This window comes from Anoplopoma fimbria, chromosome 7, assembly GCF_027596085.1.
Source record: "Anoplopoma fimbria isolate UVic2021 breed Golden Eagle Sablefish chromosome 7, Afim_UVic_2022, whole genome shotgun sequence".
In the NCBI taxonomy this organism is placed as follows: Eukaryota; Metazoa; Chordata; class Actinopteri; order Perciformes; family Anoplopomatidae; genus Anoplopoma; species Anoplopoma fimbria.
Window position 1 is genome coordinate 11,620,525 of NC_072455.1, and position 142,842 is coordinate 11,763,366.

The following is a 142,842-nucleotide window of genomic DNA, read 5'->3' on the forward strand; positions in this document are numbered from 1 at the left end:
ATAAATGTGGGCTCAACTTCTGCAGATGATTAGTTGAAGTTGTTGTTGGCATCCTCTGTGAAAATACTGATGACTACAACAACAGTTTGGAAAATTATATTAGTGGGCAAATTAATCACATTCATAATGTCTTCAAAAATTTGAGTAATATTGCCAATTATATGTATACTATCTAAATGTTTTGTATATTTGTATATCTACCTCTGTCAACCAATGTAACTCAGTAGCACCCTTCAAACACAGTGTGTTAGTGCATTTTCTCATTACTTTGTAACTCTGTTCTGGCAACTGAGCCAGGATCATTACCACAATGTTCCTTTCATCATTGACATCTAACACTTAACGCATTAAGAGAAAATGAGTTTCAGGTAGCCTTGTTTCATTCTCTGTCCTCATGCTCAATTTGTGAGCAGTCCTTTAGCCTGTTTACAAGTTTTACCCTTTAATGAATGGAAGCAGACACCTGAATACCTCAAGAAGAATTAAGCAAGGTCTGAATATAATAAGAATAAGAATAAGAATACATTTTATTTGTGTAGCGCTTTAAAAGGTACTCAAAGACACTTTACATGGTAAAGGCAGAAACAATAAAAGCAGTAAAATTATAAACAAGGGAGAGATATGACATTATAGCAGTAATAAACAACAAAAACATATATAACTAGCATCGCAGGTTAAAAGCAGATTGAGTTTAATGTGCAGTTTTGAAAGTGGCGAGTGACGGAGGATGGATGAGGTGCTAGGGGAGAGAGTTCCAGAGGGAGGGGGGCAGCAATGGTGAGGACCCTGTCCCCCCAGGACTGATGCTTTGACAGAGAAGGGGGGGTGAGGAGGTTAGCGTCGGCGGATCTGAGGGAGTGTGTTGGTGCAAAAGGCCAGAGAGCTATGTAGGGGCCAGGTTGTGAGGTGCTTTGTATGTAATGAGGAAAATCTTGAACTGTATTCTAGTTTTATGGGGAGCCAGTGGAAGTTTTGAAGGATTGGGGTGATGTGGTCTCTGGTGCGGGAGTGGGATAGCAGACGGGCAGTGGAGTTTTGGATGTATTGTAGTTTGATGATGATTTTGGTCGATGTGCCGTAAAGGAGTCCAGTCTGGAGGTGATGAGTGTTTCAGAGGCTGAGGAGGAGAGGGAGGGTTGCAGACAGGAAATGTTTTTTAGATGAAAGAAGGCAGTTTTTGTGATGTGATTGACGTGGCATTCAAAGTAGAGGGTTTAATCTAAAATGATATCAAGGTTACAGGTATTTGTGGAAGCAGGAACAGTGGTACCATGGATGCAGATGCAGCAATATGTCTGGGCTTTTATGTAACTGTACAAATAATTGATCAAAGGGAAAAACTGACTGGAGTCTAGTCTAGTGCTCATGGGACTCATGGGACTATGATGGAGAGATCCAAAAATGCTACTTCACTCACTTAGCTGAAGGCTTTTAGACTGACTTGACAGATGCCTGGGCCACATGCCAAAGAAAATGTCTTGTTCGTCTTCTTCCTTTCTGCTGTGGCATAAATCACCATTTGTTATCTAAATATTGAGCATAAAAAGCTCATTGTTGAGATTGACAAAGAAGTCCTAAAGCAAGTAACTTTACTCGCTTTTATCTGCCATTCTTCATCTTTGTTTGGAGTCAGTTCCTCTTCTTCATCATTAGGGCTGTGCAAAAATAACGATATAGCTGACCATCACAATATTATTTCATCAATAGTGTATATATATTTCTACAACTAGTATCAATACTACTACTACTTTGTTTGTCCTGTTTTAAACAGATTTAAAATGTCCTTTAAATTGCCTCATGTGCAGACATGGTCTATGCAACATAGCTGTACAGGTTTATTTCATAAGATGTTTATGTCATCTACATGTAAGTTAAGAGAAGTCAGTGACAGAATAAGAAAACAGCACAGTATGTATATTATTTTCAAATAAAGTTGTGGTCAGTGCATTTTAGTAAAAAAGTGTTCAGTGACACGATGAGACTACAATATGCACTTTATTTTCATATCATTTGTTATGGAAAGTACATTTCAGTTCAGAATGTTCACTGCTCAGTGACTAAATTCAATGCAAATGCCTTTTGAAATAGTTTGATGTAATTTGTCCGCTGAGATATCAATATAATGATGTGTTGATGATGTGCTTATTAGACTATCCAGGCGGTACACAGCAAGTTGTATAATCAGCTCTATTTTTACATTTTAAAATATTTTGCAATATGTATTGTATCGTATCATATCGTATTGTCTCATATCCTATTGTGTCGTATTGTATCGTATCGCATCATATAGGAATATTTGTAAAAGAGAGATGTGTTTTCATACAAGCTGAAATGTTGTTGCATTATCCAGAGCAACACAAGTCTGTTTCATATCATCTCAATAATCCCTGTGCTTCTCTAGGAATGTATCTGTGCATGCATGTGTACTGCATCCTCCATAAAGGATATGTGAGGACAGTGAACACAAAGGAAAAGCTGTGTCAAGGTCTTGGTTAACCATCCGACTCCGTCTCCTCTGCAAATGATGTGGACTCCCTCCTCAGCAATACACTTCTCACTCCTTCCACATTGGCGCAGCTACGTCTGCAGCTGCTTTGGTCCCAGCATGCACTCTGAAAGCTATGGGTCGCTGGTCCTCAGCAGCCTATGAACGTTATGTTCTCCCGGGAGTTAAGGAGATAATCACAGCTCAAAAAGCTATTTACGCTACCTTGGAGACTACCATTAGTACCGCCAAGCATGATGATAAACAAAAATGCTGCATTTGAAAGTGGTTGGAGTGGTTTCGCCACTTGATTTAGGTAGTATGACCTCTTTTGGGATGCATGCTTGCATTCCTCCCAAGGAGAGACACCCGATAGCTGAGGTCTGCAGCAGGCTTTCTGCTACACATAGATATTACACATAATGGTGGGATGATCTCTTTTTGGAAGGCATGCTTGCACCCTTATTCTAAGACAATGTTTTCTGAGGTCTGCAGCAGGCTCGCTGTTACACATAGACTTTTTATAGTCCAGTTGATGCTAAGCATGGCCGTTATACCAGACTTGGCGTTGGGTTCCTTTGTTTTGGGGGTTTATGCATGATGCTCCCTGTTTAGGCTTAGTAGCTGCTTTGTCTAATTCAGGGAGTATTTAAGGAGCGGAGCCACAAGCACCAAGTATAACTGTATTTCCATTTGTTGCAATAAATGGATAAAAATATATGACTAGAGTGTTCCTGACTGAACTCCCGTTAATATAACAAGGTCCCTTTTTTGCGCACATCTACATTTTTTACTTTTTTTTAATTAGTAATTTGACTTATGCTTAACTCATTTCCGTCTATTACAATACTGTTGCTACCTTTGAAGTTTTGAAATCAAAGTGGAACAGATGGTAAGAGACTAATCAATAGCTGCAGCTGAGAAGAAGCTGAGTGGACTGGTTATAGTGGAACAGAAGGGCTGAGAGGACTGGTTATACTGGGAAAGAGAGGCCGAACGGATGGGTTATAGTGGGTCAAAGAGGCTGAGTGGACTGGTTATAGTGGGTCAGAGAGACTAAGTGGACTGGTTATAGTGGGTCAGACGGACTGAGTGGACTGGTTATAGTGGGAAAGAGAGGCTAAGCGGACAGGTTATACTGGGACAAAGAGGCTGAGTGGACTGGTTATAGTGGGACATAAAGACTTAGTGGACTGGTTATAGTGGGACATAAAGACTGAGTGGACTGGTTATAGTGTGATGTTTGTAACTAACCAGAGGAGAAGGTCAGTGTTGCTAGTTGTGTGAAATGTGTGCAGACTGTCCTTTCCTGTAATATGTGTGTTTGTAGCAGCATCTCTGTGTTGTTTGTTTTGGTAAAATGTGCGCTAAGTAATGTGTGTAGCTTTAGTTCTTTATAGTTTGATGCACACTCTACATTGTCTATAGACTTTTAATTTTTATTGGTGATTAATTGCTTAGTTTTGTCTCCATTTATAATGGATATCAGTTGTATGCACAGGTTGCAAAGTGTCATAATTTGAATTTACTTTTAGTTTTAATGGCTCATGTTTCTGATATTGTTCCAGTAGTTTGTCTGTTGACATTTACGTAAACAATTATTTTGTTGCCTGAAGACTAATTTAACAGTAGCATCATCATTTATCAGCATAACACCCCCGACTTCTATTTTAACAATTCAGCACATGTATATTTACTCAGAGTACATTTCAACTGACATGGTTTTTACTGTAATCCATGCATATTTAAAATTGTTACTACTCTGGAGTAACCATAGACTGTATATAAGAAGTGGACGTAGTCATCCTGACGTTACCCATTGGTTTGTCGACTATTGTTTTGAAGCCTTGAGTTCAGCGATTTTGTCGTCGTCATCTTGGATTTCGGCCGTCGCAAAATTGTTTTTATTGCAACCAACAAACAGAAGTTAACTTATTTAGAATGCGGAGGAGTGACCTAGAGATGTCGTATACGTCTCTGGTAGAGGCATCGACCTGTCAATCACAGTAGCCCCGCCCTAAAGCAGACCCTGCTTTATGGTCTATTTGACTCTAAATTAACCATCATTTACTAAATGAACATCATGCTGTATTGAAGAAGACTTGAAACTAGAGATTGAGACCATAAAGTAATGTTTACAATGTTTACTAAAGGGAATAAATCAAGAGAGAAGTCGGGTCATTTTCTTCAGGGGGGGGGGAGGAGTCGCCCCCTGATGGTCAGTAGAGAGAATGCATTTTTTAAGACGCTTCCACATTGGCTTCACTCGTCCCAACTGGATGTTGCCGCCTGGGAACAACAAGTAATTACTACAGAGTTCAGACATGAAGTTCAGACATGCACGAATTTTTTTTACAATGTAGCAAATATCCTCAAAGCAATACATGCATTCTCACTAAAAACAGAAAAGGACCTTTTTAAGTATAATTTAAGGGAGGATTTTCATGTTATTTTACTTGACCTTAATCTGTGCAGATAACCCACTCAAAATGCTTGAAATATTGCACTGCTATGTTTTTATTAACCAACACAAATAATTGAACGTGTCTCATCCATGTTCATGCCCGACAGCAATCGTTTGGCAGAATGAGTAAAACAGATTCACTGTCTCTGAAAGACAATCAAATGTTCGTCTCCGTTGCAGCCTGGCTGGCTTTTCTTTTCACATAACAAGCACATCATCTGTGATAAACACAAAAGGCAGATTTTCCTGACACAGACACAGGAGGGTTCCTCTTATCCTTCACTAACTGCCAACTGAGCTGAAACATTACTGCGGCTTCCTGAGACTCATTTTCTGCATATTCGCTTATTGTCGAGGTTAATCAACCACAGTGAGTTTCACAGTAAATTGACTGTTTCAGAAAGAAATACATTGTGTTTATTATGAGACAGAAGAGTAAGAGGTAAACAGTAGAGACCTACAGTAGAGATTCATCATTATTCAGCGGAAGGTTTATTGCAATTAGAGAACGTTTTCCTGTCTGTGTGTCAATGTAGTTACGCTTGAAAAATATAAAGGCTCAAGTTGTAGAAAGTCTTTAGGAGCCGGTGATTGAGCCCACAAACCTTGTGATTGAAGAACGAACAGGAAGCAGAGTGAGCATTAGATGTTTTAAACACACGGAGTCGATAAACTCTCCAATTGGCAGAAGTATTTTGTCACAGGTTTTAATTAAATGACGACACTTCCATTATCATTTTTCCTCATTGATCCACAACGTTTATCTACAAGAATTTAGGCAGTAATTTATGTTTTAATGAGCAAATTACGTACATTCACAATTTAACACATTTGTGCATTTTTTTTATGTGTTTTAAAATGAACAGACACTATATTATTTGTATTGTATTGTTATGCTTTTATTAATTTCCTCTCTGAATATATATCTCAATTGTTTCCTATATCCTTATTTAAGTGGCTTTTGACTTATTTCATAAAAGACTAAAAGCATCAAAAGTTTTTTTAACACGGTTAAAGTGAAGTTATCCTTCAGGCAAGAGGGGAAAACCGTTTGTTCCTTTTTTATGGTTGCACTTCGGGGGTGAACACTTTCCAACCTTCTACTATTTGCCATTGCTAGAGGCTTCAGTTCTGTTAGATTTTTTTCAACATAGAAGGAATGCATTGTTTATCCTGTGTATTCATGGTTAAACACCCCATTAAAACTGCGACTCTAGTGATAAAATCACTGTGGGAAAGGATCTGTCATGTTTTACAAGGAGCTTTCTGCTGACTGCTCAGTTTGAGTGCTAAACTGTGTATCTCAGGAGACTCTGGTGGTTAGCATGGTTATCCACTGTGGTAGACCCGACCTCATCATCCAACTTACAGCATACTGACACTTCAACAATATCACTCTGTCTTCTCTGACATTAGTGTTTACTGGGGTTCGGATAATGGCTGCATTATTTCTCTGGGTGCTGGAGGCGGGGGGACTATGGTTTATTCATCGGATTGCATATTCCCAGCACATCATCACATTGATCTTTACAGATCTTAAAGAGATCGAAAGACAGATTTTATGGTTTGATATTGTTTTAATATAAGTCATCTCTACTAGGATTGAGCAGATGCCATGCCATTGTTTTGACAGAACATTATTCTGAAACTCCAATCATCACGCAAAATGACGTCACCAGTCCTTTCCAGACACATTCTCTTTTTTACTTATATATTTTTAAAAAATGAATAAAAATTTGTGGAAGGGTTTTTAAAAATGTGAAATTTTGACCAATCACAACAGAGCGGGCTAGCTGACCAATCAGGGCAGCCTTTGCTTTCTGGAGGGATGAGCAAGTGCTACAACGGAGCATTTCAGAGAGAGGGTGTGAAGAGGTGCTGCAGGACAGCCAGGATGAGAAAAACAAGGAGGATTATGAGCATTAACGCATGTAAACATGTTGTAACTGTAACTTCAGATAAAAATATGCACCTGAAAAATAGCATAATAGGGCCTGTTTAACAAATTTATGTTCGTTATCACATCGATAAACAAAAATCATATTCAAATAAAACACTGCTATGATGTATTCATTACATTACATAACATTACAGTCATTTAGCAGACGCTTTTATCCAAAGCGACTTACAATCAGTAGTATATTACATATCATTCACCCATTCACACACTGAGCATGCAAGGTGCCACCATCAGACTCTAACTAACATTCATGCAGCATCCAGTCCACACCGATGGCAAGCCTTCGGGAGCAACTTGGGGTTAAATGTCTTGCCCAAGGACACATCGACTGCCGAAGCCGGGTATCGAACCACCGGTCCTCTGAATGGAGAACTACCTTGCTCTCCACTACGCCACAGCCGCCCGTGTATTCGTGTTTATTGGTTGCAATATTACAAATGTGGGCGGGGCTTCACCCTCCACCTCAGCCTTCCAGCAGGCCGTAGCCAGTACATCAATAACAGACATTTTTTCAGAAAATTGGGGTTTGGAAATGATGGGCTGTCGGATGGGCAGATGCCGGTAACATCAAACAGGTGATCCAAAGTGTTTACTGTCTGGGGAGATAGTCACATAGTCAGAGCAAACTATTCTAAGATGTACAAAGGTATATAAATAACTTAAATAATACATTGTTTAGAGTTAAATGAGTAGTTCAATAATTTAGTAAATACACTAACAAGCTTTTGTTCTGTGAGTCAGCAGTTGATATTACTCTCACATTTCAGGTAAGTCTCACCGCCATTTGTAGCAATACCTACGAAAAATAATGTGCTGCAATTAGTACATATCCCATGGAATTATTTCCTATGTTATCCACGTAATCATGAACTAGGAAGTATAAAGACAGCTAAAGCAAACAGGTGAACGGGTAAAACAAACAGTGATCTTTCCCACAGAAGACCGCTGATGGTCGACTTCTTGTCCCCCATGTGAAACAAGAAGTAAACATTCAATGTGCGACGATGTTTTTGTCGCTGCACTTGCGTACTTCAGTACTTCTGGCCATACTAGCATGAGAAAAATGTTTGGTACATTTAGTAATTTCATCCAGATGAGGGCTTGGTCCTATATCACATATTTATTTAAAGATATTAAATAGCTAAAAGTACATAAATGAATTTAAGATTCCAAACATTTCTGCTACTATAAAATATCTTGTTGGCTTTCGTTACACACACGTTTTTACACACTGCAACCAAAAAGCATTCAACATAAAAAACTTGGCAACATTTCATGACAAAAGGCATCAATATAACAACCATCTGCCACCTTTAATGAAAACAATAGTCTTGAATTCAAAAGTAGGTTCTAGAGCTGTGAGTTAGCAAATCCATCCAGTTAGCTGGATAACATCTTAATAGCTTTATGACTAAGAGCCCTGATATATATATATTTGTGACTAGAGAACCAAGAAGGCCATAAGCAACAGGCGAACAAAATACAAACATTTAGTTAAATTATGAGCTTAGATTCTAAAAAACATAAATTTTCTGACCATGTTGTGATGACAGGGAGACCTGGCGATACTATTTCCATTATCTTTTTTTTTTATTGGTGATTTATTTTTTATCATTATTGTTGTTATGGGATGTATAGGCTACATGTCATTTATCCAAATGATTCTATTTTAAGATATTCAACTATCTTGCAACATTAGTATGTATCCACTATCGTGTTTAGTTGTGGGATCATGTGACACACGCACATACAGTGTGACCAACTTAGCAACATTGGAGCTGGACTTGGCAACTTTTCAGACCGGAGCATCTTTCTGCTCTGAGTAAACTCCGTCACCATCTCCTCCAGCAGCAGCACCGCGTCTCTCCCTCCCTCTCTATTCGCAGGCAGGAGTGAGTAACTATCTTCTCTGACAAGCTCACAGTTTAACATTTTTTTTCCTGAAGAAGCCCGCCACGTTAAATCTGATTATTTTTACTTGCGTTTTGGTTTATAACAGTATCCCATGGAACCGTGATGTTTAATTCAAAATTAAGACTTTCAGGATTTGTGCTGTAGAAGATAATCCACATATAATCCACATCGTTCAGGGTGACAGAAGTCACTATTTTTTTTAAAGAAGTACTAATTTATGGTGACTTCAAGCAAATGACCACACACAGCACTTGGGTAATAGCCAATCCGATTGCAACAAGTGATAAGCCCTACTTGGCACCAAATTCCCATCTCATTCCCAAAGGTTTTGGGCATATTGTAGTTTTTCCACACTCGGGCACTTGACTTTGCGAGCATGGAGCTATCCCTACATTGCGGCCTCATTAGCAAAGTGCATTAAGAACACCATTTTAAAACTATTATATCCAGAGACTGACTTTAAACTGTTTTAATGATGATTAATAACAGACACAGGCATTTTTATGTCATGCATTAATCCAAATTCATGTTAATTTCTAAATTACTCTGTACCAGAGCTTGTGAGAGGAGAGAGCGGGGAGTGCAAGAGAAAGGATTTTAAATGGAGCGCAGAACAACTTTTAAAAGGAATTATAGAGTTGCCTTATCTCCAGCTCAATCCTGCTCCAAGTCTGAAGGAAGCCTAATGGAACCTGACCCGAAGTTATCTGAGTATTGCGGCTGCGTAGGATTGATTCCGACTTGTGTGATCCAAACAATTTCAATAACTCCAGACTGGTGTGAAGGCCAAAAGTCAACATTTATTTAAATAAGATCGATGTTATCATTTCCGAAATTAACATGTTTTTATCAAACAAAATAGTATGCTTCAATCCATATTTGATGGCGTGTAGCCTTTCAGAAACAACTTTTTAACTGCAGTCATAAAACTAGCTCTCCCACTTGTTGCACACAACAGGAGGCCCGCACTGACGTTATATTTATTTATTTATTTATTAATTTAAGATTAAATCATATTATGAGATGTATAACTTCATTTGAATTGAAGATTTTGTTAGGAGACTTTCTTTCAGGGTAATGACGTCATAAAACATGACGACAGACATTCAAAACCTCAATAGAAAATGACCTTTGGTACAACGCTGAATAAAATACAACTTAGCGTGTTCCATTTTTTTTCAGCAAGTGGTCCGGTTTTGAGTGAAGTGGTCTTCTCGGTACCACTAAAACCATACTTTTTTTCTGTTGGTACCAGATCGCCTTCAGTTTTCTTATTAGTGTATGGAGACTTCATTATCCATGTTAGGATATGCAATCTGGAAAATGCCAAATGGGCCGGCCGCCATAGTGGTCCGTAAGGCCACCACAAGTAATGTGGGTAAAAATGGACCTGCTGGCTACAGCACATTGATGTTGGAACAGCCCATCTAAATAGAAGTTGACATAATCACACAATTGTCAATAGGGCACCGACCAGTGCTGTTCCCAGTCTTGTCTTGATCTCACTAGAATTTCAATATGCCTTTTTAATAACCTGCTTATGGGACAAGTGCACATTTATTACAGCCATGTAAAGGTTGGTGCAGATTATGTTTGCACCCGGTTATATATGCCATCAACCAGCACCGGATTATTCTAGGTCATTCACTTTCCATGGGTCTGCTGTGGCTGTGGATTTGAATCATGGGAGTTTTGCCGCGCTGCTGTTAACAAAGGCAATGTTTTCTCCATAGATACTATATCATTTATATGCCAGAGGAACTCACTGTTCTGTTCTTGTTCCCTTGTCATTAAGCTTGACAGGATATTATCCCTGTGGTGACATGAGCCATGTTCCTGTATGCTGTGCTGCAGATTTAAAAAGTATGTGGCATATCTACAGAACTCCACTATACTTTCAGAGTAATGTGGAACCACTGTATTCTGCAGAAAATGTAATCTACATCAAAAAGATAAACGTGTTCGTCATGACATCTGTTGGAGGTAGAGAGACAATCATATTTAAAAGAGACAGCAGCAAGATGATAGGCTAACGATGTAATTGTGTCGCTGTGCTATTGGATTGAAGTCGACCAGCTGATTTAAACAGCTGATATCATGATTGAAAGCCCCGAAGCAATGACAGCAAGGAAATCATGAGTGAGCATGCGTGAGGTGAGAATGGCAGATGTATGAGAAATAGACTACGAGACTAAGCATACGAGAGTATAGACTTCCTATAAACTTACACTAGAACTTCATGACGTCACATCCGTGATAGCCTCTGGTGTACTAGCCTCATGTCTAAGGCTTATGGGACATTGTGTTATATTAGATCGTTTTTAAATAAAACAACTGTCCTTATCTAGGCGTAGGAAGAAATCCAGGGGGATTTAAATTAGGTTTACTTACTTCTAGAACAAAACCCAGAGGTTCCGGATTTCTTTATATTCGCCGTCGGGCCCGGACGACGAGGCCTCACTGTCTGACTCAGGAGCCTCTTGAGTGTCTCTGGCAGGGGTCTTTCTCCTGGAGGGCTGGTCCGGGTGCTGTCGATGGAAAGCAACAATGAGTCGAGGATCACAGATGTGACGAGCTGGAACCCACGACCTCTCCTCAGGACCGTATCCCTCCCAGTCCACCAGGTATTGGATACCCCGACCCCAGCGACGAGAGCGAAGCAGGCGATGGATGGTGTATACAGGTCCTCCTTCGATGAGGCGGTGGAGGAGGAGCCACCGGCATCAAGGGGCTCTCCCTGACTGGTTTCACCCTGGAGACGTGGAACGTGGGATGGATGCGCATGGACCTGGGGAGCTTGAGCCTTACTGCCGCTGGGTTGATCACTTTCTCGACCTCGAAGCAGGGCTGTTCGGGCTTTCGTCCAGGTCTGACGGCAGCGGCGGATGAAGGTCTGGACTGAGGGGCAGGAAACCTCCTTCTCCAGTGCGGGGAACAGAGGAGGTTGGAAGCCATAGGCGCACTGAAAAGGAGACAGGCCGGTGGCGGAGCTGGTCAGGGTGTTTGTGCGCGTACTCCACCCACATCAGCTGGCGGGACCAGGAGGCAGGATTCCGGGAGACCAGACATCGGAGGGCGGTCTCCATCTCCTGGTTCTTCTTCTCTGTTTGGCCGTTGGACTGTGGATGGAACCCAGAGGACAGCCTTACGGTGGCCCCCAACAGTGTGCAGAATTCCCTCCAGAAGATGGAGGTGAACTGGGGACCCCGGTCAGAGACGACGCCGACCGGAATCCCATGTAGGCGGAAGACGTGGATGGAGATGAGTTCGGCTGTCTCTTTGGCAGATGGGAGTTTAGGCAGAGGGATGAAGTGGGCCATTTTGCTGAACCGGTCAACCACCGTCAGGATGGCGGTGTTGCCTTCGGATGTGGGCAACCCGGTGACGAAGTCCAGGGAGATGTGTGACCAAGGACAATGGGTACTGGAAGAGGACGCAGGAGACCAGCCGGAGCTTGGTGAGAGGGTTTGTGCTGGTTGCAGATCGGGCAGGCGTTGACGAACTCTCTGGTGTCCTCGGGGAGAATTGTTGAAATAAAACATGAATTGCGTTGATAAACATAAAGCGAACAACAAGGGTAATTTCTATTGATAATCTTTTACAGCTGAGTCAAATGGCAAACGTTTGTAATTTAGATGCTAAATGGTAATGTATAATCACTATCTAAATGGCTTAGTTTTAGTCAATGAGTTTAATTTATCTTGTCGACAACTTTTTGTCAATTACATAACGAAAGACATTTGGCTCTTTTGTTATACAAAAAGGTGTTGCTATTCTTGAGTTTCAAGTCACCAGAAATGCTTTCTCTGTTTCCTCCAGTCATTCTCCTTTATGAAGCAGACTCATAAAGCCTTGGAAAAGCACATATTTTTCACTGAGGTTGAAACATTCTTGAACTTCTGTTTATACTTCATGTGTAAACTTCAATGTCATTTTATGAAAGTGAAAGTGGTAGAAAAAGTCATTTGGAAATAACAAAATGCCAGAAGAAACGTGCTACAAAAGAAACGTGTCACAAAGTAAACAGAACAAAAGAATCGCCTAAATAAACTTTGTACAAAAGAAATGCTTAACAAAAGTAACATGGTACAAAAGTAACACAGTACAAAATTTACTTTGTACTAACAAAACGCCAAAAGAAACATGGTTTAAAGGAAATGTGTGACAGAAGAAATAGAATGCCAAAAGAAACATGTTATAAAAGAAACATCTACAGAAACGTGTAACAAAAGAGATGCATAACAAAATAAATGCGTTACAAAATAAATAGCTTAGGACACGTGGTGTAAAAGTTCCTCAGTGATGGTCTTAGAGCCCATAATAATCAGACATGCCTACCTACCTTAGCACATCCAGCATGCAAGACTTACCACAACTTTGAAAATATGTGAAAATATGTCAAACTATATGTTTTGATCACAGTAGGTTAGTTCACTAAAGAGATAACTTTTTAGAATTACAAATTGTGTATATTGTTTCATGTGTCATAGTCATGATCATTTGTACAACAATTTTTTTTTCTGCTTACAGAGTTTTGTTTATAATGCAACGATCTCATCAATTTGTGTGGATACCAGGGAGCTGTGCTGCTGATGCCTTCTTACTTGTGTCTTTGGGGCTATTTAAATCTCAGTGTTAAAGTTAGACATGTAGTATCAATGATGTAAGAATTTACTGAAACTGCATTCATCTTTTCACTTAACCTGATCAAAAATGTAATATAAACTAATAATATAATAGACTTGACTGACAATGTAATTAAAAGTCCGGACTGTAATTGTAAATATATATTTTTACCGATAATGTAATTTTTCTCTAATGTAATCATTTTGATAAATGTATATGTAAAGTGAGCAAGTATACAATATAGTAAATAAATGCATGTAAGTGTCATGTTTGCCTATTGAAAACTTTAACATTTGACACTTATTTCATGTTTAAAAATCTAAACTCTAGGCTTCATGTAGAATTATATTTACAACTGATGGCAAGAGGTAAGTTGTCAGGCAGTGTTTCAGTAAACAAAAAACCCTATAAATACAATAATGTACCCATCCATACCCATGCTGATTGATCGAAGGTTCTGTAACACCTCGTCAACTTAGTTATGTTTTATTTGTTTTCACATTTCTGTAGTTTTGATGTCTCTCCGCTTCTGTAATTTTGATGTCTCACCGCTCCCTTTCATTTCAGATAACTTCCCTTCCTGCCCTTGTCTGTTTCCGGCCAATGTGATTACCTTCACCGGCCCTGATCAGCTTCACCTGTTCCCAATTACCCCGCCCCCTCTCTGGAGTATTTAGTGTGTGGACTCCCTTTGTCTGTGCCAGTTGGTCTAGTCCCTCTGTGTTTAATGGTTTAGCAATTTCTCACTGTGATCTTGGTTACCTGGTTTTTAACTCTGCTTTTCTGCGATTGCTGTTTTGCAACTTTCCTGGTCTTGGGCCGTGCTTTTGAGTCCTTGCCTCAGTGGTGGCTTTGGCCATAATAAATGAATCCATTAGACCACAGTGAACTGTAGATTAGACACTGTCACAAGATCACAAAAGCTGCAGAAGATGGCTAACGTTGCAAAAGCAGTCTTTGAAGGCAAAACCGTGATTTAATCTCCATGACATGTTGTCATTTATCACTATTGGATTAAGTATCTCCTTTGCCTCCCTGAGTTTATGCCTACATTCAAAAGGGGTTTTAAATCAAATTTGAAATGGAAAAAAAACATTGACCTTAAAACTTAAGAACATTTAAAGTTTTAAAAAAGCCCCACCTGAAAATGTAGTTCCCAATAATGTAATATGGTATTACAATATGAGACAGGACATTTGTTTACATTATTTTTCAAGTTATGATATTGGGTTTTATTACATTTGTGATTAGGTTATGTGCAAATTGTATTCAATTTTTAAGAAGTTATTACATTATATGTACTACAAGCTACAAGTTTTGTTGACCAATTCATTCATCCCAACCTCGTCGCCATGTGGCCTTTGAGGGTCAATAACATCTCCTGACTTCCTCCAAGTATACAAATAAGTAAATAAATGTATATTAGTGTCATGTTTGCCTGCTGAATGTTCAGAAACATTGAAAATGAAATGAGTAGAAGTGTTACAGGATTTTTCTTTTTTTTACGAAGTAAGAGTTTTTGATCCCACATATTTTTTAGCACTTATGTTTGAAGGCATAATCATTTATATATATATATATATATATATATATATATATATATATATATATATATATATATCAAACCTTTTTTAGACTCTGCAAAACAAAAAATGAAAAAGATCACATAAGAAAGTTAATTTTGTGAGCCTTTGTAATTTAAAAACATGAACTCAACATATACATTTTTTTTCAGCGGAACAACTCTGACAAACCTCAAATTCAAACGGATCCACCAACGAACAATTAACAAATATAGAAACAGCAAATACAGAATTGACAAAGAACATTCAAACATCATTTAAAAGCCTGGAGAAACTAACCTACTAATAATTTAACCTTTCTCTTGTCTCTGTGATATCAAGGGCCAACCCAGTACACCACCCACACCCATGTGTGGTTTTTTTTGTTTTTTTTAACCATTAAATCATTCATATTACTGGATAGTAAAACTAGCACACTAGCATTCTATGAAATTAAGCTTGGTTGTCTTTCCCCTTAAACATCAATTTGTCAACATTTTAAATTGAACCTTGTGTTGAACAAATCTGCTACAACTACTTATAAGATAGACAAGATCAATTACATTTAAAGTTTGATAAAGAGCTTTGAACAACATGTGGTGACATTTGAACAAAATCTGTTCCATTAAGTTGCCATTCTATAAAAATTGCAATGATAAAGGTAAATTAATAAGCTATTTAGTTTAAGATCCTGATTATATATAAAGCCAATTGGCACCCAAATTTCCTCACATCTTATGTTTTGCCCATGTTATTTAGACGAACTGATTATTTGTGGTTTTCTGATATGAGCTCTAAACAAAATCACTGTTTATTAAATGAAAGGCTCTTGAATTCTTATATTAATCTTAAAAAGAAATCTTAATCTGAAAGTATCCAAACATTGTTAAATTGGAATAACACTAAAATGACTTGAGAATGTATATGTTTGAAAATAATGTAATGATAACTTATAAATAATTTGATAAATGAAAATGTATAATATGTTGGCTTTAATGGTACAGGCTTTTACATTTAAAACATCTTCAGTTTTAAGTTGCATTGACTGTAATAAGACTGAGTTGGGGAAAAAATACTGTAAAAGTAGAAGTAATTTGAAATATTTTCTGAATAAAAACAGCTAAGACTTTCTTTATGTGGGAATTTTGTTTTGCTTGCCTGAATGTTTTTGTAACCAAAAATAATAATAAATTAAATTTTTTGAAACATATCTGAACTGTAGATTTGGGGATTGTGTGTTCCATTTGGTGGTTTTGTTAGACTGTATCGGAAAATAAACAATTACCACAAGTGACCATGGGATTTCACATTTGCAATTAGTTAATGGGGTATCCAAGCAGCCTCTTAATGAGTAGGGCTGTCAATAAATCACGTAACAGAATCAAAATGGTTATAAGCATTACCACTCTGTGCTTACATTCCCTTGTGCTTTACAGCACAAGTGAATAGTCCTTCCAGCCTATCAGCCTACAAGACCTGATGGCCTTAATTAAGAAAACAAAGCCATCATCTTGACATTTATCATCTTTACCATCCTCTCTACTTCTGAAAGTTCTGCCAATTATTGGCCCTGCTGTAACATCTATTGTTAATTCGCATTGTCTACCAGAAGCGTCCCCTGCTATTTTAAGCATGCAACTATCCAGCCTATTTTAAAGCAAACCAACCTAGATCTGGCTTTTCCCATGAACTACAGGCCAATATCAAAACTTATTTTTTCTTTCAAAAATCTTGTGGCCAACCAACTTACTGCTGCACTGGAGAGGCACAACATGTATGACAAGTTCCAGTCAGGGTTTCGGAAACGGCACTCTACTGAAACCGCTCTCCTGAGGGTTTCTAATGACTTATTAATGTCTTCTGACACAGGTGATTGTTCTGTCATAGTACTTCTCGACCTTAGCTCTGCAATCAACACTGTAGCCCATGAAATACGCAATTGGGTAGGCACATCTGGCATAGTGTTGGACTGGTTTTCCTCTTACCTCACTGACAGAAGCTTTACCGTCTCTGCTGGAGAGTTTGTGTCTGATACCACTACACTGTCATGTGGTGTACCGCAGGGCTCAATCCTGGGCCCTTTGTTATTTTCTTTATATTTGTTACCTTTGGGACAGATTATAAATGCATATAATGTGGCATATAATTTTTATGCGGATGATCTACAACTCCGTCTTTCATTCAAACCCAGTGAGGCTGTCAGGCTTTCTAGGCTTCTAGACTGTCTAAAAGCTATAAGGGACTGGACGGCTGAAAATTGTCTACAACTAAATGCTGATAAGACGAAGGTTCTGGTTATTGCACCAGATGAAGTTTTCCCTATGATCGAGCAGAGTATTGGTCCACTCTGCTCTGCTGGCAACTCCAACCTGCACAATCTAGGGGTCATTTTTGACAAATCCTTGTCCTTTGACCGCCATGTTAAACAGCTGTCTAAAACTTGTTTTTTCCACCTAAGAAATATTGGTAAACTGAGATGCTCATACATGCATTAATTTCCTCCCGCATTGACTACTGTAACGTCCTATTCTCCTCACTCAGTACATCTGCTCCTAACCGTTTACCGGCAATCCAGAATTCTGCCGCTAGACTACTGACTAGGACAAATAGACGGTCTCACATCACCCCCATTCTCAAATCTCTCCACTGGCTCCCTGTTGAATATAGGATACACTTTAAATTCTCACCCTCACTTACAGATCATTACACGGTCAGACTCCTGCATATGTAGCGGAGCTACTTCACCACCATTTATCAGCCTGCACTCTCCGGTCATACGAGTTAAATTAGCTTTTTGTCCCACGCACTCGCCTTAGGACCCGTGGTGACCGTGCCTTTGAGGCAGTAGCTCCAAATCTATGGAATGCTCGCACACCTACGGTTAGCTCAATCTGTGATTTCATTTAAAGACCAGCTTAAGACGTACCTTTTTAGAAAAGCCTTTGGATAAAATTCATGCTCCAGGTCTGCTTTTAACTTATGTTATTGTGTATTTACTGTCTTATGAACCTTTCTTAATACGCTTTCATGTTTAATGTTTTGTTTTTATTGATTTGTTTTTCTTTCTTGTCCACAATTCCGCTGCTGTGAAGCACTTTGTGACTTCTGTCTATAAAAAGCGCTATATAAATACATTTTACTGACTTACTTACTTACTTACTTACTTACTTACTTACTTACTTACTTACTTACTTACATCCTTGCCCACTTGAAAACATAAAATTAGTGGGAACCTGACAATTATATACATCTTTACGTTTTAGTTTTCTCTCAACTTATCAGCCAGCATTTTCTGCTCATCAATTAGTTGTTCATCAAGGTTTCTAAACTTTGTGGCCCGTGTCCCAAAATTCTTATGACATTAAGGAGTTAATGTTTGTCAAGTCAATTTTAATATGGCACACTTGTGTACTCCAGGGGTAATTACATAGAAATGGTGATATATGTGAAACACGCATAGTTAAGTTTTTACAACACATACATATGAATCCAAATTAAATATAAATCTCCCCTGTATAACTCCAAGTTGGGAAAACTCCCCATAAGGTTGTGGCTACTTGCTTAAGGCCCGGTTCTGGTTAAACTGTGGTTGTACGGGAAGTATATGTCCCATTGCGAAACACCATATCAGAAGCCATACAGTCCTTTGGAAAATCCAGAGGGTTACACGTTGCTTGTCTCTTCAAAGCTACAGCACAGTAATCCACCTGTTCTGCATCCAGCCCAGACTCAAGCCACCGGAAACACACAATGCGCTGGAATGAACGCCGGAAATTGTCTGACACAAAGCCGTACAGGATAGGATTGGCTCCGCTGTTGGCGTAGCTGAGAATGACAAAAAGCTGAGTGACCATTGGGTCTGGGGGCCGGTGGAAAACGCTGACAAGTTGGACGATGTAGAAGGGCATCCAGCAGAGAACGAACACGGCCACGACTAGCAGCACCATGCGGGTGATCTTCTTCTCTGAGCGCCGCCGTTGAAGCCATCCTGCTTTAAGCCCCACTGCTCGCATCCTGGCCACCATTAAACAGTAGCATAAGCAGATGGCTCCGACCGGCAGCAGAAACCCAAGCAGGAAAGTATAGACCACGAATGCTTCTGACCACGCCGATTCAGGCCACAAGAAGTTACAGTCCACACCACCATCCTGCGCCGGGACAGTGTCTGCGAAGATAATGATGGGCAGGATGACTATAAGTGACAGCCCCCATACGCACACATTGACTACTTTGGCGACAGTTGGTCTGCGGTAGCGGGCAGCCTTGATAGGATGGACAACTGCTATGTATCGGTCCACACTCAGCACAGTCAGGCAGAAGATTGATGTAAACATATTAATACCATCTACACTCAGCACCAACCTACACATCAGCGAACCGAAGGGCCAATGACGGACGGCAGCTGATGTGGCCAGAAAGGGAACACTTAACATGAACAACTCATCAGCAATCGCTAAGTTGAGGATGTAAATGTTCGTGGCTGTTTTCATTTTGGCGTATTTCAGAATTACGTAGATGACCATGGCGTTGCCAGTAAGACCTACACAGCAGACAAGAGCATAGATGGATGGGATGATGATTTTACTGGCGTCAGGCTCCTGGTAGTAGTCCTCATAGTCCATGCTTGTGTTATAGGGCAGCCCTGTTGGATAGGACCCAAAGTCCTGGCTCCCATTGAAATCCATAGTCACTTTTGCCGGGTATGCTAACTTTTAGTTGGAATGATGCTCTCCGATGGAGCTATAAAGAGCTGAAGTGAAGTCAAACTTTGAGCTTCTTGGAATTTGTAATTCCACAGATCACCAAATAGCCAGCCCTGCACATGCACTTAATCAACAGTTGTTGGTGTGCCCCCCGACCCCATACATTTGTCTAGACAATGATGGAAATACATCCTTATTTTTTCAACAATTCTGTTTTAGCAACCTTTGTCAACACTTTTCACCCCAAGTCCAAGTCTATCAAATGGCTGCAGTTATGAGAGTGGACAGGGATTCCTGATTGGCGTAGTAATCTAAAAGAACGTCTGAACGTGCTGATACTCTGGAAAGAGTCAATGGAGATGAAGTTTTTTTAAATACTAAATAATTAATCACTACAAAAAAGTGCTAATTCTGTAGGAGTCCTTGTTTTTCTTAGAATATCTTGAGATATTGAGAGAGTCCTTTTATAATGTCTGACATTAACTTGGCTGATTAAGAACTCACAGGTTGTAAGGTTTAGGCAACAAAACAACTTGATGTTAAAAAAAAACATGGTTAATGTTAACTGGACTACGCATGTGTCTAGCAACACAAACAACACACTTGACTATCGAGTGACATTACAAAATGTCAACACCAGAAATGAACAGTGGTCTCCTGGACAAAAATCTTTTTTGTTTTGACCCATCCACCTTCGCTCCAACCCACCCTGTGTGGACTATCTAGCTCTTCAAACTACGTCAGTGACTCTGCCCGTGTCTTGTGTCAGACGCAGAGGAGCACTGACCAGCTAAGTTACTTGAAGCGTATTTTCCTCTTAGCTACAAAAAAACAGGGTATGCAGCAATTGTTCTTAAGGGTAACTACTATACGCACTGACTTGCAGGATTCTTAGTGGGCAATCGTGTAGCATTCCGTTTTCATTCATGAGTTGACATCTTATGCTCTTCTGTTCCAGATTGTAGTAGGTGCAGAGTTCTGATCAAAAGCAAGGTAAGACCACTTGGACACACAGTACATACAAAACACTCCATCTGTTGATTTGAACAGCACGTTCCGGCAGGTCAAATCGCATCAAGTGTTCACTTAAAGGTTATGTTGCTCGTCTTAGGCACTCATATTGCCTCGTTGAGTCTCACAGCCATTGCAGGGTGCCGTAAAATCATAAGGTTCCTGCCGAAGTTTCCCTTCGGGATACTTTGAGCTCCCGTTTTCCGTGACCTGAAATATGAAAACCTGTGAGAAAACAAAGAACTGTCACTTAGTTTGCCACCATCAAACACCAAGCACAAACATCATAGTACAAGGGAGACATACCTGACAAAACCTGCACACTGCATTGGCTTTCTTGAAACACCAATGTTTAAAGCATGAAGACATTTCTGTCTGTGTCTGTGTGTATTATTTCCCTGGCTCAAAATCTTTCATATTCCCCTACAGGCTGTCTGTATCAATACTGATTTCCTAAAGGCAATGGGAAATCAGTATTGGTAAACAGTTTTAGAGTGTGGCACACACGAAATAACCCCAAAACAGATGAATTCTCCTGTTTAGTGGTTAGGCCTCTAGGACCGTGTGGATATGCACATTTGGCGTACAGCTTTATTTTTTTTATACTGGACATGGAATCGATCACCTGCGATCGCTGAACAATGAAACAAACATATCTTGTGAGATGATAATGATAAAGTTTATCTTCAAAACTTTTCTCAACGAACACAATTGGTAAAAATACGATGCCAGATACATTTTTTGTGCAGATATAGACACACATACATATACATATAAACTACAGGTAGCCACAGATGGATCTAGCAAGATGTAAATATTTCTGTGAAGGCTGCTAATTGCAGCCACAGCGGGGCGCCCGCACAAATCATTGATTTATGTAGAACAGGAACGTCCAGTAACTAGAGACTGCTGCTAGAATTGGGCAATTCAACATCTATTGATGCTGATAGGGTCATAATGTCCTGACATAGCCTACAAAAGATAATTACTGATGGTGGACATAAACTGGTTTGGGACTTGATCGGGATGGCAACACAGGTAGATGATGACCATGATGATACAGAATTTTGATGACTATACTATGCTTGTTGGAGAATGAGGGAATTTTGTAAATATGGGGCAAAATTAGGATATAACAGCGCCAACCAGAACAATCAAAGAAGCTTAGAGGTCGTATGCAGAAAGGTTGACGGTGACAAATTTAAAACAACATTAAATTCGGGAAGGAACGTGAGCAAGTGAGTCTTAGCGCTGCATAGGGAGCTTAAAAGAATTAGAAGTAGGAATGGCCAAGATTTTTTGGGATGGGAACTTGTTGATAAAATGCAGAAATGAGCAGAACAGTAAAGCTTTGCATATTGAAAGTATCCTAAAAAATGAAAGAGTTCTGGGAGAGATAAGCTCCTTGAGGAGTGATTACTGGCATTCCCATTGATAAAGATCTGTAAAAACTCATGAAGTATTTATAGAGGCAAGGTGAGGAGACTGTGGAAGAAAAGTTTCTTTAAGGTCCAATTCAGTGGCTGGTTCAGATGAGCTTTATTCACTGCACAGTGGAGACAGAACTCCACAGTATGCTTGTAGAATTCTCTCTGACTACAGTAGGTTCTGGTCAAGATTATATACAGTGTTACAGGAAACAACAGTTAATCAGATGGTGTGGGTTGGGCTAAGCTTCTCAGGAAGGAAGGACCTTTGATCAATCAGCACCCAAGATGTATTCATTGTCAGTTCAAAGAGTAAGTTAAGTCTGAGAAGCAAACTGACAAGTCTGTTGTAGTGGATTAACATAGGCATAATACACGCTGAGTAATCTTCACATTGCATCAAAAGGTTTTACTAACAGAGGGTTGTTAATTAATGTAAAATAGTCTCTGTCTGGACAGATGTTACTGTTACTGAGACAGAGGGTTGTTAATTAATGTAAAATAGTTTCTGTCTGGACAGAGGTTACTGTTACTGAGACAGAACGGGCAGGAATACAAATCAATCCAAAAGAATACAGTTAATACAAGTTAAAGATATAAAATGTTCTTCTACAGAGACTAAAGAGATTGTTATGAACAATTAATGGTGGGAGAGTAGAACTTCTGTCAGTGCTTCTAGAGTTTTAGGATCTGGTACTTCCAAATATTATAAAGATACGCTGCTTGAGTTTGTAAGTCAGACCTTAAGTTCAAGATCAGTAGGGCAAAGCTAAAATGACTACAAAACTGGCCATGGATAAGCTAATTTTGTGGTCGAGGCTGTTTAATCACTGCGAAACAAGACATGGAAGATAAATTATTGAAGAAAATCAAGGAGTGATAGTAATTGACGAAATATACAATAGAGGGTATTATCAAAAAAGTTAACTCTTACAATCCTTGCAAGAAGCTTTCATTGGAGTTGCTGGAGGAAGTGGTTGTACATTTGGTTTGGAAAGTGATCTGTTGTGAAGATTTTCATGCTCTCACTACATTACAGTGTTGTGTTAATGATGGGAATGGAGAATTGATTGGTGAGCTAATGGAAGTCAAAAACCTAATGTGCCTCAACAAAAGAAATATTACAAAAATGACGACTCAGAAAGGGGAAGCAGGGCTTGTGTCAGGCTGTGCTCAGCAGGGGGGGAGAACTGCATACCCGGACTGGGGATATTGTCGAGCGGTGGAAAGAACACTTTGAGGGACTCCTGAACCCGACCAACATGTCCTCTGTGGAAGAGGCAGAGTCTGAAGACTCAGGGGAAGACTCGTCCATATGCCTGGCAGAGGTCGTTGAGGTAGTTAAAAAGCTCTTCAGCGGCAAGGTGCCAGGAGTGGATGAGATTCGACCGGAGATGCTAAAGACTCTGGACATTGTTGGGCTGTCTTAGCTGACACGTCTCTTCAGTGTCACATGGAAGTCGGGTACAGTGCCTGTGGAGTAGCAGACCGGGGTGGTGGTTCCCATTTTCAAAAAGGGGGACCGGAGAGTGTGCTCCAATTATAGGGGTATCACACTGCTCAGCCTCCCCGGGAAAGTTTACTCCAGGGTGCTGGAAAGGAGGCTCCGGCCGATTGTCAAACCTCCGATTCAGGAGGAGCAATGTGGATTCCGTCCTGGCCGCGGAACAGTGGACCAGCTCTTTTTTTGTGGACTTGGAGAAGGCCTTCGATCGTGTCCCTCGGGGAGTGCTGTGGGGGGTACTGCGGGAATATGGGGTACCTGGTTCGTTACTACGAGCCATTCGGTCCTTGTATGACCAAAGTGAGAGCTGTTTCCGAATACTCGGCACAAAGTCGAGCTTGTTCCCAGTGCGTGTTGGCCTCCGCCAGGGCTGCCCCTTGTCACCAATCCTGTTTGTGATTTTCATGGACAGGATTTCAAGGCGCAGCTGGGGGGAGGAGAGTTTCCGGTTTGGGGACCTCAGAATCGCATCCCTGCTTTTTGCAGATGATGTGGTTCTGTTGGCTCCTTCAGAATGTGACCCTCAGCACGCATTGGTAGATAGGCGAACTGTAGTGGGTCCAGGAAAGCTGTAAGCTGGGTCCTCAGGTGCCGTAGAACCAGTCTCTCCAGGGTCTTCATGACATGTGATGTCAGGGCCACAGGTCTGTAGTCATTAAGACCGCTGGGACGACTCTTCTTTGGCACCGGGACAATGCAGGACGTCTTCCAGATTGTGGGCACCTTCTTCAACCTCAGGGAGAGATTGAAGAGGTGCCTGAGAGGAGCTGCCAGCTGCCCAGCACACACTTTCAGCAACCTAGGGCTGATGTCATCAGGTCCACTGGCTTTGCTTATCTGAAGCCTGGAGAGCTGATGTTGTACCTGGATGGTGGTGAAGGTGGGGCTGGGTGGTGAGGGGGTTTGAAGGGAGCTGTGAGCTCCTGGCCGTGGGTGAACAGTTGTAGGGGGGATGGGGGGAGTGATGGGCTGTCCTGGTCCACTGGTGTGGAGATGTTGGTCTGAAGAGGGCTAGTGGGTGAGGGGGGCATCCTCTGGTCCTAACAGTCTGCTGAGAGAGGGGGAGGTGGCAGAGGTGTAGGTGGAAGGGGAGCAGAGACTCCAGCAGAGGTGTGAATGGGGGAAGAGGTGTTAGGTGGAGACCTAGCCTCACTATCGGAGCACACCGGGGTGGGGGTAGTGTCGAACCTATTGAAGAATAGGTTGAGCTCCGATGCGAGTGCTAGGTCACCCTGTACTCCAGATGAAGGCAGACTGCAGCCTGTCATCATTTTCATCCCATTCCACACCTCTTTAGTGTTGTTCTGTCCCATCTTAGCCTCGATCTTCTCCCTGTAGCTGTTCTTAGCCTCTCTCAGCTTTCTCTTCAGCTCCTTCTGAACAGCCCGAAGTTCCCCTCTGTCCTTAGCCATGAAGGCCCTCTTCTTCCTGTTGAGAAGGCCCTTCAACTCTTTGCTGATCCACGGCTTGTTGTTGTGGTAGCAGCGGACCTTCTTTGTTGGCACAATGGTGTCCTCACAGAAGTGTATGTAGTCTGTGATGCAACGAGAGAGGCCCTCGATGTCCTCCCCGTAGTCCTCCTGGAACAGTTCCCAGTTTGTGTCCTGAAAACACTCCTGGAGGGTCTCCTCGGCGTCCTCCGACCAAACCTTCACAGTCCTTGTGCTGGCCGCCTGTTGCATAGCCAGTGGCTTGTAGGTGGCCACAAGTTCTATTAGGTTATGGTCAGATTCACCGAGGGGGGGGAGGGCAGAGGAGCTGTAGGCCCACTTTACATTTATGTAAAAGAGTTGCAACACTGACATACTGTTTAAAGTTGGTCAGGACAGGAGAGAGGGAGACATGGTTAAAGTCCCCGCTGATCATTATGAGTGAATTGGGATGTTTAGTCTGAAGCCCCAGCTGTAACAGAGTGGATGACGTCACTCGCGCTCCTCGCTGCAGCTGATGGTGGGATGTAAACAATAACAACAATGGCGTGTGAGTACTCCCGCGGTAGATAGTAGGGTCTCAAACCCACCGCCAGGAGCTCAATGTCGGGAGTGCAGATACACTCCTTCACAGTGACATGGCCGGGATTACACCATTTAGAGTTGACAAAGACAGCAAGACCTCCTCCTCTCTTCTTACCGCTCTGTTTCCCTCTGTCCGCCCGAACCAGCGTGAAGCCGGCTAGTTCAAGCAGACTGTCCGGTATCTTCCCATGCAGCCATGTCTCCGTGAAGCAGAGCAGACTACACTCCCTGTAGGCCCGCTGGTTGCTCACCAATGCTGACAGTTCATCCACTTTATTAGCGAGGGACCTCACATTCCCCATAATGACCGTGGGGAGAAAAGGTTTAACTCTCCTGTCCCCCTCCATCCTCTCCCGGACCCTCACTCCGGCTCTTTTTCCGCGACGGGGTTGTTTCCATATCGCGTCGGGTATGCAGGCGGAGGGAACGCCGGCTCCGCTCCGGTAGCGCAGAAGCTCGTCGCGGGTGTAGGTCAGCATGATTAAAAGTTTCAGTTGTGTGCAGAGAAAGGGGAAAAAACGCTACAACTAAAACGCTGAAGATGACAATGATGATGAGGATTAGGGCTGGGTATCGTTTAAAAAATAACTATGCCAGTACCAATACCAGTAACCTTAAAGTGATACCGATATCAACTAAGTACTTCATTTTATTAGAAGAGGTTTAATGCACCTGTAAAAAAAGCTGTTATCATATGGAATGTGTATGAGGAACGTGCCCACACAGATCTTATAGCCTCCTTTTAGTAGTTATAGTCATGTCATAACGATCATGTCAAAAGATCAAGAAGGAAGAAATAACTTAATGTAGCTAACGCTTAATGTAGCTAATGTAGAAAGCATTACACAAAGTTTATAAAGTTTATCCTAGCTAAACAGCACACAAAAAGGCTTGACTGTTAAGGGAGTCTGGGTTTTCCTCCTGGACGATAAAGGTTCAAATTGTTGTTAAGATCAGTTTGAAATTGATAGATCTGTTATGATATAGCTGGTGTAAACAAAAAAAATCCTAAAGGCTACTTTTCACTCTCCCTCAGTCCAATGTGTCCAAACAGAACAGAGACAGAGCCCTTCGGTGGCCAGTATGTGTGAGCACTCCAGATGTACAGCTCTAATCTGCAGTATAAACAGTACCCCTCCAGAAACATCAATGATGGATGAGGAAGAACAAAAAGTCCACGTCTTAATTAGCCTTCCGCTCCTCGACGGGCTGCTAGCTCCACTCCAACCTTCCCTTCCTTTCTGCCAGCTTTAATGACAGGCAATCATCCTATTGAAGTTGCATTAGCGCTGCTTGGTAGAATGAATATATTAGTCTATTTGTGTGTGTGTGTGTGTGTGTATGTTTATATAGGAAGAGTATGTGATGAAATCATGTTTATCATATGCTAAATTGATATACAACCAAGGCTGCAGTTGTCATTAATGCTATTTTCATACATAAATTTAGCTCTGAATTTCAAACACACACAGGAAGCTGCTGAATAGATAAAAGCCTTGAAGCCTTTGAATCTTTGTTCCATTAGTGGAGGGGCACACAGGATGAAAACGTTGGTCTGTCTGTGAGTCCATCGCTCTGTGAAACACTCTGGTCCAGGCTTTGGATGCACAAGCTATTAATACATTTATCAATACATTTTTTGAAGTTCTTAATAAATTTGTTCTAGCCAGTAACAAACTAGTTATGTCCTGATATACCTTCTTCCTCTGTGAGAGCTCATTGTATTACACTATTAAAAGCACATCAATGAGCCACAGTATTGCACATACAAGAACACACCAACGCATCCTTACGCAACAGTTCGTATAACAGCTTATGATGCCTTCTTTTACGACTTTCCAGAAACACAAGCGATTGGTGCGTCTGTACAAGCACCTGCTGGGCAGAACCTGTCAGGCAACAGAACTACCTAAGATGAGAAAAGGTTGTGGTTTGGTTTAAAATAAGTTTGTTTGTCAAGCAACCTAAGAAGGTAATTTACGTGACAAATAAGTTGAATGTTGACTTGCTGCTTTCACGTGGAAAGTCCATGGTTTCCTGGGTGAAAGTCTTGTGTTTGTTTGAATTATAGTGCATTGCTATTCAGAGGCATTAGTACGCACAGTGATTGAGAAAATCCTGAACACACACACTGTAGTTTATTTCCCTCATACACCGTCCTGCTGACCCAAATGCTCACTAGAGCACCAAATCTGGATTGATCTGCTGCTGAAAATAGTCCCCATGCACTATTTCCTCCTGTTTGAGTATTGTTTGCCAAGAAATTACAGTGTCCAGCTGTGTTAGGAAATTACTGAACCTTTTTTAAAATTTAAAATATATATAACTTGGAGCTCTTTTATAAAGATCCATCAGTAGGAACCAATGGACTTGAGAGTCAGAAAACATTGAGAGACAGACTAAAGTATTGTTGGCTTTAGTGTTCTCAAGGCTATCATTTACAGTAAGGACAATTTAGAATAGACTCTAGTCTTATCCTATAAGTACTGTCTAAGCTAGTAAAGACCTTAGTAAAATAAGGAGCCATTGCTAGTAGACATCTGCAGGGGTGTGCAATCAACAAAACGTATACCGTCAGTATCCAATATCTTCATACACACACACACACACATATATATGTATATATATGTATATATATATATATATATATATATATATATATATATATATATATATATATATTTACGTCTACAGTGCTCCAATCAAAGGCAATCATCTACATAAACATGACAGCAGCAACGGCTCCAAACGATAGAACAAGGTCTTTATTAGCTAAGACATTAGTTATCAAGGATAAGGCTGTAACCTTTTTGTCAATGACCCCAATGAAACACAAAAAAAACTCTGACTTTCCTACCCTGTCTAAGACTCTCAGCTCCATGATCTTTTTGTCCTTGAAGTTGCCTCAAAGTAATGTTCTCTCTTTTGAAATGGTGCATGCTAGGTTTGCTTTGAAACCATTTCTATTCAGGGATTTCAAACTGGACCGGTAAAATAAGAACATTTAGAAATAACAACATGACTTAGGGCCGTCAGGATATCAGATTTTCACTACAACATTATTTGTCTGTTTGGCCATGAACTGCTTTGCAGGGAGCCCACCAGAGGTGCATTCGGCTGGGTTTTATGTCGTGTTGACATACTGCCATTGCTCAACTTTTGTTGGTTATTGGATGACAGCAACCCTGTTAGCAACAAAGGTGGTACCTGGCTTTGACACACGCCATCATTGCAACACACTCCTGTCTAAACCGTGGTAGCACTCCGATAAGGGAGCTTATCGGATACGTTCTCCATTCCTTCATTTAAGCTGCTCGGCCTTGTGGGTCTCCAAAGAGAGGGTCTGCGACAAACGTTGCATCTCTATCCACACAGTCAATTAGGTCTATGAATCTGACCCTCCTTTGGATCTTTTCCTGCTTCTCAAATGCCTGTCCCCTCCACCTTTCCCTAAATTTGTAGGGTAACATTGAGATGATAACTCTCATATTTGTTGGGTTATCCAGCTCATCCATGTAGTACGCATCAACCAAGGCGTGATGGCAACTCAAAAGTTAAAGGGAAAAGTTGTTGATTGCCATTGGGTCTCTGATTTCCCCATGTCTACAGTCAATGAACTGATGAAAGCCATCAACAGACCACCTGTTCCTCCTTCTCTTGTACCACCATAGTCATGTCCATGTCCTTCTCCTCTTTCTCATCTCCTTCCTCCAGGACTGTTACCTAAATCCCACTCTCCTCCTCCGCCCACTCTTCACCATCCTCATCCCCCACAGGTCCTCCAGGGTTGTCTCCAAGGTGACCAGCGAGCTCCTCCCTTTACATCTTCCCATACTGCTGACTGTGCCAATTAAAACGTTGGCAATGACAGTATTGCTGTTTGTTATAACACGCTAAACACAATTAACAAGGTCAAAAACGTAAAAAGAAAATTGCAACATACATACATATATTAATAGTTAAACAAGAGCTGTGATACACACTTAAATTATATCATATCATGATAACTATGTAATATGCCATGCCTACATAATATAAATACATGATTAATTGGCTCTTATTAAATACATTTTCTGTATATGAATCTAAGTCCCACACAGCATTTCAAATACATGTTATGTATTGTTATGTTATCAGTCATGTCTGCACACAGCTAGTTTTTTTTTATTTATCAAGCAAGCACTGTCATGTCTTCACTTACTTCCTGAAAATCAGGGGGAAATTGCAATCAGCAGATCACTGCGTCGCTTCAATCAGAGCTTCTGGAACAACACACTCCAACAATCAGTGGCTGAGTGATCGGCCGAGGAGCTCCCATTCTGAATGCTGCCTCAGCCAACATGCCGAGGTGTCCTTGAGCGAGACACCTAGCCCCCAGTTGCTCCCCGGGCGCTTCCTAGCAGCCCACTGCTCCTCCGGGATGGGTCAAATGCAGAGAATTGTAATTTCCCCATTATGGGACTAATAAAGGCTTAATTATTATTATTATTATTATTTTCCCGCACTTAAGTGCCCCCACCTCCACCCTCCTACTGCGACTGATGACAAACTTTTCTCACCATCAAAATGGTCATGCTGGTTGGACTCTACCACCTTGGACTGAGTCACATTACAAGCAAAGGTGGCAAAAAATCTGATTTGTTTTATTTTTTTTCTTTGATCTGGTTTTTTTTTCAGTGGATAAACAATTTTTTTTTCCCAATCAGATGGGGGCCACTTTCACATGTGCTCATTAATCAGATACATATGCCATCGGTAGCCATGCCACCACTATGAGAATTGGTCATGTTGGAATACATGTGCGTTTTTTTCACACCACACATCACACAATACGATCAGTGTGTCATTCGTTGTCATCCACTGACCAGTTTGATACTTTACAAAAAAAACCTTTTCTATATATATTAGTAGGGATGTTAATAATAAACTAGCAGACGAATTTTGAATTTTGACCGATAAATGATTATCAGTTAAACTATTAATAGAAAATTTAAACATAAAACAACTGGCTTACGTCATTTCCTTCTCTACTATGCTTAATATTGACGGACAAACTGTACTCGCACTGCACTGCTACATTCACAGCTGTGACATTAATGCTGACTTCATACTCGTCATCACACTCTCTCTTTCTCTCTCTCTCTCTCTCTCTCTCTCTCTCTCTCTCTCTCTCTCTCGACAGGACAATAAGTAATGTTACGCTGAAGGAAACCCCCACACAGTGTTCCTGGCAGACACATGGCTGACAACCTTACTCGGAAAATGGGTTCATGTGCTCACAACAATGCACCCGACATTGTTGCTTCTAACTCTCCCAGACGGGTGGACAGTTGCCTGTTTTACTCATACACTGCAGCTGTTGATAAATGATGGATTTGACCTGGTTGTGCCGCTGTGATCATGGCAGCTTGTTGGCACGTCAAGTCAACCACGGAACCCTGCATGCAAATTAATGTTGTTAATGATTGCTTGTCAACGAAGGTCGGCTATGGTCAGAAAAGAACGTCTTAATTAGCATCCCTCGTACTGAGTTTCGTCAAGTTTCCCTCATTAGAGCTCCGATTTAATAAATCAGCAGTTATTAAAATATGAACTGCATTTTCAAGGCAGACGAATATTATCTTTACCTCTGAAGCTGAAATTAAAACCGAATTATGTTTAATCATGTTCATCAAATCAGTTAGTGTCCGTTTATGAGTTGTATTAAGTCATTGATTAATGAAGCTCCAAACAACAGACAGACACATTTGGAGACCAGCTGGTGAACTGACTGGAGCATTTAGCAAATAAAGAGACGCATATTTCCCTCAGGAGTTTCTGGAGACCAAACCGGAGTTAAAAGGAGAGATGACGTAGAAAAATGGCAGAAAATAGTTATTATTACATGTTTAAAAGTGACCGACTTTAAAGTGTCGGCAGCATATTGAAACTACGTGTACTTTTCCTATCATGGAGAATTTTAAGTTTATTGTAAAAGAGGAGAGATACTTTTTCTTCCAGAATCAATATTAGTTCCATCAGCTCATCACTTGATTAGATTTCTTCTCTCTTTCCATAACATGGATTCCTCCCTGGAGGATGCCTCAGCTGCCCTAATGATCGCCTGACAAATCTAAAGGAGCATTCCGTCAGACTCAAACACTGATCCCTAGAGCACGGATGAAATTGGCCCCATTCAAAAGTGTTCACCCTATTTTCATAATCGTGGAGCCGGTGGCACGGTGCAGGAAGAAAATGAGCAGTGAGTGAGAGAATGCTTTGAAAAGCTCTCTCTTTCATTTGCATTCCATTCACGCTCTGCTCGGTGGCGACTGTTGACGTGCTGGGCCCATTTTCATCTCATTTCATATGACATATCTGCAGCTCACAGTCTGGAGTGCAGCCTGTGATTAAATATGGAAAAGGCTTCAGCTCTGCCTCCAAGCTACTGGAGGTGTTCGACGAACATCTGGTAGTGAACTCTAGCATGTCGGTTTTTCGACAGAAATACTTCCTATTACTTTTATAATTTATTTAAAGTTTTAGCTATGGCTGAACGATTATGGCCAAAATGATAATAGTCTTTATTTTTGAAGTCAGAACATCTCTATCAACCCCTGGTGGCTGGCTCTCAGTTAAGAAAGCGTCCAATTTAATATGGAGCGTAGTTTTCTAAACGTCAATATCATAATCACCTGGTTAATTTAATTGTGGAAAGCCAAAATTGTGATCAAGATCAACATATTTGAGCAGCCCTGGTTTTAGCCATTTCTCCATAAAAAGAAAATACAAAAAATGCACTACAGGAATGCACTACTGTTTTGATGCAGTTTGATTAGTTAAGATGCTTTTACTTTCTTTAATATTTTAAAATGTCCTGTATAACATAAACTAATCAAAACTGTGGGATTTAAGATGAGGCTCCTGGTGAGGAGACAGAATACACTGACGAGGGCCCATGGGTGCCTCTGGTGCAACACAGCAATCCTCATAACAGTAATGGTGTGGTCTACACTGGTATCAGTGTTTGAACGTGCATAAGGTGAAGGACCTCACCACAGCGCCAAGCCTCCCAACAATGGCACTCTAACGTCACCTAAAGAAAAAGGGAACTATAACTAAAAATAATATAAAAACATGACAAGGAGCAACATAAAAATAACAAAAACAAAATAGAGGCAAAACAGCAGCAGTTTATATGGGGTATTAATATATGGATCACTCATCATAAAAGGAAAACAATAGAGCTCTACCAGCCACCACAAAGACAGAGGACAGGGGCCGAGGAAAGAAATGAGGCTATGCCAACAGGTGACGTTTAATATCTGGTTATAATCTGATTAGGGATTGGTTGGGGGCGGGGGAACCATCTTTAGGGGCTGCGTTCATAAACGCTACACCCTATGCTGCATTCACTACAGGGGAACATTCCCCACCACACAAGCGATCAGATCAGATTTCTGTGTCCAGACATCAACCAACATATCCGCATAAGTCTCAGTCATAATGACAGAGTTTGTACCAGGGTGGTACGGCTTTCCAACACATACATTTTTTTTTTTTTTTTTGCACAAATTACACAGAGGAGCCTGAAAGGAACCACATCGGTCTGCAATTATGACTTCAAACAGGATACAACATATTTAATACTGTTGATGCAATTTCTAGTAAGAACACAAACAATGTAATAATTCATCACATGCAGTATGAAGTAATAGTCATGCATTCATATAATGATTTCATGCATATGCATTCAATAGGAGTCATTAGGAAGCCAGTTAATTTATCTTATTTTGAAAATGGGTTTAAGCAGGAATTCATCCTAAACGTGAGCTTTTCAGCACAGAAGTGTCTCAGAATTGATTTTCCAAACGTCTGGTTTCTCTTGAGAAAGAATCAAGAAAGAGGAAGTCTCCCTTAAATGTGCTGATTTAATTAGCTGGCCATGGCTGTAGTGGAACAAATTAAATATTGCAGAAGGCTGAGCCTCACCGAAGTCTACCAAGTCAATTTAAGAGGGAAAAATATGGATGGGTAATTTATTTTATGTTTACTCGGTAGACACCTCCACACACCTCCCCCGACAGCTCCTTTAAATCAGGCCTGGGAGTGCTGGACATAAAATATGCAGGTTAACAGTGCACTCCATTAGTTAGCTCAAGTTAAAACACATGTCAGTCCTCCCGAGGCCCTCAAACTCACTTCACATACAGCTTCTTTAGAGTTGGTTGGGGAGGAGGAAGAGACTGACTTATCACGGTTATACCCTCAGGGCGTCTTAAACCTTTCCTGATGTCAAAGCTGTCATACACAGGTACCATTCATCCATCAGTCAACACAACTCTGAATCCAAACATGTTCCTCCTCCACGGCTCCCCCTATTTCCTGAAAGCGTTAGCCGTCTGTGGTGGATGGAAGCCCCTCTGAAGAACAGTCACACATGTGTGACTTAAACTTTGATCCAAACGTCTGCAGAGTAGATGTGAGTGTGAGGCCAGAATGAGGCACACGTCTATGGAGTTAGATTGATGACTAAACTACAGTGTGAGCACAAGGCATATTCTAGAAATAATCAAGCTGCAATCCAAGATTTGAGTCTGTTAAACCAAAAAAATGTTTTTAAGGAAAAGCTAAATATGCCTACGCAGCTTCCTGATGTTTTGGAAGACTGTGAATATCCTCCAAAAAACTGATATCATTAGCTAACATTACTCGCAGAGAAATAGAGAATGCGGCTGATTAGTCCAAAAATGTAAGCAGCTAAATCAGGTTCTGTAGAAGATATAAAAATTAAATGTTGAACCAAAAAATGTACTTCCATGACTTCCAGTGGCAAAAAGAATCTGATTGTATTGAAGTCTAGCACGAGTTTTTGATCTCAATCGCTGGTTTCAAGTCTTCATACTTCCCCTACCCCAACAACCACCGATGTGAGGTGATAAAGGTTAATTTAATTCAAACATCCTCAGTGAACCTGAATTAACTGTATTTGAACAGCTTTTCCTGATAACTATTTCCCAGAAACAGAAAACAATAAAACGGTAAGCAACAATGTGTGAACAGTATATGGATGAGAAGTAGGTTAATGCTGCCGGGTAAAAGCAAAATACACCAAACATAATTCCCTTGAAGTACCCGTCGAGTAGAGCGCACACAGCAGACCACACATGGCGGCTTCTTTATGTTTCCCTCAGAAACCAAACAATACAGCTGTTTGATATAATAATCCATTATACATCCATTGGGATAATTTGATTGTGCACTTTGTCAGACCGGTGTCATTCATTATTTTCAGCATTCATCACTGAATGCTTCAGTGGTGCATCTTAACAAACACATTTCAATTGAATCAAATTGCCCCAAACCAAATGAAACATGGGTAGACCTGATCCTGTCGGAGTCCCCAGGGTCCAGGTCCCCAAAAGCAGTTGCCCCCCCTTACACTGCAGGAGTCGAGCCTTGAACATGAGTATGTGATTAAAATAGACAAATCTTTTGTTTTTCGCTTTTTATTGATGTCCTCATGCTCACTTCAGGGATTTTAATAGTCTGATGCTGTGCTGGTTTAGTGTGTTTCCACAGGACAAAAGAATTTGGGAGTGAAACAAACAGGAGTGTCATATTTCCCCACGTTTGTCCATCATTAAAGCTTTAACCGGAGCTCTTTTGATTTGTCATCTCGCTGCATGACTTCTTCTGCAATGTTTCTTGTGGTAACAGATAATTAGCACCTTCCTAACCAACTCCTAGTATTCAACAGCAGTGGATAGAAACACATACATTTGGGGTTTTTTTTTGCAGGTATGCTGAAACTCTGTTTATAACTTGACTATTGACACTCCTATTTATACAAATGTCTAAACATATTTGGACTTTTTTCTTATTAAATTGTTAAATGTGTGTGCACTGGACGCCTGATAGGCACAGATCAGGAAACATTTGCGTTTTGAGACTGTTTTTACAAAGATCCACAAATGCATGCTGCGTTTAAGAAGTTTTGGAAAACTAGGACATCTGGGGCTTTTGGTGATATCCTGTGGGCAATGTGTTTTTCTCTAAATAGACCTCGATGAAACACAGTGATTAACCAACTACTATGCAGCTCAAAGGTTTTAAGTCACCATTGATATTAATGTTTTTCTTCTATCTTTCAGTAATGAATATTTACAGAGAGAAAAACTGTATAATTCAGACACCAAATGGATTATTAAAACTCTAAAGTGTTACTTGCAAAGGGGGAGTACTGTTATCCCCATTTCTCCCCAAACACCCTTCAATTTTGAGCTTTTATCAGCAACGCGACTGTTAACATTCCAGCTTGGCTGCATTATTGAAGTCATTTCTTCTGTTTTTATTCAACTGTTGCTCAGAGGATCTTTGTCTCTTTCAGTCGTCAGTGTGGTTGAACAACTTTTTGTTCTTAGAGTACAAAACATGACTTTAGCAAACCCTTCATACAAAATAAATTATATTTGTCAAGAGAACGTTCTACAACCTAAAAGCATTAAAGACAATTACAGAATATAGTGTAGTCCTGTCAGCCATCCGGTTAAATGTAAAATAAAATGGTATGGTACCTGAAAATATATTTTCAGATGTTGTGTGCACTTGTAGAATTGTTTTACATGTGTTCAAATAAATGTGTATTTGTGTAGATTGGAACGCGCATTCGCTCGTACCCAAAATTATTCACAAATCGTTGCACACATTTGTAAATCTTATTATCTGTTTGTCGATGATGTAATAAACATTTGTGACCATTTCAAAGTCATTTCACTCCTTTAAAAATTTGCACCGGCCACGATGTGAAAATGAAACAAATTCTTAGCCTTAGCCAACAAAACTACTTGGTTAGGTTTAGAGAAATCTGCAATGTGCGACTTCGTTGCTCAATAATTCCATGACCATATGACCTGCAATAAATAGACAAATAATGAAGTGTGTATTTTAACTCAACATTTCATTTTGTGAATCGATGATAACGGCTTTCTGAACCCACCAGTGGGTGTATCCCCTATGAGGTAGTGTGGCCGAGTGGTCTAAGGCCCTGGATTAAGGCTCCAGTCTCTCAGGAGGCGTGGGTTCAAATCCCACCACTGACATTAAACAATGAAAGCTGTCCGGTTAAGCGACAGATTTGATGGGCTGTCATGATTCTGATTTGGGCAGCTGTGGCGTAGTGGAGAGCAAGGTAGTTCTCCAATCAGAGGGTCGGTGGTTCGATACCCGGCTTCGGCAGTCGATGTGTCCTTGGGCAAGACGCTTAACCCCAAGTTGCTCCTGAAGGCTTGCCATCGGTGTGGACTGGATGTTGTATGAATGTTAGTTAGAGTCTGATGGTGGCACCTTGATGGTAGCCTGTCATCAGTGTGTGAATGGGTGAATGATATGTAATATACTACTGACTGTAAGTCGCTTTGGATAAAAGCGTCTGCTAAATGACTGTAATGTAATGTAATGTAATGAGGCTGATAACCAGTGATAACACCCATTTAATCCATTGATAACACTGACAGCAGGTGATCTACAGCTCTTTTAGTACTTAGTTAAGGAAACTTAGAGACACTCAATAATGGACATGTGTTTTTAGTGATGTTCCTTGTAACTGCCTGTGAGACATTGACGTGACTCACCACTTAGTACTAGTGAAATGCTCACTGCAGCCATAGATCCCAGAGATATGCATATAGAAGGAAGGTCTGATCTGAAAAAGGCTGTATATTTACAGTGCTGTATATATTGTACCACTCTAGTCCGTCGATATAAGTGATCAGCTGATCAATAAGCTAATTGCCATTGATGGCGTTGAGTCGTGCTGTTAGCGCTGACACTGACTGAGAATCAGATTCTCCACTGTCTCTCTAACAACCACGCACCGACAGATCTCAGCAGATGATGGTGACATCTGACCCGCCTGCGTTCTCAGCCTGCAGTGCAGAGATGGTGAGTGACTCAGTGGTGCTGCTCATGAGGGAACAGCTGCTCTGCTTTCTACGTGATGCTGTTGTGCTGATTTTCTACCAAACCTCCTAAAGCAGCTGCCTGGTGTTGCCATGCCTGGGTGGGTAGAAGATGATCGTGTTATTCATATAATGATTGTGCAGCTATGCAGACTGGAGATCTGGCCAGAGATATAACTGATGAGTATTTGGAGGTTTTATTTAGGGCTGCAAATCATGATTATTTTCATTCACATGCTTATTCATTTCCTGGTTAACTGATCAATCATTTGGCCAAATAAATGTGGACAAGTGACTATTAGAAAGTCATACATTTGTGAGTATTCCGCTCACACATGTATGACTTTCTGTTTTATTTTATGAACATAATGCTGACATTGGATTGCATGTACTATTCTAATTGAAGACCCGTTGTGAAGTTAAATCATATGGCTATAAACTGCTCTTGTAGTTGGAAAAAGACAAACCCATAGTAACCCCAAACATGATGTTTACTAGCCTCATAATGTTATCTCCACCGCTCGTAGTCGGCATCTTTCAGCTCGGCTCCCTGGTCCACCATTACAGACTGACCTCTGGTGGCGTGCAGTGCACTTCAATTCATCACATCAATACAGCATCACACAAACCAAGCATCAGTATTTTAATGATGGTATTGAAAATCATACTATTCCTAAATACCCTGGAATACTGTAATATACCTTAATACCATAATATCGCTATACTGTTATACCCTGATACCCTCATACCGTAATACTGTTATTCTGTAATACAGCCAGAGCCTATTTACAATGTCCTCTCTGACAGACGGCCTTCCAGCGAAGTGACGCTCCTGAAAGTCAAACATACCTGTTTTCTTTCATCTTCCACATGTATATAAATATACAGTGGGTATAAATAACTATTGAACATGTCACCATTGTTCTCAGTAAATATATTTCTAAAGGTGCTATTGACATGAAATGTTCACCAGATGTCGGTAACAACCCAAGTAATCCATACATACAAAGAAAACCAAACAAATAAGTTCAGAAATTAAGTTATGTATAATAAAATGGAATGACACAGGGAAAAAGTATTGAACAGATGAAGAAAGGGAGGTGCAAAAAGGCATGGAAAGCCAAGACACCAGCTGAAATCTATCAGTAATTAGAAAGCAATCCTGCCCCTTGTCAGTGCAAATTAATATCAGCTGGTTCAGTCCCAGCTGATGGCCTATAAAAAGGTGTCTCATTACCAAGGTGTCACACAAGAAACATCTCATGATCGGTAAAAGCAAAGAGCTCTCTCAAGACCTTTGCAACCTTATTGTTGCAAAACATACTGATGGCATTGGTTACAGAAGGATTTCTAAACTTCTGAATGTTCCAGTGAGCACTGTTGGGGCCATAATCCGGAAGTGGGAAGAACATCATTTCACCATAAACTGGCCACGACCAGGTGCTCCTCACAGAATTTCTGACAGAGGAGTGAAAATAATTATCAGAAGAGTTGTCCAAGAGCCAAGGACCACTTGTGGAGAGCTTCAGAAAGACCTGGAATTAGCAGGTACAATTGTTTCAAAGAAAACAATAAGTAATGCACTCAACCGCCGTGGCCTGTATGCACGCTCACCACGCAAGACTCCATTGCTGAAGAAAAAGCACGTTGAAGCTCGTTTAAAGTTTGCTGCACAACATTTAGACAAGCCTGTGAAATACTGGGAGAATATAGTCTGGTCAGATGAGACCAAAATTGAACTCTTTGGATGCCATAATACACACCATGTTTGGAGGTCAAATGGCACTGCACATCACCCCAAAAACACCATACCAACAGTGAAGTTTGGAGGTGGGAACATCATGGTGTGGGGCTGTTTTTCAGCATACGGCACTGGCAAACTTCATATAATTGAAGGAAGGATGAATGAAAAAATGTACTGAGACATTCTTGATAAAATGTCTCAGTACCAGGATGATGAAGATGAAACGAGGGTGGACATTTCAGCAAGACAATGATCCCAAACACAGAGCCAAGGAAACTCTCAATTGGTTTCAGAGAAAGAAAATAAAGCTGCTAGAATGGCCCAGCCAATCACCTGACTTGAATCCAATAGAAAATCTATGGAAAGAACTAAAGATCAGAGTTCATACAAGAGGCCCACGATTCTTCAAGATTTGAAGACTGTTTGTGTGGAAGAATGGGCCAAAATCACACCTGAGCAACGCATGTGACTAGTTTCTCCATACAGGAGGCGTCTTGAAGCTGTCATTACCAGCAAAGGCTAAAAGTATTAAATCAATTTCAGTAAGCGTGTTCAATACTTTTTCCCTGTGTCATTCCATTTTATTACACATAACTTCATTTCTGAATGTATTTGTTTGGTTTTTTGTATGTATGGATTACTTGAGTTGTTACCGACATCTGGTGAAAATTTCATGTCAATAGCACCTTTAGAAATATATTTACAGAGAAAAATGGTGACGTGTTCAATACTTATTTTACCCGCTGTATATATATATAGAGAGAGATTCATTATGTATCCATTATTTTGTCCGCCCACTTTAAATAAACAAGGGTAGGATAAATAGCTAAATAACAGCGGAACAAGCAGTTCAACACAAACTGCTGTGGTATTAGACTGCAGACTACGGAGTGAAACACATCTTTGACATTTTGGTCTATTTTGTTTCCATATCATTCAGACTAGTGGAAAGAAAACATCCAAAACACACATTTAGGTGTTTATTGTACTAGTTTGTCTCTTTACGTCTGCAGATTTCTACTAAATATACCAAAAATGACCATTAGGTAATGACTCATTTGCATATTTAAACATAACATTTCACGAAACATGTATCACAACAAATAATTTACTTGATTTAAGCAATCACTTGGGGTTTGCATTGCATCTCTATTTATTGTATTTGTGCACCATTATGTGCAACATTATTATTGAAAGCACAATATTCCATTTGTAAGATGAGTGTATCTATATACATATAAAGATAAACTGTTGGTATGATATATATACAGTAAATACACACACACACACACACCCACACACAAACACACATTTTTAAGTTTGTGTTACCCTGAAAACTACATCTTCGTATAAATATGATCAATAACTAAATCACTCAGGAGAGTAATTGTTATTTTCTGTCCTTCTAAGAACACTACAGTCTTACACGGAGCAGTTCTGAACAATCAGTGCAACTGAGCAATTATAGCAGCATTTTAACAGCATTTACAAAGAGGCAGCAGACATGTAATTATGAGATGTCACTGATGGAATAATGGAAAAAATATCGCGGCAAAAATGACAAAACAAATAGATTTTTCTCTTCATTTTGAATATGAGTTTGGGCTGGTGTTTACAGAGAATATTTCTCAGAAAAATCCATTTACACTGAGAATCCTATTCAAATATGATAAAAATGACACATTGGACTGACCTTCATTGAATCTGATGCTAAACTGTGATTCCTGCAGGTGTGCGCTGGTAACTTACCGCCTACGAGCAGCTGCAGAGACGCCGCCGTCCTCCCATCCCAATCACCGTGACGATGAGCGTGGACCCTGTTTCTTCTCCCCTATGCCTCTCCTCTGGAGTGTGACAATCTCCTCTCCCTCTTCCCATCAGCTGTGCGTCCGTCAGCATTCACTGATCTCCGATCTGCTAAATGCCGCCCCACTCTCCTCCGCCTCTCCACATACTCTCAGCCTGCTCTCCCTCCCTCCCTCTGTGCTGTCAGACTCTTGTTTTGTTACACGCTGACATGTTCCCTCTCTCTCTCTCTCTCTCTCTCTCTCTCTCTCTCTCTCTCTCTCTCTCACACACACACACACACTGTCTCTTTTACCTCCTATCCCTCCACTGTTTCAAGTCTTATCTCCACCTCTGCCTGGTTGCGTTTCACGGAGGGGACACAGCCCACTCAGTCCCCCTTTGAAAAATACATTTTATGGTGAGATAAGAGGAGAACGATGAAAGTTTGATGCTGGAAATGGGTTGCTGCATTGAGTTGGAGGAAAAAAAGAGAAATGGTGGATAAATAAGAATGCCAGGTGAGGATATCAAACAAACTAGGGTACTAGAATTGCTTATTAATAAGGTAGAGAAGATCCAAAAAGGTTCAAAGAACGTACACAAAGACACATGAATGATGTAGAGCTAAACTACTAAAAGATCAAAAAGTATATAAGAGGTGAGAATATAACTTCAATACTGTTACTCAAGGTGTTCTATACAATATTTAGTGCATGTTAGTGCCCCACTGATTTGCTAACGACCGCCGCTCTGCACTGTGGTCATAGGTGGGTTTAAGCTGATAACGTCGTCCCTACTAACAGCGTTGTCGCAGAAGTGTAGCACCCAACCTCCAGTTCCACCTCAGATAACCTCTGTTAGCTCCGACAGCACTTTCGGTGTAATTTGTGCTGAAAGTGCTGTTAGCGCCATTAGCTGCTAGCAGCCGGCTTAGCCAATGCCACGTTTGGAATGATGGAGTCGTTAGCGAACATTTCGCCGAGTCTTTCTGTGTCAGCCTTTTTGCGATTTGTGAAATACATAACAGAACATTTAATGTTATTCACCTGCATGTGGATGTAATTTCTAGGGTTTGGATGAAGATCATGAGATGGGCTTGAAAGGTAAAGAAAAAGCGGACCTATAATCAAGAAACATAAATCCATGTTTTTTTGTTAAAATTTTAATCCCAGTAGGGATCCAGGCACGGTATATTGTATAATGTTGTATTTATTTATATACTAGTGTTGCATATTGAGCTTAAAGGCTGATCTGACATCAGCCATCTGTCACCTGATGAAATGATTCCTCTTTAAACAGCAGCTTGCGCTTGTTTACAACCGCCAGGGTGAATGACCTTTTGTTCTCTCATAAATATATAATAATATCATGCAGGCACCAAAGCAAGTAATTCATATTAAATGCTAAATGAAACCTCCAAGGTCAGTTGGCATCTGTGCAGTGGGAGGTGTCAATGGTTATTCATGTGATAACAATGAGCACATGGATCACCTCTGAGCAAACAGCTTTACAGTAACAGTGTGGCTGTGGGTGGAATAGTCATACTTGTTTCATATGGTAACAGGTGCCGTGTGTAGGTGACAGACTCTATATAAGGGTTTGGGAAAGATGTCACGGATTTCAATGGCCCTTAATTGTAACCATGGCAATCATTGCCAACAGGAGAGGGACGTACCTAGCACTTTTGAGTTAATGGCACATCTGTACAGGTGTCTGTTCAGCTCAGCCCTCAGACCTCACTTGTATTTTTTGACCTTGGCTTAATACCTGCATCTGGGCTTCGTGCTCAATTAAGTCTCCACCCAAAATCTATGAAGAGCTGCAGCGCTTGATGATGATGTCACAATGATGAAGTTTGCAGCAAAAAGAAGAGTTGGATCCATTGAGGTGGACCGACAGAAGTGGTTGATTGATGTTCATTGTCAGTGACGAGATCAATTCTTTATGTAAAACTACAGTTTTGAAGCCTCGGGTTCCTGTTGCACGGGACAGCAACGTAGATCAGTAGATCAGTAGTTTCAAGTAGAACAGGAACGCCCAGTCACGCCCGGCCCTACATTATTTGTGACTTTGATGAGACATGTGCATGGGGGAAACTGAGCCAGCTAATTGCTTAGTGCTACATTAACATAAGCAATATGTGCCAACTCAATCTTACCGAAGCTAGCTAGCTTGAAAGCTTAACAAAGCTAGCTAGCGCCTACCAAGTAATTCAACATGCATTATGCTAATAATTAAATAATGCCCACACATAGCATGCGCAAGATAACCAACCTATTGACCAGCGTCTGAACTATAGATTATATATAAGAAGTGGTAGCAGCTTCAGCCTGTCAATCACAGTAAGCCCGCCCTAAAGCATACCCTGCTTTATGGTCTATTTGACTCTAAATGGACCATCATTTACTAAATGAACATCATGACTTGAAACTAGAGATTGAGACCATAAACTCATGTTTACAATGTTTACTGAGGGAATAAATCAAAAAGAATTTTCTCATAGACTTCTATACAACCAGAGGAGTCGCCCACTGCTGGTCAGTAGAGAGAATGCAATTTTTGAGACGCTTCTGCATCAGCTTCAGTCGGCAGAACTGGAGGTTGCCGCCTGGTCTTAACATATTAATGAAATCTGAAGTGTGGGTTCTTGTGCTCCACGAACCAAGCAAAGCAGTGGGCGTCGTGGCTGCAATCAGACTCTACTGCCCAGACCGTGGTTTTGTAATCTGGAGGTAGGAAATCAAAAGTAAGCATATGGAAAATAGGTTTGGAATATGTAAAATGTATTATTGCGTCAGTTTGTGGCAGCAGGACTAACAAAAATAATATACAGACAATAACAGTCTGTAACGTTAGTTAAAGCAATTTTCTCACTCATTCATGGTTGATAAAGTAAACAGAAATTAAAACATTAGATGACGCATGGTGCAACGTTGTTACCACTTGCCACTTCCCTAAACGTTGGCTCACCCAGACCAACCCTCCTACAAAATGACCTACTCAGACAACTAATCTGCATTCTCAATTACATTTGTAATCTGGGAAAATATCCCTCCAGTGTCTTTTCATCCGAAGTTTTCTTATCCAGTTGCTGCCACTTGTTCTTATAAAGATATCTGCGTCACTTTCGCCATGGGAGACATAGTGGTAGATAAACAGCTTCACCAGCAGTTAGTTCCCTCACCTCCAGTTCCCTCTTTAAACTCCACAGTCCCACATGCCTTTCCATCCAGGATCTCACCCAAACACCGAGCTACCCGACTGCTTTTCTTTGGCCTTTTTAAGACAAATGTCACTGCATGTAAACAGTAAAGGTTCCAGTTGTCATCCATGGTTGTTTTGCCACGAGATGGCGTGATGATTATGATGCAATTTCAGGCAAAAAAAAGTATGGCAAGTTTAGAATTTTTGAAGTTTGTATTTGCAGCATGGTTTCCTAAAAATGACGTTCCTTTTTTTAACAAAAGTGCAGAGTTTGTTTGAAAAGGATGGGCTGGAAAAACAAGACTTTCACCCATGAGACTGCTGTTCTTGTCCTGTTTGAAACCAAAAGTTAATGTTGACTAATTTAAATTTTCACCCGCAAGAGACGTTCATATACATGCATGACTCATATTAGCCCATACATGCAGGCATCAGCAGGAAACCTGATTAGTATTCTGTTCGAGGTGGTTTTCAATTAGAAGCTCTCATGAGTCACCGTACTTCCTCCGGATCCTCCTGTGGCTTCGATACAGCTTCTGTATCTTTTTTTTATATTGTTTTATTATTCCAGATATATTGATTATATTTGTCTTATATATTTCACGTATATTGTTTTTTACTGTGCTCAGGAATATCTGGAAACTTTATTTGTACATACGTTTATATCCACTGATACCTGCTGTAAAGCTTTATTTCTGTCTGGAGAGCAGTTACTTTTTATGTTACATTCATTTCAGACAGTTTTTTAACTTACTGATCTCATGATACTGTAGCAAGTCACCATGATGGAGCACCGTGACTCAGTTTCCGGCTTTGTTTTAGTTCATTAAGCCCCATGAAGTCTCAATAAGCTAATTTGCTCCTGTTCAGTTCCATCAGGATTTATTTTCTTTATGATTCAAAATGATGTTCATGTGATCTTTCCATCATACGCCTGCTCTCTGAATAAAACATTTAATCATTTAATTTTAGCCATTCAGCTACGCTTTAATTAGATGTTCAATCAAGATTACTGGCACCCATCATCATCATCATCATCTACTTTACATTCCCCTTATCTCGTCACAGAAAAAATAAATCTAAATGTCTAATTCGGTTTCCTTTTGGTCCTTGTGAAATCTCATAGTTCCTTTCACGTGGGCCTTTTTTTCTGTGGCTTGTTAAGCTGTTTTCACGTGAAGCCTTTAAGAATCAAGGTACGTTTTTCATATCCTGGCCACCAATAGAGTCTCTTTAAATCTCTACACCACAGTGATGGACTGTATCTAATGTAGTCATATCCATACATAGAACTGATCTCAGACTGGTGCACAGAGGACCGGCGCCTCCTACAGGCTGAATGTGTCTCTGCAGGATGTCCACACCATACAAAATAAAACTATAAAACCAGTTAATATCCAATTAACTTGTTTTTCCATCATTCAGACAGGAATCAGGACTTTTCCTACTATCCCCCTCAGCCTCTGAGTAGTGCAAGGTATTTCCAAATTACAAGCAATAAATCAAGTGTACAAAAAAGGTGCATCTTTGCTATAAATGTTAGAGATTACAAACATAGAAACATACAATATAAAAAAGAAATGCATGAAAAAGAAAACTGAATTGTGTAAGAATTGTACAGAACAGATGCATCTGTGTTGCTTTGTTACAAATGTTGGATGAAGGAACGTGAAATCATGGACCCATTAATTAAAGCATCAACATCAGGGCTGGATTAACCCTGCAGGAGGAAAAATCACCTGCTGACCCCTAATGAAGTTCAGTGGACCAGGGGTTAAGTTAAGTTTTCTTCAGTATCACAGTGTTGCTAACTCTCACACATTAGGCTTAAAACATTCGCTCGCCGACACTCTCTCATGTGGACCAAACAAATGTAGAATGTGTGTTCTTTATCTTTGACTTTAATAAATAGCTGTGGCCATCGTGCAGCAGCGGGATAGAAATGCATTTCTCTAAATTGAGATAGTGGCTGTGTACAATTAATGCATGTGGCACAGCTAGTGTAACTTCATTAATCAAGATGTTACACACAGAAGTTTAAACAGTGAAATGACAAAGCGGCCGGGCTCCAGATGGGTTTAACACCATCCAAGCTCTCTATACTTTTAAATTTTCAGCAAAAGTCAAAATTCAAGGAGAGCCACATGGAGTTTTGTTGCTTAAGGGTTTTCTATATGGAATTCAGAGCATATCTATTTCCTCTACCCAGTTCTCAACATGGAGAGGAATTAGCCAGCAGCTAGCAACAGCAACAATGCAGATAGAAGTTACATTGTTATGTTTGATTTATGCTAGTCGAAGTGAAGCCTAGCGGAGGGGTGCGCACCTCTGAATTTTTGTAACCATGCACCCGCTGTTCGCAGGCTCAGGGTTTTTCAGACATGACTGTCAGAAACACTTCACTGATAACAACACTACAAACAAGTCTGAGGATTTAACTAAGACGGCCGATTCGTTTCTAAATGCTGTAGAGACAGGAAGTCCTGATAATCTACTTTGCCAGTCAAATGGTTTACAGGAAATTCAACTTTTCAATTGTATCGTCATTATACGTTTAAAACTTTACTTTTTAATTCACAGTGATTCTATAAAGGCGATAAAGAATAGTAATAGTAAGTAAGTAGTATTGCAATTACTGTTTAGTAGGTTTATGGTGTTTTGACAAACACTCCTTCACATTGAATTTTGTTTGTATGCCTTCTGGCGTATTGTAGAATACTACAGGGAACTGCATGCTACTTGTGCATGCTACTTGTGCATGCAGGGTTTTTGCATGCTACTTGAAACACTTGCTGATAACAACACTACTACCTGTGCATGCTAGCTGAACATACTACCTGTGCATGCTACCTGTGCATGCTACCTGTGCATGCCAAAGTCTTGGAAGTTTAGCAGTTTCCTCGGCCTGCCACTAAAGAGGAGCTCATGAGATAGGATGGTGGGGTATTACCGTTGTTTCTAAGAATTGTTCTTCTGTCGCAGTGTTACTGACTTAAGTGTTACTCACTTAACCCCAAGTTGCTCCCGAAGGCTTGCCATCGGTGTGGACTGGATGTTGCATGAATGTTAGTTAGAGTCTGATGGTGGCACCTTGCATGGTAGCCTGTCATCAGTGTGTGAATGGGTGAATGATATGTAATATACTACTGATTGTAAGTCGCTTTGGATAAAAGCGTCTGCTAAATGACTGTAATGTAATGTAATGTAATGAATGCTAGCCATTACTCCTTCTCTTGATCTTGGCCCTGCAGTGACTACAACCCACTGACCTTTCTGCACACCCTACAATGCCCTGACCAGAGGCAGATTACTTGGTCACTAGTACTGCAATCTCTTGATCTGGACAACTGAAACATTAATTGACAATGTGGTTTCAGATGCCTCTTGTCTTTGTGCTTTCTCGCCTCGCAGGTTTCCATAAATTGTGGCTGTACCTGTACTGTGGTCGTGCCTCCTGCTGTGACCCGGCTGACACCCACTGCTACTTCAATTATTATTATTATTAGTCACATTACTTTTACTATTCCCTATACCATTATTTTAATTCTACTATAGTCATTGCTGCTTTTATTAGAAGTAGTCTTGTTTTTTTCTGGGACAGAGGATGTCGAGTATTTGAAATGTATCTACTTTTATCCCGTAATTACCTTTCCACATAAGACGGAAGTCTTGTAGAACCCGTCCTATGGGGTCTGTTACTTGGCTTGTGTGGCGGTTTTCCTTCCCTGATATTTCAGATGGGCTTGGCTGAGGTTTCATCAGTAAAGTGGCAACACGTTGGCTCATCAGCAACTCTGGCAACACCTCGGCCCTGTGTGTCAGGGCTCTCTCTTAAAAACCCTCTTGGCCCTCAGTGGCTGGCTCCCTGTCCTCCCTGAGACAACCATTTGGTTTTTGATTGACATTATGGTTTCTGTTTGCACCATACAACATTGCATACACACATTTCTACTCAAGCACCCAACTACACTGCTGAACATGTGAGCACCTTGTGAGCACCTTCTAAATTCAGTGATGTTTCTGTGGTGACATTACTGCAAGCATGGAACTTATTTAATCCATCCATCAGTCCAATAGCTTTGCGAACTGATGTTGGATCTCTCTTTCCAGGAAAGGTGTCACTGACTACGTTAACATGGACGTAATATTCCCATTCTTGCCAATAATCTGCCTGTGAATCCCTCGTCGGCTGTGCTGAACGGGTCGATGCCCTAACATGTCCTTTATCTTGTCAAAATATGGAAAAGTGAAACAGCAGGAGCCCCTTCTGCCATTTAACTTCTTCTCCTTAAAATGTGTTCCTCTGTAGGCGGATTTGTTGGACTGTTTAATCACAGCATCCCTCTTTCATTCCTTCAACCATTTTTTGAAAAGGTCTGTGTTGAGATATTTGCTCATATCCAAAAACCTGTTGATATCCAAGTCCTTCATAATGTTTAGAAGTAGGTTGGTTTCTCCTTAAGGTGTTTCTTTTGGTCATGGATCTCTAATTCAGCTTTGCAAACTATTGGCTAGTTGCTTTTTGTTCAGAGCACAGAGCTTGTCGTAAACAGGAAAGAGTCCGTATGTTGTAAAGTGCTGTAAAATCCCTACTGAGACGCATATTCTGAATGAGCTGTAAATATGTCCAAAGAATGCTCCTAAAACCTGAATAATATCGACAGGTTCCACGTGTCTTAATCTGATAATTCTCCATTCAGATAAGGCCAAAATCAGAATATCCAAATGGAAAATATTGTCATATTTGGAATAATAGTGGAAAATTAATGTCCGTATAAATATAGTCAGTGTTCTTTCAGACAATCCACATCCACAGAACAAACTGTCAAAACAATGTCATGAGAACTACTTTCTGCTGAGGAAATAGTCCCCCTCCTCACAAAACCTCACCCCTAATCTAATACAAAGAATTATTCTTCATTACTAGAAACTCTAAAATTTTACCCGAGTATCCTGAACTGTGGTGTACATTTATACTCGTGAAAAAACCTTGACAGACAGATAAACACATTTTCTCTAAGAACTTGAGATACATAATAAAAAAACTTCCAGCAGTGTGAGGAGTAATTAATCATAAAGAACAGCTACAGAAGGATAACCACATGAATTATGAGTCCCTTTTCTTAGACACTATCTGCCACCCACACACCGCGTTGGATCCAAACAGAAAAGGAACTGGGGAGAGAATAAATTATTTACGCTGCTCGGCCTCTGGCCATCCATCTTGACTCAAAGCATATAATTAAATGTGTGCGTGGAAAATGTCACAGTGTGCCTCAGGAATCCAGCTGATGGTTGTTCCTCCAGGTTTGACAGAGGAGATGTTCAAGGACCAGGATGTAAATGTAAACAAAGACAAAGACGCCTATGGCTGCCGAAACACTTAATGTGAGTGCACATAATGTAACCTATAAAAAGTTAACATTTAATTACTGCCTGAATGAGATTGAAATGAAAACAGCATTGAAAAAATATTTTTTAGTGCAGTCAGCACACTATTCCATTATGATAATTAGTTCATATGGAGGTGAAATGTAAAAAACATATATCCACAGCACACAAGCAACACATTCATGCACTTTTCCACATTACTGACTTTTCTAATCTGCACACTCTTATTGTTTGATTTGTGATAACTGAAGTTTAATAATTGTATTGGTTTTAAGTATAACTTTACACTTCACACAATGTTCGTTCACCAAACTTTTTATCTTTTTATTATCGTTAACAAACTGAGCCTAAACTCTATATTGTAGTAAATGTGGAAGTATGACAACAGTATGAGGATTCTGTACTTAAACCTGGGAAAATATCTTGATGAGGAAATACATATATATATATGTATATATTCTGACTTTGAATTTGACTTATATCAGTTTCAAATTAAAGCAAAGCACAAGCTTTTTTTCTTATTGACACAACCTTTGTAATATGATTTATCGCCATACTTTGCAGCCACCTTAGCCAGCCCCGTTGGTCTGTATAGGTGAACTGTCTACACTGAAACACATTCATGTCTGTAAAGAACTGCAAATCAATTGGCAAACGTTGTGTGATACATTGGAGCAATCTAGTCTGCATTTTGCTTTTTGTCCAAACAACATTACTTTAATGCAACAATGCATTCTACACTGTAATACCTGATTATATAATAAAAAGTAATGCGGACTTGATATTCTCTCTAATGATTCATACAACATAAGCAAGTCTCACAGTCTGCTGATAGAGTTCCACACTGTCTGTGATTTGCAGTAAAAGGGTTAAATCATGTATTCATTTGTTGATTATGCCTAAAACTGCAAGGCATACTTTTTCCCTGTGCCATTCCATTTTATTACACATAACTTAATTTCTGAACTTATTTGTTTGGTTTTCTTTGTATGTATGGATTACTTGGGTTGTTACCGACATCTGGTGAAAATGTCATGTCAATAGCACCTTTAGAAATATATTTACTGAGAAAAATGGTGACGTGTTCAATACTTATTTTACCCGCTGTGTGTATATATATATATACTGTATATAATAAAATATGATTATTATTTCTGATGCATTAGCATTTAATGTTGTAGCTAGTCAGGTGGAAGATCATTTAAACGTCTTTATATACTGTTGGGTTCACTAGTACAACATTTCTCTGTGACACTTAGTGAAGTAAACATTAAGAATTGAAAATGGCATAAATGGGAATTCTCACAAAACGTTTTGTGCTTTAAATATTGTACTTCCTATAAGTGCAGTACTTAAGTATATGTTCTTGGTTAAATTCCACCATTGTTATTTGTGAAAAAGAATAACACACACTCATTCATGACATTAAGACAACTGTTTATTAGAGAGCAGATTATCAATGGTTAGCGTTTCAGTTTCACAGGTTTGGATTAGTTGTCTTCTTCCTTTTTGCTGATATGGGCTTCCACTGAATCAGATTAATTGAGTTAACACACCTGACGCTTGATATGTGATTTTCCTTCAAGGTTGTTTTCTTCCGTAATCACACAATTCTTAATTGTCATACAGGCAAATGTATAAAACAACCAATATATAGTCTGTAACGTACATTACACTTCTTAAAAATGACATGATGAATGTGCCTGCTCTACACATAGCACCAAGCAGTGCCATGATAAAAGACAGTGTGACCAAGAGGATCTACTTTGTCGTAGTAACACAGTCAGTCCTCATGGGGGCGGTGGTGACGGCAGCGTGTCATGGAGGCTCGGCGGGTTAAGGCGCAAATGGATGAATGGATGGATTTAAAACCCATGTTCAACACTTTCATTGGTTCACAATTCCAGTCTCCCACTAAGATTAATGTCACTCCTACTTCCGTATGGGAGACCCTGTTGTGCTTGAACCATGTGCATCAATGTGAAATGTCTTTTAAAATATCAAAGTATACCCATCTTCCATTCGTTCCAGAGTACAGTCCATTTCTAACTTTTATTTGAGATAATAAAGGAGTTCTGTCAGCTTTGAGTTCAGTGTTACTTTGAGTTAAGTGACTAAACCCTCATGAATTCATAAATAAACCTGTATGAAAGGTTGTTTTAAGCGACCAAGTGACCCCCTAACACAGTGATAAGAAGTGACAGATTTGATGTGGGTGTAGCATCAAACATCCACACCCCTTTGATGGCTGCTATAATATGGCTTTTGTTCTTTCACAGAGAGCTGCAGGTCTGGTCGGCTTGTTTCATGTCAGTTACAGTACGTACTAACGGCTAACGTGATTAGCATTTACCCATATTTTGGAGTAAACATGAGTCTGAAACACAATAGATAAATAGACATTGGAGAGGGGAATTATGTAATTTGTTTAGTGCTGGGAATCCATAACATGTTTTTGACACTGATGTCATTATCGGTCATTATCAATCTGATTCTCGAACAATTCCTGATCCATTTTTTCTATGTTTAAAATAAAGGAAGCAGAGGGGCCCTGTCCCTCACCACAGGTAGAGTCCGCCGTCGCCCAGTTGATCCCCCTGGGCAGATTGCGCGGACACAATCATCTAATATATAAATATAGTTGGAAAAAAATACTTCCCTATGAATGTATGAATGGGAAACACTTTATCTTTTGGTTGCATGTTTCCATCATTCTAAGCGCAGAGATTGACATCATGACGCATGAATTTTTGAAATGCACAACTGTCAGATCTGAATGCCGGCATCGATAAAAGGAATTGAAACCTTTGAGGCACGAAATGCTGATGGATCAGAGAATTTGGAACTGGTTCTCGGTTCCCATCCGTGACTGGTTCAGACCAAAAATCAGCCCTGTGTTGAAACAATGTGCTGGTTGGCTGAACTGCAGGTCTTCGTTAAAGAGGACTACTAAATCTTTACAGCTGCTAGTCAAACCTAAATTAGATTCTCAGAGTGAGCTGGTCTCAGCTTCATGTCTACAATGATGCAGTAATTTAATCCAGTGATGTTTGCTTTGACTGATTACATATCTTCTAAAGCCAGCTTCAAGTCTATTCTGATTTTCATACTGAAATAAGCTGCATCAGAAAATAGCTAAAAGGAAATGGCACTAATAATCCCTCACTGCAAAGAACAACTGTGTAGACAACAACAGTAGGAGCAGCAGGTCAGCATGTGTCTGTAAACTACAACCCCAAGTTGTAATAAACATGAATGATCCTTTGGACCAATGGTAAGGCCCTTTCACGAGCCTCTGAACACTGATGCCATCCCGTCAAATGTCACCTCTTACGTACTCTGTGTGGTGCCTGATGGCCTCTGATTAAACTTTTTAACAAACCCTCAAGGCTCCACCAGTGGATGGATATTGTTCTGTTGTCATGAATCTGTAGGTGGGTCTGTTCTTTCCAAAGTTTCCTAGGTCAAGAAAACAAGTTTCTTTCTACTAACATGGACAAGAAGTCCTCTGGTAAAATTTAAAATTTGACGTCAACAGCCATGGCGACTGAACAAACGCCATCTGCCGATGAGCAGTAAAGATGCCCTAATACCATTTTTTCTTTTACGATACCAATACTTGAACTTGCGTATTGAGGACCAGTGCGAACACCAGTGTGTTTAAAAACAAAAACTTTTTTTTTAAATACCTAATGTATTGCCCATTCTCTGTTATTTTCCTTGCCCTGGCTAACGTCTCTCTGCTGGTGCCTGCCGATCCGTACTGAGCATGTGCAACTCTCAACAGAGATGAGAAAGAAGACTTACAATCTTCTATTTTCGGTGCAGCTACTTTTTTTCCTGGAGCTGATGATGGAAGTAGCTACCGAATGAGCCATGTCGCTAATTCTTCATCACTGTTGAGAGTTGCACTTGCACAGAACCGATTGGGCAGGATGTACAGATCGATAGTGAGCGACACGTGTTGTTGTTCCTGTGTAGCGTTAATATTGGATTGTTGCATATACTCGCCGATACCCGATAAAGCCTGAAACGCTGGATCGGGTATCGGCAAGTACATGCACCAATCCGAGGCATTTCTGATACTGGTATCGGAACAACTCTGATGAGGAGCCAATGTGGCATAGACCTGGAGTTGACGTTGTTTTGTCAAACCCCGAGGTCAAGAATGAACTCGAGCTCGATGAAGCAGATTTTGTTGATGCAGGTGTGAAAAGCCATGAATGTGAGATAACACGAAAGCATCTCAGGATACCGGCCCTGTTCTCCACATGACCAGCACCTCCCCCCAGACACACGCCTTTGTAGTCCTCGTGTCCGCCGTGTCCTGTCTTTGACATACATCTCTTGGTATCAGACAGCATAAGAAGCTAAGTAGCCGGGCTGTTTACTGCGGCGGTGTGCAGCGGTGGCTTTTGTACGTTCCCAGGTGGCGGAAGCTGCGTCCACACTGCTGGCAGCAGTAGGGCGTGGCCCCGCTGTGGATCCTCTGGTGGGTGTACAGGTTCCCCAGCTCTTTGAAGCGTCTGCCACACTGTGGGCAGGCGTACGGGCTTTCACCGGTGTGCACCCGCTGGTGTCTCTTGAGTCCCGATAGCACCGAGAAGCCTTTCCCGCACTGGGGGCAGGGGAAGGGGCTCTGGGCCCCGCTGTGCACCAGCCTGTGGCTTTTTAAGCGGGCTGCGTGGCGGAACCTCTCCCCGCACTCCGGACACATGAAGGGCTTCTCCCCGGTGTGGATACGCTGGTGCTGCCGCAGGTTGCCAAGGTAGTTGAAGTGGCGACCGCAGTCTCCACACTCGTACCCGCCCTCGATTTTGATCTCCTTCTTCACAGCGGCCCCTCCCCGCCCGAGGCCCACGCCAACCTCGACTCCCGCGTCATCGTCCTGTTCCCCTCCGCCCCTCCTGGAGTCACTGACACCGTCTTCCATGGCGGGTTGGGCTGAGCAGGTGGACTGCAGGGCCTGGAGGGCCTGGGCGCCGGCGGAGTCGGAGTGTATCAGTTTGACATGTTCCTCTAGGAACAGGGAGTCGGGGCAGAAGGTTCCGCACAGAGAGCAGATATACGTGAGGCCGGGGAACTGCTGGCCTGAAACCACAAACAAACATTATTTCATCAGCTTATAAAATCAAAACTACAACTCACACAACTCTACTCCAATCCACCATGCTTTATTCTGGTGTTCATCAGAATGGTGTCTGAGGTTGATTCTGATTTCTTATATACAGTCAATCAATCAATCACATGATTTATAGATTATCATAGATTGAAATTACACAAAATTCAATCAATTCAAACAACATATAACAGGAACTCTAAGTGATTACAGCTCTAAATAAAGCATGGTGTATTTAATTAGAGTTATATAGAGATATTTGTCTTCAGAACTGAAAAGATAAAGATTGATTTTAAAACGGCAGACACTTTGTTTTATTGTTATTCTAATTTATGATGTTATTCTTTCACATTTGTTTAAATTACTACAAGGAACTACAAGGAAGTTGATTTTTCTTAAAATAAAAAAAGGAAAAAATATAAATGTCGAAGAAAGGAAGGTGCAAGTTGGTGCAGCCCATACATTAATGAGCAGGGTAGCACTTACTGTATCACAGATTATTAACAATAAAAGAAGGTTTTGTCTGAGATGAACAGTGCCAGCATCTGGCCACCTTTAGAATGCTCACGTGATTATTATTCCAATACATCAATAGAAATTTGTCCATAACATCAAGTTCCTAAAGTTGGCAATCTTATCTACCTCTCCTTTCATCAAATAGTTCCTGATATTACAATTAGATTTGATTATATTTAAGTAATTAATTATAGCAGCTTGTGTTCAGAGAAATTTTATTAAGAATGACTTTAGTTCAACAAAAGGGTTTGAAAACATTCAATTTCCATTAATGCCTAGTGGCTTTGTATAGTTGGTTTCCATAGTTACAGTATTCAGCATCTCCACTTAATGTCTCCTTGACCTTCAATCCCCTGGGTTCAGAGGATAAAATGTCTTCATTTTTAGCTGGAGTTTAGTACAAATGCCTCCCTCAAATCAAGAACATATTAACTCTTACAAAGACTTCTTTTTGAGTTCAGCTAAAAGTGTAAATGGGCTTGCGTTTATAAAAAGCTTTTTTAGTCGCCACGACCGCTCAAAGATTTTCTTCACTCACCAGCCCCCCAAAAAACTAATGTTTACCCATTGAGTGGCTGGTAGTCTATGGAATCCAGTGGCAGATGGACAAAAAAGTTCATTTCCGGCACTGAGTTTATAACACATTCATAAGGTCTTGTTTTTTTAATTCCCCCCCCGTTCTTACCAACCTGCCACAGGCCGGTCGGTGTTCCCGTCCAGCGGACTCCCTCCCTCTCCCGGAGAGCTCTGGGTCTCGATGCTGAACTCAGAGGGCTGGACGTTTGACATGGGGACCTGGTCCTGCTCCAGTCCCCCCCCCTCCCTCCTCGGCGACACATCTCCCTCATCGTCATCCTCATCGTCCTCCGTCTCGCCGGTCGGGGTGTCCTCACACTCTGGCTCTTTCATGACTGGGGGAAAATATGATCACATCGAAATTGTACTGCAAGAATTTACTCTTTGTGTTCGTCCAATTCTATCAGATACTCTTATGTATTGGCATATCGTGGAGGCCACTTACACTATCAAAACAACCTATATATATTTAACAAAAATTATGAGATACTCAATCATAACTAGAGACGTCCAATTTATGATGTAATGAGCACGAAAAAAATATGTTTGTCAAAAGTAAAAAAGTATCTCATGATTATTTGACCTAAAAGGTTCTGGTAGTCAGCGCGGTAAAAAAAAAAAAAGAGTACTTTCACTTGGTAAATGTAAGTTAATACCGCAATATCAATAACCTGAGTGAAATATTTTGCGTCAATTAAGGAAGTGTTAATGGGTAAAACCACAGCGCCATATTGCTGCCAGTATGACAAAAACTTAGTGTTTGGTATTGTGTCTAATAAGCAGAACGTTCCATGATACAACATGCCAAAGTGATACTCTGTTGCAGCAAAAATAATGGTAGCATGAAAAATATCTTGTATTAACATGAGAATTATCTTGCTAAACAAAACCGGCTTGTTTCTATAACAACACGCTATTCTTTTTGTTTGTCATGAGGGCAGCAATGTGGCCAATTTGTACCATTGAGGCATGGAACAATTATATATTAAGCTGTCATCCTCAATGAAGAGATCATTTTAAATACATTTTGAACATTTTAATTTTGCATAAAACTAAAAGTATTTATCACCATATCACCCTATTTATATTCTTTTTTTTTTTTTTTTTTTTTTTTTTTTAATCATTCACAACTTTCCATCCGTTTTGCTGGCAGCAATGGTCTTCCATAGGTAGAGACAGAAGAGTGTTTTTCTAGAGAGTGTTGTGTAGTAACAACTGTGTGTTTACCTTTCAGGTCGGAAGAATACTCCATCGGTGCTATCCACTCGTAGTCGTACATCCGCTTGCTGCCGGAGGGGAGCATACCGAAGAGGTCATCCGTGGCGGACTCGGAGTCTCCGTGCCCAGGCCCGGAGCCGGCCATGCCGCCGTCCGGCCACAGGTTGAGGGAGTGCGGGTCAGGATCTGGGCGAGCCTCCCTGTCGCCGCTGGCTTGGCTGCTCTGGTCTCCGTCCATGTCCGCGCACCCCCTCGAGTTCTTGTCTTTCATCAGATAGTCGCAGATAGCATCTATATTCTCCTTCTTTACACCGGGCATGACAGCCTTGGCTCTCCTCGGGTCCACACTGTTGTGTTTGCTGCCGGATCCGAAGTCGTGTTTTCTGAAGCCAACATCTGCAGACGGCTCCATGGCCGCAACGCCGGGGAAAGGCTCCCTGCCGTCCCTCTGAACTGGATCCAGTCTCGCCTTCAACACCTCGATTTCTTCGCTTTTCTCGCGCAGCTCCATCTTCAGCACTCGTATCCTGATGCTGACCATTTTGCGGATCTCCGACAGCGCTGTCTCCAGCACCGCGGCGATGTTTCTGCCGAGGTGCTCCGTGATGTCGCTGACCGAGCAGAGCAGCTCCTCGTCGTGCTCCAGCTCTAGGAAATCGCCGTCGGCTCGACTCGCCGACCCGGGGGGCTCCATGAAGGTGCCGTGGAGCTCAGGGGACAGGCCGGTTTCGACGAAACTGTGGTTTCTTTTGCGACTCATAGATCAGCTTGGCAAGGAGCTCTATTTTCGGAGGAGTTCGGCTAGCTAAAAGCTACTCTACAGGCTAATGTTTGGGTGATGCTGAAAGACAGTAGTTAGGTTTGTCAGATTAACACCAGATGTAGGAGGAACCTGGCTTCAAAACAAAAGCATTATTATGTCAAACAACTGACTGGACGAAGCTTGACCAGATAGACTTTTATTTTGAAAGCAATAAATGGAAGTAGCGTTTCTGATACCAGCTTACTTGACATATACATAAAAGAGTTGCAGTAATGGCTGGATTCGGAAGAGTAAGCTCGGGTCTCATAGGTAGCGCCCTCTAAAGTATACAGTAGAAAGTAAACTGTGATAGCAAGAGCAATATAATGGAACTACTTTCTTATACGGCACCGTTTATAAAGGACTCATACGTTGTACCTAAATGGATTAATTAATAGTCAATACAGTATTTACTCGTGTTTTAAAGCTCAAATATGACACATTTAAAATATAACTTCTGGGTTGTAGCGTTGTGGAAATTCCTGTTTGCACGTGTTTAAACAATCCTCTTTGTTTGTTTAAAATAAGTTAGAGATCTATTAATACTAATGTGTTTCTAAATTTGCAGTTATCAATTTTGAAATAAAATCAGTAATTAAGGGTTATAACCATCAACTTTGCAGTTGTAAATGTTATATAGTTATATAATTAGCAACAAAAGCATGGGGCCCATAACAGATGTCAAACTAAACAGAACAAAACTCAGGTCATGACAGCTGATGATAAGTGAAAAGGAACAGATCAAGTCTTATGAACTGAACACGAATGGAACACCATTCTACACCATTCGTGTAGAAACATATATATATGTATCTATATATATATAAATGGCTGATCAAAACATTGTAGACTCAAAGTAACACAAAGATATACACAGACAACTAAACAACAATCAAGAAAACAAGGCATAATTCATTGTTTAAAAGCAATGATTAACCAAAACAAAAGTAAATTAATTCAAAAGAATTAAACGGAAGCTGATAGCTCAGCAGAGTGGCTGCAGGTGCACGCATCACCGTATAACCAGTCAATTCTTAGCAACATGGAAACTCAAATGTTTGTGTATGTTATGGCGTATAACTAATACATCAGAAAACACATGTGACCTACATTAACAGCAGAGGGAATTCAGTGATTTGTTGGAGCCTTTTTAAAGGTACCCTATCAATATTTCTTTTGTGAAAAAGTTTCCTTCATAGCGATCAAGCCACACAGAATTATCACCAACTCTTGACATTTCTTCCCCTTTACGGAGCGTTTAGCCTGTTTAACATCACATTAGCCTTATTAGCAGGCAGCGGTTTTCAGTGGAAAGGGTTAGGGTTAGGCTATGGAGGACAGATGGGGAACATAGTGGAGCATTTAGCAGCTAAAAAGACGGATATATTTCTCAGGAAGTGGTGGAGACCAAAAACAGAGCTAGAATGGGGGAGAATATTTCACTTAATGTCATCAGGTGGACACAAACATGACTCCAAATGAAGGCTAATGTTGCTCTGTGTCTGTTGGTAGCCATTTGCCAACATTTTCTCCACGGCTGGAAAATATGATGATGCAGCTTTAAGTAAATTATAAATTTCTAAAGTCAGTGAAAGTTCACCTTATTGCTTGGTGTCATAAACATTAAGCAGAATCCTACTTTCTAAGGGATCATACTTTAGTGGATTCAGGCTCCTGTACTTTACCCCACTTAGTCACCTGACCACTACTGTGTGTGTAGTAAAAGTGTAATGAAATAAGTAAGTATTATATGACGCCTTACAGAATGTGTATCACTTAATTGCTGAGCCATCTTGTGTCTTGTGACTCCGTCCCTGTGATTGTCTGTTAGCCTCCGTTTATAAACGCACCACTTTTGGAGCAACGTCGCTGCTGCTGCTGCAATGCTGAGCTGACAGAGGAACTGACCAGAGGAAAGGAAATGCTGAGTCTGTTCCTGGGATGTTTGAGGGGAAAACACACACACTCACCCAGACCCACACACAAAATCCCAAACAGAGAGGCAAACTTTGGGCTAAACTTTTAGGATAGAAAGATTAAAAAAATACAAGGTTATATTTAGGAAATTCCCTGTGTCCCCCTCTGTCCCATTTAGGGATTGAGCTTTATTTGTTCAGTGAGTGATTATTAACTTGAAAGCGGCACACTTGGATTTGGGAGAGGGTTGAAGGAACTTTTTTCATACTAAATTTCACTAAAAGTAAAGAATGGATCTTGTTATTTGAATGTATACGCAGATATACAACCTGTATCATCAATATAAATTAAAAACAAACAAGAAATACCACAAACACAAAATTTTGACAAGTGTTAAGGCCTGTAGTGTGTTTGACATGACAGAAAATACTTTAAGTCAAGTTAACTGGAGTAATACAGGAAACTCAGTGAATACAACTCCCCACTGTGGCACAAACCAAACTTCTGTTGCCAAAAATCTGTGTGCAACATGTTCACAGCCAGATTCACATACTGAATACTGAGTAAAAAACTCCAAAATATCTACTTCCACCAATGCAAACCCGAGTGTGAATTAATAAAATATAACAATTTTATAATTACAGATACAAGAACATTATTAGACTAAATGAATAGTAAAATATATAATTATAAAATGAAAATAAAGATTATATTATATATTTGTGTTTTTAACTACTATTCATTGATATTGTGTTAAAGTTGTATTCACAGAAAATGAATTCTAAATAAAAGTTGATTCAAAATAATTATAATTGGTCACATTTTAATAAATTGAATCACTCTCCAGGTTCACAATGTTTTAAAGAGGTGGCATATTATTCATTTGTGTCTTTTTTCATTGGCTAATAAGAGTGTAAATATAACAAAGACTATTTATAATATTCAAATATTAATTGCAACAATATATGAAAACAATCTCCTTCTTAAACTTGTGAATGTTATAATACCTTCTACCAAAGACAGGGTAGACTCCTCTTTTAGTTTTGAAGAAACCTCACAGTAAAACGTGCACAAACACTGGCTTAGAGGTCATCCGAGGTCAATTTATTTTATTTTTTTTAATCAAAGGGACTTTTATTTTGAAAAGCTTGACGCTCCTGTCTCTTGTACTTGTACTTGGAGCAGAGTTTTGTTGGCTGCAGCGCGCAGTGAGCATGTGATGGTGAGGTGTTGACTGATCACCGGGGACCGGGGAGACTGAACGGTAGTGTTGGACATGTCGGCTAGGTCGGACCGAGACAGCGGGTACCGGAGAAAGATCTCCACAGACGGCCAGCAGCACCGGCAGGTGGCGGAGAAATCAAACCGACACAGCAGAATAGGTATGTGGGGTACTAATATTAATGTACTACTACATTAGGAACTCCAGAGCCACATCGATATGATATCATTTTTTCTCAATATACCAAATCATAAAAGTTTTTATGAAGGATTGACGTAATATTTATATGACGGTATTTTGAGGATTTCCAAATAAACCATATTAATATATACTATCATAATATATTATTAATACATAATATATTATTCTATAAAAAAATCTCTGTATGGTCTTGTTTTTTATATGACAGTATTTTGTGGATTTTAAAATAAACTATATTGTTATACATTATAATCATATATTGTTAATATATAATATATTATTCTATAAAAAAAATCTCTGTATTATCCTGATTTGTTTTAAAAGGGTCATATACTGCACTGCTTGAGGAGTTTTAATGGTTAACAAATGGACCAATTTAGCACGAAAGCTATGTCCACGTTATTTTTTTATTTTTTTTTAATAATAATATCTTAAAGATCCCCTCCAGACAAGTTTAAGACTCATAAATACTGCACAGACTAAAAGTTTAATAAGGTTAATTTCCCTCGTTGTAAAAATCTCCAAATTGCATCCCTTCCAATTATCCCTAATTGAAAAATCAAGAGTTTATAAATATTTAAATACTAATTTTGTTTATGATGGACACAATATGTAGTGTGTCATTAGATGCCTCAAGGTTCCACAGCTGAATACTGGACCATGATTTCACCAATCTTGCTGCTACGTCCACGTGTAACTGACATTTAAGGATTTCTCCTTCAGCAGATGAATGTGAAAACAAACCAATACAAATTTATGGGGACCCTTTAGTGCACATGGAGGGGGGGAAAAGTCAAAGGTTGAAAAAAAGCCAAGATGTCACCAAACTGTTGTGACCTCTCCCGAAATGAGATCTTTAATATTGCTTAAAATTAAAGTAAGCTTCTTGCAATTTCAGTGATGACTGCTCCTTCCATGTTTTTAATAGTGCGTGGTTTCGCCAGAGATTCTTCAAGTCTGAGGAGAACTGTGTCAACATGTGAGGAAAACGTCCCAACAGGTAACTTCTTGTTCCTCTGTTTGAGATGATTTTTTTTATTGGACGGATGATAGTGGAGAGGCAGACTGGAAACGTGGGGTAAGAGGGGTAAGATATGTAACAAAGATCCCGCATATGGACTCGAACAATCGTTGTGGGTATGTGGCATGGGCGGTGACCATTCAGCATTGGTGACAATTCGGTACATATAGAGAAAGAAAATAAATCCCAATGGCTTTGGTCAATTCCCATATTTTCATTTGCCACCAGCTCAAAACCTTCAAAACGAATTACATTCCCATCAGCCTCAGCTTTACTGGTGTGAGTATAAGCAAATGTAAGCATGCTCAACTAAAATGCTAAACATTATATCTGAAAGATATCGGCATGTTCACATGCTAATGTTAGCATTTAGCTCAAATCACTACTGTGCTTACATACAGCCTCACAGAGCTGCCAGCACATCTTTAGACTCTTAAAGGTAAACTTTGGAGACAAATGGGAACAACAATTTTTTAATTGGACCAACATTGAGCAAGAACGCCAGGTGCAATTCCTCACCGTCAATGTTCTTCCACGAAAGGTGCCTGTTTTGCCGGAAGAATTTGTTGTGTTGGAGATCAGAAAGAGTGGCTTAGTGTTATCTAAAAGATTTTCAATGTCATGACTGAAATTTTTGCTGATTTTGACAATGTGAATGAGGCCTTATCCAATAGCGAGATGTTAGAACTATACTTCTACCAGCATGACACACAATAACTTGTAGACTGGATAAAGAAAAAGTAATTGTAATACTTTGTACGGTTCTTTCCATAATGTTGTCAGATACTTATAATAACAATCTGAGCCTTTCAGTGCCAAAGCCCAGCACTTTTAGAGGACATACATTCACAGTGCGGAATTGATCGCAAGGATTGCATTGCAGTCCATTTAGCGTCTGCCGTCTGCAGCGTCTACTGGACTAATTTAAAAAAATGTTCTTTCCCAATTAGTCACTCAGACAAAAAACATGGGAAAGTAGAAAAAAATGTCCTTACATTTATTTACCAAGCTGCAACCTTCGGTGTTGAGAAATGAAGTCAACGCTGAAGTGCCAAAAACTGCAGTCCCTCGAATGGCTGTTTAAGGCAGGCTCCAAAAGCGAACCATTTTAAAATCAAGCAGAAAACTCAGGTTCTGAATAGTGAAGCCAATTCAAAAAGTGCTTTAAACCTGCATTGTTTCTAATGTCCATCAGGGGGCGACTCCTCTGGTTGTATCGAAGTCTATGAGAAAATGACTCTACTTCTCTCTTGATTTATTCCCTCAGTAAACATTGTAAACATGAGTTTATGGTCTCAATCTCTAGTTTCAAGTCTTCTTCAACACAGCATGAGGTTCATTTAGTAAATTATGGTCCATTTAGAGTCAAATAGACCATGAAGCACAGTATGCTTTAGGGCGGGGCTACACAGTGTTTGACAGGTCACTACGCCCTACACAGCTTCCCTAGGTCACTCCTCCTCAGTCCAAAATAGTCGTGTCCCGTTCACTGGTTGCAAAAAAACAAGATGGCGCTGCCAAAATCCAAGATGGCGACTGTCAAAATGCCAAACTTGAGGCTTCAAAACCACAGTCCACAAACCAATGGGTGACATCACAATGACTTCATACTGCATATTTTATATAGTCTTTGGTTATTACTAAATATTTAGCCTTTCATGTTTAAGATAAGATAAGACAAGATAAGATAATCCTTTATTAGTCCTGCAGCGGGGAAATTTACAGTCATTATTATTATTTTTATTATGACTAATAATGACTATTAACTATTAACTAACTATGACTATTATTTATCATAGAACAAACAGGGGACCACTGAAGTCCTGCTGGCCGCCCCTTCATGTTATGGTTTTAGTTCCACCTTGATGAGTCATAAGAGAACACATGTCCCATGTGACTTTCCACTGAGGTCAGGTCATTTTTTATACCTTGAACCTGTGAGTTCCTCTGAAGTCACTTATTAATCTGTGAGTCAGTCACACTGCCGTCATCAACTCCGATCACTTGATGAGTTCAAATCCCAACATCTGTCTAAGCAGTCAGCCACCTCACCACGTAACAATGTTAATTGACAGAAATGTGGTTCAAATCATTGGTGAATTTTTTTTCTCTTTTTTAAAATAATCTCCTACTTTCTGTCCTAAAACTCTACTGTATGTTAGGGGATGATGGACAACTTTGTTTCATACCCTTTTGCAAGTAAACAAATAATTTCTATGAATACCGAAACTTCCTTTTCTTCCAACACTATTATATTCATTCTAATTTGTACCTACGCTGGATTGTGGATGTTGTTTTATTACACCAGGTGCTTTCATTACAGCAGCAGAAACTGCTCAGCTCATCCTTTTTTCTTCCTTTTTTTTTTTAGCAAACATTAACAAAGAGAGGTAGTGTCCTCAAACAGCATGTGATGTTAAGAAGTAGATGACTCTACTCACGGAATGACCCTTTAAAATAAATCAATATATTACTTAGGCTCCTGCAAGTTAAAGGTTTAATGTGTAACACATTAAGGGAAGGACAGAGGATGTCGCATGTGTACAGATTGTAAAGCCCTCTGAGGCAAATTTGTAATTTGTGATTCTGAGCTATACAAAATAAACTGAATTGAATTGAATTAAAATGTCTAAAAGAAGACTAGACCTATGTTATATATTTTTGTTGAGTTATGTACTTACATTGTCCCAAATGATTCCAATACTCAAACTTAAAAAATCGGTAATTTTAATCAAGGTAATGGTGCGTGTCATGTCCCTTTTGCTCATGTGTCAGCGTTGTGGTTGTCTGCCAGAAGCTGATCAAAAGTTTTTATTTAGTTTTAAGCTCAATTTTCTACCTTTCACTTTTTAGATCTTGGTGGTTTCAACTTTATTTCAAGCGGTTGAAAGATTTTAGACATTGGGGTTCTTGATTTTCAGATATCAGAGAAAAAAGTTGAGCAAACATTCGGATCGCACCCCCTCCTTGACATCCTGCCTCCGCTGTACAGCATCTGAGTTACATATTTTTAACATGAAGCTTCTTTATTCAGTGTTTTACCGGTTTTAATCAGCAGGTTTGTTTGTTTCGGAGAGGAGACCTCTGTGGTAAAAAAAACCTATCCTAAGGAATCCTAACCAGGAGAAGCTGATTACACTAAAGACAAAAACTCCCATGATCCCACTCAGTACTTCAACACATCACCAAACTTTTTGTTTTGATTGAGCACAATCTAGCGGCAGAAAACTACATATTGTGTGTTTAAATGACGAGGAAGTAAAGTCAGTTGTAATTAAAGTGGGTTGGGGCGGCTGTGGCACACGAGGCTCGTCCCGTAAGCACAAGGTTGGTGGTTCGAACCCCTCTACAGTCAACGTGCCGAGGTGTCCTTGAGCGAGACACCTAACCCCCAGTTGCTCCCCGGGCGCTTCTTAGCAGCCCACTGCTCCTCCGGGATGGGTCAAATGCAGATAATTGTAATTTCCCCATTGTGGGACTAATAAAGGCTTAATTAAATTATGGTTTACTTCCTGACATCGTTATGACTTCTTAAATTCCTAAAGTTACCATTATTTTAACATTCAAACCATTACACACTATGTGAACTTCTTATGCAATGCAAACTGACCAAAGAATAAACATGGTACATTTCACATGTTGATGGTGTGCTGTGTGTTCAGCTCTGCCGCTGCTGCTAGATGTGGTCGGGGGTACAGAGCGTCTTCCTGCAGACGAGGAGTTGCAGGAAATGCTAAGAGGGAAACTGCGCATCCTGCAAGCTGACAGCACAGAGGTCAACGCTCTGTTCACGGTACAGCTCTTGACACACACACACACACCACACACACACACACACACACACACACACACACACACACACACACACACACACACACACACACACACACACACACACACACACAAACACACACTTTATTCAGCTCCTGGCATTTTATACTGTAGAAAAGTCCACTTCCTCCATGAATTATGAATGAATCAGGTTGTAAAAGCTGTCCTCTCTGTTCGGTTTGCTGTTCTACATTCTAGTAGCCAGAATTCAAGAAGCTTAACGTTTTTTGTTGAAAATAGTTATGTTAAGGTTAAAAGGATACTTCACCCAAAATATATCCTTTTAGAAGTTAAAAGTTCTTCATGAAGAATAATGGTTGTTGTCAAATTTGATTCATTCATTTGTATCGGGGGAAAAAAAGTAACTAAATGTCCAGAAAAACTTAAACCACTGCTGTATAATCCATATAGTTATTTTCTTTGCTATGGCTCAGTACACAACTTTTCTGGAAACACAAATATCACAAAAATATAAAAAACGAACACAAAACTTGAGGGTGAAGCTTGAAACTTTCTTTTTAAAGTGTAATTAATAAACCTTTTTCTTTTCTCTGTTTGTAGGAGCTGTCTACTCATCTCATCTCCATCAACAGTGAAGAAAAAGTTATTTTTGTGACATTCAAAACATTTGAGGAAATATGGAAGTTCACCACATACTACACAATAGGTAGGTTGGGAGTGCAGTAGCAGTTGAAGTTTAAACTAAAGTATTTGCAATAAGGCAATCATTTTATAATTATATCTGCCACAAGGATTATGCGATCAGTCACACAATACCAATCGTCAACCTCCGGTGCTGAAAAATGAAGCCAGCAGTTCTTCAAATGGCCACTGGAGGCTGGCTCCAAAAGCCAGATGCGGAGACTATGTCGATATTTTATACGGACAATACAGCAGTGGTCATTGCAGACACGCCTGGCAGATATCTGCACTCTACTGAGTGCACCTTCCCAGTTATATTGTAATATTTTTAAATAGCTTTATTTTTTTATTTCAGCATTGTCATTAACTTCTGCAGGAAGGAATGCAGGAATGTACTTTGTACTATGGCAGACTGTATAATACTGCTACTGCTACTACTGCTGCTGCTGCTGCTAGTAAATATGATGCCAGTGGGTAAAACCAAGAAGATGAGTGGATTCATTCGTATCTCCTCCCCTTCAGGTTTCTTGGGTCAGTGCATGGAGAATCTGTTGTGGGACCAGAAGTTTTGGCTCAGCTCTTTGGAGGATGACATTGCAATCGAGGTTTCCCTTCAGGAGGACACTCTCAACCTTATCTACAAAGGCATCCTCATGCAGGAAGGTGGGAAAGAATTAAGTCTTTTGAGTTGCTCTGCAAATCAAAGGCCTGCTTTGCTGCCCTCATTCACAAAGGGACATGCATTGTTCCTTAAGTTCTAATGTTGCTCCAGCATTTAAAGCCCCAAGCGGTGGCTGATAAAAGATGGAGAAAGCAGAAAACATTATCTCTGGTGTTTGGCTAGATAATCTTACTTCAATTTACTTTGAAAAAAGGTGTGGCGAGAAACCTTCAACACTGAGTAGACCATCTCATCAGTGAGGACAAAGACAGCCTTCTGCTGTACCTCCTTGTTTCTAGGTACAAGAGTTGCTGATGAAAGTCCCCTCCCAACTTAAGAACCCTGCTGAATCAAAAACAAAATGAACAAATTGGTCTCTAGGTCTGGGCAAGAAAACTTCTTGGTTAGGTTTGGGAAAAGATTGTGATTTGGGTCAAAATAAGTACGTTTGCAGACCGTTTCTGTTTGGTCAAAAAGTCAATAATTAGAGTGCCAATATGTTACAGTGTCCTTGAACTTTGCATCCAGGCCTCTCCAATCACATTAAGACAATTAGATAAGAGAAGTGGACTAATAAGTTGGTCTCTTCTTTTCTGTCTCTCTTCATCAGGCTACACAAAGCATGACTAGTTAAATGCACACCGCTAGCTTGAATATTTACATTAAGACAGAATCTAGTAAATACCTGAAAAATAATGAACATTAGAATACCTGACATGCTCACATTTCACGTGCACACACTCTCTCTTTGTCCTCAGGTTCATTCTTTGCTAGTTGTAGTACCAACCAGATGTTTGACAGCTCCACGTCTGGAGGTGACCTGTACCTGGAGCAGGGGGACATAGCCCAGTTTGAGCCTCCCTTCCTTGGCTCAGGGTGGACTGTCCTCTGCCTGGCCGATGGATCCCGAGGCACTGCACCCACACCAGGTCTCGAGCCGGTCATCCCTTTTCATCAGTAAGTCACATCCACACACAGGGCTGGTCCCACTGATCCAAGGCCGTACAGTAGAAGGTATGAGGTGCTGACACGTTTCCATCCGTCCACAGATGGTTCCTCAAATCCTGTGCAGAGAGCATTTTAGTTGGTGATGGGAAACCCTCCTGTGACTTCCCTCTGGAGTTTGGTAAGTGCAGTTCAATCCATTGAGGATAGTTTCGCCCAGAAAGAATTTCAGAAACACATGCAAGTGAAAAAAAGTATTTGTATGAAGTATGATCTTTCAAGTTGAAGGCTGATTTTAAAAAAAAAAAGAAGATTACTCACTTATAATAAAATATTCAACTTATTTTAGCACTACTGCCACTACTTCTGTCAGTACTTTCCTTTTGACTGACACTTCTACTTTAACTTAAGAATAGTGAAATGATCATGGGGAAATTCACTCTTTCAACGTCCACTCTTCAATTAACCATTCAACTGCTTCCAGTGGTTAGATGCCAAATGACATTTCAACTGCTTTGATATCTTTCTCTTTAAATGACAACAAAACAGTTTTCATCATGTACATGTCAATGGACAGTTTCACTGCTTTCATTTCTTATTATTCATGGAGAGGGTTGGATCTTCAATTAGTAATTACAATCCAGCTGACATCCCAACCACTTTTATTATTGTTAACAACACCCCTTTAAGTTCCCCAGTGATATTTGATGGTCAGTGGGTACTAAAGAACATTGAAAACCTTACTGGGACATCTAGAGTCATATTGTCCTCCTATCCTAAGCCAGAGGAACCTGTCTGGCCACAGTGGAGTATGATGCTGAGGGCCCAGATGAGCTGAGCATGGCACCCGGTGATCGCATCATCATCGTGGGCCTTCTGGTGTCTTGTTTTGATTGGTTCACTGGGAGGAAGGAGGCGACAGGAGAAGTGGGTCTGGTCAAGACAAGCCTGGTGAAACCGAGCCCTGACATTTACGAGTGAGTGTATCACCATTATATACAGTGTGACAAATAGAGACAAATAGAGAATATGAAAATACTGTATCTTGTTCTATTCTTGTCACCCTTCAAGCTCAGCAGATATTTTTTTGGATGGAGAAGAAGGGACCTTCTTCAGTTTGCAAGAGGACAAAGTCATAGAAGAAACAACTGCCTTATTGAAGAAGAAATCTCAAAATGATTCTGGTCATAACTACAAACTTGGTGAGACAGAAAGAACTCACATGTCAAACTGATTTATACAGATTTGTGTCATGTGTCCAAAAATCCAACAAGTTATCCGAACTAAGTGACAAAATATGTCGTCATTTCTTATCAAAAAACAACATATTCTGTTGCTGCTATTTTAGTTTTAGTACATGTTGAGGTTTTAAGGTATTTTCTCATTCACTTTTTATGCACTCTGTGTTGTTTAATTTCAGATATGATCAGTTACCAAGACTCTACAAAAAAGACACCATGTAAGTATTGGCACCTACAGTAAATATCTCATAACTGTGTTATTTATTTTGTCTGTTTTTCATAATTTTTTATGATTAATTTATTTTACAGTAAGTTCTTCGAGCAAAGGTTATCCTCAGCAGACAGACTTGAAGATAAATATTCAGAGGTTTCTTGATCAAGGAAAAGACACATTGCCACCTTCCGTAGTGACCGTGAACGGGACTCTAGAGGACTCTGTCCTGGCTTTAGAAGCAAAAAGTCCTCCCTGTTTCACTGTTCACCCAGTTGTAGAAGGAAACAACAACAATGAAATCTTCATTCCGCTTTTCTCTTTCTTGGAGGGACAAGAGTACAAAATAGAGTTTGGCACACTGTATGGACTGAGTTCTGAACTCCTGGCCTCCTCCATCTTCACCGGTCACTCAGACGAGGACGAGCTGATTGCCTTCCTGGGTGTAGCCAGAGAAACAGCCAGGAAAAAGCGACTCTTTTGGTCACAGACCCGTTCATGCTTTCTGCTGGGTAAGCTCTGTGCCGGAAGGTCAAAGTTCAGCCAGGCCCGGGTTTACTTTGAGGAAGCCCTCAGCGTGCCACAAGAAGGCTTCATCGACCTCAGGCTGTTGGCCAGCATCTACTCCAACCTGGTTGCCATATATCTTTTGCAGAAAAACACCGAAAGTTTCTTTGCTCTGACAGAGCGACTTGTAGCCTTGCTATTGGGAATCCCAGACTGCCTGGAATACTTAGAGGACAACTCTGCTCTTAAATATATCCTCAAGAAAGCTGTTCTGTCTCACAACAAGATGGCAGAGGCCCGGGCTTGTCATCTATTGGCAAAGCACCACTGGACTCGTGCTGAAGGGGTACGAGTTGTTCCATATCTTCAGAGACTACTTGTTCTTTGCGCTGAAGCTCAAAGGACATGGGGCATCTCTCCCAGTCATGAGTACCTCGCCCTGGGTAGGCTCTACAGTGAACTCCGACTTCCCCACCTCAGTGTCAGTTCAGCCAGGAGAGCTCCGCAGCAGCCCTCTGCTACACTGACCGACTGCCTGAGCAGCATGGTTCTACTTTTGGACAATGTCAACACACTGAATGGTATCACACAACAGGAAGCCTCCATCCCACCTCAAGTGGCTCCCTATTTACAACAAGCCCTCTCTTCTAACAAAGTCCAAGGAGTAGGAAGTGATCAGCACCATGTTTTGAGCCATCAGCTTACCCTTTGTCTCTGCCAACTCTTTTGCAAGCACAAAATGGTTGGACACGCTATCGGCCACATGCATATTCTAATCGACAGCAATCCACCCTCGCAGCCATCCCCCATCTCAGTCCCAGAAAGAAATGGTACCCTCATCTGGCTGGCATGGCTTCACATTGACAACAAGCAGCCGGATGTGGCTCTGGATATCCTGGACTCTGTCCTCGCTTCCATGCCAGAACACTGCACTACCCCTCAGGAAGGTCGGTGGGTTTTTCTAGCTTCATGTGTTAAAAAATGTGTTTCAGAATGAAGCTCTGGAACTTATCATGAGCCACAGGAACAAACGTCAGATAATCAACAAGTCCAATTTGGGCATTCCTGATTTCATTTCCGTTACATACAATAATCCAAGGAATCTGGTGATTTTCAAAACATATCATGTGCTTTGCTTTGTATATACTGTTGAGCATTAAAAAAAAAGGCAGAGGCGGAAAAGGGCACTGAAAACTTACGGCCGTCTCCGAACTGCAGTGCCACAGTTTCAGTGTTACTGTATGATGTTCTGAAATACATATGTTTGGTTTCTCATGTTCACCCAATATGCTAGCAAACTTGTTTCCATAGTGGAAATAAGAGTGCACTAGACAACCCCGGAGTAATCTGTTTTAAGAAATTGTACTACTAGTTTGAAAGTGAATAAGTCAAACATTAAAGTTCTTACCTAACTGCCAGTTATTAATATTAAATGAACTACTTCCTGATTCAACATTCAATGTATTATGTTATTGTATTATTGTGCCTCTGGAATTATTTTGACTCTTAATATAGGCCACAGTAGGACTTTATTTTAACAGAAGAAATTGGCCAACTTTTTTAAAGATGTAAACATTTGATTGATTCAAATATATATCACCGTCACTGATTTAAAAGCAGGTTATTTCATAACAGTTAAAGTAAATGTGTTTGATTTAAAACAAAGGTGTGGTCCTCAACATGCGTGGCGTGGCACTTCGATGCATGGGTGACCTTCGGAGGGCGGCAGAGAGCTACCAGGCTGCTGTGGACATCTGCCAAGAGTACGAGGACATGCCAAACTGGGCTGTAGCTCAGGCTAACCTGGGTAAGAAAGTAAATGCTTCTTCACTACATGCCAGACACACTACTGGAAAAAAAATCATGCACTGGTCAATTTAGAGAATCTTGTCTATTTTGCTTCCGTTACGTGTTTTCTTTCAGACAAGTTGAAAGAAAAAAGAAAAAACACAGTTAGGTGTTTATTTTACTATTTTGTCTATTTGCATCTGTAGATTTCTCCTAAATTCACCAAAAGTCACTATTAGATAATGCCTAATTTGCATATTTAAAGGTAACAATTCAGAAAAGTTATAATACAAAAAATACTGTCTTAATGTCAGCAATCAACTGGGGATGTGTTGTAAAAATCTTCACTTCTTTAGCACTTACCAAACTTTCCAATTTCAGTCCTATTTATATTCTGGAGGTTTTTACAGAGGGCTTTGTTCACATATCATTCATAGCATGATTTATAGAACATTTTATTACAAAATCATGGCAAACATTGATTTTTTTTATGGCTGTTGACAGTATTTTCTGGTTTCTCGAGTGATACAAAGAGACATCCAATGTGTCTAATGTGTCAACAAAATGACACAAGAATATTGTACCTGCTCTATACAATAATGCAATTTCTGTTCTTGAAATGTACTCAAATTAGCACATATTGTATAAGATAATGCCTCATTTGCATAGTTAAACATAACATTTCAGAAAACTTATACTAAAAAAGCAATTGTCCTAATTTAATCAATCAACTGGGGAAGAGTAATGATTGTATATATATATTTTTTTTACCTTATTCAAATGTAGTGTTCTTCCAATGAACTTCAGTATTCTGAGATGACTCTGCTTCTTCCTCATGAAGGGCTGTTATGTTTGAAGGCTGGGGCTAAAGGACTAGCCCAAAAACACCTGACTGAGGCCGTGCAGCTTTTCTCTGAGCTGGAAGAAAAAGGTCATGAGGCGAACTTCATCACAGTGCTGCTGGAGCTGGGTCAGCACTATGTGAAGCAGCACCAGCTGGACTTTGGGAAAGGATGCTACGAATGGGCTCTGTTGCTGGCTATCAATGCTAATCTTTTAGACTGTAAGTATGTAAGTCACAAACTATGTGTCTTTTTCTGTTACTTGAGCTCTTGTAAATTAACTGGACTGGACTGTCACTCATTGCCAGGCCAGCTCACTGCCACCAGACACCTGTGCAATCTGTATGGGTGTGAGAGTCCGGACCAGGCCCAGTGTATCATCTACAGCCAGCACCAGGTCCAGCTTCTGAGACATACAGGAGACAGAAGACAGGAGGGAGATGCATTGGAAGCCATCAGTCAGCTCTACCTCACCCTGGGCACAGAAAGGTGTGTGTTTGTGTGTGTACTTGTACAACTATCTTTGTGAGGACCAATGTGCGTTTGAGACCCTCAGAGTGAGGACATTTTGTATTGACTGGACGCTTTGGCCAGTCCTCACTTCTTCAAATGCCTGTTCAGATTTGGTTATAAGATTCAGATTAGAATTAGGATTAGGTTAGGGTAAGGAGCGAGGAAATGCATTATGTCAATGAGAGTCCCCACAAAGATTGGAGTATAGATAGGTGTGTATGTGTGTGTGTGTGTGTGTGTGTGTGTGTGTGTGTGTGTGTGTGTGTGTGTGTGTGTGTGTGTGTGTGTGTGTGTGTGTGTGTGTGTGTGTGTGTGTGTGTGTGTGTGTGCAACCATTCTGAAAATTATCCTCAGCTGTTAGTTTGAAAGTGTAAATTATGATTTTATGTTTGAGTTTACACTTCACCTGCCACACTAACCTGCACTGCCACCTGTGGTCACACTTGATATAGGCTACAAATATCAACAGAAATCAATACACAGTCATAGTGGCTCCTACAGGACTAATCTAAGTCTCTGAATGTTTTCAGGGCATACAGGGCAGCTCTTGACTACACCAAGACCAGTCTGGGTATTTTCATCGACCTGGGCTGCAGGGAGAAGGAGGCGTACGGCTGGTTGCAAGCGGGAAAGATCTACCACCTGGTGGACCAGACTGAACTCGTGGACCTTTACACACAGGTCTGAGAGCAGCTGAGTGTAGACATCAAAACTATTTTTATTATGTCTATCAGTTGAGGCACAATCTAGGGAACTTTTGGAACTCAACTTTGATTTGTGAAACCCTGTTGTGAGCAGCTTCATGTAGGAACTATTTTCTCTACCAAACAACACTCTCCAACAGTGTCCCTGCGCAGAAGGAAGCGTGCATCTCTACTCGATACTGCTATCTCACCTAGCAGACTGACTTAGCTAACCTTACATCTCAGCTGAGGAGGACGCCATTAATGTTTACATCTCACTCTGTCACAAGCAATGTCCTCTTTTCTGCAAGTAGATGAACGCTTCCTAAATTAATATAGCACTTTTGTAGTCTCAGCAACCACTCAGACGTCAGAGAACGACACATTTGTAATTTATGTTTTTTGGTGCCCTATTTAAGTGGCTACTCTGTTGGTTTTAGTTTTTCGCTGCCTTTGACAGATAAACTAAAAATCTCTTTTCGTCGATGTCATTGTCAGGTAGCTCAGGATGTCGCTCTGAGTACAGGAGACACAGGGTTCATCTTGAAGCTCCTGGAAGCTGCAGGAGACATTTTCTTCAACAGCAGCAAGGACCAGGACAAGGCTATCACCTTCTACAGGGTATGGACTGGATAAAACACTGAGTTGATACAAATATTTAAACATGTTACATTACCGTTACCTTATCATTCACTACTGATACTACTGTTATCAACCAATGGTCTTAAAATAGGGCATCCTTTATATGAATCCCAGTTAGTTCTGATGTAGGTTTGGACTATTCATCCATGTTTTAGAGCAGGGGGTGACTCCTGGTTGCAAGAAGTCTGATTGTTTAGAAGATAAAATTATGCTCCTCTCATGTCACTTATGGTTGCAAAAAACAAGATGGCAACAGCCAAAAACCTTGTTGGCCACGGAAAAATGCTGAAATCAAGGCTTCAAAATGGCAATCCACAATACAATTGTTGGCGTCCCCCTAACTACTTCCACTTCTTATATTCAGTCTATGGTCTTTTTGTGCCAAAACAGTATTACTAATATTTTAAGGAATAATGGTCAAAACTAAGAAAAATAAGAAGCCTACTGTAATATTCTTTGTATCTCTGTATCCACCATGTAGGACCGTGCTCTGCCCATCGCAGTGAAGAGCAGCAGTGTGCGTTCCAGGCTGAGGTTGTGCAATAAATTGACTGAACTGATGCTAAGTCTCAAGCTGTATGGGGAAGCTGTGGAATTTGCTCAGACTGCACTGGACATCAGTATCACTCTGGGTACGGATAACCTCCAACACAAATTTTAGAATTTTCTGTGTTAGGTCAGGATTGTAATTTATGGTTGTATTTACCCTTTATCTAAAGCAAGTCATGGTCCAACTACTATCATCTACTACATTGTACTACATTTATTATCTGTAAAAAGACCTGCTTTCGTTGCTTTCACAAGCCAACATTTATTCGATTTTAATGGAACTGTGGGGCAGATGACTTCTGCAGAAGTTCGATGTTTCCTTGACATCTGGGCCAAAGAGAATCTCCAATTTTTATATCTTATGCAAGAGGAAAGTTCATGACTGTTTGAACCTTTTGGGACCATGCTTTGCAAATTTCATGCCCATTAGATATATTTTAGTTTCTTGTGGGAAAGTAAAAATTTGGCGACCACAACCGGCTAGCTTTTGGTGCATGTTTGGCCATTTAAAACAATCTGTGTATTTCAAAACCTGCACTTCAGACACTTACTGTGCGTTTCTGACTTTAGAAATCTTCCTCTCGGAACCATAAATATCAGAATGAAATGTCATGGTATTCTGGCTAGTAGTTGTTATGCTATTTTGTTGCTCTGAACCAGTGGTGCACAGGCAAATTAATAACTGAACTTAGAGATATCCTGAAGAGTTTGAGGTCATGTGCTATAACAGAATAACTGTGTCACCCTTTTGTGTGGTTGTATATATAGGTGATTGTCTGAATGAGAGGGTGGCTTACCATCGTCTGGCCTCTCTTTACCACTGTCTGGACCAGTATGAACTGGCTGAACACTATTACCTGAAAACCCTGACCCTCTGTCCAACACCTCTGCTGTTTGATGAGGAAACGCTGTACTATGTTAGGGTGTACCAGACGCTGGGGGACATCATATTCTATGACCTGAAGGTAAGAGATTAAATGAAAGCGTGTAAATTTGATAATTGCTTCTAGCACTTAGGCAATGCGACACGCAAAGAAGCTGACCTTCAAAGGTAGTGACCACGTTCTAATGTGAAAAAAAAGATATATCCATCCATCCATCCATTTCCTTCCGCCGGGTCACGGGGGCAGCAAGCCAAGGAGGGTCCTCCAGACGTCCTTCTCCCCAGCAACACTTTCCAGCTCCTCCTGGGGAACCCCGAGGCGTTCCCAGGCCAGACGAGATATATAATCTCTCCAGCGTGTTCTGGGTCTACCCCGGGGCCTCTTACCAGTTGGACGTGCCTGGTAAACCTCTAAAGGGAGGCGTCCAGGAGGCATCCTGATCAGATGCCCGAGCCACCTCAGCTGGCCCCTTTCGACGCGAAGGAGCAGCGGCTCTACTCCGAGCTCCCTCCGGATGTCTGAGCTCCTCACCCTATCTCTAAGGCTGAGCCCAGCCACCCTACGAAGGAAGCTCATTTCGGCCGCTTGTATTCGCGATCTCATTCTTTCGGTCACTACCCAAAGCTCATGACCATAGGTGAGGGTTGGAACGTAGATGGACTGGTAAATCGAGAGCTTTGCCTTACGGCTCAGCTCCTTCTTCACCAAAACGGTCCGGTACAACACCCGCATCACTGCTGACGCTGCACCGAACCGCCTGTCCATCTCCCGCTCCATTTTACCCTCACTCGTGAATAAGATCCCGAGATACTTGAACTCCCTCGCTTGGGGCAGTGACTCACTCCCAACCCAGAGGGTGCAATCCACCATTTTCCGGAAGAGAACCATGGCCTCAGACTTGGAGGTACTGACTCTCATCCCGACCGCTTCACACTCGGCTGTGAACCGCCCCAGTGCGTGCATGCTGAAGGTCACATTCTGAAGAAGCCAACAGAACCACATCATCTGCAAAAAGCAGATGATGTGATTCTGAGGTCCCCAAACCGGAAACTCTCCTCCCCCGGCTGCGAAATCCTGTTGAAAATCAAAACAGGATTGGTGACAATGGGCAGCCCTGGCGGAGGCCAACACGCACTGGGAACAAGCTCGACTTTGTGCCGAGTATCCGGACACAGCTCTCACTTTGGTCATACAAGGACCGAATGGCTCGTAGTAACGAACCAGGTACCCCATATTCCCGCAGTTGCAGGACTCCCTGAGGGACACGGTCGAAGGCCTTCTCCAAGTCCACAAAACACATGTAGACTGGATGAGCAAACTCCCATGCACCCTCCAACAGACCTGCAAGGGTAAAGAGTTGGTCCGCTGTTCCACGTCCAGGACGGAATCCGCATTGCTCCTCCTGGATCCGAGGTTCGACAATCGGACGGAGCCTCCTTTCCAGCACCCTGGAGTAAACTTTCCCGGGGAGGCTGAGCAGTGTGATACCCCTATAATTGGAGCACACTCTCCGGTCCCCCTTTTGAAAATGGGAACCACCACCCCGGTCTGCCACTCCACAGGCACTGTACCCGACTTCCACGCGACAGTGAAGAGACGTGTCAACCAAGACAGCCCAACAATGTCCAGAGCCTTTAGCATCTCCGGTCGAATCTCATCCACTCCTGGCGCTTTGCCGCTGAAGAGCTTTTTAACTACCTCAACGACCTCCGCCAGGCATATGGACGAGTCTTCCCCTGAGTCTTCAGACTCTGCCTCTTCCACAGAGGACATGTTGGTCGGGTTCAGGAGTTCCTCAAAGTGTTCTTTCCACCGCTCGACAATATCCCCAGTCCGGGTCTGCAGTTCTCCCCCCCTGCTGAGCACAGCCTGAGAAAAGCCCTGTTTCCCCTTTCTGAGTCGTCTCACGGTTTGCCAGAACTTCCTTGAGGCCATTCGAAAGTCCTTCTCCATGGCCTCGCCGAACTCCTCCCACACCCGGGTTTTTGCCTCAGCAACCGCCGCAGCTGCAGCCCTTCTGGCCAACCGGTACCTGCCTGCTGATTCAGGAGACCCCTCGGCCAACCAAGCCTAAAAGGCCTCCTTCTTCAGCTTGACCGCCTCCTTCACCGCTGGTGTCCACCAGCGGGTTCTTGGATTGCCGCCACGACAGGCACCGATCGCCTTCCGACCACAACTCCTAGCAGCAGCTTCCACAATGGAGGATTTGAACATGGCCCACTCGGATTCCATGTCCCCAGCCTCCCCCGGGATGCACGAGAAATTATTCCGGAGGTGGGAGTTGAAGACCTTGCGGACAGGATCCTCAGCCAGACGTTCCCAGTTCACCCTCACTACACGTTTGGGTTTACCGGGTCTGTCCGGCAGCCTCCCCGCCACCTGATCCAACTCACCACCAGGTGGTGATCAGTTGACAGCTCTGCTCCTCTCTTCACCCGAGTGTCCAAGACATACGGCCGCAGGTCTGATGACACAACTACAAAGTCGATCATAGACCTTTGGCCTAGGGTGTTCTGGTACCAAGTACACTTATGAACCTCCCTATGCTCAAACATGGTGTTTGTTATGGACAGTCCATGACTAGCACAGAAGTCCAACAACAAAGCACCACTCGGGTTCAGATCGGGCAGGCCGTTCCTCCCAATCACACCCCTCCAGGTTTCTCCATCGTTACCCACGTGAGCGTTGAAGTCTCCCAGAAGAACTATGGAGTCCCCAGTCGGCGCCCTTTCCAGAACACCACCCAAGGACTCCAGAAGGCCGCGTACTCCGAACTGCCGTTTGGTGCATAGGCACAAATGACAGTCAGAGACTTTCCCCCTGCGATTCCCATTCGCAGAGAGGAGGCCTTCTCGTTCTCCGGGGAGAACTCCAGAACAGCAGCGCTCAGCCGGGGGCTTGTGAGTATCCCCACACCCGCCCGGCGCCTCTCACGCTGGGCAACTCCGGAAAAGGAAAAAGTCCAGCCCCTCTCCAGGAGTTTGGTTCCAGAACCGGTGCTATGCGTGGAGGTGAGCCCAACTATATCTAGTTGGTAGCGTTCCACCTCCCGCACCAGCTCCGGTTCCTTCCCCGCCAGAGAGGTGACATTCCACGTCCCTAGAGCTAGTCTGTGATGCCGGGGGTCAGCACGCCCAGGTTCCCGCCCCAGCCCGCCGCCCAGCTCACATTGCATCCGACCCCAATGCCTATCCCTGCGGGTGGTGGGCCCACAGGGTGGGCACGATGTAGCTTTTTCGGGCTGGGCCCGGCCGGGCCCCATGTGCCAAGGCCCGGCCACCAGACGCTCGTCTGCGAGCTCCCCTACCGGGTCTGGCTCCAGGAGGGTGCCCCGGTTTCCCTATTCCGGGTGAGGTGCCACAACCTTGCATCGTCCAATTCACGGATATATTAGCTAGAGAGACCAAACAATGTTCTTGTACCAGGCTGTAAACAAGTTTGTTTCTGCTGTAAATCTTGGCGTTTGAACATGGGGGTCCATAGGGGTTGACTTGCTTTTGGAGCCAGCCTCAAGTTGACATTGAGGTGCTCTGCAGCTTAGCTTTATTTTTCAGCCCCAAAGATCACCAAATTGCATATTGTGTATTTCTTGAGGGTATACTTGCTACATTTGCTACAAGAACGAACAACTGGGGACCCAGTTGTTTAAACATCACTCCATTGCCCTATTAGTGGTCAAAAACTTCACGCGGCACCTTTAATAATATTAGCAGGATCACTGACATACATTTACCTGTAAAAATGCTTCTACTGTTCATTTATTATTATAAAATTAAGGTATTATTTCAAGATATAAATTGTAGTCTCAAAAATAACTGAATAAACAAAATTAAAAAACCCTGGCCTCACTTGGCTTACAAATGAATGTATTAATAATCAGTTATTAATGTGAAGTGTCCCCTGTATTTTGTATTAACTACAATGACCACAAATGTGATTAAATTACAGGATTTTAAGGGCAATTACATTTGGCTGTTATCTCTACAGGACCCATTTGACGCTGCAGGCTACTACCACCTTGCTCTGGCTGCAGCCATGGATCTGGGCAACAAGAGGTCTCAGCTGCAGCTGTGCACTCGTCTCGCCACCATCTACCACAACTTCCTAATCGACCGGGAGCTCTCTCTCTTCTTTTACCAGAAAGCTCGTGCCTTTGCTGCAGAGTTGAACGTGAGAAAGATTAATATCTCACCGGATCAGCAGTATAGCAGCACCTCGCAGTCCAAGACAAACAGACAATAGGCCGGACACTTTGGGAAGTCTTTGTTTGACAAGAAAAAAAATCACTTTTGCTAAGTGCGACAAAAACTTCAGCAGATGGCTGGATGCATTTTCTTTTTTTGGTACAGAAAATGTATGTTTCATGAGAAGCCTTGTGAATTATTATGCTTTAAGCATTAAGACTACAGCACAGATTCAACTGTTCCCAGAAAACCCATCTTTAAGACCTTACTTGGAAGAGATAGTTAAGGTCCCATGATGCCCAAGATGTCCAATCTAATCATCTATTGCGTTATGAAACTGTGTGTGTTCAAAATTCACGATTCAACTTTACTTAGGCCTCTGATAATTTACAAGGAAAAGATAAATATCCTGAACCAGAAAACAGTGAAAGCTTTATAATGATAAGTTATTATCTTTACAAATGGTTAGATGTGTCATTTATGATTTCTTTATTCAAGTTTCTTTTTTGTAATCCTTCTAAACAAGAAAAAAAGACATGCTGATTGTAACTGATCACTCATAAACACAAGTGCATCATCTGCATATAATGAAATATTATGTGTTCTGGTACTTATTTGAATATCCTTAAGCTGGTTACTTATTCTAAAGGCTCTATGACAAAAGCAAAAAGTAATTGAGACATGACACAACCCTGTTCTGTACTTCTGTTGGAAATACACGACCTGACAACCATTAAGCAATAAAAATGGAAATGCAAATGTAACTTGACTAAATCAGTGGAAATATTCCCAAAAGCAAAGTCTCACATTGTTTTAATGAGTACTCCAACTCTATACAGTCAAATGTTTCGTGATTTCTTGTAGTGTCCCTCTTGAGGTGTTGAGTTCAATGACCACAGTGTACAGAAGAGGTTTTCAGACAGTTGTTTGAGGCCTGTAAGACATTGAATATGCAAACTGTGAGGAGCAGATTAGTTCATCAGGGTTTTATCCGAATAATAAAACGTAAAGTTAAAGTAAGTTATCATATGTCATTAATATAGAGCGAGTATTTTTTGCTATTTTGTCTAATGATGAACAAACTAATATGCAAATGTGACAGACATTAAACTTATAATGTAAGATTGTTTCTCTTGCCATTGCAGGAGGTGAAGAAAAGTTAATAGTTTTTTAGTTTTTGTCAGAAAGTTTGCATTTATAGGTTACCAGGAGCTGATTAACAGTGTGTTACAGTTTTTCTCATTAAAAAGGTCTGTAAGAGCAACAATGCTGTTGCCTTTAAATGACAAGAAAGAGTATGACACATACTGTCTATGTTAGCCTGTTTCTGTCTCAACATGCACATGACGGACGGAAATATGATTATAGGATTATGTTTCACTAATAACGGACTGTTCCTAATGACCTGTACTACACTCTACACTCAATTAGTCTGGAAGAATTTGACAGCTGAACCCCTGAACATGTTGATTAACAGCCACTAATCAGTCGAGGAATCGTTTGTCCATGAGATAATGTGAGTCACTTTTGTCTGGTGAGCTGGAAACGGGCAGCGTAATTGAAACGTGGTCTCCTGTCCTTGGTCAGACTGACCCGACTTTATCAATCAGTGTGACTTACACTTCCCGAGCATATCATTATCTCTGACGTCCATAAAGGATAAAAGTACATAAACGTGCTTTGAAATCATAAAAAAAAAAAAAAAAACGCTTCAGAACTTCCCTGAGAACCATCATGTATTTGAAGTTTTTTCAATATCAAAGTAATCCAATGATAGTGCTCTGAACATTCATGGTGTTGGAGCCAAAATGGGTGTTTTTTGCGGGTTTTTTGCGTGACGGTCACGCCTCACAATCAAGTAATAAGTAGGTGTGTTATGGACCACTGCAGATGTAAGAGTTCTTACTGTGAAGACAAACACAATTAAAAAGCCCTATAAGCCTGATTCTAAATATTGCACAAGCTCTAACACAGCAAACGAAAAACCACAGTCTGCAATCCTGCAGCATCACGACTTTTCTATGAAACTTTCATAGAAAAGTCAAATTTCGCTCAAGATGGGATTTCAATTACAGGAGAATGAGAGAAACAGCAACTGTAATTACTCCTGGGATGGGGGTGCAATATTACTCTCATACGCACACTGAATGTTCACCTCCCTTCGAGAAATAAATCCAGTCCCAATTTAGACATTCTGTAATGTTTGACATCAGCAGCCCATGTGAGTTAATTTATGGTGTAGAACTGTAAGCCTTCTCAACCTCTCAAAACTCAAGAAAGTTATTCAGACTTGGGTCAATACATTTTCTCAACACGTCTCACTCGTTTCCTTGGTTTTGTTGATGTCTGCTCTCTCACTGGTAGCTCTGCTGGTTGCTGAAGTCCCTGTTGCACCTGGAGAGCATTTATGCTTTTGTTCCTTTACAGTTTCCTTGTGAACTTCACAATAGTTGTGCAAAACAAAATAAACATTATTAAGAAAAGAAAAAGAAAACCTGACTTCAGACATCCACACATGCCGTTTGCTAATTGCTCCAAAAATATCTTGCTTCCTCTGCATGTCAGCAGTAGGAGAATTATAAAATGTGGAATTTAACTGCACAACAGCTGCAAGTATAGACAACAAGATCAGCTACGCCTGTAAATATTTATTTATGTTGAATTAACCTACATAGTCGATCGGTAATCAAGGCTGTTGTTTGTTTTCTTCCCGCGACGTGACAAATCAGGGAAGGACACGACATGACTGCTAAGACCCAAGGAAGTAGCTTACGCGGGTTTCTACATCATCATTTTCAAAGAACTACGTTTCCGCGGACTTAACCCATAGTCAAGTCCGGGGTTTTCAAACTAACCTAGTGTCAGTAGCGTTTCCGAACCCCTATATTTTTGAGGGTTATAACTCCGGAGTTGTGTGGATGCTAGGTGTAAACAAGGCAAAAGATATGCGTTTTTTAATGGAAACGTAGTAGTGTGGATGTAGCCTTAGCCTGCTGTCTGGGTCATGCGTTTGAGCCCTGTTTTTCCCTGTGGTTTCACGAGTCGTAGCAATGATACAAAGTGATACCAGAAGACTTGCGCGTATTTGATGGACCCTTGCATTTGTTTTTATGTGGTTATTTTATCAATCAAATTATTCTAATGGATTAAGTTTTTGTATATTTCTTTCTATTTTATGATTTATTATTGAATTATCTAGGTACTGTCATGATATGATCACTTGATGATCACCTGGAGTGCCTCATTAATGAGTCATAATGTGTCAAATAGTCAGATAATTATTACCAAGTGCTGTCTGCATCCCTCCGTTACCATCATAAACTGTGTGTTTCTGCTGAACAAGGAGCCCTGTGTTCTCTCAGGTGACAGACTACTTCAAATAAACACACCCACGGCTGGGTGAGAAACACATGGCTCCGTCGTCACCCCTCTTGTCTGACCAAACAAACTTGGACAGTGATCTTTCCGTATATATGAGCCGTCCAAAGCCAGCCTCCCCTCTGTGTCAGCCTGTCAGAGGGAAGCAAGAATTAAAAACAGCCTCACATCTGTACAGAGTGTGTCGGCGGGAGGCTTCGGACAATATACTGCTATCCATGTGAGAAGCAGCTTAAATTCACAGAGAGAAACAACATTTGTACTTAGTGAGGTCATTTTGGACCAAGGGAAATTTCTCATTTTTACAACCAAGGAACCGTTGTTCCTTGCTGCTATGATAACATCAGCTTTGTTTACCGTCATTGATGCAATGAATCTGTTAGGCAGTGTGCACGTGGCACTTAAAAAAAACAGTTTAAACATATCATCTAAACAATCCTCAAGTTATACTTTGTAACTTTTGAAATATAAATAACACAATATTTCTCTAGGAAATAAAAGCAATAAAACACACCCTTACTCAATTCGATACACTCAGGGTTTTTGCTGCTACAGCCTCACTCTGCCCATTGGTACATTTCCACAATACTTAATTCCATCAGTACAACAACAGTCATGTCATACTCTCCGCTCTGCTGAGAACACTTTCTATTTTTAAAGAAATAGTTTGAAAAGCTGGGAAATAGGCTTTTCTGTAGCAGCTGGCTGTAGACTTATATTTAACAGACAGTGATGACAGTGCAGTCCATTCTCTCTTCCAAGTCTTGAAATGTGGCAGCTTGGTCGGTGGCCCTATGCGTCAAACTATGACGCTCTACTTGGCCATGGTTATGGCAAGAGTAAAAGAAGAAGTCATGTTACGTAATATAAAGAGTGTCTGCATAGGGACGAGGCCTGGGTGGACGGATAGTACAAAAAAGACTTTCACCCAGGAGAACCCTGTTGGTGTCTTGTATGAAACATCACTATTTTTAAGTTGACATATAAGTCACATTACATAATGTTACCCTACATTACGAATCCTTCTTACCTTACCTCGCGTACGTAAGGTAGCTTACTCAACTACGTAACAACAAATTTATCCTGACCCAAACCAAGATCTTTTCCTAAACCTAACAAAGGTTTGGAAGTTTATTTTAGAAATATTATTTTTTGCATGGAACCAGTGTCAATTGACAGGTGAAAAACTGATGCTAGTGGGGTACGTAGAGCGTGATAGTTTGGAAGCGTCGGACTACCGATCAAGCTACCATATTTGACAAGTGACATCAATATTCTCATCTTACCTTCAACAAGAAAGCCAAACTATTCCTGTAACAAAAATACAGTTTTCCTTGACTAATTAACTCCAATCACCTTTGCGGTTGAGTTTTCAAGCCCTACATGTGTTTTTTATTGTAAAAAATCTACTGGAAATTTAACATTTCATTGACAGCAAAGTGTAATTAAGTCTCATTTTTTCTCTACCTGGCTGTAATGAGTGACATGGCCTTTTTATTTTATTTGTACTGGCCACGCCCTTTCCTATTATTTGAATATAGGCTACACATAACACCACATGTTTCCTGTGTTCCCATTCAGGGATGTATGTTGAGAACTGGATAGTGGACTCAAAGATGGCGCCCTATTTATTCCAGTAGTATTTTTAAGTATTTTCTCTCTTCCTGGTTGTTTTTTTCTAGCCACTTTCTGCCACTTTTACTGGCACTAAACCTTCATGATGTACACACTCAAATGGTAATACAAATACATTTAAGTGTTGGCAGTTGGAGGTGTACTGTCAATAATTTTACAAATGTCTTTTTTTACAATGGATGTCTATGGGCAAGAGGCTTTTTGAGCCTTTTTTTTGGTACTGTGAAAAGCCACAAAGACAAAGTGGCAGCAAGACTGACCTTCACGACACATCAAACTCTGACTCAAGAGAGCTACATAGTTGTCTTGGGATAACGGTCCGTAATATCAAATGAAAAAACTTTAGCTTATATGTACATTCAGCCACAGCTGCTCTAGGTTTCCCTTTCTCGAAGGAAATCGGAATCACCAGTGGAGTGAGCTCTAAAGCACCAGCAGCTTTGAAAGTAGTGAGACAAAGGTATATTTGTGTGTATGTGCGTGTGTGTCTGTGTGTGTGTGTGACTGCATGGTCTGGTCGTCTTAAATTGCCCTTACAAGGGGACAGTATGAAAGTAGTTAACATATCCCCAGTCTGCACCAAAGAATGACTTCATGTTTTGGAAAGAAAGAAAAAAAAGAAAGAAAAGCAAGGGAGCACATGAAGCAGAGTTACTTCTGCCTCTGGGATTCAAGAATCTGTGTAGTGTAGCCAACTCATTGGTTGAGAAGGTTTAGAGTTCTACGCCATAACTTTGCTCACATGGATTGCTGACGTCAAACATTAAAGATATCTCGAATGTTCCCAAACAGCTAAACAGAAGATCCATCAAAAGAATGAGTGGAGTAGGGAATGAAGGAAAATAATGTATGTCTGTGCATTGACTCGCCAACTAACTTTCAGTATTTATATCAGTGGAAAGATGAACCTGGTAAGTTTCCCCATTTATGGAAAGTTTATAGTTACTACGAGGAACTTTGCTTTTATGATTTTGGCCGTCCCTGTGGAAGAAAGTGGTAGTGTTTTCAAGCACCAGACTTTAGAAAACCTCTCATTTCACTGCAGGAGGTCTGACAGACATATCTGCTCAGTCCTGGTCCTGGTCCTTCCAGTGCCTCCCTTCTCTCCAGTGGGCACAGCGACACGGCCCGAACGTCCAGTAGCTTGGTGTTGGTGTTGGATCCCAGTGGGGACCAGGGGAGGTTCTGGTGAACCGGCAGGATTTGATCTGTCTCCGACCCGGTGGCACCGATGAAAAGCATATAGATAACAATAAGGAAATAACAAATCTTCTTGCTGAAGGGCTCGTTTACTTCCTCTAAGTCATATAGAAGCATCAGTATTAAACTGAGACTGTTTCATAGCCAGTTAGACGTTTCTAACAGTAACTTTAAATAAAAAACACTGTAAAACAATCAATCCAATAAAAAGGTGTACGTTAAGGTGTAAGTTATATTCACAAGTTAAACCAAAAAACGTTGCTATTGCCGCTTTAAAGGAATACATGATATCTATTAAATCTCAAAGAGAGGGGTTGGTGCATTTGGGACACATCAGTATTTCTAAAAACTTTAACAGCCTCCCTCATTACTTCGCCCACTAGACCTGCCAGAAATGTATGAAGGGAAGATGTGACTTTGAAGTCTGATTCTGAGGTCATACACGGTGACAGCGGTGTTGCCAACATCTGCATTGGAGCTCTGCCGCCACGCCTCCAGGAGCGCAGCTCCTCCCCACATCTCCTCCCTTACTCCAGCCGGTCTCCCTGCTGAACACCCAGTCACTATCCACTAGATGCTCTTAACCCACGGCTGGTTGGCACCTGGACGCGCAATTACGCACAGCTGCAAAAAAAAAAGCACGAACTCACCGTCCACATTTCAATAGCAGGATCGCTGTATTCTGACTTTTTTTTGCAGTATTAAGGGGACATTGGTCTTTTAGCCTTCTATGTGTGTGGATATCTTGCTGCAAAGTCTCTAGAAAGTGATGAGCAGTTCGGAGCCAGGGAATGTGATCTCCTCTTAAACTTCTCTTCGCCTCTCTTCGTCTCCATTAAAACCCTCCATTAAAAATGCAAATCCTCCTGTACACAGCCGTGTTCCTGTACCTCAAGGAGTCCGCCGGCGCAGAACCGAAAGACAAGTGTCCTACGCGGTGCGATGTGAGTACCTGTCCGAGCCCCGGCTGCCCCAGCGGCTACGTGCCGGACCGCTGCAACTGCTGCCTGGTGTGCGCCCAGGCGGAGGGAGAGCCGTGCGGCCGCAAGGACGACCTGCCGTGCGGGGACGGACTGGAGTGCAAGCACCCGGCGGGCAAGCGCCTCGCCAAGGGCTTCTGTCGGTGCAGGTTCCGCCAGGACGTGTGCGGCAGCGACGGGAAGACGTACGGCAACGTGTGCCAGCTGAAGGCGACCAGCAGGAAGGCCCAGCAGCAGGGACTGCCGGGCGTCACCCAGGTCCAGAAAGGACCGTGTGAGAACACCACAGGTACGATTTACGCATTGGTGGCTTCATTTGTTAAACCAGAGACAATCAGTGAACAGGGCCGGACCAAGTATTTGTGGGACCCTAAGCAGAGCCCTTTCCAAAACTACTTTCATTTTCTGTTATATTATCTTAAGAAATTAATGGTATTAATAGATAAAAAAAATATACAAGTTATTAGTTATCCTAAGTATTAATAGATTATACATTAAGAAAATATGACTTATTTACATAACTTTATATAACATAATTAGCCAAACTTATCAATAGAGTAATAGGAATTATATGTTCGGCAATGAAATTGAGTTAAGTTGATTTCAAGCATTTAATTATATATTATATATTTATATATTATTATATATTTTCAAATTTATTCAAATGTGTTTAATCATTTTACTATGCTACTTTTTTTCGTTTTCTTTAATCAATAATAAAAGAATAAACTTTTGTCACGCTGTATTGCAGGATCCTTCTTACCTGTCAATTCCATTTCTTCATATATGTTGTAGAAAAACAGCCATACCTACATCCACAATTTTCCCATCGCTGGTTGCCTTGGTTGCAAATAAGTCATTGGGGCAGCAGATACAGATGGTTACAATTTCATATTTTTCCACATTGGAATCATAGTTTCAACTTTGAATATTGGCAAAACTATTTGTCAGCTGATAAATAACACTAAATGTCAGTACAGAACTGTTATATATATATCTGTCATTTCGAAAAAGTTTAATTATTATAATAATTCCTATATAACCTACGTAATCAATTTGTGTGTACTCCACATAATCCTTTCACCTAGGAGACCGCTGTCCGTGTCACTTGTGAAAGCAGAGGTCAACGTAGACTTACATTTGTCATGTAACTCTCCGCCATTTTCATAGTTATTTTATCCAAACGTTGCCTCATTTGTTATGCAAATTCCTTACCGAAGTAATACTACTTGAGTAGTTAAATCAAGTATTTCTTTTCATCATACGGACTATTGTGTGAAGATACATTGCCTTTACATAATCTGTCCACCAGTGAGCACTGACAAGTCTACTATTATTTTGTGTTGCTGTTAAAAAACAATATGTGCCAATCAATCCGTCATTTCAAGTGTATCCGGATAAAATCCAAATGAGATTTAAGACACTTTTCATTTACACATCTCCGTTGGTAGTATGGCAGGGTCGACCCTCCCCTGTTTGGAAACAAAATACACAGGAAGAAAAAAACTTCTGCACTTTAGCAGTTTAGTTACACCAACAACAGTTGTTTTTACTTACTGCTATTTCTGAGGCCAATAGTGAACTGAGGTCTGCTGTTACTATAGTAGAAATGTGTTTCCCACAATCATGTTGACTCATCAGGCCCCCACCTCAATAAACCGCCCTGTGGCCTTTCTCAACTGTCTCCACAATAATAAGAGCCAGATTAATAAGGCCGGGTCACCAGAGTAATGATTCACAGCAGTGGTAAACACTGGTTAGAGGGCAGGTGCAGGTTTAACAGCCTGTTAAAGAGGACCAGACCCAGTTATTTGGAGCAGAGCAGACAGCAGGAATTAACCACACCTCCTGTAGAGAGATGTTGTTCTGTCCTGCACACTGACCTAGATAATTCCCTCAACCCAAACACTGAGTTCATGTGCAGGCCTCTCTCCATAAACAATGGTTCTGTCAGAGAGTGAAGCTGCTTCATGAAAGGCTGTGTGGAGATTTTATCACAGCAATGATGTGTGGTTAGTTTCTTCCCTCTCAGATCTACATTCTAGAGGTTTCTAATGTAAAGAAATATTAGTCATTTGGTACATCCAACCACTTAAGTTCAGAGTGAAATATCCTGGCAACTATTAGAACGATTGCCAAAAACCTTTGTACATACACTAGTTGTCCCCAGAGGATGAACCCTGAATCTAAAACTTGTATTCTCTCTACTGACCAGCAGGATGCGACTTCTCATTGCAAAATAAGTCTGATTGTATAGAAGTCTATGAGAAAATGACTCTACTTCTCTCTTGATTTATTCCCTCAGTAAACATTGTAAACATGAGTTTATGGTCTCAATCTCTAGTTTCAAGTCTTGTTCAATACAGCATGATGTTCATTTAGTAAATGATGGTCCATTTAGAGTCAAATAGATCGTAAAGCAGAGTATTCCAAATATGGTAACTTCCATTCATTGGTTGCAAAAAAATAAAATAGAGACAGCCTTAATCCAGGATGGCGGCCACAAAGTTGCCGAACTCGAGGCTTCATAATGGCAGTCCACAGACCAATGGATGACGTCACAATGACTATGTCCACTTCTTATATACAGTTTATGCTTGCGACCACTACAAGAGGTTAAGAGGAGACGTGAGTCAGCAGTCAAAGCGGTATAAAACAGTCAATAAATTGTGTTTTTAAAAAAATGTTAATCAACGCAACCATGATAGGGCCTTGAAAGGAGCACAAAAAACCCTACCAAGCTGATGGGTCCAGCAGTATGGGAGATTAGCTATGGACAGACACACACACCCACGCACACAACCAAACGCATGATTTAGCGCCTGGCGGAGATAATAAATATGGTGACCATGACGGCAGACACACATACATACACATACAAGCACACACATTGCCAGTATCTTGTGGACCAATTCCAGCATCTGCTGTTTTACAGTCCTTCTCCTGTCCACACTTCTGCACATGTTCCTCATTTCCTCTGTCACACACTGATATACATGCTCCAGCCTGCAGCTCTCCAGAGTTTATTAGACTACCGTCTCCAATCAAAACCAAACGGGGAGTAAGGTTACTAGCCATTAAATAATCATCCTTCCTTCGCTACATGATATTTTACTCTCTTCATCTGTCCCACTTTCTGTCTTTCACAAGCTCCCCAATGTGCAGTCTGAACTCTGCCGGGTGCTTAACTTGTAAAAGTAGAGCATGACTGCTGCTCGGAGGAAGTGTCCCACACAGACTGCAGCAAAACACATTCACCACAATGCTCCAAAAAAAGGGAGACCGTCAGTTTCTTCCCCTCCAGCCTTAGAGTTCAGCTCTGCACACTGTGAAAATCCAGTTGCTGAGAGTTTTGTTGCCTTTTACATTTATGAGTTTTAGTGTGCTGAAGCTCAAAGACTAATCACAGACTTCCCTCATCAAGCTCGTATTTTTTTACATTGGATAATAGTTGAATGACATTTAAAATGTTTCCCTAGAGGATTCCACAGTTTGACTCCACACGTTGCATTACACATCTGTATTGTAACACGTGAATACTGACTTTTAACATCAAATTCCTTTCTGTGATCATCAGCTGATCAGTTCCTTCAAATCGTACAGAAATAATCAGTTTTTTCCACTCAAAATGTTACTATGTGTTGTAACTAATTGTTACATTTGTTACATTTGACTGATGCTGATGCATAGGAACGGTCATGGGGGTCAGAGTTAACATTTGGAACCATCCTTTTAAGGAGAACTCATTCAATTCAATTCAGTTTATTTTGTATAGCCCAGAATCACAAATTACAAATTTGCCTCAGAGGGCTTTACAATCTGTGCACATGTGACATCCTCTGTCCTGGAACCCTCACATCGGCACAGGAAAAACTCCCCTTAAAAAAACCCTTTAACAGGGAGAAAAAAGGAAGAAACCTATGGGAGAACGACAGAGGAGGGATCCTTCTCCCAGGATGGACAGAATGCAATAGATGTCATGTGTACAGAATGAACAGCATAACTCATATCCACACTACATGTCAGGCCAGGATACCATGCGCTGGACGGACGGACCGACCGTCTGTTCGGTGCTGATGAAGGAAACAGATTGCTACTGACTGTTACAATCATCACCACAATCCCCTGCTCAGGGGGTTACAATCATCTGAAACACACACACACACACACACACACACACACACACACACACACACACACACACACACACACACACACACACACACACACACACACACACACCAATCGGAGATATCAACTGAGGAAACAGGAAGTCCCTGCAGCTCAGAGTTGTGGCAGACTCTATTAACATTTCACTTTGATCACAAACTCTTTATTTTGTCTAGGTTTAAACAGTATGTTGCTGGCAGGCACACACACACACACACACACACACACACACACACACACACACACACACACACACACACACACACACACACACACACACACACACACACTCTATGTCACTGGCGCATTGCATGCTAACGGGCGTGGTTAACTAAAAATATATGGGTGACTGACCTGCAAGTCCCAACTCCCAAATCGCTTGTGGTAAATCATTCAGCATAGTTCTTTTTAAAAGAAGAAAGTGTTTTTTTTGTCTTTTTTATGAAGGTGAACATTACATTATTAATGGAAACAAAAAAACATTTTGGCTTTGGGCAGGGTTTAATTCCCGCTACGGTTAACTACAACAATTTGGAAATTGAAGCTGTGCTTAATACCAGTGGATCAAATGTGTGTGAGAGGAAAGGCTTGTAGGGAATTAATAACATACTCTGCAGGTTAGCTTTGGAGCATTATAACTTAATTAAGTATTTCCCTTTATATAAGTATTTGAATGGTGATTGAATGATATTTAAAGGCTGTGTAATATAAAAAAAACGTGAAATCCTACAGCCCCGTAATGTAAAGACTTAAACCCACTGGATACAGCCTTTGGTTTAGATTCTGTCATTTGAGAATCTCGTTCCAGTCTAAAATCACAAACCACGCTTTCCTCAAAGGCAGATCTGGCTCAGCGGTGTACATTGCAGCTGTAGGGACAACGTCTAACTCATTATTACTGCTCAAGCAGAGAAGGAGGTTAAGAACCTGGCAAAGCTAACTTAGTTTTCCATCGGTGCTGCCAGGTTTGTGCCATCAGATTGGTTTGTTAATGTTTGGGTAATGGAACAGAGGTGACCGGTTTGCAATGTCCTGACCTAGATTTACTCTCTTACAATTGACTGTGTTCACTGCACATCAGGAAGTCAATCCCAGAACTCAGAAGAAAAGGATTTAATTGCCACCATTGGAGGTTGTATTGAGGCCCTAAAGTGAAAAAAATGGATTCAAGGGATCATTTATTGTCATTATGCAACACAGGGATGCACAGTACATTCCTGTAGTGCATTTTTTGAGTTTGCATCTTAAGGAATGTAAACCGCAGCAAAAAACAATTATCTGGGCAGATAAAAAAACATTGTTTTTATCAACTTTGACTGTGTTTGAACACCAAGGAACATGACATCAACACAAAGTTCACCTCATTTCGTACCCCGAAAAGTTTTTACTATTGGTCCAAATCTGCGTTCAATCAAACAATTGATTTGAAAATTTTCGTCTCGCAATGTCGCATTAAAACACTAGCAGCACTGCTTGGTTCCACTATGATGGACATTCTGACAAGTGCTATTCCATTTAGGTTCTGTGGGTCAGTTGTGTCGTTCTGCTCGTACATGGTTTATTTCATTACTCCCTAATATGAAGTTTTCTGTCACGATCAATTACTATTCCCCCACTGTCCACCCAGTGTTTTATGGAGTACCGCAGGGGTCAATCCTTGATCCCTTGCTAATATTTCCCACCAATCCAACACATTCTCATTCCCAACTCAAATCCGATGCATGGTCAGTAGCCCACAAAACTAAGTTGCTCTAGGTACCCCTTTTAGTGTCTTTTCAAACTAAACTTCCAAGTTCACAGGAATTGCACATTATATGCACACAGTGTCTTTAGAAAATAAAGGTATGTTTACTCAGCTATTAGGTTCACTTGCGCAACAAAACTACTTGGTTAGGTTTAGGTTTAACACTTAAGTAACACTGCGTAGGTGAGTTAGCTTACAAAAGTAAGAGTTGACCAATGTTATGCAGATGATACGCAGTTGTACCTTTCTTTTAATCTTAACAATTTTAGTAAACTGGATGAACCTTAACATCCTACAGTTGAGTGTTAACAAAACTTAGATATTAATCTTTGCTAATCTTTCTAGTGTTATTGTCAAAACAGTTTAACATTCTGTTATCTAGCCATTTAATGCTGAAAACCCATGTCCTGACACCTTTAGATCCATCCTTTCAGTTCCTGACATTGAGAAGTTACCCATGATTGATAATTTCCCGAGTTAGATTACTGCATGCTTTGTTCTTGCTTATGTCAGTCTTAAGTTGATTTGATTATTCCTGTATCAAAGTGTTGACTCTTTATTAAAATACATAATTCTTCTTGCCAGTATAGGTCCTTCACATGCTGCCAGTCCTCGTTACAAGTTCAACTTCATAGCCGACGTGGTGGAGAAAATCGCCCCTGCTGTGGTCCACATTGAACTCTTCCTCAGGTACTAACTGTGTGTACGTGTGTTTGTAAGTGTTAAGTTAGCATGTCATTTTGGAAGATGCAACTTTAAAATGTCAACTTTAAGCACACATGAAATATATCTTTGCTTTGAGGTTTATCAAATGGTTTTCATAAGGTAGATGTTATATAGCATTAACAAAGTGGTGCCTAAGCCAGTTCAGATAAGTTTACCAATTGTTTTATTCACACCCCAGGCATCCTCTCTTCGGCCGGAACATCCCTCTGTCTAGTGGATCTGGATTTGTGATATCAGACAACGGACTGATTGTTACCAACGCCCATGTAGTCTCCAGCACTACACCAGTGTCTGGTCAACAGCACCTCAAGGTAATGAATACTGTTTTAATAATTTTTTGCTTGACTTTAAATGCTCACAACTTCCTCACATGCTTAATCCTTACTAAGTCAACTCAAGTTTTATTGAAAATGTTTTGCCAATGGTATCCCTGGGTGAAAAGGAGACTGTGAGGATAATTAAAACAAAAATAATATAGATAAAAAAGGAATTACACGCTGAAACTATTTCTTGAAGAACATCAGTTTATCTTAGTTGCCAGCGGTTTCCCTCCACTTCAAATCTTTATTCTAAGCTAGGCTAATCACGTCCTGACTCCAGCTCCGTACTTAAAACACAGGCGTCAATATGGATATTCTCTTCTCACAAAACCATTGAGTATGCACGTGTTTTTGATTTTTATCTTGGTTTCTTGCGTGGGTTTATCCAACCTTACGGGATTAACAATTTGAAGGTAAATCCTCGATACCTGTCAATGTTTGGCACTCAAATGGACAAATATATCAAAGTTTAACATTGGCACCAAATACTGTCTATTTGCAAATTCAACATATTGGCAATGACCTTTAAAAATGATATCTTGTTGAACCACCATTGGCTCAACCACAACTTCGCTAGTTTATTTAGGTGCACAGGGCACGGCAGAAAATTGATAAGTATTGGATATACTATATCTGATACAAAGATGCCCTGCGATAGTCTGGCGACCTGTCCAACGTGTACCCTACCTTTGCCCAATGACAGCTGGGATCGGCTCCAGCCCCCCGCAGCCCTTAACAGGATAAGCGGTAACGGAATGAATGAATGAATGAATGATACAAAGATAACATCATAGATATGAATCAAGTCCTATTCTATGAATTACATTTCATTTGAGATGTTCAATTTCATCCATTCTTCCATGCAGGTCCAGATGCATAACGGTGATGTTTATGAAGCCAACATCAAAGACATTGACAAAAAGTCAGACATCGCCACCATCAAAATCAATACACAGGTGAGTGCACCGCTTTATGGGATGTTCTTAACAAGCAATAGATAAGAGCGGAATCAAATTGTTTGGCTGCCAACAAGGAACCTTCAACGAAAAAAGTACTTATGGAGGTAAAGTGGGGATATGCATCACAGTAAATGTTCCTTAGCATAAATGTTACATAGGGTGGTGCCAATAAAGGATTGTAGATGAGAAGATAGAGATGTTCATTACGTGACTGTGCCAGAGATGACAAACCAATAGTAATATCCAGTAATGAATCTAAGGGCAGAATGATCAACATCACCATAATCTAAGACTGTCTCAACTTTAGTTTTTTTCGACAGTTCAATAGGAAGTTGGATTTGTTTTTGTTGGTGTTGTTGTTGTTTAGTTTTTTGATGATATTTTTAATATGATATGTTACTGTAAATGATTCCAGCCAAATACCTAGAGAATCATACGCAGCTACTCTCTCAATATTGCTACCATTCAATGTGGCTAGGTGTAGATTGGTAAAATAAAAATGTCTTGCTCTTGAAAAAGAATTAACTTTGTTTTGCCTGCATTATGCACTGGTTTAAAATCGACAAGTGTATTTTGAAAAGCACTTAAGGAAAGTTGTAGAGAAACTTTATTTATATTTGATTAACACTGCCTGGTTTGACAGTTTGACCAGAGTTCATAAGCTTTACAATCTTTGGGTGTGGTGGATACTTGCAATTGCCATTTGCAGCATTAAAAGGAGGCAGAATTTTTCACTGAAAATCTGTCTCATGTACTACTGTCATTATGTAGTGACAGTTTGACCAAATATGATATGATATGAAGGATAAACTGTGGATAGGGTACACAGGGTATCTTTAATTCAATTCACCCTCTTCATGGCCTTCATTAGCCCTACTTGAGGCAGCAAAACTCCAGCAGGGTAATAAGTCTTTGCTATCATTTCATTAAGGTCAGAAGACTGAAATGTGTGTTTAAAGTGTGTGTCATGTGTCCAGGTTCCTGGCTGTGTTAATACTGTAGGATGGGATAATGGACCAAAGTCGGAATCAAAAACATCCACAGCTCATACCACCTCAGGGATTATAGGGTATTTTCTTAGTGTGCTGCTCTTACGTCAATTCCCAACTGAAGTTGTATTAGTTTGCTTACTTGGCTGATACTGGCAACAGTTGATAAACCATGCATCTAATGCACATGCAAGATATTTTTTTAATTTTATAATTTTCCAATCATCTATTTGAAAATTGCTTCCTGTGTATAGTGTTGCTGCAAAAATACTTTGGAAAGATTAAGTTTTGGTTCAATTTTAAAAAGTAAATCCCCATCCCAGGAAGCCAGATGTGCTGTCATGACTTTGGACATTGTTCAGGGATGAGCGGTGCTCCTTGTCCTACTTGATATCATTCAAACAAGGAAAAAAGAAGAAGTACTTGTATCATTAGGCCGGGCAAAGAAGCATGTGATGTCCTTCACGCCATGCAAGGTGTAACTATTCATACCCCAGAACAACAGGTTGTGTCAAATAAAAAAGCCTTCAATTTGGCTAGTTTAAATTTCCTCAAAAAGACAAGAAATTCAGACGGATCAGGAAGGGCAGGACTGTGTCCCATGTTTGGTTAGGTTTAAGCCACATAAACAATGATCACGGTTAAGAATGGATCATGATTTTGTAGGGATGGGAATCTCTAGTCACCTTATGATCGATTTGATTTAAATAGCTATGATACGATTCTAAAACGATTAACAATTCATCTTGACGCATTAAAATTTTCTTTACATGATTATGTAACAGATGTAACAGATACTGGAAGTAAATTCCACTGTTTTTTTAATTAGGAATCATTACAAATATGCTAACAATTAGAAGAGATATGTAAAGTGCAGGGCTACATTTCTCAGCATTGCCAAGAGGACCAACAAGAAAATAAATAAACTTGTGCCTGTAGCAGCATCCTTGTTGAAAAACGAAATGGTATGTTGTGTTCGGTACAAAGTGTCAAACAATGTAACAGTTATAGTTCTCAGTGACTGAGTAGGGGCGCAAATCCTTGGCAATAAAAGTTGCGATCTACTTTGTGTTTCGCTTCGCCCTTTCCAAATTGGGCGGAAGAATTAGCAAAATGCTTCCACACGTTAGTTTTTAAGCCAGAGGGTACCGTACAGATTAGATCAATATTTGGCTTCTGAAGCTCAGCCACCCTTACCAAAACTCTGCTAGTTTTAAGCCTAGTTTCGAACGTAAACAAGACGCACGTGTTTTACATCTGTTGCAAATTGAGTTTTAAATTTCGGAATATTAAGTTTCTGTATCGAGACATAATCTTTCAAAAGATAATCAGGATGCATCAAAAGGTTTTGTTTTTTTCCCTAGCTGCTTAGATATCACATTCACGAGAATGGGAAAGATGCGCAGTCACAGTGACCTTAACCTCTAACCTTTTGATCACCAAATTCTAATCAGTTCATCCTTGAGACCAGGTGGACGTTCGTGCCAAATTTGAAGAAATTATCTAAGGCGTTTCTGAGATATCACAATCACAACAATGGGACGGACAGACCTACGTACATACGTATGGACGGATGGACAACCTGAAAACCTAAAGCTCTGGCATAAAAATGATTAATTAAATGAAATTAAATAAAGGTGTTGCAAGTATTCTCCATCATCTTATTCCAATAATTTTGTCAAACTATGTTCACAATCAAGACATTTTTTTACTCCTTCATTGGAGTCCAGCTGTGTTTAATTTTGGACTTGATTAGGAAAGGGTTCATATAAGACCTTACAGCTCACAGTGCATGTCAGAACAAATGAGAATCATGAGGTATATCTGGTGAGAGAGGTAAAGAAGAACCCAAAGATCACTGTGGCTGAGCTCCAGAGATGGGTAGGGAGAAGTGAGAAAGTTCCAGAAAGTCAACTAAGGAGTCGGGGGCAGAGTGTATATATATTTTATATATATATGGCACATGAGGTAGAGCGCTTGTCCCGTAACCACAAGGTTGGTGGTTCAAACCCCTCTACCAGCAACATGCCGAGGTGTCCTTGAGCAAGACACCTAACCCCAATCATTGCAGCCCACTGCTCCTCCGGGAAGGGTTAAATGCAGAGAAATAATTTCCCCATTGTGGGACTAATAAAGGCTTAATTATTATTATTATTATTATTATATATATCATTGGCCAATCCTTGGCCACACAAGATGTGTTTGTAGAGATGAAGACACCAATCTTTGTGTTATTAAGTTAAAAAATATCTGCTTTCGAAAAACCAATATCAGTTGAACCTCAGTTGACTTTTCTGCATTGGAGCTAAGAGACTTGGATCGGGACCAAGACAGGGAGGAGTGAGCGAAAGAGAAACACAACCCAAAAGTGCTCCACCTTAAATAAATACTTTCTGGCCATTCCTCCTCTCCCTCACACCATCTGTCTGCGGAGCATGTGTTTCTACTCAGCTCCATTCTTTTCAACCCTTTCCCTTCACCTCCTCCACACGGCTTTTTTAAACCATATCCCCTCCCTTTTCCTTGTGTCTCTTGCTTTTTTTGCATATATTGCGCAGTATTTCGCTGGATAGTGATACTTAAGGTCATTTTACAGTACTTTTATTGACTCTGTATGTCTTACAGCCTCCATCATCATCATCAGGCTGTTATTCATGGTTTTCCATACTTTATTTAATTTGTCTTCATCATGTTCCAGACATGTTGTTTGTTTGTTATGTGAGGTTTTATAACCTCCATTTGCCATACTCGCACACTGGGTTCTTGGAACTGTTAAATTAGCAGTTAAAGCTATCGTGTATCACAAACTGAAGTCATCGACATTGCGGTTTTTGTTTAAGCCAACATTGGGTCTTATTTCCTGAGTGTGCAAATTGTAAATGTGCAGGCTTTGTCCACAAGGTCATTTTTTGTGCATGGAAGATTCATCAGCAGCAGAGCAGCAGTTGCACAGCTGTGAAAGAGGTTTGATTAGGAGGAATGCAGTGCAGATGAACAGAAAGTTCAACTTTTCAAAACCAGGATCATATTTTTGTACTTTTTCTCTATAAGCTCAGACATTTTACTACTGTCCAATATTGTCGAAGAGACATGCTCCTCTGGAGAGTACAAAGAAAGCACAACTGCGTATGGAGGTGAACATTAAAAGTTATTACCTCAATAATATGTTATGACTGTCTCTTGCATTGCAGTGCAACCTCTTGTTTTGACCTATGGGTTCAACAAGGTACATGCCACTGTTTTATTTACAGCAAGATGTACCTTGCTACACTGAGTAAAATATCCAATCTTGTCTTAGGATAGGAATTTTGTTATTACAGAACCTTCCTTAATTGTCCTATATTCAAAATAACTGCCAGAAATGGCAGTAGCACTGTTGTTAGGTCTATATTGCGATGGCAATAAAGATGGCAAACAACATGAACACAGAAATCTAATGATAAGAGGGCTACTGAAAACCGTATGATGAGGCTTTGAATTTCCCCGACCATGTATTAATAGGATATGTGTATACTGTATATCAACTGTGAGCTGTTGATATAATGGTTTGCCCACATTGAGTAGCCTACAGTACATTGTAGTCAAATATACGGGCAGACTCATGCACATTCTAAACGTAGATTAGATAAATTACAGTTGGGAGGTTGTAGGTTAAGGTAGGAGGTCTGAGATTGGATACAACCCAGCCATGAGTTTAGGAATTTCTTCTGTAATAGGAAAGTTGAGTAATGTTATCTTATGTCGTGTCCGTAACCTAACTTGCATAAAGTAGGTCAATTTATGTACATAACTTTTTGTAACAAATTTAGTTTTTGTAGCCCAAACCAGAACCTATTCCCAAACCTAACCAAGTAGTTTGATGCCTTAACCTAATCAAATTGCGACGTTTCACGTTAACCATATGTTTAAAACTGCCAACATTATGTTTAAAGTGGCCCTATTATGCTTTTCCACTTTTCCCCCCTTCTTTAGTGTGTTATATATATTTTTTTTTACATGTAAAAGGTCCTGTTCCCTGAAACGGCTCGATTTATTTTCTCCTTCACTTTTGTAACTTTATGAGGTCACAATGTTACGGAAGTCACATAAAACTCTCCGGCTGGTTTGGCCCGCCCTTAAACAACAAAAGAGAGAGACGAAGTTGAAGCTCACAACTTCCATGTTGTAGTGGTTATGAAAGTAAACTATCGCATTATGACCTGTCTTACATTGGTCATGCTCCGAAGGTAGAGTTTTTTGAAATGTGAAACGTTGACCAATCACAACAGAGCGGGCTAGCTGACCAATCAGGGCAGACTTTGCTTTCTGGAGGGAGGAGCAAGCGCTACAACAGAGCATTATCAGAGAGAGGGTGAGAAGAGGTGCTGCAGGACAGCCAGGAGGAGAAAAACAATGCTGATTATGATCATTAACGCATGTTAACATGTTGTAACTGTTACTTCAGATAAAAATATGCAACTGGAAAATAGCACAATAGGGCCTGTTTAAATAAAAGGACATGTTGATTTCCCCCGCACCAGTAAGGGCGCTGATTTAGAAAATGCTCCTGTGGGTTATATTAGAGGGTAGGAACGTTGTTTGGATTGGAGGACTACTTGTTGTAAAGGATTCCCCAAATAGCCTATATCCTGCTACAGTGTTATCTTACCGTTTGTGCCTCTTCCCAGATGAAACTGCCAATATTATTCTTGGGACACAGTGCAGACCTGAGGCCAGGTGAGTTCGTGGTTGCAATCGGCAGCCCCTTCGCCCTCCAGAACACCGTCACCACCGGCATTGTCAGCACTGCGCAGAGAGATGGCAAGGAGCTGGGCCTAAGAGACTCCGATATGGACTACGTCCAAACGGATGCTATTATCAACGTGAGAAAATAACAAGTCAGAAAACATGTTCTTTGAGTCAAAAACTATTGATAAGCAGTGCAGTAGGTTGTAAAAATGTCACATTGTAAGTTGTGAGATTGTGCAGTTTGTACACCACAGTACTGTTTTTTTGTTTTCGCCTTCACAGTACGGGAATTCAGGAGGACCTCTTGTCAATTTGGTAAGCTTTTGGTTTCCTACTTCAAAGCTTGTTTGCTGTAAAATACCTTTCTCTGGCTGGATCTGGTTGTTAAACTTCAAATATAAATTGCACAATCACTACATTTGGTTTAGTGGTGGTGGCTTTGCACTAAAAGGTTACTCTTGATGGCACCAAACGAAGAAACCTTTTCTACTGTTTACTAACTGTAACTTGCCTTGAGGAAAAAATAACCCTAACATTCTGAAATTGTAAATAGTCATTGACTTTGTCCTGCTGTGTCCCTTAATTTGAGGATGGGGAGGTGATTGGCATCAACACCTTGAAGGTTGCAGCAGGAATCTCATTTGCCATTCCCTCCGACAGGATCACTCGTTTCCTCAATGATTCACTTGACAAGAACAGCAAAGGTGTGTCTGACAGTGATGTCATTGGGCCAGGATTCAAAATCTTGAAATATCCTGCTTAATATACTGAAACTAACTGGAGTCTCTTTCAGATGTAAGGTCAATAAAGAAACGTTTCATTGGCATCAGGATGCTGACCATCACACCAACGTAAGTCTGAACTAATGATGATTATGTGTTGATGTGAAATATAGTGAAAGGAGATAAGAATATGCATATATATATATATATATATATATATATATATATATAACGATGGTATCTTATGTTGTTTATTGAATAATAACTCATTTTCAATTGTGTCAAAATACTGCTACAAAGAATGTACTAAAAATACAGGTGTCCAGCTCAGAGCAGGTTACAGCACAGCAACATTCAAATAAGAAGCACTTGAAAGTAGCAAAGGTGTCCCACAGGGATCTATTTTGGGTCCTCTATTATTCACATTGTACTGAAAAGAAATATCTTAAATAATATCCCATATGTCCATCATTTTCTACATGGAAATGCAGAGTTTTATGCTGATGACACAATTATTGATTGCATTGGCTCTCTCACAGCTTGAACTTTCTTTTAACAGTGTCTAAAAATGACCTGAAGCTTGTCTTACTTGTCTTAAAGTTATGTTACGTACACATTATAAGATAAGCTATTTGACCACTCAACTAATGTAACAGGCCATGGCAAAACTATTTAACATGTTTCTTCTTTTATATTTTTAGAGTTTGTTCTAGATGACTCTCTTTTATTTAAACTCTATTCAGGGGTTTGCTAAAAAGCTGAAGAGGCAATTGGGTTTTCATTTTTGAAACAAGGCAAATTTTTGCTCAACATTAGCTTGTTTTGGCCATTTTGTTAGACTTTGCTTGACAACAGGGATGCACTGTACAGGCATGCATCTTACCAGTGCTTACATGCTTTTGATTCTGTATATTGTAAACTTGGTAAAAGCTTCATGTATACTGCTGCCTCCTCATCTGTAGAACCGTTAGCAGAACCTTAAATAGCAAAAAATGATCTCTGTATAAATTAGTTTTGTGTAATTTAGACGTGTTATTCTTTGGTTTATGGTTTTGGATAGGACAACTATGGGTGTTTTTAGGGTGCCATTTGGGTCGCTCCTAGGATTAAATCTTTTATGTATTGAATTGCAAAATTAAATTGTATAACATTTTTTATCTCTGTGAAATTCAGATTTTGTGGCATTTTGTGTTATCTTTCTTTTCTTTTATGATTTACTTTTTTTAGTCTATCTAAGTCAGGACACTTTTGAAAACGAAGCAATGAGGTCCTCTTACATAAAGGTTTAATAAAAATACATCCAACAAATATTGGGGACTTTGTTTAGATGGTGGACTTTCTTTGAAAAACTGAAGAAAATAATGATTTGTTGGTTCCAGGTTAATTGAAGAGCTTAAACAACAGAACCCAGACTTCCCTGATGTAACCAGTGGGATTTATGTTCATGAAGTTGTCCCTCACTCACCTGCACAGAAGTAGGTTTTTATTATTTATTCATTCCTCAAACAAAAACAGTTTGTTACTTATTTCTGAAGTAAAATGAATATTTTACCTATAACAGTCTCTATTCATTCTATCTTTGTCTCCAGAGGCGGTATCAAAAATGGAGACATTATTGTGAAACTTAATGGCAAACCTCTGATGGCCACGGCTGAGCTACAGGGGGCACTGCAAGAGGAGACAGCCCTACTTCTGGAAGTCAGGAGGGACAATGATGACCTTCTCTTCAACATCGAACCTGACGTTATTATGCAGTAGACATCGGAAGCACCATTCTCTTGTGCAGTTGGACCAACATGTAAGGCCTTATTTTTGTGAAAGAACACGGTGGATGGTGGAAACTCTGCGTCAGTGCAGTGTAACTTTCGTCAAGCGCACACAGATTCTGGTACTTTGGCGACTGTTAACTGTACCAAGGTAAAATAAGCCCATGGGCAACATGGTGCAAAGCAGTTTTGGTATCCAGGATGTATAGCTGTGCCTTACATCTGCTCAGACCAGGTCAACGTTAGAACAGGTGCATAGATGTACACCCTACAAAATCGCATTAACCCAAACCCTATAATGTATGTTGTGTTTCACTTTGATTATACATTTTGGAACCAGACAAGCCATTTGCTGTACAAGTACCTCAGAAATATGCTGTTGATTTGAAGCAATACTGGCTGTTTGGTAGAATCGTATGATGCACATCACAGAAAGGTTGAAGCAATGTTGATGAATGTACAGTTGAATTGATAATTTTCTATTAATTAAAAACAAACAAATACAAAGGTGATGATGGTGATTTCGCTCTGAATAAGTCCACAAAACTCCCATGACCCCTCAAGTATCCATCCAAGTGTAAAGAGCTTTTCCACTGTTCCATAACAAGGACAGGTTTTCATGGCCTGTGGTCAGCATGCCAAGGTCCCCTATTACATGCCACCACTTTAGCAATTCAACCGACATTCACCTGAGAGAGAGATTCAAAAAGGTTCATGGCTTGCGTATTTAACCCTCAGCCATGGTGACACGCTGCACTTGACCTTTATGTTAAAGTGGGGCCAGCACTTGCAGGGCAGGACCCCTGTTCTCCCTAATCCAAATCTAAATGATGTAGCTTGCTTCTCAATTTGCCTATCCAGAGGAATCTCTGGTGATGAAAGGAACTGAAACTCTTGATTTACTAGTCGATCTACACTCAAACTCTTATCTTGGTCATGAGCTTTGGATGTTGACTAAAAGAATTGTATGCACAAGCATCCAAAATTAGTTTGCTTTGGAAAGTGTCAGGGCAGGGTACGGATCTCAGAGAAGAACTACTGCTTCTTCATGTTGAAAGGAGTTACTTAAAGTGTTAAAGGCATCTGATTATGCTATCACTAGGATGCCTCCATTTTGAAGTGTTCTGGACATGTCCAATTGAATGAAGGCAAAAAGGCAGACCAAGAATACACTGGAAGGACTATATATCCCATCTGGCCTGGTACAACTTGTGCTTCCCTAGGTTGACTAGGAGGACGTGACTGGGGAGCAGAATGTATTGGCTGCTCACCTGAATGGATGGATGATAATGAGAGTCACTGGGTGTGCCTTGAGATTGCCAGTCAGACCAAAAATTCACCAAATATAATTGTACCAATGCAAACATTAATTTTAAATGACCAAACAATTCAGGTAATTATCAATTAAAAATCAAGTGTAATCTTTACAATTCAGCCACCTTCATCAACTCTGCTTTTATCACCAATAATTTGAGTTCCCACATAGACTATGAATTATTCTTAACAGTATACCAAAGTGTCATACTCTGTGTCTTAGACGGTCCTTCTTGAGCTCAACAAGTGAGTGGTATGTTTATAATTTTTGTTGTTTGTACTGTACGTCATTTGTATGATCAGAGGAACCATTCCAGAGTGTTGCAGGAGGATTTGCTTAACAGTACGTAAAACCTTCAATGACACCAGATTTAATTTAGGGCTAAAAATGGTTCGATTAAAAGATAATTAATTTAGGTCAGGCAGCTTTAAAACAGTGTAAAAACCCTTTAAAACCCTTGATGAATAACGGAACTGACTTGCATTGTATCTTTTGCTGGAAGATAAGTTTGTATAGCCACAAGCAAAGTGCTGTTGAGTATGGCTGGATGAGGGTGAATCCCAGAGGAGTCTGTCCAATCTGAGCCCTTAAGTTGTATCACCTCTGAAAGACATTGGTTCTAATGGGCTGACTTGTTCGAGGTCTTACTTTTAAAAACCCTTACTGAAATAATCTGACAAACACATGCGAGACAGGCAATGCACAGTCAAGAGGATGGCTTTCTTGATTTAATATTCATTTTGTCAACGGTCCATCACGTTGACAACGTATGACAACTCATACTTGTAAACTTGCATATCATGGAACTTACCTGAGTTAACAACTTTTACAGTTTACAGTTCTTGGGAAGTTAAGGCATCAGTATGTTTTCAACAAAGTGCTTGTCGGATCATTTAACAGTTCCTAAACCAGAGGTGTCGACTCGAGTCACGTGACTTGGACTCGAGTAAGACTCAAGTGACCAATCTGATGACTTTAAAAATGACTTAACAAAATCAAACAACACTTTAAACTCGACATAGACTTTAACGCCAATGACTCCAAGTGACTTCACTTGGACATGAAAATAGTTAACTTCCCCCTAGCCCAAGATGAAAAAGAATGTTGATATGTGCACGAAGGCGATCAACTAGCTGGTACCGGAGGCATCTCCTACAGCTTTGGAGACGTTGGATAGATTTACTTTTTGAGAGATCCTTATTGATTTGTTAAGAACGATGATTTACTCATTGGGAAAAAACTTTATTTCAATTTTTGTTGTGTATTGCCAAATCCCTGAAAAAACTCTCAACTCTAGACTTCTTTTTTGGTTAATATTATTGGGACTTGCATTTGATTTTTATGACTTGACTTTTGTTGGGTGTGCTTTTACATTATACCTCCAGTACACAGTCAGAGTTTGCATTGTTTCTCTGATTACTGTTTTATTATTTGAGTGAATTCTGATGTACTGTTTTACTTGATTTAAGAGAAGCGGGTTCATGACAGGGTGTATGGGGCCATGATTCATGTATCCATGGGGTGGATTGACCATAAAAAATTCTCAAACCTGAAATTGTTGGTTGAACATCTGGCGAGCAACCCAAGCACATATAGGCAATTCTCTACACCACAAATCAATTAATTTCCCTTCATTTACTGAATCAACAAACGTTAATACTGTTCATTTCCAGCAAGTTAACACTTAATTCCCCAGATCCACTATTTTCGTCCAATCCAACAGCAAGTTGCAGGGAAAAACCTAGAATAACTTACAATAAGATGCTCATCGCCAGTCAGGGCCATTAACTCTGTTGTTAAAATGGCATTACATTTGGCGAAGAGCACATAATGAGTTGTTTTGGACTTAGGACTGTCTTGACTTTGGACTTGAGTGTAAAGACTTGAGACTCTCTTGTGATTTGCAATGACTTGGTCCCACCTCTGTCTGAAACATCTTCCCCCAACATCTTTATTCTGAGTTAGGCGGGCTGTGTCCCACAATTTTTGTAACATTCCAATTCTCTCACTGTCATTTGATCCATTTCACTATACAAAGAAATGCATTATCATTGCTTTAACATTCATTGTTTGAGTCTTTGTGCTCAAGCTAATACAATCCCCAGACTTATCTCTGTACTGGACACAGAGATGAAATAGAACATTTATCTAGTTGTTGCCCAACAAAGGCATGTCCCCTTATGTTACCAAAAGTGAAGAATGGGTCATTTTCCATGACATTGCCACATGCAAAAGACTGTACCACAGCTTCTGAGCCTCTATAATAAACATAAGGTAAGCATTTAGTATTTTCAGGCACCACACTGATCTCAACTTGTAAGTTTGAGATAGCATCCAAGCAGATAATAAACATTGTGATGTTATCTATGGTTTATGGTTGGCATGATTTTATTGCTGTAAGCTGTCCTTCCATAACCAAATGTGAACCACATGTGTTGATTAAGTTTAAGTGATGTACTCTTGGAATCAAGAGCAGAAAATGTGAGTCTTTTTTACATAGTCTCACCACTGCTGCTGCTCTGGTTCAAACTGTCTGTGCTTTTAGTATGAATAGACTCAAACCAAATGTTTACATGTAAGTTGCCAACAAGGCAATTCTCTACATCAGCTTTTGGCAGTTGCTTTTTCCACCAAATAAAGTTTTCAAATTGTAACTATGTTGTATTACATCTGTTATCCGTAGTCTTGATGGTGCAGGATTCCAAATTCCTCATCATTCAATTTACATTTCCTTACCTTCAAATCTAGGTCACAGGCATAGACTTATGGGACTTTTTTGCAGCACAGTAGTACAATACCTGACTGTGTGGAAACAAGGCTGAGCTCTACTGATGACAGGTCATAAACATTCCTAAGTGGAAACAAATCTCCCGTGCTGGAATGTAGAGGGGAAAAAAGCACGAAGGAAAGTATTTTGGGGGTTCAGTGATAAAGTCGCTGCAGACAGATGGTGATCGTTTTTAGACATAATCACTCTTTCCTTCCCAGCTCAGACAGGTCATGCGATTATTTTTAACACAGTGGGTAGTCTCGCACAACATTTTGTGTTTCATTGTGGTTACTTATAAAAAATAAAAAGACCAGCACTCTCATACTGATGACCTTAGATATAAAACATGCGTCTTATTCTTATGACTTGCCACTTCTTATGACTTGCTTTATTTCAATTTCACCTGAACTTAATATGTAACAACTGTCTTTGGTATTCTAAATGTATAATATACTGCAATAAGCAATATCTTATATGTAAAAATCCTAGATATATTCAGTGTTATGTACAAGAGGCAGGGAATTACAATCTTACACACAATGTATTTATTTGATTCATATTAATCTTTGAATTTATACCAAAAGTAATCATTTCATGTCATAAATTGAGTCACTTCCTGTTTTACCTTTTTTTTCCAGTCAACTGGCATGGGGTTTATACAGAAGCCTCGAGTGTCAAAACACAACAAAATTTAGCAAAACAGAACATTTCACAAAATATAACATTTCGCAAAACACAACATTATTTTACACACAAAAAAAATATTTCAGGAAACAGAAGATTTCACGAAACAGAACAACATCCCCCAGACATTTCAACATGATTCCAAAAAGGGGGGTCAAAGTACAGTATTTAATAAAAAAGTAATGAAAAATGTTTTAGTGGTAATGTGAGTGTTCGGCTGTGCCTCGCTTTGTTCCTAGTGTGTCTGCTGTCTTCCCTTCTTTGTGTTTCTTGTTTGGTCCCCTGTTTGTACTGTGTGTGTGTATGTGTGTGTGGGCGTGGGTGTGGCACTCAATCTCTTCCCTGCTGCCAATTAACCTGCACACCTGAGACCCATCAAGCTCCTGCTGTACATCTTCCCCGGCTCCACACTCTAGTCTTCCACAGATCATTCAGTTGGCCTAGGTACTAACACTGCAGCATCCAAACCCTTATGGGTGAATATTTTCCGTGTCTGTCTGAACTCTGTCTGAAGTTAACTTCCTGTGTCACTTTGAACCTGTGGATTTGTTTGCCCTGCCAGTCTTCCAACTATCAGCTCAAGCTTTCTCTGCCTGCAGCTGGTCAATTTCTGTCTAACCCAGCGTCCCGCCAGCCAACTCTCTCTACATGCTCCTTCCACCATGAATAAACTCTTGTTTAAATTACTTTGAAGTCATAAAATTAATAATATAGTAAGCCATAAAGAAGTGACATAAAAAATGTCATAGTATAATATGCAATGAAATGTCATAAAAGTCATAGTATAATATCCCGGGAAAAATGTTTTAAAAAATGATGTCATACTAGAAAAATGTCTAGTATGACATAAAATAATATTAATATGGGAAGTCATAAAAAAATGTCATGATATAGGATGCCATGAAAAGTCATAAAAATTCATGGTAAGGACAGAGGATGCCGCATGTGCACAGATTGTAATGCCCTCTGAGGCAAATTTGCAATTTGTGATTCTGGGCTATACAAAATAAACTGAATTGAATTGAATTGAATGGTATAGTTGGCCATACAAACATGTAAAAATGTCATAGCATAATGTTTTTAAAAAATAAAATGAAAAAATGAATGTAATATGAATGTATATGGATATAGAAATGATGAGATAATATGTGTGTAAGTTACATAATGGATGTATAGTTGTAGTATTTAAATTACAGACTTACCACAGGTGTTGATTTCTGCCACTGCTGCTCTTCTTCTGTATAGTTGAGGACCAAGTGTATGAACTCAGTCAAAGATAGTCATACATTTGAGAAATGATTGCGCCATTTCTACATATTTTGTCCAAAAACGGGAATGATTCAGCAGTAACATTCATTCGCAAGACATAAGAAAAGAAAAAATTGAAATCAGTGCATCAAAATGAACTTTTCCAGGTGCATTATGTGTACATTCATGGCTACTTTTTTTCCTTCTCTAATGCCTGCCATTGAGCCATACAGCTGGGAGAAATTCAAAGTATGATTTATTAGAGTGGAGTCCATTGGGGTCCAGAATGCAAGAACAGCATGGATTCGAATCTGACCTATATGCTGGACAGAATCGTGTTGCAGAAAACTGGCCAAGAGCCAGAATGCACAAGAACAGGTTGGTGGCATGGATGTGGCGAGACAAGTTGCTCCCCGGGCGCAGCAGCCCACTTGTCAGAGAAAGAATTTCCCCATTGTGGGTTACGGATTGACTGGACAGAATCGTGTTGCAGGCTAGCCCAAGAACAGCATGGATGTCGAGACAAAGCAGCAACTTGTTTTTACCAGCACATTTTTTTACTTTGCGTTACAAAAAGCTTACTGCTAATTTTCTGAATATTTTCAGCTTTTATTTATTCTGTGTCTTATTTTTTGTTGGGTAGATAACTTATTTCTATCATTTAATCAGGTATATTCTTAACCTTTCAAATACCCATAGTATGCTGTTGGCCCACAAACCTCACACTAAACCTTACCCTATGTGAGTTTTTCAGACCAAGGGAAGGCAGTTGTGAGTGTATGTGTGTTGGGAGTCAACACATTGAGATATTTCATATCCCTTGCAACGAGTAAGACACTTACAATTAAGCCAAATGGTACTTGTACTTGTAAAGCGCTTTTCTAGTCTTGGACCACTCAATTTTGGGGTTAAGTGACTTGCCCATGACACATTGACATGGACTAGCGGAGCCGGGGATCAAGCCGCCAATACTCTGATTGAAGGATGACCCGTTCTACCACTAAGCCATAGTCGCCCCCAACAAAAAAACTGAGTTGAAATGATCTTAACTTTGGCGGAGGTCATTGAGGTTGTTGAAAAGCTCCAAGGGTGAAGGGAAGTCTAGTCATGGGAACTTGCCCATTCAGTCCCATACCTGCTTTGGAGTTTTGGAAATTATGTTTTATCGTGTCCCACAGGGAAATGCATGACTATGGGTTGCGTGTGCTGCTTTATAGAGGTCTTGTATAACCAAAACAGCATGTTCTTTGTGGGTATTGTAGTAGCTGTCCCAGTTATGAATATCATTGATTTGCAGACGCGAGCATAAACTGTGACCTTCAGTGAGCACTGAGACAGTTTGCAACCAAATGTGATGATGTGCATCACAAAGTCTGAGGCCATGGTAGTCGGAAGAAGATGGATTGCCTTCTATGGCTTAGGAGCTGCAGTGTTGTTCAACTGCAGTGTTGCAGTTCTTATACCAGATTGTTGTTGTGAAGGATATGAGTCGATCACAAGTTGATCAACCCTTACCTGTCGTCATCAGCTCTGGAGAGAGACCAAAAGAATAAGGTCATGGGCACAAGCAACTAAATTAAGTTTCCAATGTGTCTCCCTTACCCTTAGAAGCAGGTTAGTTCCAGGGTGTCTGAGCTCAAGAGAAACATCCCAAAGGAGTTCATCTGCTGCTCATAGCTTTGGTGTGAATTGGTAGAGGTGGTTTGGGCATCAGATCAGCATGCCTCCTGGACACCTCCCCGTAAAGGTATTCTGGGTATATGCAACTAGGAGGAGACCCAGAACATACTGAAGAGACTATATCCCATCCGGCCCAAAAGACACCTCAGGATACCCTAAAAGGAGCTGGAGGAATTGCCTGGAGAGAAGGACATTTGAGCTACCTTGCCAAGTCTAAGAATCTATTTCTGCTGTCTCCCGAGCAGTAAAGAGCATCCTTGTTTCCATGAGCTAATGTCCTCTAATTAGAGACCACATTATTCACTTGGGTCTAAAAACACAGTTTCAAACATTGACGATAACCTCAATATGGGGAAAGCAGACGTGGTAGTGCTGACTCGTTCTGTGGTAGGTTCAAACGGGCACTATGTGGGGATACAGTGGCTATAAATGTCACATGCCTGAGAAATGAATAAGTGCTGGCCAATGAGACCATGATAACAGGCTTTCACATTGGCTGCCAGTTGCTCCTGGCTCAGATTCATGTGAGGCCAGCAATCTGCTGGGTACCAATAAGTAGGTAAAGTAAACTGCTAATCAGTCGCCTTTCATCTACATTATAAGGAAGTCACTCGCACTTGGGGAAACAGTGAATACGTGACAGTGATCTGTAAAAACATGAACAAGAGGGCTGAAAGTGTAAATTGTTGGGTGTTGAAACAATGCATATCTTGAAACCCAATTTACCACATAATGTGTTTACATAACGTGTATTTGTATGGTTCCATCTGCTGCTATGAGCCAATCAGAGCCACACAACCACCCAGGCCTTGTCTGACTCCTTCACATCTACTTGGAGAACAGGAGTCGTTTCCTTGGACTTTGTCCTAAAACCTCTCATGTGGGGGAATCACCCAAAGTTTGCCAATGAAATAGCCCAAGTTTAAGAGGTTAGGTTTGGTTCCATTTGTCCAAAATATAGGATGACAATTTGCGGAAAACCTGGGCCGTTTTCTTTAGAGTTGCCTTTTTGGGGGTCTAATGAATAGCTGTCACTGAGTCTGTGTAAATACAGCCTACACACTCCAAAAGTGAATGGGTTCTTCCTCGGCCTGTGCTTCACCCTTCCACCAAGTTTCATGAAAACCAGGCCAGCAGTTTGTCCGCAATAGTGCTGAAAAAAAAAGAAAACGAGAACATAACTTTGTTTTCAGAGGTAATAGCAATCCAAACTCACGCTTCCCACAATAAACATGACGGCAAAACCAGCTGCACTTTTTATGTTATTTGCCCTTAACCAGTTTTACACCCCTTATTATGAAATTGACTAAAAAGTATTGTGATCCATAAAATACTCCTCTGAAATAAGGGAAGGCAAGACTAACTGAAAGTGTGTGTGTGGGTGACCACTAAATAATCTGACATGACCCACATTGTTGGCTGCAACTCAAACATATCATTTCTCATTTCCCAATGCTAAGTCTTGTAACATCTATTCATCATTCTGGTGTTGTGGGTTCATTGGAAAGCTGCTGAAAGTCAAATAAAATAAAAATAAAATTACAATTTACAACCAAAAATCTGGGGCTCAAATGTGAAATCCAGTGATGTATCTTAAAGTCAATGACAAAATCTGCCTTCAATTACCACTTTGAATGTCAATTTTTTACATTTGGAAAAATGCCTTTCACTCCCACCCTCCATCATTCTTTCCCCCTTCCCTCAGTCTTCATCTCTTTTCCCTCCTCAGGGAATATATTTCCTCCCTTTCCATGCAACATCTTAATTTTTACAAGCTAACATGTAATTTAGCGTTTTTTGTTTTTTTTGGGCAGACCTCTGATACTATAAATGATGAGTCAAGATCAGGGAGTTAGCGTTGGGGATTTAGTTACTTAAATTCTGTTGGTCCATTTTATAAACTTTGATTCCCAATTTTCTTCCCTTTGCAGATCTTCGAGTCCTGATGATCCATGATGGTGGTGCATGTCTGAGGTATACATGGAGGAAGGATGTGTTTATGTGCGGTCGTAGAGCTAAAGCTCTCTTCCAACCGGTCAGCAATACAACTTAATTTCAGATTAAAGTTTATACAACATCCATGTCTGATAATTGTTCGTGTTCCCTGTTGAATTTTTGAAACATCATAGTTTATGAATGCCTCTGTGTTTGGTCCTTTTTTTAAATCGAGTCGTTCAGGATTCACCAGAGCACAACAAATACTGTACACATCTCGTCTTAAAAGAACCCATCAGTCGTGTTATTAAACATATTTAATTTGCATCGCGTAAACTATCAAAACACTGATTGTAAATCTACACATGAACAGAATTGAAACAGAGTCATTATTAAATAATTACATCCCATATGAAATAAAACAAAAACATTTTTTTTTTTTACATTTCTTGAAATGGCACTATTGCTTTAAGAATAGACAAGTAATTATTCCCATTTATAATTCACGTATTGCATAACAGATGATAGTGAAGGCCAATGATCGACTTTCTGTGACACACAAATCATTATATCCACTTAGAGTGGTGTCCCACTGAAAACCCCCAAATCATCCCTACTTTCTCCTTTGAACTGTGTAAAAAGATTTGAAAATCTCTTATTGGCATTCTTTTACCAGCAAAAGTTAGTAAACAGTTAGTTTGTAGCTCATTCAAGTATCACTTCATTTTGTTAATCCAGTTTAAAATGGTGATTAAAAAATTAGCAGAGCTCTGTTGCACAATAAAAAATGCTGAATTGAAATAATGCAAATTAAATGACATGAGCAAATAAATGTGTGCTGTCGTGACCTATTAGGCACGCTGAAAGGGGGGTGGGGGGAGACCTTCAGCTACTCTGTATTCCTTAAAGTGGCCCTATTATGCTTTTTCCACTTGTTTCCTCTTCTTTACTGTGTTATATATATTTTTGTACATGTAAAAGGTCCGTAGAGTGTAAAACCTGAAGTCCACGCCTAAAAGGAGTTACCCCCCTCAGAAGCTCCTGAGCTGCCTGAAACGGCTCCATTGAATTCTACACTTCACTTCCGTAACTTTATGAGGTCATAATGTTACAGAAGTGACGTAAAACTCCTTCCGGCTAGTTTGGCCCTCAAACAACAAAAGAGAGAGACGGAGCTGGGCAGAGAAGCACTGATATCGCCTCCTTGATGGCTGAATGAATGGAGCAGACAACAAGCACGATAAGAAAAAACTTTTCCACAGTAAGGAAACAAGAGACTGCCTGTTGGTCCAATCTTCCTGTTCAGCTCCAGAAAACTTGAATCCTAAAAGAAAATCAGCGGCAGCATCATAAAACTCAACTGAGTTTTACTTTCTTCAATCAACTTGATTATTTTGCTCAAAAACTGAAAACTAAGTTTCAATTTAATCTTTTTCTATTTCAAAGTTTTCTGCAACATGATTTAAAGTTAAATCATAATTTCATCTGGTGAAAAATAATCCATGTTGGTGAATCCCAACCAATTATCACGACGGTCAGTTTTGCACTGTAGGCTGTTTGTAAAAAGTTTGTGTACATACAAACATTTTAAATTGCACAGTTTGGACATTCTTTAAGGACACATAGATTTTACACCTCAGACTCTCCAGCCAGCGTCCAGGTTCGTGGTCCTGAGTGGATTCTAGAGTTTGGGACGGAGGGATCCAACCACCGGCTTGTCTGAGCAGAACTCTTTCCACCAGGAAGGCCGTTCCAGAACCTTGCTGCCCTGCATCACTGTCGCCCACAGGTTCTTGTAAAGCTACGTGAAGGAGAAACAAAGAGAAGAGGGTTTTTATCTCTGATAAAGGTCCTGATCCAACATCCCTGCTAAACAAAACACTGGAACTAGAACCGTTTTCCTAATCCATCTTTCTAACAGGACTGAAGGACATTGTTGATCACATGGAAAAGGGGATTGTAGTGTGGGTGGACATCGCCTTCATGCCGCCATGTTCTGATATGATAGAGCTCCCTCCCTGTTTAATCTGACCCGCCATCATCACTTCCTGTCTAACCAGACGTGCAATCAAAGATCTTTTTGATTGCACTTGGATCTGCGCCAACCACAAGAAGAGGCAAAGCCGTCATCTGGAGGATTCTGTAAACACACTACTAGCCCCTTCCAAATGTCACATCTCTTCCCACTTTCAGACAAACAACCCAAACAGATTTGATGAATTACGGCTCGAAGCCTCGCTCTGGTATTTGTACGCCACCGCAGCTGAACAGGAAGTTTGTTTGTGTGGTTACATTTCAATTAATCTGGAGATTGACAGGCTGAGAAACTTTGCTGAGTAACTCCGACTTCACGCTGTTTATCTGATGGGATTATTTTGACGATGTTTCTGCTTCATTGCATTGTTGTTGTTATGGGGTCGTTACTATAGGTTTACAGGAAGGACGATTACAAAGACGTGACACATGACCAAGATGGAGACCTGGACTGAACTATGTGATATTGGATTTCCCCTTATGCTGTTTGGAAGAGACTAGATTTAATTAAGATTAATCATGACTCATATCCAAACAATCGGAATTATCAAGCCCGCAACTACCCTAAAGCCTCAGATACACAGAGGCCTCATATTAATTGTATAACACTTTTAAATTAAACAGGTGGTTTCAATCAAGCTATCTGATTGGTTCATAGCCGTGATATAATACCCAATACGACTGCTATGACTTCTTATTCCCTTTACACCTTCAGGATCACTCTGAAAAAATAAAGTTAGACCAGTGTGTTCTCACTGTTGCTTAGCAACAGGGTGAAGGGAGGGTCATTTCTGCAGAACGGGTGAAAATGATTACACATACAAAGTATGCACAGGTTACACATACAAAGTAGCAAAGTTAAAGAACAGATGACTTTCTGTGACACACTAATCATTATTATAAGGAAGTGTGGTGTCAACTGAAAACCCCAAAGTTGTCCTTTCTTTCTCCTTTGTACTGACAAAACAATGTGTCAAATTATTTGAAAATGTCTTCTTGACATTCTTTTAGCACTCATTTTCTTAATCCAGTTTAAGATGGAGATTTAAAAGTTAGCAGCTAAAACCTCCTATAAAACTGACTCATTAAAGGTTAACTTCTAATGAGGGGTGTTTTGAGCCGTGCTCTCCTCAGGCCGCTTAACGTTGGACCAAACAAAGTCCCTCAGCTGTGAAATAATCACATCACATACCCGGCCTGTTGTCTTTAGATATAGACCACTACATCACAAAATAAACCAAAATAATCTGGATCCTGCATTACTAGCCATCATAGGTGACCTGTATAAGACTGTTATTAGACAGTTAAGATAAATAGGCCATAATTCCCTATCTAATATCTATTTTATATTTCTGTGAAAACATCTCTTTCAAACAACTGAAGTATTTCTCTCCAAAAACTACATTTTAACATGATAAGATTTGAACACATCATGAAAATGATTTAATTTACTTTCGTCCAATACTCATTTTGACTGAATAGAGCTTGAATGCATCATAATGTATAATGGACTGTGCAACACCTGCTGCAAACAGCTGATGTTGTCGTTGAAAATAATCAACGAAAGTAATGTTTTTCTATCTATTAGTCTCCTCCCATTCTTCTAATGGCACAGATACATGCCAAAATATTTTTCTAGGTGAGGAAGATGAAGTAGAAAGTATTACAGGAGAGACAAAAGGAAGTCAGTGGTATTAAACTATAAACTCTCTCAAACCAAATATTACAGATGAAACGTCTAGAAACCAATTTCTGCTGCAAAAATAAACCAACCCCGGGGCTGACGGTAACAAAATACACCGTGGGTCTTCATTTCTCAGGAAAAACAAACTGTAGTTGAGCCTTTTTATGAGCGTGGGGGGACAGATAGGGTCATTGTCAACAACTGTCAAAGACAATTTATGACAAAACTCATCACCGTCTGTGTTTTCCTGGAAGAGGGAGGGGCAGCAGCCAAAGCTCTTCAGCCGTCTTCCAGTAATGGGACCTATCCTGACTGACCTAAAGTGTCCTAGAGTGGGTCAACATGGGGACGGGGAGGGCTTCTGACTGAGTCACTCTGGTGGGTGTTTTGAAAGCTTATGATCTCTCTCTATAATATTAATCTTACAAAAGGAGAAATGTGAAGAGGAAATTAAAACAATCGGACTGACAGGTTTGTTTCCTAATACAACAGTATTTAGAGCCTTCACTGTACCTAGAAAGAAAATACAATAATTGAATGTAAACTTGTCTGCAATAGCCTTAATTATTGTTAGTCTACATATGAAAACATTTTCTTTATATAAATAAGAAAACAGCCTAGATTCAATTTTCTGAACTATTATAATAATTTAATTTATTTATCGGCCAAAAATGTACCTTCCACAGATTTTTATGAATGATTTATCAATCAATAATATTTTTCTTATTTCGTCTATAAATGATAATCAATTCAGGCTACAACATATTACTTACTTATATTGTAACTCCATCTACAAGTGAAACGTGCCTGCACTTAAATTCCAAACAAAGATAAGAAATACATTGATGCTGATTGTAATGGTAATTCCTGGAGAATGTAAAAAAAGATTGTGAACATGCATTGAGGCTCACTGGTTATTATCACTATTAATTATTCATAGCAATTCTAAGTAACGCTAGAGTGTAGGCATCATTTGCTAACAGCTAGATATTTGGGACCAGGCTATTTAGAGGAACAAAAACATTCTTTCCAAAAGTTACATTGCTGATGCTTAAAGTGTTTGAGTTTAAAAAAGAAATTAACAGTAACAGCTCCGGTGTCTCCTCATCTCTTCTTCAATGTACCGTAGTGACACAGATCATGTGTTCATCATCTGTTTTATAAATGGATAGTTAATTAATAATTTCAAATGTTTGGGGGGTGATGTTATCTAAAGGTTATAATGAAATGGTTTTACCAGTCCGGCCCACTTGAGATCATATCGGGTTGTATGTGGCCCATCTACTAAAATGACACTACTGGTATTCAATACAATGCGTATTCTCACCAGATAAGTTTTTCCTCAAAGAAAGAATACAATTTTTATGTTGTGCCACAAACAATATGGCCGTGGTTACACTGGCCTTTTCAATGCGTCTTTCGTCACTGGGGCTCCGATCAGCCGGACCACATGCCGGCTCGTATTGAGTTCAGACCTCAGTCTCTGAGTTGTGTAAAGTCACTGCTGATAAAAATACAACAATTCCTGATTTTGCTGCTTCAGAATAAAAGCTAACAGGGTACTTTTACTGTGAAGAAGTTATGAAAAAAGGTGTTTATCACAGAATTAGAAGAGCATTGTTAGCACCTATTCTTTAATCAATCAAGTCTACTCAAACTGCAGGGAGGAAGAGTAAGCAGCAAAAATAACAGGGGACTTTTATTGTGAAGAATTTTAAAAAAAATGAAATGTTTTATTAACCACCGTCTTACAGCAGCTCTTTTGACCACAAAATATATGGTGTGGTCTCACATTTTCAGACACAGCTGAGTTCAGATCTGGCTCATCTGATCACAAAAGTCGCATTGAAAAGAAAAGTGTTACCATGGAAATAGTGTCTTTGATCTAATAAAAAGAGGAGGCACCCTCTCACCTGTCAAAGCACTAAAAAAGTGTTTTTGCATTATTTATGCCCAAAACCTTAAATACTGAGGTATAATTAGGCTTTATTTGAGTGTGTGTATGTCTTTACCTGTCCATCAGCGTTGCCTATGGGTGAGTTGAGAATGAAATCAGAAGGTGCAAAAACATCCACCAATGTTACGGCATCATCCTTCAGCTGGAGGAGACACACAGAGAGCAGTTTAGGTTGAGCTTAAAGTCGGTTATTTACAAAGACAGGTAGGAAGTATAGAAGGAAACAAGAAAGGGGACAAATAATACAATAAACACTTTTAAATAGTTTAAGAGGATGGAATGTTTCTGTACCTGGGAGCAGAGAGTCAGAATGGCCATCTGGACCAACTCTGTGGGCTTCCTTCCACTCAGGTACTCACCTGTACGGGAACATGACCATGTTACAAATATCAATACAATGCAATGTGTTATCTAGATGGATGCATGCAGTTTGAAGAGTAGAGTACGTACCTTGGTAAAGTGTGGCCATGTGGCTGCTGAGACTCCACAGCCCATACAGGGCGCACAGCTTACTCAGTACAGGTCTGAGACCAGCTGGTGTGTCCCCATCAGTGGTCTGATCATGAAACCTCTGGAGGCAGTTGTGTTCTATGTAGGCGATGGCCAGTGAACGGCAGTAGTAAACCTAAACACGCACACGCGCACACGCACACACACACACACACACACACACACACACACACACAGGAGATATTTGTAGCATCGTTTTTATTTCTGCTTTATGGTCAATTTGATTTTAAATGGACCATAATTTACTAAATAAACATCATGCTGTATTGACTTGAAACTAGAGATTGAGACCATAAACTCATGTTTACAATATTTACTGAGGGAATAAATCAAGAGAAAAGTAGAGTCATTTTCTCATAGACTTCTATACAATCACAGGAGTCGCCCCGATGGTCATTAGAAAGAACACAAGTTTAAGACAATTTCGCATTGGCTTCACTTTTCAGACTGGAGGTTGCCGGCTAAGAAAAACATCACCCGTTAGTCTGAAGAGGCCACTCGAGTGGTACACTAGAATGGTTGAAGACGGGTTTTTTTGTGAGGTTACAGTGAAAACATTGGAAAGATGAAATCAGAAGACAACTTTGGTTAGTTTGAACAGTTAGTTTGACGGCAGTTAGTTTAGCAAACGGTCCACTGAAGGAGGGCAAGCAGGGAACGGTAGTGGTGAACAGGGAGTTGAGTGATTTGTATTTTTGCAGTGGTTCTTCATATTTGTCATATAGTACTGACTCACATGCCAGTAAAGCTTCTACTGTGCTGGTAAAAGCCCTCAATAAGACTTAGCACTGAGTTAAAGAAGCTAGTGGAACAGCAGCTAACGCGTAGGTGGTTTCAGGATTTTGGTAATAATAGCTTTAGCATTTAAGCTAACATGCTCTCTCTGCTTCCTGTCTTGGTCCTGAGGCTGCATTCATGCAATGTCACCAGAATGGCAAAACAGGAAAACTTCTGGTATAGCAACTTGGGAGAAAAACTCCCAGATAGCTACTCTCACTGCTAGCCTTTTGGTCACACAAATTAGATAGCACACTAGGCTACTTTTTACTAAAGGTTGATTAACAAGTGAAATTAGATACAAACAAAAAAGTGTAAATCTCCTTTTTAATAAGCTGAATATATTAGAATAAATATAATATAAATATTTTTATCTGAATATTTTGGGGGCTTTTGAATTTAATGTAAAGGAATTATTAAATGTATGAATGAATTACAAATTGCTGGTATTTGAGCTGTGAACAGCAAATAAAATTGCATTGCAAATGGGGGCCACTTTATTAAATTCTAATTGAATCACACTGTACATGGAGCTTTACCTTCTTGGATATGAGCAGTCAAAAGTCTCTGTAAAAACTTGTACACACATGTACACCCTTACATACCAACATTCTGAACTCTCTAGAAACTCTTACATTTCTACAATGAACATTATAACATGTGTCATATTAACACTAACAAAACAAGTCAATTAAATGACTGAATCCAGTGACACACATTTCCCAGAACCACAACGCACGCCCGTCTGACACTGACCTCCAGCCTGCATTATATTCATTTGTGTCATAATAACACAAACCAGATGACGCACTCTCGTTTAGCTGAACACCATTTATTCTGTTTCTTATCAGCTGGCCTGGAGACCTGAAACATCATGTGTATCTTCTCATAATTCCTGATAACTAGTTTATTTTATAATTAATAAATACACATGGGGCAAAAAAAAGAAACAAATGATCCAAATGGGTGTTTCTTCTTAACAGCTTGATGTCAATACTCAGGGGATAAGACAGCGTGTATCCCGTTTTAAACTCTACAGTCATCAAGCACTCCTAACAAACATAATTAGGAGTCATCATCAGACATGATGGACAACCCAAAGGAAGATGGAGGGAAGGTGTGTTGGTCTTACCTGGCTGTTGTTGCGGGCCTCAAACTCATCCTTCCCCGAGGCCCTCTGCTGTTCCAGCCTCCTCCGGCTCTCTTCCAGCAGGAAACACACCAGCCACTTATAGGCAGCCAGTGGCACTGATGTGACAAAGAATCAGTATATTCACTAGGTTAAACTGAGAAATCCTGTATCTGCAATATTAATATAACAGGTTGATGTATATTCAGAAACCTGTTGACTTCAGGGAATAACCCCTTCTGATTTCTAGGAGTACCTGCAGAGTCCATGCACTCCTCCATTGTTCTTGCTGTGAACTTGCTTCCCAGGATCTTGTTGGAATCATCCAGGAAATCCACAGTGTGAAGAGGAGACTCAATCCGCACACCGCCTGAAACCAGACAACATAGCAGCTGAGAATTTAGAGATCAGTTCTTGCGCCACAATGCTGTCATTGTGTGAGGTTGCCAGTACTTGATCTAAATGTCTCTTTCAGGGCAAAGTCGATGAGTCAAATCCCTTAGACCCCTTAGTCAAAATGTTTCTCGTCGAGGCGGTGCACCACCTCATTCTATAGCAGTTTCTCTAAACTCCATCTACTGTAGGTATTACTATGGAGAAGTACCTCATACAACCCCACTTCAAAGCATCCATACTATCTCTTTAACAGTGGCAGGCGCATCATTACTCATCATTACAAACATCAATAACCAATACGTGATTGCCAATCAACCCTTGTGCAAGACTCAAAATTCAAGTACAGCCATTTAATGGAATTTTGGTGGCAACTACAGGTCTGCCTCCATTAACTGACAACAACAAAAGCTTGTAACAATCCTTCAGTGTATAGGGGACTTACTGCGGTGTTTAGCCTGGAGCCAGCTGAGCAGGTAGTTGCTGGTCTGTTGCAGCAACACATTGTTGTCTCCTTCGTATGTGCAGTTTGGATCATTGTCATTACGCAGATCACCAAGGCGGTTCACTGAAAGAGGGAGAAGGTAGTTAGGTCTCTGTGTGTGTGTGTGTGTGTGTGTGTGTGTGTGTGTGTGTGTGTGTGTGTGTGTGTGTGTGTGTGTGTGTGTGTGTGTGAGTTTGTGAGTATGTTGGAGACTCACTGGCCAGGTATCCATGTCCACCACACGCCTCCCTGCACTCCTGGATCCCCCTCTGAGCGGTCCACGAGCCCAGTGGTTTACTGGAGCAGCCAATGGCATGAATCTCCCTGCCCATCTCTGCCTGCAAAACACACACAGCAGACAGATGAGAATATATAATTCATATAGTAGGATATGGACACACATATCTTAACAGGCACCTCGTCCTTAACTTACTTGTCTGTCACTCTTGTCCCTCATTATCTGTCCCATCTGGAACTCAACAAAGTTCATGAAGATGGATTTGGAGAAGTGTTCAAGAGCATACGCTGCTGCCAGGTACGGGATCAGACGCCATTGCTGAGAAGAAAAAGAAAATGTTACATTCCAAACTGAGAGATGTACATAATTAACATAGGTTTAGATAGCTTTTGTCATTTTTACAAGCTACTCTTTACTTTGATAAGGTACATTTGCTTTTAAATCCCCTCCCTCGCACCCTGACCTGTAACTGGTACTCCAAAACAGGAATCTCCTCCGTGTCTTTGGGTCCAAACTGTCTCCTAGTCGCTGAGAAGCGGATGGCGACAATCAGAGCCAGCTTAAGGTTGACCAGGGCCATCCGGGTGATGGACACCCTGCCCCCTGACAGGGCACCAAGAGACTCCCCGAAACGCTTGTTGGGATCCTGAAGCAGAGGAAAGATACAACGTAAAGACATTAAGGAACAACAGAATAAAAGAGAAAAACTCTATATTAACAATTCTCCTTGGTTTGATCACAATCCTACAAAATGTTGGTGTGGGACAATAAAAAAAGAGAGCTACTTAAGACCCAAGAAAATAGGTAACATGGATTTTTAGGATTTTTAAAAAAGCACCTGTTTAGCCTGTCCAACAAAGTTTCCATGTCCAGGTGTGTTAATCATATGACGTTGTTTTTGTTTACTCAGCCTGATGGGATGTTCTGTTAACAACTGGAGAAAGTTCAACTTAAATTTCTTTCACAGACGCAGTCAATCCCTGAAACTTTCAGGAACATTCCATGCATGGGCGAAAGCAGGGAATGGTATTGAGGGAAATCTGTTCCACTAAATTTCCACCTCAAAACACAAAAACATTTCAGGCAAATTGCCGGTATGGCTGTTTTGTGAATGCGAGCAGTAACATTGCATTCCCTGTAAAGGGTTACGTCCATCTGACTGAAGACCCTTTCATCTGGAGGGGGCGAACCAATCACAAGAATTTTACGCCAATGCTTAAGCAGGTGATTGGACTTGTCTGCAAACTTGTTGGATAATAAATGAATAACAAGAACGTTGGCGCTGGCTTACTGTGAGGAACTTTAAACTGGTTATGAAACAGTCTCAGTTTAATACTGATCTTCATGAGTTAATCAGACCATCAAAAAGAAGATTGGTTATTACTATATAGTTATTCCTAATGCTTGTCATCTGTGCCACTGGGTCGGATTCCACGTGAAAATTCGTGGTGCAAATCCCATTTCAGAACAAACTTAATACGGCCCAAACCAAATTCCGTAAAGATTTTGTAACCATTTTATTTTCAACACATCAAAATCTTCTAGACCACCATCTTTGTATTGTTTAACCATTTCTGATTTCTTAATGTAATGAACTTTACCAAAAGGAATTCAAGTTGACAAATGTTTCCATTCTCAATAGCATAGCTTTCTTTGGTATTGTAAAACAGTTTCTTTGACATCTATAAGAACGAGTCTTTGGTTTCTTTCCAAACTGCATACAGGTGATGCCTCCTCACAAACTGAATGATTTAATCTTTAATCTTTCCATTCCATTGTGACATTTTTTTTTTTAGGAGAAGCTCTTCAGTTTTCTTCAGCATTTCCACTTTGAACTAGCATTCTGTGATTCCAACTGAATACATATCCACAAACTGTACAATACTAGCAAACATTTCAGAGCTTTCCCAAAATGTTCCACCTTGTTATCATAGTTATTATAGTTTAACTGGAATGCTATTTAGTGGGTCTTGTAGCTATGCTAGTCTTCCACGTTTCCATTTTTGTCTTTTTCCAACTCAAAGCTGACCTCGGCAAAAGATCCTTTGTCAGGGCAGAAACATTAACACAAACTACCTTTAAGAGGCTTGGAATGCCTATTGAGGGCTTTCTCTGGCCACCTGTGGAAATCTTACTAACCTTGAATGGTGTAACGTAGCGGCCATCAGGAGTAACATCTCCAGTCTTGTTCAGCAGATTCTCCCGAGGGACCCTCACATTATGAAACAAAGCGAACCTGAAGAGAAAAAGATGAAACAGTCTTTGGTTACAAAGACACTGACAATATTTACTTAATACTGTATTTCTAAAAGAAGTTCTTGTTAAAAAGGGAAAATTTGCCAGTCTTTTATTTTGCTGTCCAGTCAGTGCTGATAGTAAATGCAGTCCACTGAAGACATAAATTCCCCAGTGGTTGCTATATTGACCGAGCAAGCTGATCTCTCTACCTCGCCACAAGACAACAGTGTAGCTTCTTTCCATTAGCTGTTAAAATCATCAACTCATCCTTCAGCGTAATAAATGTTTTGTATTTTCATGATTAGCTTAAGAGACTACAACTTCCATTTCATTGTGCATCCCTTTGTATAACAACAATATTGAATGACCTTTACAGAATCTGATAGGACAGGACTGGAAACTAACCGTTTTAACTCTAAAATAGCTAGAACAGGACAAAATTCATCACTCTTTTTGTATGTCTATTTATCAGTGGACAAAGCCAACATGCACATTAAAGATGATACGTATTTCAAAAAGTGTTTAATATCAAAGAATGTGTGAGACCATTTTGTTAAATCTTTCATTACAATAAAAGTCAAAAAGGTGACTGCACAGGTATCAGCATTGACCAGCATTTAATAATAATTCTAGCACTATAGTAATATTAAAAGGTTCTTTACACAAAAATAATATATACAATTACAAACAAAACGTTAAAATTATGTAAAACAACTTTAAGCGGCAAAAGTGAATTAATAAATTAAAGATTGACTTTAATTCATCTTCTGCTTTATTGCTTGACAAAGTATCAGTATCAACAAAAGAACTGAGGTTTAATACCAGGCCTAGTTACTGTGATTTCTAGCATCATGCAAGAAGCTTAAACTAGTAAATATTTGGATAACTGGATAAATTACTTACCGAACTTGTATCATAATTATTTATTATTATCATAATCATATATATTGTGCATGTTTTAGTAGCATTCTCCATTGTTTCCTGCGGGTCTGACATTTCTCTGCTAAAAAACTGTGAATGTAGCTCCATCTAGCAGCCTTACTGAGGTACTGACAGACATATGATGCTGCTTTACATGACCAGTGGATGGTGAGATAAGATAAGATAAGATAAGATAAGATAATCCTTTATTAGTCCCGCAGCGGGGAAATTTGCAGGCTTACAGCAGCATAGAGTAAAGTGCACACAAGAGACATAGTAAAGAAAGACAAGATAAAAAAATGAAAAATAAAAAATAAAAAATAAAAAACAAGTATTATAAATAAGCAATAAAAACAGTAGAAAAACACAATAACTGAAATATAATATTTACAGACAGAAAAATAACTATTTTAACTATTATTGCACAGTGTTTTTATTGTCATGTGTCATGTGGTCTGCTGGGAGCAGAGCTGGTTGTGCAGCCTGACAGCAGCAGGAAGGAAGGACCTGCGGTACCTCTCCTTCACACACCGGGGGTGAAGCAGCCGGTGGCTGAAGGAGCTGCACAGAGCTGCCAGGGCGTCCTGCATGGGGTGAGAGGTGTTGTTCACCAGGGATGACAGCTTGGCCATCATCCTCCTGTCTCCCACCACCTCCACCGTATCCAGTGGACACCCCAGCACACTGCTGGCCTTCCTGACAAGCTTGTTCAGTCTCTTCTTGTCGGCTGCTGAGATGCTACTGCTCCAGCAGACCACTGCATAAAAAATGGCTGATGCCACCACAGAGTTGAAAAAGGTCCTCAGGAGTGCTCCCTGCACTCCAAAGGACCTCAGTCTCCTCAGCAGATAGAGTCTGCTCTGACCCTTTTTATACAGTGAATTTGTATGATTAGTCCAGTCCAGTTTATTGTTCAAGTGAACACCCAGGTACTTATAAGATTGCACAATCTCAATGTCCTGTCCCTGGATGTTCACCGGTTCCGGAGGACAGTGTTTACCCCGGCGGAAGTCCACCACCAGCTCTTTGGTTTTACCAGCGTTGATCTGGAGGCGGTTCCGCCGGCACCATCCTATGAAGTCCTGGTTCAGTTCTCTGTATTCCCTCTCATCGCCGGCGGAGATGAGGCCGACGATTGCAGAGTCGTCAGAGAACTTTTGCAGGTGGCAGGTAGCAGAGTTATATTTGAAGTCCGATGTGTAGATGGAGAAGAGGAATGGAGCCAGAACGGTTCCTTGTGGGGCCCCCGTGCTGCAGGACACCCAATCTGACTCACACTCCCTTAACCTCACATACTGTGGACGGTTGGTGAGGTGAGTGGTGAGTGGTGGTTATGGTTAAAACCACAGCACTTTGAATTACAACAGAAGTATAAGTATGGTTTCAAGATGGCCGTATGAGCCCTCTTTATCTTTCAATTGTCTCCGTGAATGTATAAATAGCTTGTGAAATATTGATCAAGTTGAGCACACACCCAGTATATTGTGTCGTAAAAAAGTATTAATTTGAAGGCTTGAACTGTTCATGGTTCCTAAGCCAAAAGATGCAGGAAAAATTCTGCATCGATGATTGAGCTGAATAAAATGAAATGGTGCTTGAAGCAAAACGTAGTGGAAAAGCTAATAAACAGTTAAATTGCATTGGGAGCTGGAAAAATAAAAAGTTGAAGAGATGCGTTTGGATCTAGAGCCTGAAATGAGCATCCTGAGCTTTACAATGGAAATGATTGAGCTGGAAAATATCCAGAAGAAAAGATCTGATCCAGATGTCTCAGACAGTCAATACTGTATTGTATTCAACAGCCCCCTTGCTTTATTCAACCTTTATTTAAACACTGAGGTAGTGACCTCATTTACAGTATAGCAGAGTAAAGAATTAATAAAAAAATCCAAGGCACCTCAGAACTCAACAATAAGGATTGCCTGCTTGCCCGGGGCAAGTAAAATGCCTTCTTTTGCATTGTATTGTTTTTTACCTTTGGACTTCTTTACTTATTTTTTAATGTGCTTTATAGATAAACTAAATTTGAACTAAAGCAATTGCACTTCCTTGTCATCACTATTGAGAGTTGCACATGTGCAGATAGGGCAGTAGCTAGAAATGGCGGCGGGTAAAGACAAAGTTCATGAGCTGAAGTACAAGTGAGCGTTTCATTTATGCTGGACACAGGAGTTCAGTTGGATGGTGCTAGAATTGTGGGTGAAACTACAACTATGTATTGTGCTGTTTTCAGCAAGTTAGAGCGCAAAGACAATAAAACATGACAATTAACTGAAGTCGTTGTCCCTTCGGGTATGAATTGACAACAAGTGGTCACTGCCTGGTCAGACCCACTTCTGTCAGAAAATAACTTGATAATGATAAATGGAAAATAAAACCAAATAGTAAAATGCTAAAAACTTGGGGATAAACAAAGAACCTGAAGTCCATCAGTGCGTCAGTGAAGCTGTATATCAACCCTCAGAACCAGCACTCTTTCTTTTTTGACTTTTGAGCTGTTTGTCGGTTGCTGTTCTATTTACTTTGCTATTCCTGTTTTCTGGTAAGTGAGGTGGTTTAGTATTGTTTTGTGGGGGTTTTGTTCATAATTTTGGCCCTGGAGACTCTGACATCCTTTGCTTCCACTTTAGCGATTGTAGTTGGTTTATTTCTGTTAATCATCTTTCTATCAACAAATGTTCATGTGTTTTGAAGTGTTCCAGCACCCTTCTCTTTTCATTTTGGTTCTATTTCTGCAAAGGGTTTGGGTGAACATGTGATGTTACTCCCTGTGTTCCCTTAGACATAACACATAGGCTGTATGTCCGATTAGGGCCCACATTAAAAAGACAACCACTGTATGTTAGGTTATATAGAGACTATAGAGTCAAAGAGGATAAAGTCAACACCTAGATCACTTGTACAGGCCACATAAGAAGGAATCTGTTCATGTGAGTGGTTCTTGCGTGAGGCCCGTTGTCCCCCTCTGCTGTCACCTACCCGTTATCCAGTCCGTTCTGGCCCAGCTTCTTGCCCATGTCTCCAACCAGCACACCAGGCAGAGCGAGAAGGGTCTTTGGATCTCTTACCTGCAGTACAATGGTTATAGAGTCATATCTCAGTCTGGACAGAAACACTTGAGTATATGAATCTCTGGTCCACATTTAACACTATTTACTTTTCCTTATAATAGTTTGTCTGGCTGACGTATTTAAAGGCATCCTTGTTAAAAAGTAAAAAGTTTTATGCTTTTTTCAGAATCCAATTTGTTGTGTATTGTGAATAAGGGTTATATCTGAAGTGTTCATCCTGCTCCTTTTTTTACATAAGACTTCAATTGCTTTCATTGATTAAACTCCAACTTACAGTTCAACTGTTTTCAGCTTCAGCTTTCATCCTAAAGTGTGTTTCTTTTCATAAACGTATCTGGATTATTTGGAAGAGAGAATGCAAAATTTACAAGTAACAGTCGAATTATTTATTTTCTTTCCTGTCTGTCTGCGATCGTGGACAAAGAGCTGCTATTGTTGTGTTGTTTAGTGGACAGATAACTTTTGTAGAATGCCAGCGCTTCCCTCCCCCTCTTCCGGTCTCAAAGTACGAGGGCCATTTGATGGAGTAACAGCTGTCGCATTAGATTATGTGTATGACTCTATGTAAAACAATAACGTACGTCTCAGTGTGACTGGTGGCGGCTGAGCAGCCATCGGCCAATATCAGTTCTGCCAAACCAATCAAATCAGTCAACATCTATTTCAAAATTTGAATATCTTCTTTTCACCAGGTCTAAGTAACAGAGTAGCTCTCAAATTATATCAATAATTGTTACTCGGCTTAAAACTTAAGCTGATTTGCTATGACATCACATGTCATTTCAACTGCTTTCTGATATGCAGCTGCGGGACGTCACATCAGATAAATTCAGATAATAACCGGCTGTAATGTGGTGAAGGGGTCAGGGTCAAGAGTCTTACCGGCACAATGAAGGTGTGCAGGCCGCGGCACACCTGGTCGGGTGTGTAGAGCTGAGCGAACACCAAAGCATGGGTCGCGGTCTTGCCCAGGTTCCCCACCCAGAACTTGGCGGCTTCAAAGTCCGGAGAGTTAATCACAAACTCCTGAGGAGTAGAAAGTTAAAGCTCGACTGCAACTTGGGATGTAGCGGGACATTTTTGTGTGTGTGTGTGTGTGTGTGTGTGTGTGTGTGTGTGTGTGTGTGTGTGTGTGTGTGTGTGTGTGTGTGTGTGTGTGTGTGTGCTGACCTGGGTGGCGGGGTCATATGTTGCCGCGGTCCTCATGGCTCTGGTGTTGCTGCCGTGGCTCAGCTCAGTCAGTGCAAAGCAACCATACGTCTGCAAACAGATGCGTGATGAATATAATTAAGGAATATAAACCTGAGTGACATTAGGTGGTGCTATTGGCGGCATTAAGCTGTGCTGAACACTTACAGTCATGTCTTCGGTATTTTCAACAAACTTGCTGTGTCTCCCTGATCCTGTGTTGGCAACGGTCGCTCCAAACATCTGAAACAGAAGATTTTTTTCAGCATCTTTGACTTGGATTAGATGATGGCTAAAAAGGGAGGAAAAAGTCTACGACAATGCTAGCAGCCATGTCAGCATGTAATGCCTCTTATACACAAATAAAAAATATGTAATGGAGAAAACTTAATTATTCAAAGATTTATGACTCTACATCCATGCCATGTCTCATCTCGTCTCCCCTAAAAACACAACACTTTCTAGCAAACAAACACAACATGCGTCATTGGCATCTTCCCAGCAGGGGGCGACTCCTCTGGTGGCACAAATAAGTCTGATTGTATAGAAGTCTATGAGAAAATGACTCTACTTCTCTCTTGATTTATTCCCTCAGTAAACATTGTATACATGAGTTTATGGTCTCAATCTCTAGTTTAAAATCTTCTTAAATACAGCATGATGTTCATTTTGTAAATTATGGTCCATTTAGAATCGGATAGAACATAAAGCAGGGTATGCTTTAGGGCGGGGCTACCTTGTGATTGACAGATCATTTGCTGATTTTGCACATCTCCAACAAATGCACACTTACCCCTTTGTTGAGGAAGTACTTGGCCGACATGGCCCAGTCATACATTCCCAGACAATCACTGAGAACCACAGTCTTCCATGGGTTTGCCATTATCTCGTCTCTTGTCAGGAAGTCGTAGCGGAAGAGCTGCTTCACCCTGTGGATTTGTTTTATGTTCATTATATAGAAATAATTTAGCAAAAGATGCAGTAGCAGAGGATATAACTGTATGTTGATACCTGAGGAAGGTCCGCTCTCTCATTTCCTCGATAGGGACGTCTTCCCCAGGCTGACGAGCAAACAGAGGGTCATCCTCGAGGGTCTTTAACACGCGTCGCTGCAGCACAGAGAAGGAGAGAAATGAACGGGATGTGATATGTGGAGGAACATTTAGATGACGTAGGGCTACAAAAATGTGCTCTTAGCTGCTTTCAGGAACAGCCTGTTACTTACGTACGTAACTTAAGTTATTTAAATCCAGAACCTGATCCTTTCCTGAACTTAATCAAGAAATTTGAGCCTTCCACTTAGCACTTATTGTATTCGTATTAGTTTGTTTCTGCGCTGTACTTTTGCTCTGGTTTATGCTCTTAGATGCTTGTTTAAGAAAGGAGATGCACTTATGACTTCTGGTGACTAGTAGTTCTCTTGAATACCTATGTTGAATACACTTATTGTAAGTCGCTTTGGATAAAAGCGTCTGCTAAATGACTGTAATGTAATGTAATATTTTTGTTATTCTTAATTTTTGTATTTTTCACTTCATTAACCACGTGTTGGAGGTTAACCTGCTGCAGTGTCTTTATTTTTAATACTACCAGTAGGAGACTTCACGACAGGGCTTTAATGAACTACATTAAAACCAGAGGCATGAGCACCTCGGTGACAGCGCGTGCTTCTTAACCGCGGGTTTGATTTCCAGCCTCTGGAATATTTGTTGCATGTCATTCCCTTCTCTCACTCTTTCTGCCTCTACACTGCCATCTGTAAATGCACCTCCGAAATATTTTTTTCTTTTTTAAAGAGGCAGTTAATAAGATATGATAAGATAAAATAAAATAATCCTTTATTAGTCCCGCAGCGGGGATATTTGCAGGATTACAGCAGCAGAGTGGATAGTGCAAACAAGAGACATATGTAAAAAATCAAAACAGGTATACTAAATAAGTTATTACACAGTAAAGAATAATAAATGGTGAAAGAGCAATAACTACAATATGATATAAAAATCAAACAGAAGGATTGTTAATATTCCACAGATTATTATTCATATATATATATATTGCGTGGTGGATATATGGATTCATACTGTTACTTAAAGAAAGAAAACTGCAGATATAGTCCCAACTACGGAGAGCATTGGATGCTGACAGCTACCTTAAATGCCACGATTTCCTCTCCATCTAAGAAGAAGAGCATGTCCTTCCAGTTGAAAGAGGCTTTTTTCCTGTAGAAATCCAGCGGGCCACTGGGAAGGTCAGCCACGTCATGATCCATCTTCACGCGTATCAGACTGAAGCGGTTCACTATGCAGGGTCCTGAGGCACTCTGCTCTCTCTGGGAAGAAACAGGGGGGGGGATCCATTAGTTAAGTAGCAGTACAACACAGGTTTGCAAGGCAACAATTGGTATATAACAATTTAATTACCTTTAAATTAGTTTGAGAATGTGGGATTTTTGCATAATAAAAGGGGTCTCTGTGACAACATTTAGTTGCAAGAACTTTATTAATATAGCTGATAAAATTGTGGCATATAGCTTAATGAATGTGTTTAATCAATCAAGTTATTACAAAGGAATTCTGTGAGAAAAAAAACATAAAGTCTGTGCAGACATGTTGTTTGATGTGCCCATGGTTGTGAGATATTAACCTGCCAGAGATGATCAAATCTAAAGTTCACTATTTATCTGACGCTGTGTTCCGCTGCTATCAGAGAGCAGAGGGCAAGGTTGAACCCGTCTCGTTATTTAACCTCTGTTGTTCTGTCATACACCGTGTTGTTTAATGTGTTAACTAAAGTGTCAACCTCCACTCGGATAAAGTCTTTTCTTTCCACTAACGTTATTTGAACGTAACGTTAGCCAAAACGCACATTTTCCGATAGAAGATGAGTTGACGTCTAAGTAAACAGTTGTGTAAGTTGTGTAATCTATTAGCGTTAAAGTAACTGAAAACATGAACATTACACGGTCGGTTATATCAGTAGTTAAAGTGTGTTTTTAATGGAAGGTAAACTAAAAAAAAAAAGAGTCCGGACCAGGAAACAAATTCCGTCGAGTCGTACCTTAAAGTTTTGTGTCAACTTTCCCTTCTCTCTTCTTAGACAGTTGTCTAAATGTCCGTGTCCAGCTTGGTGTCGTAAATATGTATGCCAGAGGTGCCTCTTTTTCTTTTTCTTCTTCTGTGACGTTAAACGGAAGCTTGCATCCTATTGGTCGCATTACTGCCACCTTCCGGTTTCAATCAGTTCATACGTTGTCCCACCTACTAAACTTTCCCCATCAGTCCCGTTTCTCCCGAGAAGTTGGTAAAGCATCTTCTACCCAGATTACTTGAGCCTCCCGCTCATCCCTAGTCTTTGTATTTTAAAATGTTTTATTGATGTTCTGTAAAAAGATTTTGCATTATTCTATGAACATGTTGTATTTGGATTCTTTACCTATGACATAACAATTAGAGAGTATATCATAAATCTATTGATTATTCTTGCCAAATGCTATATGCACAAGTTTACAGCCAACGTTTTTTTACAAAGAGTTTGAACTTTATATAAAAACTATTAAAAGCTGTACCAACAAAAAGGACATAACAACAGTAAGGGCATGCATTACCTGTGATATATGTATGTAATTACACTATCAGAATTTGTCCCCTTTTTTCTCTTTTTTTATTTTCTTTATTTGAGTTTTTCTATTTTTATTTTTCCAAGCTTTTATTGCTGTCTATCTCTGTCTATCATCCTCTGCAGTTGCCCCCTGGCATGTTAGTTTGAATGTATGTAGTTTCTTATGGACAATTTGTGAAATTGTTCAAGAGACCGGTTGGATGCTTCCCTGTCATGTGTAGTGTGCTGTGCAGATTGCTGTGTCCTATTCTCACCCTTGATACTATGACCTTTGCCCACTGCCCACTTTATTTTGAACTGAATATAGGTGTCTCCCCCTTCGTCTCCTGGTCCCAATGTTGTCGCCATGCTCTGTTGATATTTGTCCTTATGATGCCCTTTGCCTTCTGGTTTGGATAACTAACACTTTTTCATTTCCTCTGATACCTATATGAGCCGTAAAACATATCATTTTTTATTTATTTATAATTTGTTTTAATTGGTGAAGCAATTTGACAAAAAAAAAAAATATATATATATAGTGACACATACATGGAAGACAGACTTAAAGACAGACATGCAGTCTGTCTTTAAGTCTGTCGTTTATGAGATGTGTGGTGGAAAGACAAAAGATGTAGTGGAATTATTGCAGTGGTAATAAATAAATATATGCTTCAACAGCAATATCCTAATAATAATAATAACAATAATAATATAATTACATATTATCATATAATGGTCATTTAAAAACAATTATAATTAAAATAACCATCATAATAGTTATGATTACATGGATATATAGTAGCAATTAGGTGAGAGGCCAGATTGGGGCAATTGAGAGGCCCAGCCCCAAGGCAGCACAACCAGGAGCCCCAGCAGGAGATAGGCCTGGCGGGTCCGCAATGGAGACACCTGACTTTCAGACTAGAGAGTGCAGACACGGATTCATTGAGAAAAAGGACTTTTTTTCTGGTCTGAGTTGTAAAAATTGCATACAACTCAACACTATACACAGCTAAAAAAGTTGTGCATTTTAAATATTTAAATTTTGTGACTAGGAACTGCAGCAGCAGAGCCTGTTCTGTCTGTAGCTGATCCGTCGGTAACAAAATGCACATGATCTGAGTATTTTTTTATCTTTATACCCGTAGAACTCACTCAATAAATCTGCATTTTATGTCTTACCTGAATTTGCATCAATTCTATACCTACCTCTGGATCTTTTAGCAACCACAAAGGAGTTACTGGCCAAATGACAGCAAGGCAAAACTCTAAGTCAGAAACTCCTGTAGGTACTCTATGTCTTTCCCAGCATGCCTGAAATACTTTGTTTGGTAGGGTGATTATCTTCATGACCTCTCAGATTTATCCAATATTTAACCAATAGTTGTTTTCTGCGTAGACACAATGGCATGTCTCTACTTGGAGGGCACACACAGGTGATGTTCTTACTGCACCTATACCCATTTTGTAGTTGTTTAAGGGTGGTTTCTGTTGCTGAACCATCTGCTATACTACCATAAGGATTGTACACTTATCAATAACATTCATCAACATCAACACAATTTAAACCCCCATTGCTTCCCCCACATTTTAACTTATTTTAATCTCTTCTTTCGTTTTTTGAACTACATGTTCCAAATTTCCTCCTTTTTTCCCCATCATCCGCAAATAATGACCTTCCCATATTTCCAAAGATGTCATTTATTGCAATTGAGAGTAGTACAGGAGTGACCACACTTCCTAGTGGTGTCTCATTTTCTCCCTCATATTTCCTTGACATTTCAGCTCCTACTTTTAACAGGACAGTTTATTAAAAAAGTCCATTATCCAATAAAACATTTTTCCCTTGATTCCCATTAAATGCTTTTTTATCAAAACTCCTTCCATTCCATTGCTTTTTCTAAAAACACTGCTGCCACAGATTCTTTATTAACTGCTCTGTTACTTACTCGCAAGTTCTCAACATTATCCTTCATACTAACACCTAAAGATAGTCCATATATCACACCCCTGCCCCTATTTGGCCTCTGCTCTCCGACTTTTAGAACTTTTGACACCTTGGCTTTTCCAACATCCATTTCACCCAAACTTGTTTCATTGTTTTTCTTTCTCCAACGATACATCAAATTCCTCCCTACTTCTTTCCGCTCACCCTCCTTCCCACTTTTTGCCTCCTCTCCACTAAACTCCATGCTATATCTATATCCTTCTCGCCCCACCATCCTGAATGGCAAGGAATACGTTAAAGAATATGTTCTCGCACTGTACTCCCACAGCCAAGTCCAGATGTCCACAAATCCAAAATCAAAGTCTTTTAAACTAAATATTGTCCAAAATTACCGGCACCACATACAACAACAGTCAAACCTCCTTTGTCCTTTTTAACAGTCTTCCGATTCCAGCAGTCCCAGTCCTCCCCGGGACGGGGCTTTACGGCCAGAGGTTCCTTCATCTCAGGCAGATTTATTTGGGAACTAAAAACAATACAAGTTCCTCTACGAACACATCAAAGTAAGAGCACCATCTCCGAACATGTGAATTGAATGCAAAACTTAGAACTAAGCTTTACAGTACCAAACATTGTATGTTACAGTATTTTTTATGGTGTCAATCATTAATATGTGCTATCATTTAGCAGGCATGAAGATGATTAAACACGTAAACACTGCCCTACAGTGATTCCCTAAAGGGAATATCTTACTTGATTATGGGAGTGTGTGGAGGCAGCCAAGCATGTTTTCCTAAAATCTAGCAAATATACTGAAATTAATATGTTTTATAAGAAATTGTCAGATCAAGCGCTATTGCATTCTGTTTAATCTTCCTTTGGCCAAACTTGCAGTGCCCGTTCAAATCCTCATCCCTTTCTGATCACATGTCTGATCAGAAAGGGATGATTGCTTGGTCTGTGGCGTTGCTGCTTGTAGCTTTTTCTAGAACCACTCATACAAATTCCACACTCAATACTGTGCTTCCTTGGGTCCTGAGCAATACACCTGCCAAGACATAGTTGTCCTTTAGACTGTATAAAAGAAGTGGACATAGACATTGTGATGTCACCTATTGGTTTGTGGACTGAAGTATTAAAGCCACGAGTTCGGTGATTTCGCTGTCGATATCTTGGAATACAACCATCGCCATGTTGTTTATCTGGCAACCAATGAATGTAAGTTTACACGTTTGGAATGCAGAGGGGTGACATATAGACTCGGTATACGGCAATGGTAGCGGCAGCTACCTGTCAATCACAGGAAGCCCGCCCTAAAGCATACTCTGCTTTATGGTCTATTTGACTCTAAATGGACCATAATTTACTAAATGAACATCATGCTGTATTGAAGAAGACTTGAAACTAGTGAAACAAGCAATTGAGACCATAAACTCATGCTTACAATGTACACTGGGGTCATTAAATTTTTTTCATAGACCTCCATACAATCAGAGTTGCCCCCTGCTGGTCAGTAGAGAGAATGCAAGTGTGAGGACACTTCCGCATTGGCCTCACCCGGCAAAACTGGAGCTTGCTGACTGAGTTGTTGTCTAACACTGCTACATTTAGATGCAAAAGTTCACATTCACATGTTATGGTCTCAATGGAGTAAAAGCCCCATGAATTGTGTTATGATATCTCCAATATTTTTTGTATATCTCAAAAGTGCTAAAAGATAAATAGCACTTTAAGGTGGTAAAAGTTCGCCGTAGCAAACAGGCACACTGCAGCTGAAGAACATGGAGTGTCACCAAAATGTATTATATATACATACGGATCCTCTGGAATGTTCACGAGTCCATCAGCAAAAGACCTGAAATATGATAATAACCATGATAACCAAACGACAAACACAAATGAAACATCATGTTACTACATAATTCAAATGAAAAGTCAAGCATGTTACTAAGTTGGCAAATTGTATTGCTTGTCATACTAACTGACACTATATTTGTGATCTGGCAAACAACCAACACACTCTTGCCAGGTCTTGCACCTGGAATCTTCCACCCAATGGATGGATGTGTTACAATTACACCACAAGAGTTGGTTTTTATTGTTTTTTTAGAACACAAATACAACAATAAAACACTTAATTATATTAGCCTTAACAACATACAGAACTATTTACACATGATGTTAAATGGCTTCATGTAACAGGGTGTGTGCAGGGGGCAGCTATATAATTCAAGACTGTCTAAGACATTTACATGCCACAGTTTAACAAAATGTGAGAATTTTGCTTCAGAAAAAATAAGCACTTAATTAAAAAATACAGTTATATTTGAACTTCAGGAGGTTGAGTTGAGTCCAAGTTTCTTATGTCAATGATTTAGTCCCGTTTATGCAGACTTTAAATCATAAACCACAATCAATTTTCTCTCAATGAGTCAATCCTATTAATGTGAACTGTAAATCCTTTAGATTTACTTTTATCTAGGCAGCACCTCTTCGTAAAAGACATTGCTTCGAAAGCGGTGCTGCTTCTTCGTCCCTTCATCTTGTGCAGGAATGTGAAGCTTGCTTGATCTGCGAACCCTGCTTGCTGCTATGTCGAACTGGCCATGAGGAAAGAAGTCTCTTGTGCAGAGGACCCCGACAACATGAAGGGACTGGCCCATTATTTATTCATGGTCATGGGAAGCAATGCATTCACCAGAAACTGCTCTCCCTGGCGAATGGAAAGACAGCAACCAAAGATATTGCAATCAAGAAAAGAGGCAGGATTTGATTGATCATATACCTTTACCCATTGCAGTGTCCATTGTGCTGGTCGAAGTTTCAAAGTAGCATGATCATCATTCCTGCTTTTAGAGTTATGCGATTCGGAGGCATACCAGATGGGCAGAGGGTATGTAGAAATTCAGGCTGGTCACTCACATTGTTCCAGTCAAACTCGACTGTGTCGACACTGCTGCAAACATGCTCCTATCCTGGAATCATCTTTGTCATGTACTTGTTGACCTTGTCAATTTTAGAGTTGGTCTGGCATGGTATGATGCACTCACATAGCCACTTGCGCTTGGAAATGTTGATCTGGATGCCCATATCCATTCAACAAACGTTATCTTTGAGTCCCTCACCACAAAGAGCAAGTGATTCGCTAAGCTAAACAGCGAATTCACCCTCCTCTGGATTCACAAGAATCTTTACCTCGACAAGGTCTAGCATGAATTTGGCGAAATTTGCTTTGTTCTGTTGCTCTCCAGCAGCCTTAGTGATCCTTGTCTTTGGTTAAAAGGAAAAATCTCAACATTCCGCCACAGGTATGAGCTCTTCAAGCATCTTCCTACTATCTCAGTTCAGCTACCATGGGGCGCGATTGTAAGGATTCCCCTCCAGTCACTTAAAATACCATTGTGATTCCACCAAATGGCTTTTCTGAACCCTGCAGCCTCTAATGCACAGCGATCCATCAATGACACTTACTCCACCACTATGACGAGTCATTCTGATGTGTGCTGCGGTGCTGTCATCTTTGCTCAAGTTCCAACGGACTCATCATTAAGAATGAGGGAGCACCTGGTCCTACTATGAAAGGTTTCTGCAAGGGCTAATTTACTCGCGCTCAGACTTTTTTGAGAATGAGGGATACTGTGAACGTGAAGGTGACGTGAACGTTTAGATTCCCAATATCGGGTCAGTTTCTCCAAATAATGCTACTATTTCTTTACAAATTTGTTGCAATTTCTTTCGGAATTGTGAGAGCCACTACGGGGTGTCTTGAAACCCGCCTGGCCGTTGCTTTGAATACTTCAGTGTGAACAGTTGAGTGCCTTAAACCTGGACAAAGTGGCAGCAACGTTATTAATGTTTGGAAAAAACATACACTATTTGAGTTGCAATGGCAGATTGGCGGTATTCCTGTGAGGCTTTCATCCGGCCTCATTGACTCCTGGGAAATGAAGAAAAGTACAGTTGCAAAGTTATCCAGCATTCATCCAGGCCAAATCCAACGCCCAGCTGCCGAAGTAAACTGCAGTCAATGAGCCAGGGTCAACCGCTGCAGACGACCTGCTGGACAGCAGAGCCCTGAAGCTCCGCCCACGCTGCTGCACAGAGCGCTGGTTGCTTGTTTATTCAAAGTTTCTTAATATTGAAGGTGTGGGGTGTCCAAATTGCAATACACGTGGATGAGTGGTTCTCGAGGTATGCAAAGAACACACAGACGGACAGATGTTACTGTATGAGATGTTCGGTGACCATTTCTCCGTTTGGGCAACTTAACTGTGAGGCTCACCCAGCCTCTTCTACTACTCCAGACAACACCCTGAGAGCCACCTTGCAGTCTCTGGCTAACTTCACCAAAAACATTGATGATTGCCGTGAATCCTTGGAAAATATTTCAGCTTCCACCTCATCATCAGTGACCTCCCATTTTGCAACAGCTGGACATTGTCTGGCCTCTGCCATCCTTGCCCTATCGGTAGGTATGCCAATATCCTCAAGCAAAAAATAAATCTCATCTCAGTTGAAAAGAATCCTGCAAAGTAAAGACAGAAATCCCTGAGTCTCATCCTGCGAAAAATGATCGCCACTGGGGAATCACAGTGGTCAGTCTACCTAGTACCCTTTGGTAGATCATGTCATGGTAGATACCTTTTGTTATCTACCATGACATAATCTGTTGCATCCGTCCAGGGGTAGACAGATTTGTTACTTATTTGGCACTGATTGACGATCCGAATCTGAAATATGGAAGGATTATTTTCTACCCATACCGCAAATCTTTCTAACTTTCTAATGCTCAACTGTACTGGTCTTTTTGGACTAATTATGATTGCCAGAGATGCTTGAGCCATTTCATGCATCACCTGTGGAATTCAGGTCACACTGCTCCTCTTTGCAACAAACTATCCTTTCAGCGTCCAACCACTGGAGCATTACTCACAGCCTCTCCGCCCTGCCACTTACGGGCAAGGCCAACAATCAAACAAAAAGTTTGTACATGCCACCTGTCTTTTTCTTCCTGCAGCAGTTGCTAAGACTCTCCCCCCCCCAGGCAGTCTGCCCCCAGTACATTATCCCATCCCGGCAAGAGAGCCGAAGTAATTCAGCGTCTCCTCCATCCGAACTGTCCTCTCACCCTCAATCAATGTTTGTAGACCACATTCTCATGGGTCCTTCTCAGGGATTTCGGGTTTGGGTCTTCACTTCACCAACCATTACTTACATGGTGACCTCCAGTCAGCATTAAAAGAGCCAGAAACGGCTTCTGAGTTATTGGAGAACGAGATAAATAAAGAATACTTATATTGGCCCATTTGAGTCCTTTCCATTTCTAGTCTTCCTTACAAGTCCAATAAGCATAGCTACGAGAAAATATCTGTCCCCCCATTCATAATTTTTACACAACTCAAAAACCCATATAACTAATAAAACTAGCTGGAGACGTTGCATGGCTGCTCAAAGGAGACATCACCGAAGCCTTTAGAATAGTTCCAATCAGTGGCCTCTTTTTAGCATCAGATCAGACTCCAAATTTCTCAATTTTGGGGCCTAACATTTGGCTGCAGGAGTAGTCCATGCATATGTTTCTTAGTTTCAGAGGTGCTTTTCTGGATTCTGCAGCAAAGGCTGGGATCCTTCCTCTTTAGCCAAGCCCTAAATCATACCCTGCTTTATCATTGATTTTACTCTAAATGGGACCATAATTTACCAAAGGACAATCATGCTGTACTGAGGAAATTTCTTGAAACTAGCAATTGAGACCATAAACGCATGTTTACAATGTTAAGTAAGGTAATAAATCAAGTGAGAAATAGGGTCATTTTTTCTCTGAGACTTCAATCATACTTGTTTTTGCCACCATAGTAGTCGCCCCCTGCTGGCCATTAGCAATAATAATAATTTTCAGGGGATCCGCTAGCGTGACTGACAAAATTACAAATAAATGTGAAAAATTATGGAATCCACAAATGTGTCTTCCTCGCACAAATACCGACCAAAATGAATTGCATCTGTCACTTTTGCAAGAAATTTCATGACATTCAAATGAATCCTGTTGTCCCAGTCTGAGTAATTCTGCCTCCTATTATTGGTCTCGTCACTTCAAGGTGGAGTGTAGATGCAGAGAATGAAAATGAAGATTACATTTGTGCTGTGTAGGACAGGATAGGAACAGTTTCTCTGTGACTTCAAATTTATTGATATGCTTGGGAGGATATTTTTTTATAAATACATATTCCACTGCACAACAAACCCGGTGTTGTGATACAAAAATACTTTCATATCAAACTATAATCATGAAAACTATGTTGGGTAGCCACAGAATGAATAAACAAGGATTTAGATCCTTTATTTAAGTAAAGCTATCAGTACCACAATGGAAAACTGCATTCAGAAGTTTATGCAAGTAAAAAGTATCAAATGTAGTAAAATATCAGAGGTCCTCATGAGTGTTTTCACATTATTATATTACTGTTGCATTAGGACTAACCTGTTACTGTAATTGTCTCATTTCTCCACGTACTGCTGGTGTCAAACCCTTCAAGGAATAGTTCAACATTTTTGAGGAACTCATCTATGTTTAACTTTTGTCATGCTAAGCTAGGCTAAACATGTCCTGACTCAAGACCCTGAAGGCCAACCTGAAAGAATAGTTCAACATTTTGGAAAATAGTTATTAACATTCTCTCACTAAGTGTGTTGTTCAGATTGATATCAATCTCATGTCTGTTTGTCTAGTACAGAGCTGATGACAGGATGTTGTTAGCCTAGCTTAGCACAAGGAGGGCAGAGGAAATGGAGCCTGCCTAAGTCCAAAATTCCAAAATACACTTAAGCCTAACAACACCGCTAAAGCTCACTAATTAACATGTTGTATTTTGATTGTTTCATTTGCACAAAAACAGAAATATTAAAAAGAAAATGTATTTATTTTTTTTTAAAACAGCCGGGGGTAGTTAGTGTGTGCAGCTTTCCAAACATGCCTTCTTGTCTGTGAGGTTGCCAGGTTTAGTACCACTGTGGCTGTACAGAGCTAACCAATTTTATACCTTGGACAGAACCAGATTAAGCATTTTCCTCCTGCCTTCAGTCTTTATACTAAGCTACGCTAACAACTCCCTGAACCAAGCCCCATCTTAACGCAAAGACGTGAGACTGATATCCCTCTTATCGTGTAACTCTCTGAAAGAAAGCAAATAAGTGTTGAACCATTTCTTTAAGGCACAGACGAGATACTGATAGGCCAATACATTCACAGCTAACTCTCGGATAGAAAAC

At 40.4% G+C, this 142,842-nt stretch overlaps 5 protein-coding genes and 1 non-coding gene across 8 annotated transcripts; 3 read left to right on the forward strand and 3 right to left on the reverse strand.

The window, feature by feature from the left end:
* Nucleotides 1-18,589: 18,589 nt before the first annotated feature.
* On the reverse strand, nucleotides 18,590-19,696 carry sstr1b (somatostatin receptor 1b). Its single transcript, XM_054601567.1, has one exon. It carries the CDS (start codon nucleotides 19,694-19,696, stop codon nucleotides 18,590-18,592), a length of 1,107 nt encoding a protein of 368 aa, XP_054457542.1.
* A 16,974-nt stretch (nucleotides 19,697-36,670) lies between these two features.
* trnal-aag (transfer RNA leucine (anticodon AAG)) lies at nucleotides 36,671-36,752 on the forward strand. Its single transcript has one exon. It is a non-coding gene; the product is annotated as a tRNA-Leu (tRNA).
* A 16,792-nt stretch (nucleotides 36,753-53,544) lies between these two features.
* On the reverse strand, nucleotides 53,545-58,457 carry znf16l (zinc finger protein 16 like). The gene is made up of 3 exons (XM_054601341.1): nucleotides 57,176-58,457; nucleotides 56,062-56,283; nucleotides 53,545-54,828 (listed from the first exon to the last, which is right to left on the reverse strand). Exons 1-3 carry the CDS (start codon nucleotides 57,924-57,926, stop codon nucleotides 54,125-54,127), a joined length of 1,677 nt encoding a protein of 558 aa, XP_054457316.1. The 5' UTR covers nucleotides 57,927-58,457; the 3' UTR covers nucleotides 53,545-54,124.
* Nucleotides 58,458-61,120: 2,663 nt separating this feature from the next.
* Nucleotides 61,121-81,546, forward strand: LOC129093578 (SH3 domain and tetratricopeptide repeat-containing protein 1). Of its 2 annotated transcripts, XM_054601635.1 has the most exons (19): nucleotides 61,121-61,267; nucleotides 62,237-62,308; nucleotides 65,992-66,122; nucleotides 66,722-66,827; nucleotides 67,325-67,465; nucleotides 68,222-68,420; nucleotides 68,513-68,589; nucleotides 69,190-69,385; nucleotides 69,480-69,610; nucleotides 69,829-69,867; nucleotides 69,959-71,314; nucleotides 72,034-72,174; nucleotides 72,997-73,218; nucleotides 73,306-73,486; nucleotides 74,041-74,191; nucleotides 74,692-74,814; nucleotides 75,317-75,467; nucleotides 76,153-76,349; nucleotides 80,256-81,546. In XM_054601635.1, exons 1-19 carry the CDS (start codon nucleotides 61,162-61,164, stop codon nucleotides 80,508-80,510), a joined length of 3,975 nt encoding a protein of 1,324 aa, XP_054457610.1. In that variant the 5' UTR covers nucleotides 61,121-61,161; the 3' UTR covers nucleotides 80,511-81,546. The 2 variants fall into 2 exon arrangements, with proteins under 2 accessions (XP_054457610.1, XP_054457611.1); XM_054601636.1 differs by lacking the exon at nucleotides 69,959-71,314.
* A 5,690-nt stretch (nucleotides 81,547-87,236) lies between these two features.
* On the forward strand, nucleotides 87,237-105,060 carry htra3b (HtrA serine peptidase 3b). Its single transcript, XM_054601335.1, has 10 exons — nucleotides 87,237-87,934; nucleotides 94,150-94,249; nucleotides 94,464-94,596; nucleotides 95,472-95,561; nucleotides 101,221-101,415; nucleotides 101,564-101,596; nucleotides 101,871-101,985; nucleotides 102,075-102,132; nucleotides 103,383-103,478; nucleotides 103,593-105,060. Exons 1-10 carry the CDS (start codon nucleotides 87,520-87,522, stop codon nucleotides 103,759-103,761), a joined length of 1,404 nt encoding a protein of 467 aa, XP_054457310.1. The 5' UTR covers nucleotides 87,237-87,519; the 3' UTR covers nucleotides 103,762-105,060.
* Nucleotides 105,061-113,712: 8,652 nt separating this feature from the next.
* acox3 (acyl-CoA oxidase 3, pristanoyl) lies at nucleotides 113,713-133,174 on the reverse strand. 2 transcript variants are annotated; one of them, XM_054601514.1, is made up of 20 exons: nucleotides 133,083-133,174; nucleotides 132,175-132,354; nucleotides 131,037-131,134; nucleotides 130,819-130,954; nucleotides 130,194-130,268; nucleotides 130,008-130,097; nucleotides 129,720-129,863; nucleotides 128,746-128,834; nucleotides 124,747-124,843; nucleotides 123,071-123,253; nucleotides 122,803-122,925; nucleotides 122,587-122,707; nucleotides 122,331-122,453; nucleotides 121,749-121,862; nucleotides 121,496-121,611; nucleotides 119,527-119,701; nucleotides 119,368-119,435; nucleotides 119,132-119,218; nucleotides 115,037-115,202; nucleotides 113,713-114,725 (listed from the first exon to the last, which is right to left on the reverse strand). In XM_054601514.1, exons 2-19 carry the CDS (start codon nucleotides 132,292-132,294, stop codon nucleotides 115,083-115,085), a joined length of 2,079 nt encoding a protein of 692 aa, XP_054457489.1. In that variant the 5' UTR covers nucleotides 132,295-132,354; nucleotides 133,083-133,174; the 3' UTR covers nucleotides 113,713-114,725; nucleotides 115,037-115,082. The 2 variants fall into 2 exon arrangements, with proteins under 2 accessions (XP_054457489.1, XP_054457488.1); XM_054601513.1 differs by having other exon boundaries at nucleotides 113,713-115,202.
* Nucleotides 133,175-142,842: the final 9,668 nt, after the last annotated feature.

Coding starts and splice junctions, on each gene's coding strand:
- sstr1b (XM_054601567.1), bottom strand. CDS start 19,696: ATGGATTTCAATGGGAGCCAGGACTTTGGGTCCTATCCAACAGGGCTG.
- acox3 (XM_054601514.1), bottom strand. CDS start 132,294: ATGGATCATGACGTGGCTGACCTTCCCAGTGGCCCGCTGGATTTCTAC. Junction 122,926..123,070: donor TTTTGGAGTACCAGTTACAG/GTCAGGGTGCGA, acceptor TTTTCTTCTCAG/CAATGGCGTCTGATCCCGTA. Junction 119,219..119,367: donor TTCTGACTCTCTGCTCCCAG/GTACAGAAACAT, acceptor TGTCTCCTCCAG/CTGAAGGATGATGCCGTAAC.
- znf16l (XM_054601341.1), bottom strand. CDS start 57,926: ATGAGTCGCAAAAGAAACCACAGTTTCGTCGAAACCGGCCTGTCCCCT. Junction 56,284..57,175: donor GTATTCTTCCGACCTGAAAG/GTAAACACACAG, acceptor ATTTTCCCCCAG/TCATGAAAGAGCCAGAGTGT. Junction 54,829..56,061: donor CACCGACCGGCCTGTGGCAG/GTTGGTAAGAAC, acceptor TTGTGGTTTCAG/GCCAGCAGTTCCCCGGCCTC.
- htra3b (XM_054601335.1), top strand. CDS start 87,520: ATGCAAATCCTCCTGTACACAGCCGTGTTCCTGTACCTCAAGGAGTCC. Junction 94,250..94,463: donor CACATTGAACTCTTCCTCAG/GTACTAACTGTG, acceptor TTCACACCCCAG/GCATCCTCTCTTCGGCCGGA. Junction 101,986..102,074: donor ACTTGACAAGAACAGCAAAG/GTGTGTCTGACA, acceptor AGTCTCTTTCAG/ATGTAAGGTCAATAAAGAAA.
- LOC129093578 (XM_054601635.1), top strand. CDS start 61,162: ATGTCGGCTAGGTCGGACCGAGACAGCGGGTACCGGAGAAAGATCTCC. Junction 68,590..69,189: donor TGACTTCCCTCTGGAGTTTG/GTAAGTGCAGTT, acceptor TCCTATCCTAAG/CCAGAGGAACCTGTCTGGCC. Junction 69,868..69,958: donor CTCTACAAAAAAGACACCAT/GTAAGTATTGGC, acceptor TTTATTTTACAG/TAAGTTCTTCGAGCAAAGGT.